The sequence below is a fragment of the Pan troglodytes genome, chromosome 2 (assembly GCF_028858775.2).
Source record: "Pan troglodytes isolate AG18354 chromosome 2, NHGRI_mPanTro3-v2.0_pri, whole genome shotgun sequence".
Taxonomy (NCBI): domain Eukaryota; kingdom Metazoa; phylum Chordata; class Mammalia; order Primates; family Hominidae; genus Pan; species Pan troglodytes.
The window spans coordinates 92,360,465-92,504,643 of NC_086015.1; the positions used below are offsets into that span (position 1 = coordinate 92,360,465).

Here is a 144,179-nt window from a genome sequence, read left to right on the forward strand (position 1 = left end):
ATTAATTTTTTGCCAAACAGAAGGGATTAGTAGCAGGATTATTTTCCCTCAAAATTATGTAAAATTGAAATATTTTTGATTTGTATGCGTTTTTTGTTACAAGTGGTAATGAGAATATAGCAGAGAAACTTATAAATTAGGTCCTTTAATAACTAATACTTCCAAAAGTAAAAAAACTAAAATATTTCCAATTAAAAGCAATGATTAAACTTAAATACTATCTATACAACTTGGGAGCAAAAGGGATATCTGTAGCTATGATGTGAATCTGATTTGACAGATTATATACTTTTACATTGAGTATAATGACTAGTATTATAAAAGGGAGCTATAACTAGTAGAAAAATAACTCAGTAAGATTCTGCTGTTTTGTAATCAGGAAATATATTTGTCATTGACTCACAAAACAAAATGTGCTTTCAAAATCTTTTGAAACAATTTTTCTGAAATTTATTTCTAGAAGTCAGAGACAAAACTTTAGAAGTGACACATTTATACTAAGCATACATGCGTGAGCAAAAAAAATAAGCACGGAATACAAAAATGAAATAGTAAAATTTTAATACAGTATTCTGAATACAAGTAGAATACCACTAGATAAGAATTGTATTTACCTAAGAAATCTATGATAGTGTGGGTGGAGATAAACCAGTTTAGGATAGCCACTTCACTATTCACATTTTAATCAGTGCTGACTAAAAGCTAAAGCAATTTCTTTTAGGCTAAGATTGGCAAAAAATCATAGACCCAATTTTCCTTGTTATGAATCAAATGAACATGTTTTAAGGTGATTTGTCCTCATTTAACGGTAGCTGGGGTAAGTCAAACCACAGAGAGCCCTTACAAAGACTAAGCACCAAATGATGAACTGTTTGTGGCTTTTGTTTTGGGCCATCTTAAGTTTTATTTTGTGTTTTCCATTAACATTCATGTGCAAATTCTTACAGGCAAAAGTTTTAACATGGAAGTTTCAGCTTGGAGATCTTGCCAACTGTACTTACAACAGTTTTAAAGCAATTGATACTTTCAGAACAATCTCAAGCTTAATTGGTTACCATTATTAAGATGCAGAACTTTTTAATGTTTTCTGGTCCCTGAAAATTCAATAGGGCCAAATGCATTAACTGGAAATAGCATTTTTTTAAAGTCTTAATCAAAGATGATAATGGATAAAACAACTATATAGGCTCTCATACACAATCTTTCTTAATTTTCACCCTGTAAGAAATGATTACAATGTCCTTCAGGCTTGTTATACACCCCCACAGAATCAAAAAGAAAGCCAACAAAGAATTGAACATTTCAACAAGCTAGGAAATATTTACTGTAAGCATATTGTGAAATTCTGGAAGACATACTATCAATACTTTGAGAAAACACTATTAACATGTGTTGAAGAAGGCAGTTTATAAATGAAACATTACAAATCTTATGTTTATGCATACAACTTATAAAATAGAAAAAAGCTGCTATTTTTCCAATAGTATAGCATCACACTAACACTATATAGTTAAGATTGAAAACTTCTGTACACACGTTCACTACACCTCCAAAGCAGCATATGCCTCTTAGACATCCTCATTTGTTATCTAACATATGCCAATCATGGTTTCAGGGATTTGTATCAGTTCGAGCAGGCTAAAACAATCATTCTGCTGTATTTATTTAACTTTAGACACAGTTAACTAGCTTCAGGGAACAAAAGTTCCATAATCAATGAAGAAACATTAATACCAAATCCCCACAACAGGATGGAAAACATTTCTAAGGAGAGGATATAATCCTAACAGAATGGACTATGCCCCTAGTTACAGTGAATGTGGGAATTAATTAGGAGTCTGAAAAAATACATTAAGATATATAAAATTTAAGTGATTATCAAATCAGTAGTAACTACTAAAACTTAAATATGAATTATTGATGTTTTTCTAATGCAACATCATCCAGTTTACTGCTTAGGACCACTCTCAAAGCTGATCTGCCATTACATTTTGCCATTAGTACAAATTAATACCCAAATAATAGGGAGCAGTTTGAATCACATGGAATTTCAAAAAACAGAATGATTGTGTATCTTTTTGTATTCTGAAAATAGTGCTATAAAACTCAATTATTCCTAGCTTCTAAAATCTACCATCTTAGATAGTTCAAATTAAACATGGTTGCCTGCAAATTCTTTTCTAGAGGAAGTAAACGCAAAACACATATGGTTATGTTTTGCTGCTGGTCTCCTCATACATGTGCTTCATCAACGAGAGCACTACTCTAGGCATGCATTTATCAGACTACTTTAACGTAACTGAACATGAGGAAAACAGTTCACATTTTGATAAGTGATTTATTTTGGCGGCAGGCTTATTTTTTAATGAAAACAAAACAAATCTCTGAAGTCAAATGGCCAGTTTGACAACCTGAATTAGAAACTTAAGTCTGTAAAAAAATCTTAAGACATGGAAAGCTGTTACTGAAAAATACACAGTCTAACTTTTTTTCACTTTGGCTTTTTCTTTTATAAATGAAGATTTGTGGTAAAAGTCAAAGATAACTCCAAGTCACACAGGGCATCATTTGTCACTGCTTTGTAATAGAAATATATCTTATAAGTATTTTTAACTTGAATTTCAAAGAATTTAAGATTTTTTATTAAAGCTCTAGTCCAAGTTTCCAGCTGTTAAATTTTTAAAAAATATAATTTGGGTCTCTGATAGAACTTAGCTGGGCTAAGCTACTTGGATAACCTTACAGGATAGTGAGGTTCAAACAGAGATCATTTCCTGAACATGGCTGATCTTTAAGAGAACAATTTCCTCACCCAAAGTTATGCAGGATACTGCCAGATCTCCACTACAAAAAACCTGCCAGAATTTCTAGACAATTGTTTACCATCCATGTTAAAAACCTTGTACCACCAGAGGCAAAGCAGATAAAGTAAACTTGTTTCTAGTCTAGACTATTCACCTAAATAAACTCATAAAGTTGTAGAGAAAAATTAATGAATAGAAAGTAATTTTATCTGATCTGTCAGCCAAAAAAAATTACTAATTCTCTATAATAAAGAGAAAACTCAACCATAAAATGTCTGTTTAAGTAAAAATGCCAATCTTGAAGTCTTTTAACACCAAGACATAGAAAAAAGTTTAGAAATTCAAGATGATGCTTAAAATGAAAGCTATGGTTTGAAATTAGTATTCATAGTAAGAGACTAAAATCCTGTCACTGCAAAATTCCCCTTGGCTTTTGGCATTGACATTGAAAGATTTTAGTCTTTTGGTCACTTGAAGCTGCTACAAAATACAACAATAAGCCTTTAAAATGGGGGCGGGGGAAGTATGGAATTGAAAGATAGTTAAGGTGACTACATCATATACAAGTAAAACATAGTTTGAAATAAACAGTCATTTCTGCTAGGGATCTGAAGACATAAGAACAGTTTTCCACTATCCCTTCCTTTTTGAAGAGGATCCTCTAAAGAAAATAATTCCTTTAAGTTACTGTTAAGTGGTGTTGCCTGGCAGCAGCTTCAATAGGCTAGTCTTCAATCCAAGTAATTAAGTAATCTCACAAGGAATAATCATACATGGCAACAGGGTAAAAAAGCAGGGCAGTTCTTCCATGCACAAACATTTCAGGAGAAAAACCATTAATTTTAAAGATAACCATCAGGTTTCAGGTATCCTAGCACACTCTAAACCTAGGTTTTGCTTTATACCATTGGTGACTAAAAGTAACAATAAGTTTTGCAGCGAGGTGGTTTTTTTTTTTGCCTGCAACTATATACACATTGCAAAACTATTCTGCGTCACATGATTTTAAATGAAATAAATACAAAAATGAACCACACAATCAACACATAACTTTAATACTCCACATTTATCTTGATCACAATGGTGGTAACCTCCTAGTCAACAATCTTGTGAGTTGAGGAGTTGATTCTCATTCTCATATCCATCAGGAAGATATGCCCTCCGTAGCTGGTCTGACTTAGGTATGGAGCCTCCATTCTTCACATGGCGAGATAGGAAAGCACGGACTGCTGGGTGATCAGCCTTCTCAAGTGGGATGTTGGCTTCCAGGCACATTTTCACAAAGTCCTGGATAACACTGACTTTCTCTGTTTGCGCAGTACTGTTGCACTGAAGAGATGCAGTTAGGGGCCTCTGCTTCTTTCTCACATTCTGCTCTTCAAATTCTGCCTTCCTCTTGGTATGAGTCTTTGACTTGAGGTGGTCACTAATGGCAGACTTGCGAACATGATTCAGAACCACATTGCAAGAAGTGCAGAAGAGTTTTCCTCCATCTTCATGCAGCTCACCTCCAAACTCAGTGACTCGATCCAGGGGAGTCACATACAAAGCAGTCTTAGAACGGTTTCGAGCAGGTGGTGCTGTTACTACAAATCGCTCCATTCTGATTCTAAATAAATATGGTTCTTTCAAGACAAAAGAAACAAAGATGAGTATTATAACAACAGTTCATTCTGGAAGTAATGAACAATAAAAGGCAGTATATAAACACTTTAAATACTTCAAAAAACTAAATTCAAATTAGTAGACTGTGTGTCTATTAATCTTAACTTACCTGAAATATATAAGGGAAGGCAAAACTAGAACAAGTTACTAACCAGTCGCAATCAGGTCCATTCCTTGATTTTTACGAAATTCAAGTAAATTAGACTATAAAGAAAGAACTCAAACTATCCCAGATGTCACTATTATTTAGGGAAACCTAATCACAGTTCAATATTTAGGATATAAATTACATTCAGGATATAAATTGTATTAATCTTTTCTAATTTAGATATGCATTCAAGTTCAAAAGAGCTTCTTTCCTGTCACAATTCTGGGACAACTGATTTTAGGAACACAACTGTGGATAAAGTTTTTTCAAACAGGTGGGCCTATAAACTGCCATAATTCTATATGAAGATGAATATAGTTTCCAAAATTCTTCTGAGGAAAAACCACAAAAAAAAAAAAACCAGACCAAATACAACTAAAAGCAACAATGACATTAAATTGTAAAGCCAAAATATACAGTTCAAAGTTATTTTGTAATGCATGTATACCTCCGTTTTCCAAAAGGTGTTAAGATATGCAGTCTTACTTCTCTAATACTTGTTTCTTTTCCCATTAAAATTAATAATTACATTTGTTAATACTTACTTCACTTAACTAGTAAGAACAAAATCAAGAACACAGAGTCTAGTATACAGCAGAACCTCAATTAAAATTTGATGGAAAAAGTACGTACGTATCTTCACTATTTGTCCAAATATTTATATTTATTTAATCTAGAAGCAGCTTAATTAATTTCTCAATTTATCCTAATAACACACTTTTATGAGCACTGCACTAAATACCAAATGACAGCCTTATGGGCATTGAAACCTTTAGATAATGAACATATTTTGGTAGGTGACAAATCATCAAGTCTTAATTGTTCCCTGGGGCCATACCTTTGGGCTCTTACAATAACCAAGACTTAAGAAGTTAAAGTGAATTTGATAAAATTCAAGATGGAATTCTGTCTGCATAAATATGTTAGAGAAATAATTCTAAGTGTGCTCTGAAGAATTATGTCTCATAAGTGTAATCAGAAACGATGGAGTATTCCATGAATACATACTAGAGAATAGCTGGGTAACATGAACTCTCTTTCAAAAGGACTTTAAATTGCCAACGTATCAGACAGTCATGGATCCAGAAGATTAAACATTCCACAGAAATTCTGAAAAGTACGATAAAGTCTAGGTTTTAATAAATTTTATTTTTTCCACTTTTTTTTTTTTTAAAGTGCACAGCTCTCATTTGCCAAATATTGTGTTAGGCTACAGGTTTGCAACGGCAGAGAAGACAGTTATGATTCCTATCTAGTACTTACCATTACACGTTTATACTTTAAGTAAATGGTATGTGTTTTACACTCCCTCACAAATCAGTACCAATTATGATTAATGGTTGTAACCTAGTTGTGGTAAATATACCAAATATAACCTAGTTGTGGTAAATATGAGGTAACTATACCAAATATGGTTAATGGTTCTAACCTAGTTGTGGTAAATATTAAATATTTGTGCCCCGTAATGCATAAGTCTTACTTTCTATGTAAAAAGTCTTGTATCTTTAAATATTTGGATTTCAAAAACAATAAGCATGTAATTCTTTATAGCATAAAATGCTCAATCATTTGTGCTAAGGTGAAAGGCCTATACTTTCCAATGTTTTCGTAATTTCAAGAAGTCTGTTTGTGTTACTGCAGAGGCAAATTTCCACCCAGTAGAGGATGCTCGAGTTTACATACCCGAAGAACAAAAGTGTTTTCAATAGAAGAAAACATTTTCAACAAATGAAGAAATTAAGAAGTGCAGGAATTAGCCAACAAAAGAGAAAAAGCATATCGTTTGCTAGATCAAAATAAAACTCATCATAAGTTTTCAAGTTTAAATGTTTACCGGATTAGTTTCCAGTTTTTTTCGTCTTGATACTTAGCAGGGAATGGTCTCCAGAGAGAAACCAGAGACGCATCAAATCCTGGCACTTTCCGTTTGTTCAACCCCGGAGATGCCTTCAAATCAGTTTTTCAACAAGTGGTGGTGGGGAAATAGTTTCTGGGCTTGCACCCGATTTTCCCTGCGGTGCCAGGAAGTCATGCCTTTACTGTAAAACACGAAAAACAAATGGAAGGAAAAAATGGGGGACGGAAGGAGGGTGACTGAAAAGATGAACAAGAACGTCAACAACTGCCACCACGCAGGTGTTTCTAAAATCACTTTATAGGTAACTACAAACCCGATCCCAACGTTTACCCTAACACTTCCCCTCCCAGGTCCTCCTCGGTGGTCCGCCCGCTTGGCACCTCCTCCAGCAACCCAGGCCCGGGGGTTCGGGCGGGGGCGGGGGAGAGGCGGGGCCCAGGACGTTCCCGGCGTCTGGGCTCTCTCCTCCGGCGCCAAGCCCAGCACGCCGGCGCCCAGCCGTCCCGACCCCGCTAGCTGGGCAAGGCCGAGTCCCAGGTGCCAGCTGTGGGCCCGGGAACTCGACAGCCGACTTGGCGGCAGTCTCAAGGGAGGCGGCGGCAGGCGCCTGGCGGAGGCGGCCGCTGTCAAGCTTCCCGTCTCCTCCCTCTTCCTCCCGCCGACAACTGTGCCCCGGCCCCGCCCCCGGTTCCAGCTTCTGGACGGAAGGCCCCGGGCCCAGAGCCCGCACCAACGGTCGGGCCCACCCTCGGCCTCCCTAGCTCCTTGGTACCGTAGGATCGAGGCCGCCGTTAGGGAAAGTGGACGAGGCCCAGCCGGAAAGGAAAAGAGAAGGAAGAAAGAGGAGCAAGGGAATAAGGGAGGAGGAGGAGGATCCGTCGCTGCCGCCGTCGCCGCCGTTGCCCGATCGAGCCCCGCGGCGGCCGCCGTGTCCCCCGCCGCGCCCCGTCCGCCTGCACAGCCTATGGCAGAGCCCGTAGGCGGTCCCCAGCAACCGCCGAGCAGCATTGACCAACAGACGGCCGGTTTATCAAACAGACTGCCGATTTCACCAATAGTAGTGGAAAGGCGGGCATGAGCATGATTGGCAGCTTGCGTCTTCCAATAAAAACTGGGGGCGTGGGTGGGCGGAGCCGGAAGTAGAGCCCAGCCGAGAGGCCCCTGTCCGGCTAGGGAGGAGGGAAGGGGGAGGGAACTAGAGAGGAGGAGGAGGTTAGCCTAGGCATCTACGGCGGCGGCGGCGGCGCAGGGGCTGGTACGCGCTGGGCGGCGAGAGCCTCATGGCGGAGGAAGAGAGCGACCAAGAGGCCGAACGCCTCGGAGAAGAGCTTGTGGCCATTGTGGAGTCCCCGCTGGGCCCTGTGGGGCTTAGAGCTGCGGGCGACGGTAGAGGCGGTGCTGGCAGCGGCAACTGCGGCAGCGGCGTCGGAATCAGCAGTCGGGATTACTGCCGACGCTTCTGTCAGGTGAGGCGTCCGTTGGCCGCCCCGACTTGTCACCCGGGTCCTGGGCCTCTCTGCGTCTCCTGGCCTTCTCGTCCATGAATCTGGTCTATGTCCAGTGCCCGCTCCTCCCCAACAAGGAGGGTGAGGCTGAAGCTCCCTCCTCCACTTATCCGGCTTGGGGTGGGGGGCGGGGAGCAGGGCGAGGGTGACCCACGGGCTTAGGGTTGCTGAGAAAGTGAGTTTGTCGGGGATGGAGGGGCTGGAAAGAAGGAAGGTCGGCTGTCCGGAAAGCTCTGTCCTGACATGCCTTCCCTACCCCAAACAGACCTTCCTGCCCGAGAGTCCCGCCTTTCTTATGTTTCCTACCCTGGTCTTTCTCACCTCATTTGGCACCTCTGGTAACATTTTCTGCCTTCCCCTCTCCGCCGATTGCCCCCCGTGTTCTCCCCTTTTTTTCCGGGATGGGAGACATGCCATCTTTCCTGTCACTGCCACTGTTCCCCCTCTTCTAGGGTCTCCTGTCATCCCCTCACAAGATCCCGCTGGGCCGGTTCTCCAGTTGGCGTAGACGCTGACCCACGGTGATTTAGTTACTTTTTTCGGACAGAGAGTGCGTTAAGGCAATGTGATTGTCATTTTTTTTAACCTCCTTCGGTTGACACACGCACTCTTTTCTAATTAACTGCTCATAATGAAAGTAATTTTCCTTAAACTCTTGCTCCGGTTAACATCACCAACCCCCCTCATCCTTCAATATATAATGTATTTTATTTAGCCTGTAAAATACAGTGTCTGAACGGTGACATTAAATTATTTACTCAGTCGACCGTCACAGGGGTTTGATGTTGTTCAAAGTGTTTGTAATCAAATATAACAAATATACCCCTACTTTTTTAGGGGTAAAATGTGTGTACTCTGCATTCTCATCTACTTGCATTTGTAATTTAAACGGTTTGTTCCCATTCACAACAGTCTTTTTTTGCAAGCTATTTTGGGGAAAAAAACTAACTGCTCCTTTTCCTTCCCATCCCTTTTAAAATGCGTCCATTAATTTGGGTGTATAGGGTTCAGATTCTGGCTCCACCATCTCCTGGCAGAAATTATTACCTTGGACAAGTTACTCTGTGTCTCAGTTTCCCCTTCTGTCAAAGAGGAGTAATAGTTAAATAAATATGTGAAGGGTTTGAATCAGGTAGCTATTAATTTCATTCTGATAACAAGTAGGAAATAAAGTTAATGAGAAATGGGCATCATGTTTGCTGACATTTCTTTCAATGCTTGTAAGGAATTTTTTCAATGCTTGTAAGGAATTTCTTTCAATGCTTGTAAGGGAAAGCTTGTAAGAATTCCCTTACAAGCATTGAAAGAAAAAGGATGGAGTTGACATTTTTCAGGTAAGTTTTTAATGCTTTAGTTTAAATTGCCTTTTGATTTCATGTTTTCCCCCAGTGTCATAAAGAAGTTGGTTTGAAGAGTATGTCAGTTTCTTTGGCATTGCTATTTAATGACTTTCTTGAAAATGTATTTTTATTTTGATAATTGGCATTCACTTTTATTTTGATAATTGGCATTCACTGAATTTAGAGGTTCAGTGTCTTGTTTTCAGAGCACTTGTTTTCTAACTATACCTTTTACATCTAGAAACCACGCTATTGGTAGATTTTGTATCTATAGGAATTGTAAACTTCTGAAAATTAGGATACAATTTATATTTTTAATATATTCAGGGGCTGAAAATCTATTTAATTTGTTTGTTTTGCTTTTTATATCAACAACCAGCTACTAAAATTTTAGAACAAATGACAAATTTAGCCTGCAAAACACAGTGTCTTAATAGTGACAGTACAATATTTTAAGAACAAATGAAGTTGACTACTTTATGACTTCGCTACCTCCTGTATATCCAAGGAAATAAAACAGGAAGAACTTAATGAACGTTTATTTTCTATTGCTAAATTATGTTAGACTGACATACTTTCATGTTACCAACTTTTACCTGAAACATAGTTTATTACCTGAAACTTTACATATTTTATAATACTCTAGGTTACTGAGAGATCTGCTCTGAGGTTTTGTCCTGGTTTTACTTTGCAGGTGAGCTTTGTGAAGTCCTTTTTTATATTAAAGCTTTTAGATGGAATAAAATATTCCTTTATTAAGTTGAATTTTATCAACTGAGAAATAAAATTCTACCATAGTAATTGCTTCATTCGTCAGTAAGGGAAGCAGGGGGATTATTTAATCTAATTCCTAGTCGAAGATTTCTTTTTAAAAATTTGGTTTTCTGACACTGAGGCTAATATTAAGTATAATAATTTGTTTTTATTAGTGAATGACTTAATCGTGAGTAATGCAATGGATATTGTGCAGTTGGGGTATGTGACAGTTAACTAAATACATGAATTATACAGACAGGTTAGTGGTGTTTCAAAGAAAGGCTCTGGTTTATCTTCCTCTTTTTAGAGGGAAATATGAATCAAAATTTCTTGGCAGTTAGTTGTGTGGGCAAAGGGAGAGAGGAAGGAACACTTCTTTTCCAGAGGGGTTTTTGTGTCTTTTACCATAAGGAAAAGTAAAACAGAAGATACAGTGTAATAATGTTGGACTGGCCCTATCACATTCTCTCTTGGCTCTTGTTAGCTGACTCAATAAATGCTTAAATAAAACTGGCCCTTAACTGATACTTAATTTCCTTTGAGGATGAAAGGTAGGGGAAAGTAACTTTTATGGAAGGCCTACTAACTCTTAAGCTTCAGACAGCAAGTAGCATAGTTGAAATTGAGGCATGAACAAGTTAAGGTGTCTTAGTTTCCATTATGTAGACATGCTGGGATTTGAACTCAGTCTTCAGTTTCTGCTGAAAAGCAGTAAGTAAATCCTCAATTATAGAGGGGAGTTTTTTGTTGTTGTTGCAAGTGATGTGAAAGAAAAAAGAAGTTATTGGAAATAACTTGGTATTATGGATGAAAAGTTTAGAAAGTACTCTTTCATTATGACACAGTAGTAAGAAATACTTCAAGAAGCAGACTGTTATTGTCTGACTTGTTAAGTGCTGTAAACACTTTTCTAATTCCTGAAAGTTTTAATAATTCAATTTATTTTGTCACCAAATACACTGAATTTTTTGTCATAAATTGATTGTAAACTAAGGAAGTTAAGATACTTTCTTCTTAGTTCAGTGCCAGAATGAATATAATGAGTAATAAAAAAGGATTTCTGGAACCACTTTGATATGTTGATTGAAATATAATTTAAAATTATTTCATACTACAGTGGGGTTAATAGTCATGCCACGAGGATGTCATGAATATAAAAAGAGAGAAGAATATAAAGTACTTAGTATTGTACCTAGCACACAGATAGACTTAAATAGGTAGATGCTATTAATATTTCTCTTGTAAAATCCTCTGAGGATTTATGAGGGACATTAGAGATAATCTGTAGGTAGCTTATAATTTGTGTTTCGCAGTAAACTTGAGAGAAAATTTAGAAATGTTACAATTCTTAAATTCTGTTATTTAATTAGAAAAGCCGAATGCTCCTGGTGAAACACAATGATTTGTAAAACAACTATGGCAGGGGTTCTCAGAGATTTCGTTTCCCTTAGGAGACATTTGGCAATGTCAGGAGATAGTTTTGATTGTCATGATTGAGGTTTGCTGCTGACATCTAGTGCATGGAGGCTAGAGATGCTACTGAACATCCTGCAATGCACAGGATAGCTCTAACAACAAAGAATTATCTGGTCCGGAATATCAGTAATGCCGAGGTTGAGAAACTTGGCTGTACCCTTACTTTGGGACTCTTAGTGGGTACCTTATATGCGTAATGCTGATATAAATGGCAGTAAAGTTTTTAATGATCCTCAAATAGTTTTTAAGTAACGACTGTGGGCCAGGCACTGTAATAGGTGCCTTAAGAGATGGTATTCACAGAAAAGAGAGTGTCCCATAGTATTATAAAATACATTCTAATGTCTCTTAATTTAGAGAAATTATAATTTGTCTCAGGAAGAAACAATCCTTATTTCTTGGTCTTGATATAGGATTTACATAATACTTATTATAGCTCTATGAATAGTTTTCTAGGGTATAATACATTTTTACTAATTCTTGCTATTAATTGGGATTATTTTTAATTTATCTTTAATTTTTATTAATGTACTTAGTTTTAAGAAGTCATATAAGGCCTAAGTATCAGGAATTGCATTTTGGTGCTAATGGAGACCTGACTTAAGTGGTTCAAACAAGGTGGGCATTTATTTCTTATGTAAAAAAATCTTGAATAGATAGTGTAGGGATGGTACAGTGGCCATACTATCATTTGCTCTTTCTTACTAGTCATCCTTGTCTTAGCATCCCGAGTTTGTGTCATGATCCAGGGTAGTTGCTTGAGTCCCAACTATCACATCTGACTTCCCAGTGGCAGGAGCTGGTTGTCTCTGTGGTGTAAACCAAAACAACTTGTCCTAAATCCTACTTAATGACCCACTTTCATCTTGTGAGTTATCCCCACCTGAAAAGAATGTTAGGAAATTTTTCTAGGTTTTTGTTTCTTTGATCAACACATGCCTACGATTCTGTCAGTATGGAAGAAAACAAGAATGGATATTATTGAACAACCAGCTTCTTTTTTTTTTTTTTTTTGCCACAGCTTATAACAAAAAATTGCAGTCATGCCCTGTCCTCTTCCTTTCCTACTTCTTATTCTCCAGAGGCTATCACTGGCAACTCTTTCAGTTTTGATATTTACCTCTATATTTATAAGTAATTTTTTCCCTAGTTGTTTTAGATGGAATCAGTTGGCCTAGTACAGGAAGGAGATAGGGACTATCTTACTATCTCACTATTGATCTCACTATTGAGCATGTTCACTATGTACACTGTGATTATACCCCGTTTTTGTTTATCCCTTTCCTTCCTGCTACCCTCTTTGTGTCCAAATGTTCAGTGTCTTTAGAGAATTAGGAGTTAGTTGCCATTGTTTTGTTAGGGGAGGGATCTGGGGGAGATTTTGATCTTTTTGTTTCTGACTCTGTTTTCACATCTTTTGGAGGTATGTGGTACCTCAAATTCCTGAGATGTTCTGGGGTTCTGGGGTTGATTCAAGCACACATGAGCTTGTTCCCAAACTCCCTCTACTGATGGCTTGGCTTTCAGTTTCTTGGGTCTGTTAAGCCAGTTACCACCCATCCATCTAATTTCCAACTACCCATCTGTAGATATCTCTCCTTTTTCATTGCTTTGTCCAGTGGGTTTAGCTCTTTTAAAACACAAATATTTTTACTGTTATTTTAGTGGAGTTTTCAAGTAGGATCAGACGTAAATGTGGTTCAATCTGTCACATTTAACTAGAAGTCTCAAATTAGTTTTCTAGCTCAGTAAATAATAGTATGAAAGATGAAAAGGAAAGTATTGAGAATAATTTGCAGTCACTTATTTACTTTTGAAAAAGAGTATCCTATTTTCTGATCTATTCTGTGGTGAATATCCAGAGCTAGAAATAATTTAAGTGCATTGATAACTTTTTAATTGCATTGATAATAATTTTTTAATTGCATCGATAATTGCATTGATAAATTTAATTGCATTGATGCAAAATTATTTTTATTTCTCAATTGCAAATGAAAATTTTAGCTTTTTAAAAAGTTTTCAAATTTTGGCACATTTGGGATATTTCAAGTCTTCATAAAAGGTGAATTCCCTGGAAAGACATTAACTCGTTTATTATAATTAGGAAAAAACAAAACAAATGAACCTTAGATGTTGATGGCTGTATTTGGGGAGCTAAATCCTTTTTTTTTGTTATTGTTGCTCCTTAATGCCTTTATAGGTTGACTTTCAGAGTTGAGTTGAACTGATTGTTCATAATGACGTTGTTTGTAATAGTAAATCATTGAAAACTACCTAAATGACTATTATTAGGGGAGTTAGTACATATAATGTAATCCTATGTCCCTTTTCCCTAAACAATCATGTATTTAAAGAATATTTATTCATACGAGAAACTGTTTATAGTATAACTACTGAAAAGACACAGGACACAGGTGAGTTCACCTTTGTAAATAAAAAGACTGAAATATACCAAAATGTTGTTAACTTTGTGGTGGTATGCTTATGGCTGAATTTTATTTTTTACATTTATTTTTTGAGTTTTTTAAAAATTAAACCTATTTTATAATCAAAGAAAAAATAAAGTATATAAAATACATTTCATTTTCTTTTCCTACCTCACAGATTGTTTATTATTATTATTTTTTTGAGACAGGGTCTGGCTGGCTGTGTCGCTCAGGCTGGAGTGCAGTGTCTGCCATCTAGGCTTACTGTAACCTCCCTGTCCGGGGCTAAAGCGGTTCTCAGCACCCATCAGCCCCCACCCCCCAGTAGCTGGGACTTCAGGTGTGCACCACCATGCCCGGCTAAATTTTTGTAGTTTTAGTAGAGACGAGGTTTTACCATGATCTGCAGGCTGGTCTTAACTCCTGAGGTCAAGCGATTCACCCACTGTGGCCTCCCATGATGCTAGGATTACAGGCATGAGCTACCGCGCCTAGCCCTAGATTGGTTATTTTGTACAAATAGATACAAGATTATTTTGAGTATGATGAAATTTTAATTCTTTGTTTCCCCAAAGCATGTGAGATGCTTTTTTAAAAAAATGAATTGGTTAAATAAACTTATGAAAATCATTTTAGAATGACCAATGAGGTTCTAAACTTCAGTGACTTTTTTATACACAGTCTTTCATTAGATACATGACTATTATTGCTTTCCAAATAACCACTCATTACATTGCTTCAGAAAATCTATCCCTGCCAGGGTGTGGTGGCTCACACCTGTAATCCCAGCACTTTGGGAGTCCAAGGCAGGCAAATTGCTTGAGCTCAGGAGTTCGATACCAGCCTGGGCAACATGGTGAAACCCTATCTCTACAAAAAAACAAAAATTTAGCTGGGTGTGGTGGCACACACCTGTAGTCCCAGCTACTTGGGAGGCCGAGGTGGGAGGATGGCTTAAGCCCAGGAGGTGGAGTTTGCAGTCAGCTGAGATCTCCAGCCTGGCTGACAGAGCGAGACTGTGTAAAACAAACAAACAAACAAACAAAAAAACCAAAAAAACCTCAATTTTAATTTTGTAGATAAAATGGCAGGAGGAAATATATTTAAATGGAGTCATTGCTTTTAAGTTTTTTAGTTATATCATCTTTTCACAGTTCTGCCAAACACAAGTAAGGCACCATTTGTACTGTTGTTACTGGCACTGAATTTTCTTGCTTTCCTGCCAAAATGTGCTAAACTACACCTTAAAAATTACAAACAAAAACAAAAACAAGAACTTTACGAAACCTGTAGTAAAATATGTGTCTGGTAAGATATGTGAAGAAATAAAATAAGATCAATTAAATCTGGCCCATTGAATGACACATTAATTGTATATTAATATGTAATGTTAAAGATATTAGGAGATGGTGGGACATTGTGGCAAACTAAATTTGGGAGGAGGTTGAATTGTATAATTTATGAAATCCTAAAGTCTAGTACATTAACACTCTCTACTGTCAACTTTTCAAAGCAGTGGTGAATACAAAAACTGAAAGACTCCATCTAAACAGTAAAAAAGTCACTAATGTGAAGGTTGAAGCTTGTCAGTTATATAAGGCACTGGGGATACAGTGGTAAGCAAACAGACATTGCCCAATTTTGTGTGCAGTTATAACTTTGGTAAGTGCTATGAAGAAAAGATACGCAATACTATAAATGGGAACTAATAGCTTGACTATGTATATTTGGATACCTGGGCAAGTTCTGCTCTACTGAGATCCTTTCGTTTGGTTTCATATGTTGAATTTAAGGTGCTTTTGCCTCATCCAAGGAGAGATCTTAGAGATAGCTGGACTTAACAGAAGCCAGAGCTCAAAAGGGAGGTCCGGTTATCATAGCCGTGTGGATGGTATTCGAAGTCATATGTGTGAATGAGCTCACATAGGGAGAGAAAGTAGACTAGGAAAAGGAGGACCTTAAAACTAAAGCTTGAGGAGCCTCAAAATTAAATGTCTCAGTAGGAAAGGGTGAGTCTTCAAATAAAGTTTGAGAAGGATTAAAGAGGTTTCAGAAACCCAGAGAACTGTGGTGTCACAAAAGGCAAGGAAAGAGAATGTTTTAGGATGGGGTGAATGGTAACTGGCATTGCAAACTGTTGAGATCCAATCGTTGAATTAACATGGAGTCTTGGGTGACTCTAAACAGAGCTGTTTTGGTGTAGTGATGGGATCAGTAGTCAGGTTGGAGTAGTTCCAAGAGTGGGAGGTGAAGGAATAGACAGTAAGTACACATAACCTATAAAGGAGAAGGAAAGATATGGTGGTAACTGGAGGCATTGTGGATTGAAGGTAAAATTTTCTTTTCTTTCTTTTTTTTTTTAGTAAATTGGTGTGAACTGTGTACACTTAAAATCTGGTGAGAATGATCCATTTGAAAGGAAGATACAAATCTACAAAAGAAGGGATTATCTATATTATAAGACCCCTGAAGGGGAGGAAGGACAACACTCAAAGCACAAGTGGAGGGGTGTTGCTTTATATAGGAGTTTTGTGGTAGGAGTAAAGTTCATCTATTAAGAGTACATGGAGGTGGTTGGTAGCTGATTAGAGAGGTATGTTGAATTGACCCACAGAACCATTTGAATTTGATCATTGTGAATGCAGAGTGACCATTAGTATGTACCTTTGTTCATCAGTGCTTATTTGTCTCGGTGAAGGTGTGAAAAATGAGTTACATTCATTCAGGATTAGGTGTAGACTATGATAAATCAGTTAATTAACTTTGAGAAAGAAAGGGACAGGTTCATTTTCGGGCTCCACTTGTGGCAAAACATAGCACAGAGAAGTGAAGGGAGAAGAAAAGTGGTTGTATCAGTACATATTAATAGACAGGTGCACAAAATTGTTCTGTGTACTGTGAAAATAAGTGTGCATATATAATGTCATAATAAAACATGTACAGGTTGTTAATATGTATTTCTACAACTAGAGTTTATTGACATCAACCAGTATGTTTTGGTTACTCTAAAGTTGAAATATTATAAATACTCTTCCCAGTGATTTGATGTGTGTATGTTAATGTTTTTAATATCTGAAAGCTATTATTGGAATGCTTTATATATGTATATGCTGTATATATGTATATAACTCATTTTGAATGCTTTCCATGAATCAGGGATTGTGATAAGTTGTTTACCTGTTTTAGCTCATTTAATCCACTACCCTACAAGCTATGTGCCATTATTCTCATTTTTATAGGTCAGGAAACTAAGACCAGAAGAGATGGCTTGACCACGTCCTGTACCTAGTATGTGATAATCAGACTGTAACCTAGCCAGTTTGACAGCCAAAAGCCAGCCCGTGCACTTAGCCTCTGCAGTGCAATACAATACATTGTATTGTATCTAGGAATAAGCATTTGGTATCTATTGTACCATCTATGCATATATATTTGATATATACTGTAGCTTACTAAAGCAGTTTTGATTGAGTGGAAGCAGTGGAATGGACACTGTTAAAAAGACTCAAGGCAGCAGAAACTAAAGATGTTCATAAATGTGAAACAGAAGAAAAAAATCAAATTCAATCTAGCAGAAGTTCCCCATCAGAAGTGATTCTCAGGCCAGGTGCGGTGGCTTACACCTGTAATCCCAGTACTTTGGGAGGCCGAGGCAGGTAGATTACCTGAGTCCAGGAGCTCAAGACCAGCCTGGCCAACGTGGTGAAACCCCATCTCTACTAAAAATAGAAAAATGAGTCGGGCATGGTGGTGCATGCCTGTATTCCCAGTTACTTGGGAGGCTGAGGCAGGAGAATCACTTGAACTCTGGAGGCGGAGGTTGCAGTGAGTCTAGATCGCGCCGCTGCACTTCAGCCTGGGTGACAAAGTGAGACTCTGTTTCAAAAAAAAAAGAAAGTGATTCTCAACTCTTAGTCTACCCCCCAACCCACTTGAATGGGATATGCTTAGATGAGATAGTAACAATGGCTCAGTTATAACTTTTCTTCATAGCACTTATCGAAGTTATAACTACACAAAACAGGACAATGTTTGCTTACCACTATATCCCCAGTGCCTTATATAATTGGCAAGCTTCAACATTCATATCAGGACAATGTTTGCTTACCACTATATCCCCAGTGCCTTATATAATTGGCAAGCTTCAACATTCACATCAGGACTTTTCTGTTACTTAGATGGAGAGTCTTTCAGTTATTTTTGTATTCACCACTGCTTTGGAAAGTTGACATTATAGAGTGTTAATGTACTGGACTTTAGTATCTCGTGTAATATATTACACAAATTATAGCAGTTCTCAAAATACCAAAGTTATGGTGACTGCAAACCAGTAGAAGTTATTTTATGTTTATTATCTTGTGTTTTGAAAGCAGGAGAGTATGGGATGTGTTTTAAATGTTTATCCTAAATGATTAAAGTTTGTCGGTCTCTCCATATTTAGATTTAACCTTGAATATCTGGAAATCTTACCAGTCCCAAATACAATGGATGTGTTTTTTTGGCCTTTATCTGTCGTACTGTCATTTGACAAATCTCTCAAATTACAGAATTTATTTTTAAAGTCTAAAATTTACATATATTCCATGCTCATGAGAGTATGAAGATCTCTTTTTCAGCTGATGGGAGTACAGATCACCACGACTTTTCTGGACTACAATTTACCAAGATATTAGAAACCTTAAAATAATTTGTACCTTTTGACTTAGTCATTTTTCTTATAGCATTCACTTCTGAGGAATTATAAATTTGGACACAATACTATTCTTCATAGCATTAATTATAATTAATGTAATGAATGAAAATAGGAAACCAACCAGAACTTCTAAAATAGGTGAATATCTTTTCATCTCCCATAAATTAAAATTTTATGCAGCCATAAAAAATGATCTTTTCAGTGTCCACGTAATGATTGAGGTGAAGTTTTATTTGCATTTTCTTGGTGAGCAGATCCAAATTTCTTTTTTTTTTAATCAGATTCTTTTAAGAATTTCAAAACTTGCCAAACAAATACAACCCAACAATAATTCAGACACACCAAAAAAAGTTATGAACCTTTGCTATACGCCACTGTGGCAAAGGCAACACTGCCTGTTTTTTTTTTTTTTTTTTTGCAAATCATATTGGTGTTTGCCCATTTAATTTTATATACTCTGTGATTGCTTTCATGATACAACAGCAGGGCTGAATAATTGGGTTGGAGAAAGTATGGCCCATAAGCTACTTTTTGGCCCCTTAAGAAAAAAAGTATGTCAGTTCCTGTCCTAGATTCTCGTTTATCCTTTGCAAAAACTCTGTGAAATAAGTACTGTTTTTATCGTCATTTTATGAATGATGCAGCTGAGACTCAGAGAGATTAAGCAACTACCTTAAGACACACAGCTAGAAAAGGAATCAAGATGTTAATAGTGGTTATCTGTGGGCAGTGCAATGATGGATACTTTTTTTCTCATATATTATCCAAATTTAATATAGTGAGTGTACATAACATAAAACATAATCAAGCTGAGGGAAAGATATAAAACATAGAGAGTTGTGAGAATGTTAAAACTCATTCATCGGTTCTCAATTTATTACTTTGATTTCCTGCATATCCTGTCATCCTGTGTTTATAAACTTAGAGTAGATATTCAATTTTTGCTTTCCTTCCTGGCACCTAAAACTGTATTATGCAGTTCCCCAATTCTTGATTTTATTTAAAAAGTAAGAAATTATTATCTCATTTCTTAAAAACTTCTGTATTGGGCCAGTCCTGGTGGCTCGCGGCTGTAATCCCAGCACTTTGGGAGGCCAAGGTGGGCGGATCACCTGAGGTCAGGAGTTTGAGACCAGCCTGGCCAACATGGTGAAACCCTGTCCCTACTAAAGACACAAAAATTGGCCGGGTGCAGTGGCTCACGCCTGTAATCCCAGCACTTTGGGAGGCCGAGGCGGGCGGATCACAAAGTTAGGAGATCGAGACCATCCTGGCTAACACGGTGAAACCCCATCTCTACTAAAAATACAAAAAAATTTAGCTGGGCGCGGTGGCCGGCGCCTGTAGTCCCAGCTACTTGGCAGGCTGAGGCAGGAGAATGGCGTGAACCTGGGAGGCGGAGCTTGCAGTGAGCTGAGATCGCGCCACTGCACTCCAGCCTGGGTGACAGAGCGAGACTCCATCTCAAAAACAAACAAACAAACAAACAAAAATTAGCCGGGCGTGGTGGTGGGTGCCTTTAATCTCAGCTATTCAGGAGGATGAGGCAAGAGAATCACTTGAACCCGGGAAGCAGAGGTTGCAGTGAGCTGAGATCGCACCATTGCACTCCAGCCTGGGCGACAAGAGTGAGACTCCGTCTCAAAAAAAAAATCAAAAACACTTCCGTATCAAACTTCACTTGTGGAGCCATTTTGTACTTAACTTTTAAGACTTTTTATCTTCTCTCTTATATTTTGAAGTTAACTTCAACAACTATTAAATGCTCATAACTTGTAAGTGCTCATAAAATGCTGTATTTTTCTTGTCAGACAGTACATACTTTTTCTTACTATCAATCAGTTGAATATCCTTAGATATCTTAGGCATAAATCTACATATATAAAGTACAATAATTGAGTATTGTAGAGGGTATTCCTTTAAGAAAATAATAGGTACTATGTGAAAAGCTTCATTTTAGTGATTATAGGGAATTTAAAGGAAAAACCATCCTTGCTCTAAAGGAACTGAATTATCTAGTAAGGGAGAAAAGGCATATCTAACTATTATTTCTGTCTATTATGACCCTGATCCAAACTATAGTTATCTTTCTCCTGGATTATTTTATTTCCCTGTCGCCACCTTTCCTCACTTGCAGTTTATTTTTTACACAGCAGTCAATGTGATCCTTTTAAAGGTATGAGTGAGGCCTCTTCCAAACCTTCCATACTTCTGTATCTCAGAGTCAAAGCCAAAATCCTTATAGTGTACTGCAGGGCTCCATAATCCTGCCCCATCTAGCTCTGTGACTTTTTCTTTTATTACTATACACTCACCAACACTAGTGTCTTTGCCACTCCTTGTACGTATCTGCTTCTTGGCTTTTGTTTTGTCTGCCAGAAACATGTTTCATTTGGATATTATATAGTTTGCTGTGGGATCCTGCTCAGATAGACTCTTATTAGAGAGAGAGAGGCCGTCCCTGAACACCCCATGTAAAGTAGCATCCCATCTCTAGTATTCTTTTTCCCTCTTACCTGTGTTTTATTAATATTATATTTAAAGGTACTTAACACCATCTAATATATATTCATTTACCTCTTATCCCTCCACAAAAAAATGAAAGCATCAGTGAACTTGGTACACAGTAGGCACTCTAAGGTTTGAATAAATTAATGAATAAATAAACCCTAAAATAGGGAAAGTGTGATCAGTGCCACTATTTGAATTCCTATGCACGTTCACATGGAGAGACCATTTCTGATAGAGATAATTTGGAAAATTTTAATGGATGAAATAGGATTTGACTTGACTCTTAAAAAATTGTTAGTTTTAAAATGTAGGCATGAAGAAAGGAAATAGTATGGGGTAGGTGGACATTTTAAGTAGAGGAGATAACTTGTGAAAAGATGGATGGCATGGCACATTTATGAATGGCAGTAGTTAATTGATTAGAAATATGGTTCCTAATGTGTGGATCTCCAGACCAGCAGTATGAGCATCACCTGCAAACTATTAGCAGTACAAATTATTGGCTCCACCCAGACGTACAGAATCCGGAACTGTGGGACTAGGGTCCAGCAATCTGATTGTCACATTTTCCCAATGAGTCTAATGCATGCTAAAGTTTGAGAGCCACTGGACTAGAACATAAACTCAAAAAAGAATTGGTAGATAATAAGATTGGAAAAATAGATTGAGGCTTGGCTTAGGGGTTTGAATTCTGTGGGATAATATAGCATTAAAGGCAAAGTCATGCCGTTATTAATCTTAAAATACTGTTTTAAGATACCACAGGAGGTAAAGAATGAAAGTCTACATAAAAAAAGTAAGCTATCAAAGTATCCCAGAAAAGGAATTGAGGGCCTGGCTGAATAACGGCAATGAAAATGGAGTGGCTGGAACAGTTTCAAGGAATATTATGTATAATAAAGTACTTAGCATTTTGCTAAAAGTGGAGACAAGGCACCAAAGAATTCTATGAAATTATACTGGGTTTCTAATCTAAATATCTGAGAGTATAGTGATGGTATTAACAATAAATGGTGGGAGGAATAATTAAGGTATCTAAATGAACAGTATAGTTTTGGTTCTATTGGGTTTGAAGAGTTAGTGCATTCTTCTTAAAAAAAGGAAGAATAAAAATTGTTAATCAGTAGCTACAATGTACATTTTTATTAATCTTGAGTATATTTATCCCTATTTAAGAAGAGAGCAGTGGATTTTCTAGTACCTTATGGTAAATATAAAACTCATAATTTATTTTCTCCTTTTAGTAATGTCTCAGTACTTAAGAGTATACGGCTTTTTAAGAGAGGCAGTTTCTGTGTTTGAGAAAGCTAATTAACCTGTGATCGTTTTTTAGTTTAAAATTTCCTTTCCAGTTTTAATTTGAGGTTTTAATTTGAGCTTTGGTACAGGGGATCAAATGTCCACAAAAATAAGAATCTACCAGATTTGATCTTTTGTCTCCCATTTTTGAGTTCACAAAGAAAAATTAAAGTCTAGAGTCTAAAGACATTAAGATCCCAAATTCTTCCCCTTCTAGAGTATTACTTAATCAGAGCCAGTGGGTTTCTCATGTGCCCTTGTGATTTAGAGATGGGTATTTTTCAGGAGCTGCAGCTTGGGTTTTCTTCCTCTGATTGGGAGTGGCTTCTTTTAGCCCTCTAAAGGAGAATTCTTTAACTTCCAGGCTCTTTTTGTATCTTACTTTTTTTTTTTTTTTGAGACTGAGTCTTGCTTTATCGCCCAGGCTGGAGTGCAGTGGCTTGATCTCAGCTCACTGTAATCTCTGCCTCCTGGGTTGAAGCAATTCTCCTGCCTCAACCTCCCAAGTAGCTGGGATTACAGGCATCTGCCTCCATGCCTGGCTAATTTTTATATTTTTAGTAGAGACAGGATTTCACCATGTTGGCCAGGCTGGCCTTGAACTCCTGACCTCAAGTGATCTGCCTGCCTCGGCCTTCCAAAGTGCTGGATTATAAGTGTGAGCCACCGCGCCCGGCCTGTGTCTTACTTTCTTAAGAGTCTTGAAGATCAGTAGGGCAAACGTTTATTACTGCACCCAACCCAATACCCATTAAATTTAGAAATATACTAATATTTCTGTCAACTATACTATGTACTAAATTCAGGGAATTACTTTTGCCAGTAAAAATTAGTGATATCAGAAGGACGATGGATGTACAGAAAACAGGATACCAAGTGAATTTTGGTTTAAACTTCACCAGGCTCACCAGTGTGCCAGTTAGTTGTGCCAACTGCCAGTGTCCATAACTTGTGCTTATATTTTACTAGGAAAACTGATCAAGTGGTTAATTGTGCTACTGTCTGTTTGCCATATTTTGTGGAGGGTGCTCTTACCCTGACCATTTCCTCCTTCCTGAAAGTAGTATCCTAATTTCTGTCTTTTTGCAAAGTTTACAAATTTCCATGGACGGTAGCCCCAGGTACCTCATCTTAATTGATGTTTCCTACTTTATATTTCCATCATATTAAAAGCTTTTAATTTCTATTTCTTCTGTGTTTTCCTGGTACTCCTTGTGCTGAACTAAGTGTGGAATCTGTTGAGTGGCACCACTTCTACTAGCTGTTATAAAGAGCATATCACTTACTTGTAGTTTGTAAAGCTTCAAGCATAGTCATTTCCTTGCAGCCTCCACAACCTGTGTTCTGCTCTTGCATCTGTATTTCTCTAGCCCCAAACATGTGCCAAGGCATTTTTAGTCTTGTGCTACCTGGGCTGTTGCCATGCCCCCTGAAAGTTTTAGGCCTATCATAAAAACACTCTTTTTGTGCCCTCATATTTGTATTATTTGGATAATAACCATGGAACAGGTACCTAAAGTGGAACTACTTTTGTGTTTCTGAAGTCTGTGCTTTTAGGAGCCCAGTAAAGACAATATCTCTTCTGCTGCTTGCTCTTTTAGACCTTTTCTTTGCTCTGCTTTTAATTATTCTAGGCCTTGCATAATTTGTTCTACTTTATTGGCAGAATAAACATTCCTTTTTGTCACATTTCTTTCAGCAATAGTAGGATATGTCATTTCAGATAAGCAGCTGGTTTTTGTGTTTGTTTACATTTGAGCCTGTTATTAAATTTGCCTCGCCTATCTTCCTTTTCTTTTCTCTTGGTTTTTTTGTTCCTTCAGTTATCTCTTGTAGTGTCTTCCGTAATGTTAGAGAAGGAAAATCAAGGAGTTCCAAGTGCATCAAAAAGCATTCAATATCAAGCAAATTTTGCTCACTCCCGTATCTGACTTAAGAAAAAAATCTTACCAGCACAACATCAAACCCAAGACTGACCTCTTAACTTTGTTTCTCTTCAGCATAGCTTTTCCCATTTACTTCCCTGAGACCTAACTTTGACTTTCTGGAGCACTTTTCTTTATGGCACCATGCCATACTGTATGTTGTCGTTTGTGGTAACTATTCACCTGAAATGCTTCAGATATTTTAAGGTAATCTCCCTGCTTTTTAATTTATCAAATCTGTACAGATTTTATATTACTTGTATAGTAGTCTCAGTCTTCAAGGTGTGGTTTTTCAGTTGCTTTTATTATAGACTTTCTGCCTTTTAAAAAGCAAGCTTTTGCCATATTGCCATAGTTGGATCTCCAGTCTGGTTCACTCTTGACATTTCCATCCCATAGTTACCTTCTGTCCCTCAGTTAGGTACTTTTGTAACCAGTCACCCTTCCTTTATTATGAGTAACATCTATAATGTTTTTTCCCCAATTTCATCTTTTAAGTACAGTTACTTCTGATATATATCTCCTTTTTCTTTTTTGATATCTGTCTAGTCTAGCCTCTAAGAGTGAACTTTTATTCCTAAGGAAGTCCCTCTTTTCTTTAATCTTAATCAGTATGCCCTCCTTTTATTTTTCTTTAATTCTTCCACTGTTAATTGTGAGTGCATCATCTGTTTTGTTTTGTTTTGTTTTAAACAAATTTAGTTCTTGAAACCGAGCATACCTCATCCTAGAGTTGGTGTTTGTTCATCCCTTATTTTAATTTGATCTTCATGTACTTCTTGTGCGTATATTTTGGGGTTCCCTTGTCCATGCACCAATTTTAATATTTATGAAGGAAGCATTTAATATATTACTCTCAGCTCTGATTTTGGAATCAGATGAAAAATTGGCAGAGATCAAAATTCATCTAAAGCCTTTAAAATGACCTACTATTCATAAGAGGAAAGTTGGATCTTTAGGCAGATACCTAAGCTGCCACATGGAGGACTCTGACCTGCCTCAAAGGTGGTGCAAGTAGATAACTCAAGAGGGATATGAGAACCAGACCAATACATTAACCTTGGCCAGGAGCTGATAGACTCATATTAGTACTGTTGATTTTACTTCCCTGGAGTAAAATAATTTTAGGGAAGGAGGAAAATCATCCTCTCACTGGTATTTTTTGAGATAGAGTAAGTTCTTATTTTATAAACAGGAATGTAGAGGAAAAGAGAAAATGTTTGCCCCAAACTTACCATGTCCAGAATTTGGGAAGAAGATAAAAATATAAGAATCAGAATAGAAGGAGGAGGATTGTGAATGAATTTTTGTTGTTTAGCCTTCTCAACTCATCTCTGTTTCACTCACCAATATAGGCAGTGTGCTTTCCATTTCTTTGCCCTGGCTTATGTTGGTAGTTACAAAAAAGAGAAAAAGTTACAGACTTAAATTTTTTTTTTTTTTTTTTTTTTTGAGACGGAGGCTCACTCTGTCGCCCAGGCTGGAGTGCAGTGGCGCGATCTCGGCTCACTGCAAGCTGCGCCCCCGGGTTCACTCCACTCTCCTGCCTCAGCCTCCCGAGGAGGTGGGACTACAGACGCCTGCCACCACGCCCAGCTAATTTTTTGTGATTTTTTTTAGTAGAGACGGGGTTTCCCTGTGTATGGGGAATCATTGTTCTTCATTTAATTTATGAAATATACCTATGAAAAACTTGCATTTGTGGGAATGTCAGAAAAATTATACTGCTTCTGAGATAGGGAAACCTTTTCAAAATAACCCATAGGAAAGATAAATGAAACATGCTGTAATACTTACTATTTTTATATAAACTGACAGAATGCAATTTAACAGAATATTTTAAAAACTGAAGAAGTCACAATTGATTTTAAATATTAATGTCAAATATCTTGGTTCAAAGAGTTATTTACTGTGTGTTTAATGGAAATCATTTCTCAAAACCAAGGTTGTTTTTTAGTGTAGAAGTAATTCTGTATACTCTGTGTTGTAGCTTCACTGTATTTCATGAGTCACCAAAGCCCCTTGTTTTGTATATATGTTGAATTTTAGGTGACTATTATGAATGTAAATAAAACTACTTCATAGGTTGAATTCCTTTGTGAAATGTTGTGAAATTTCTTTGTATCTAATATAAAACATGCTTAATATTTTAATTCTGGAATCCCTATATTAGCAAGTATAATACTCTTTACATTTCAAACTATTGTGAATATCGGACTGATTTCTTTGTTAAACTAGTTAGTAGGGTTTTGATATATATTCTTTCCTCTTGGATGGAATTAATTCCTATAACATTATTTAATTTCATTCCTTCTTGCGCATGTTCATTATCTTCTATTAAATCAACTGGTATGAATGAAGGGGGTAGACCCTCTGCTTTGCATAGAAAAATAAAACTACTTCATTTTATTTTTGGAACTTCTAACAAGGTGAATGATTTTCAAATTGGTAACTAAATGTGGTTAAACGTATTAAAGCCCAAAACAGGTAGGGAAAGCTGGTAGGGTATTTTTAAATAAATTTAAATCTCATCCCAGGATACTGGGGTAGGGGGTGGGACAGGAAGCACTTTAAGATTTGAAGATACAAATAACTGAAGAGATGCTGTTAGTTTAGATAGGGGCAAATATTCTGTTTTCCAAAAAGGTAGGTTATGGGAACAGATGGCCACTAAAAGTAGTATAATGTTGAGCAAAATTATTGAATGGTTAGAAAAGGAGCTCTTCATCTCTAGCCATCACTATTGGTTCATTAAATCAGGTCATTCCAAATTTTTGTTTCTACTTTAAAAAAATGGATTACTGGTAATGGATATGAGAGATATGACAGACTCATCATATATGGATTTCAGCATGGTTTTGTATACAGAATTTCTCATGGTATTCTTATAGATAGATAGGGAGATGGGGATGGATTAGTATTACTAACTGACTTAACACTGTTGACTAAAGAATACTGATTAATGGTTCTAAGGATAGCTAAGGAACTGAACTTGGTTCTATTATAAATTCTCTGTGAATTTTTTTTTGTATACAACTTTGATGATAAAAAACTAACTTTTCAGATTTATAGGTGACACAAACTGGGAGGAAAAGCTAATGTATTGGCTAAAAAGTCAGTGTTGAACGTTTGGGCTGAAACTAAGAATGGGAAAAGTGAGAGGATTAACGTACAGTTATACCGTAAAAAATCAACTATAAAAAGTTATTGGATCTATATGAAAAAGAGCATTTTTGCTGACTCAACCTAAAGTAACTTCAGGCTATATTAATATTATCATCGAGTCAAAAACAGGGAGATGATAGTCCAACTAATTCTGACTAGAGTTGACTGAAGTCTTATGTTCCATATTGGGAGCTGTGTTTTGTTTAAGAGGAACATCCACATTTTGGAGCACAAACAGATATGCTAATGAGAACTGAAAATTTTGTAGACTATGGAGAAATAGTTAAAAATGGATGAAAGGATAGCAGATATTTAATCTAGGAAGAGACTATAATAAAGATGTATGTGATAGCTGCCTTATAATATTTGATGGGACATTGCATGTTTTGTTTATATAATTTTAAAACTTCAAACTGGAACTGATAGATGGATGTCACATCTATCTATTTTTGTTTCATAATGAAGAATTTTCTAATAAAGATATCTGTAAAGTTAAGTAAATTGTCATTTGAGATTGTGAATTACCCATCAGTAACAGTATTCATGTTGGTTAACTCTCTGGGAGTGATACTGTAATGGGTATTTTTGCTCTGGTTGGTAGGTTGGACTAGATAATCTTCAAGATTCCTTTTAACAATATGATTGTATGGAATATTAATATTTAGAGATGCTTACTCCATTTTCCATTTTGAAAAGATTCTGTCTTATTACATTTACAGAACCTATCAAATACATTAATGTTGTATAAATATCAACTTTTAAGGAGTAGTGAGTTGAACAGTGTGCTTTACTAAGCCCCCAGAAATACCAGGTTTTAGGTTGCTTGCTACTGTAGATTATGTTCTTTGCAGATTTCACACAAGTTTTAACTTAGAATGTATTTCTAAACCATTTTGGTGTTTTTTTTTAAAACATGACTTTTAGATTTCCATTACATGATTATACTGATAGAAAAGGTCAAATTGACAAGTGACTCTTTTTTTTTCCAAACAATTTATCTTTTTCATTCTCCAGGGAGAATTGTAAAAACAGTGAATCTTCAGGTATCTGTTCAGGCATGTAGCATTTTATTTATATTGCTGTATGTAGGATATGCATTGTTTGTCAGATGAACATCGAACTAAATAGCTGAAACTCAGCAGTCGTTTTCAGATTTTATTTAGGAGTGAACTGTTTGCTTGCTAAAAGTGAGTAAAATTTGTTGTAATTAATCATACTTGGAAACAAATAATGAACCAGTTCATACTGATGTAATGAAATTGTCACTAAAGCAAGCTCAATTTTGTTGTTTTCTTTTCTTAAAACAAGGTGCACTAGTAATGGTGCACTTTATATCTGTACTGTCTTTATATCTGATAGCTCTTGTTTGTTACATGCCAGGAATTATCCTATATTTTAATATATGTCTTATTTAAATTTTCAATAGGCCTGTGATTAAAGTGATATTAAATTCATTTTATAGGTAATTTAGAATAGAAGTTTAATGATTTTGCTAAGGTTACCAGCTAATAAGTGACAGAGCTGGAATTCAAACCTAGGTCTGTCTGCTTCCAAAGCCTATACTCTTTCCATTCTGCTGCCAATTTACCTGCTTTATTTTTCCATCTGACTCTTAACCATAATACCTACAGGCAAGGGCAAATCTTGAGGTGCAAATAGGTAATAAAGTAGAAAAAGTAAATGTAGAAATCTGCTTATGTTATCAAATAACATCCAGAAAATCTATAACAACATTGAAATTTGAGGGAAAAGGTTGGAACAGACAGATTTGTTTTTAAATTTTTTAAAACTGAACTAATTTTAGACTTACAGAATGCAGTACAGCTATCAAGAACAGGAAAGTAACATTGGTACAATAGTCACAAAATTGTAGACCTTTTCAAATTTTTCCACTAATGTTCTTTTCCCATTCCAGGATGTTATCCGTGATCTCACGTTGTATTTAGTTGTTTCTCCTTAGTCTCTTCCAGCCTGTAACAGTTCCTCATCCTTTCCTTGTCTTTGCTTGCCATTTTTGAAGAGCACTGATCAGTTATTAATATTTTGTAGAATATCCCTCAGTTTGGGTTTGTCTGATGTTTGTTTTCTCGTGATGGGAATCAATCTATGCATTTTTGGCAGAAGTGCCACAAAAATGGCATTGTGTCTTTCTCAATGTATTGTTATGAAGAGATTCATGATGATAATGTATTTTATTATATAGTTCACAGGTGATATTTACCTTGATGGCTTTAAGTTTATGTATGTGGGGGTTTTCCACTGTAATGTTACTGTCTTTATATCTGTACTGTCTTTATATCTGTTGATAAATGTCTTGGGGGAGATACCTTGAGACTGCAAATCCTGCTTCTCCTCAAATTTTCACTCACTATGAGCATCGATGCATGGATGTTGTCTGCAACATTTGTCATTGTGGTGTCTGCCTAATGGTGCTTCTCTGTTTGTCTTTTTCCTTCTTTCACTGTAAGAAACAGCTGTCTCATTGCTAACATTTATTTAATTATTTGTATCAATATGGACTTACATATATTTAATTTATTGTATGGATTAAAGTCCAATGCTATCATTATTTTGTTGTTCAAGTTGTGCCAGCTTTAGCCTTTAGGAGCTCCTTCAGGTTGGCTTCCATATTCTCATATCCTGTTGTTTTTCACAGCATTTCTCTACTTTCTGGCACCACAACATGTTCCAGGCTCATCTTGTGTTTTCCCTGTTCCACCTCTGGAATCAACTGCTTTGTTCCTTTTATTGGAGAATGGTATTTAGAGGCCAAGATTTGGGCACTAAGTGTGTTTACTGTTACCGTAGAGTCATTGCTTCTAGGATCTCTCAATGGATAGCTAGGAAATACTTTTATATATACAACTACATTACAAATGAATAACATAAGCATACTGAAGGGGTTAAGACTAACCTAGTGTGTTTTAAAACATTTTAGGTATTTAGAAAATTAGCAAACTTATCAATGCACAGATTGTATTAGTCTGCGTTCAACAAATTCATACAGGAGTGTATCACAGCCATTCTTTGACGCCCCTAAAATGGAGGGTAATTGTGACACGTCTTCTGGTTTGTTAATCAATTTTTTTTTTTTTTGAGATGGAGTCTCGCTTTGTTGCCAGGCTGGAGTGCAGTGGTGCAATCTCGGCTCACTGCAACCTCTGCCTCCCGGGTTCAAGTGATTCTCCTGCCTCAGCCTCCCAAGTAGCTAGGACTACAGGCGCGTGCCACCACGCCCAGCTAATTTTTGTATTTTTAGTAGTGACGGGGTTTCACCATGTTGGCTAGGATGGTCTCGATCTCTTGACCTTGTGATCAGCCCGCCTCGGCCTCCCAAAGTGTTGGGATTACAGGCGTGAGCCACCACACCTAGCCTGTGAATCAGATTTTAAAAGTGGCTGGATTTGCTGTAAACAAATGATGAACTTAATATTAGTGAACAGCTTGAATGACACCTATGAACTGTGAGGTGTTTGAGGTAATGAAAGTTGATGACAATGGGAGTCTTCAAGGAGGAAAGAATAATACGGACGTGAATAGCCAACTAATAGAAATAAAGACATGCTTGATGCTGTGTTATTGATCTAGTCTGTTAATAGGGGTTTAGATATGAAGATCATTGTTTGCTCAGTGACAAACTAATGTTTGGTAGTTTTCTTTGTTACATTACAAAAAAGGAGAGCTCAATTAAGAAACAGATACTCATATTTTAGTTGATCACTTTATGTGTTTAAATAGTTGTGTATTACTTAGGCTGCCATAGGAAAATGCTTGGTGGCTTAAACAACAGAAATTTATTTTCTCACAGTTCTGGAGGCTGGAAGTCCCAGATCAGGATGCCAGCGTGGTCATGTTCTGGTGAGGGCTCTTTTCATGGCTTGCAGATGACCTGTGTGCTCACATGGCCATTCTTTGGTGCATGTGCATAGAGAAAGAGAGAGGTCTTTCCGCCTCCTTCTCCTTTTCCTCCCTCCCCCTCCTCACTCCTCCTCCCTCCTCCTCCCTCTTCCTCCCTCTTCTTCCCTCTTCTTCCTCACTCTTCCTCCTCCTCACCACCAATCCTACTGGAATAGGACTTCACCTTTATGACCTCATTTAAACTTAATTACTTCCTCAAAGCCCTGTCTTCAAATACAGTCCCATCGGGGGGTTAGGGCTTCAACAAATGAACTTTAGGAGGACAAAATTCAGTCCTTAACAATTTAGATGATATATTTTAGTGTTCCTAAATGATTTAATGTAATTTTAACTTAATAGTTTTATGTTGTTTACATTTTGACAGTTTTGACTGATGAGTCTTATTCTCACATTAATTTACCTTGGTTAATTAAGATATGACATTTTATAGTATATACTATATCCCATTTAGAGCAGAGTATATGCTCTTGAAAGTGCTGCTGGATTATTAGAATAGTCTAACATCTTTCTTTGGCATCAGCTTTGTCCTCTTCAACTCCCTTTATATCATAGCATGCTTCTGGCCTTGGCTATTGCTTCTGTCATCAGTGTTCCTATAATTTCTGTAAATATTCACTACAGTAATGTTTGTTATGCTCTTCAAAATGAGAAAAGGGTTTCCACGATCCATAAAAGATTGCTGGCCTTAATCTTCTGCTTCTTAGACCATTTTCTTTAAAAGTTTAGAACTGTAGTAAGAGTGGGTTTTTAAGATCCAGGAAAACACTATTCTTATTTGTTTGTAGCAGCTTCAGCGTTATCCTGGCCACCATTATGTTAATGGCAACCTACTAGAATACCAAAAAAGAAAAAAAGTGAAAGATGTGGTGCTTACTGCCTTGTGGCCTTGTAGAACACACAGATTAGCTGAGTGCGTATGACAGCACTCACAGCATAGGAGAAAAATTTCATTTTAATAGGACAATGTAATGTACTTATTTTATATATATAGAGAGAGAGAGAGAGAAAATATTTCAAAGAGAAATAGTGTTGAAATAGTGTTATAATGAATTACAGTGCCTGACATGACATTAAACAATGTAAAACGGTATCTAAATTTCAGTTGATTTTGTTTATGTCCCTTTCAGGGTATTGTAGCAAACCTAATGGAGGTGTTGCCCACAAGGACTTTTATTGTGTTAGGTTTGGTAATGCATTGGTAGCTGAACCTGGATGAATGAAGGAAGCTATAATGAGAACAGAACCTGAGAAAGTAGAAAGCTTCTCTTCTAAGGAGATAAACGCAACCCATAAATAGGGAGCAGATAAGGTTGCAAGTAAACATGGACTGGGAACAAGAAAAATGTGAGGCTGTCGGGTACCTATTTTTTATGTGGCACCGGAGTAGGGGTTTGGTAACCAGAGAAAGGCAATAAAGCTGGTCAAAGACTTCAGGGAAGAGAAAATTTAGAGCCAGGGAACCAGTGTTTTTTCTAACATTCCTCTTTTTTAGTCTGTAGTGATGACCGCATAGTTAGTAGTAGTTTTTACTTTCCAGCTAGTGAGAACTGCAAGAGCCAGACGAGATACAAGTTCAGAGACAATCTCCTTTAGCTTTTCTTTTTTATCTGTATGTGTTCCCAGAAACATTGGAAAGATGTGAGAGTACCTGGTACTGCCATTTGGAATTGTCAAGAACTGTGAAGAGTGAGATTTTATCCAAGTTTGCCTGCCACAGTTTTACAGGTGCTGGCAATTACACGAAACTCTTGAGTCAGAGATAATGGACTTTATTAATCATAACACAGCAAGCAGCATGAGTTTCGTGTTTATGATGATGCCCCTTGCTACCTCAAGTCTCATACAGTTGACATGGTAGCCCAAGTGGATGCTACACTTAGTAGGTTTTCATCACAGTTGAGGAACCTCAAGTTTAAGGAACGCTAATCTTTTATAATGGTCTACAAGCACATCTGCCTGACCTCTGCCCTAGAGGGAGAAAATATCTTTATTATACTGGCTATAAACAGGTTCTCTGCTCTGGAGGGAGACAACATTTCTGTTTTTCAAGGCTGCTTCCTATAAATATCTTTGAAAAGATAAAGTCAGCTAGGACTTTTTGAAAAATTGTAGAAATGTGAGAGACCCATGGAAAATTGTCTCCCAGTAGGAAGTGATTAGTGTGAAAAGTCTTTTGGGCTCTGAGTGTTCTTTGCTTTTGTATTCTAGTTTTCTTAGCTTATGTATCAGGAGTCAGCAAACTTTTTCTGTAAAAGGACAGACATTAAATATTTAAGGCTTTGTAAGCCATATTCTTTCTGTCACAACTACTGAACTCAGTTGTTGTAGCAGGAAAGCAGCCACAGACAATACATAAATGGATGAACCTGGTTGTGTTCCAATAAAACTTTATTTATAGATATTGAAATTTGAATTTCATGTAATTTTCACATATCACAAAGTGATTTTTTTTTCCAACCACTTAAAAATGTAAAATCACTTTTACCTCATGGATGTACAAAAACAAGTGGCAGGCCAAATCAGGCGTGCAGGCAGTAGTTTTAGATGATGGATTTTGTTAATATAATATATTGTTTTAATACAGCATTCTTGCAACATAGCAATTGATGCTTCTAAAATGTTTTCTCATAAATTACCCCAATTTGGCTTCAGAGAGCATTGTCATCTCCATTTTATGGTAAGGAAACTAATGCATTGAGAAGGAAGATGACCTGTTGACCTACCCAGATTCATAAAACTAGTTAAGTGACAGAGCCAAGACTGACTGTATTCTGGACTCTTTTCCCCATAGTATGTACAGGTTAAATATTCATAATCAGTATCATGTCATATATCTTTTGTTGTCAGAATATTCATTTATTGCCAGAATGCTTAGAGTCTTATAAATAATAATGATAATAATAATGCATGATCGTTTCTAATTTTCTTTATTACTATATTCTACTCTCCAGCTATTTTAATATTGAATAATTGTTATTTTCACAAAAGCTGGATATAGGAGGTAAAGGGCATTAGTTAACAAAATTTGGTAAAACATTGGTAGTTGAATAGTACAGACATTCATACACTATATTTTCCATCTTTTCAAAGATAATAATTGATTTTATTTTCAGATGTATATCGTCAAAATAAACAGTATAGAAGATCCCTCCCTCCAGTCACCTGTGTTCATGCCGATCTAATATTTTAATTTATCCAGTAACTTTTATGCAAATTTTTAAACTCGAGATGTTGAGAACATTTTCTATAGTAATGTCTGGATTGCTTCCCTGTCAGGTGGTTGAAGATTATGCTGGAAGATGGCAGGTCCCTTTGCCACAGCTTCAGGTTCTTCAGACTGCCCTTTGTTGTTTTACAACAGCCAGTGCATCATTCCCAGATGAATGTGAGCACGTACAATATGTTTTGAGTAGCCTTGCTGTGTAAGTACTTTTTACTTCTTATAAATGCATTATTTTTCTTGATGTGTTTGAGAATTTGTTTTTGATAATTTCTTCTGAAGAAGAAACCTTTCCTAAAGTATTCCCTCAAAAAGAAATGTTTATTTTTTCACTGAAGTATTCAGGTTTAATTTTGAACATGTAACCATAATTTTACTTTAAGTTTTAATAGTTAAATGGAATTTTGATATACAGATTCTTCTAGTTACTACAAGCACTTTACTTTCCTTTTTAATTCTCCAGATTGCCTTGGGAAGCTCTAATGGTAAGTCCCAGAATACAGCAGTTTAGGCTATGATAGTTACCAGAGAGACCTTAAATCAGGTCAGAAAGAGGTTAGGAAAATCCTGTTTGTTTGTTTTGTTGTTTTGTTCTTTTTGAGAAGGAGTCTCGCTCTGTCGCCCAGGCTGGAGTGCAGTGGCGCTGTCTCATCTCACTGCAAGCTCCGCCTCCTGGGTTCACGCCATTCTCCTGCCTCAGCCTCCCGAGTAGCTGGGACTACAGGCGCCTGCCACCACGCCTGGCTAATTTTTTGTATTTTTAGTAGAGACAGGGTTTCACCATGTTAGCCAGGATGGTCTCGATCTCCTGACCTCGTGATCTGCCTACCTTGGCCTCCCAAAGTGCTGGGATTACAGGCTTGAGCCACTGTGCCCAGCCCATTGTTTTGTTTTTTTGAGACAGAGTCTCTCTGTCACCCAGGCCGGAGTGCAGTGGTGTGATCTTGGTTCACCGCAACCTCTACCTCCCAGGTTCAAGTGATTCTCTTGCCTCAGCCCCAGAGTACTTGGGACCACAGGTGTGCACCACCATGCCCGGATAATTTTTGTATTTTTAGTAGAGACAGGGTTTCACCGTGTTGGCCAGGCTGGTCTTGAACTCCTGACAGGTGATCTGCCCACCTTGGCCTTCCAAAGTGCTGGGATTACAGGCGTGAGCCACCACACCTGGCTGAAAATCCTGGTTTTAAAAAATGCTTATAGAGAACTTCAAATTAAAGATTAAAAACTGAACATTTGTGATTATGCCTTCTGCCCTCCTAAGAACCCACTAAAATTATAGTAAAGAAGTAAAAGAGAGAAGAGAATGAAAATAAATAGAGAAAGATTATCAGTGAATGAACGATTTCTACAGTTTTCTGGGGGACAGAAAGCAGATAGAGGAATGGTCATTGAAACACAGCGGAGCAAGTCACAGCTTCATCTGTTATTTATTTATACCTCAAATTGTACTCACACCACAACAGTGGCTTATAAAAACACTTATCATTACAAATTGCAATAGAAAATATCAGAGTATGTCTCATAGGATAAGTATTATTATGTGAAACATTTATTTAGGGGAGAATGCAGATAAATTAATTACAATTTTTTAATGTAGTTCAATCACCAGGCCTTACGGACAGGTTGGGGTGGGGAAACAGCATTAGAGGTTGAGTATCCCTAATCTGATAATCCAAAATCTGACATCTGAAATGCTCCAAAATTCGAAACTCTTTGAGTGCTAACATGATACTCAAAGGAAACGCTCACTGGAACGTTACAGATTTCAGATTTCTGGATTAGGGGTGCTCAATCAGTAAGTATAAATACAAATACTACAAAATCCAAAACCTGAAACATTTCTAATTCTGAGCATTTCAGATAAGGGACACTCAACCTATACTACTTTTTTATTTCCTCTATATAAATTAAATAACCTTGGAGCAATGACCTTTGCATTCTGGCATTTACAGATTTCTCAGTGAGACTACTAGCTAATTACTTAATTACGCTAAAGAAAAATTCATCAGTCAAGAAACTCCAGACTCATGCTCATAGGGCTCCCAATTATTTACATATGGCCTGGTTTTTACATATTAATGAATATCTAAGAATCATCAGATATTTAAAAATGCCTTCAATATGAAAAAATGCAATGAAAAAGTGAAAAATAATTTTGAAAGAAAGTGTTAATGTTGAAAATAAAAATGAAATATAAAATCTATAATTAGCATTTTTAGAGAGAATTGAGAAGTTACGTACAACATTAAAAACATCAGTATCATGCTGTGTGAAAGGAATAATGAGATATGAAAAATGAATTTGAAATTAAGAAAATATGATGGTTAAAATTTAAAGTTCTGTAGGAAGGTTGGAAGATGTAAAGCTGAAGAAGAAATCCAGAATGTAAAACAAAACCAAAGAGAAATTTAAATGTGTGTGTGTGTGTACACTGTGTGTCTTTAAAAATGGATTTGTATATATTTAAAATTGTAGGAGGGAAAGAGTTTAGAATATATTATTTAGATTTGTAAGAGTGAGGCAGTTTAAAAAAAAACCTTTATTTATTTATTTATTTATTTATGTACGTACGTATGGAAGGATGGAGTCTGGCTCTGTCGCCTAGGCTGGAGTACAGTGGCATGATCTCGGCTCACTGCAACCTACATCTCCTGGGTTCAAGCAATTCTCCTGCCTCAGCCTCCCAAGTAGCTGGGATGACAGGCACCCGCCACCATGCCTGGCTAATTTTTGTATTTTTAGTAGAGATGGGATTTCACCATGTTGGCCAGGCTGGTTTTGAACTCCTGACCTCAGATGATCTGCCCACCTCAGGCTCCCAAAGTGCTGGGATTACAGGCATGAGCTACCACGCCTGACCTAAAAAAAAACTGTATTAAAAAAATTATATTTATTTTGTGATGCCGGAAGGAATATGTGAATTTATTTGTATTTGAACTTTTTGATTATACCTGGCAAGTCTTACTCAAGCTTACGTATTAAAAAAAAAAAAAAAAAGGCCGGGTGTGGTGGCTCACGCCTGTAATCCCAGCACTTTGGGAGGCCGAGGCGGGTGGATCACAAGGTCAAGAGATCGAGACCATCCTGGCCAACATGGTGAAACCCTGTCTCTACTAAAAATACAAAAAATTAGCCAGGCGTGGTGGCAAGCGCCTGTAATCCCAGCTACTTGGGAGGCTGAGGCAGAAGAATCACTTGAACCCAGGAGGCGGAGGTTGCAGTGAGCCAAGATCATGCCATTGCACTCTAGCCTGGGCAAAAAGAGCAAAACTCTGTTTAAAAAAAAAAAAAAAAAATGTTTTATTAGATAACTAAGCCATAGAAAAGCAAGAACTGGGACTAGTTTCAGGATTTTCTGAATCTAGAGAATAAAATAAACCGTTGCTAGATGAGCTAATGTCATCTAGAAACTGTTTCTTTCCATCTTTCCTCTTTGGGCTTTATTCTTTCGGGGCTGTTGACAGTTCTAGGATTAAGCTCACTTTATTAACCAAGGAGGAAGAAACCCCTTCTGCCTACTACAGATCCCAAAAATATCTTGAGAAGAACTCTGGTCAGACCTGAGTTATGTTCCTACTGCTTAGATTAATCACTGTGTTGAGAATGTCATAAGATTTTGGGCTAGTCCATGGCTAGGGAAAAGGAGAATAAGTCATGCGCTGCATAAAGATGTTTCATATGAGATGGTGGTACCATGAGATTATAATGGAGCTGAAAAATTCCTATTGCCTAGTGAAGTCATAGCTGCCATAATGTAGTGCAACACATTATTCATGCTTGTGGTGATGCTGGTGTAAACAAACCTACGGCTCTGCCAGTTATATAAAAGTATAGCACATAGAATTATACATATAATACATAATACTTGACAGTGATAATTAATGATTTATGTATATGCTCTACTTTTTATTGTTATTTTAGAGTGTACCCCTTCTACCTATTAAAAAAAGGTTAACTGTAAAACAGCCACAGGCAGGTTCTTCTGAAGGCATTCCAGAAAAAGACATTGTTATCATATAAGGTAACAGCTTCATGCATGTTATTGCCCCTGAAGAACTTCCATTGTGACAAGATTTGGAGGTGAAAGAAAATTATATTGATGACCCCGATTCTATGTAGAACTAGGCTGATCAGTATGTGACTTAGTTTTTAACAACAACAAGAAAAATGTAAAATACAAAAATGAAAAAATTTTTAAAAATGGAAAAAATTTAAAGAATAAGGATATAAAGAGAAAATATTTTTATACAGCTGTACAAATGTGTGTTTTGAGCTAAATGTTACAAAATAGTCAAAAAGTTAAAAATAAAAAGTTTATAAAGGTTATAATAAGGTTAATTTATTATTAAAGAAAAAATTTTTTATAAGCGTGGTATAGCCTACATATACAGTGTTTATATTTCTACATTAGTGTGTAGTCATGTCATAGGTCTTTACATTCATTCACCATTTACTCACTGACACACCTATAACAACATCATTCTTGCAACTCCATTCATGGTAAGTGCCCTGTACACATAAACAGCTTTTATCTTTTACACCAGGGGTGTCCAATCTTATGGCTTCCCTGGCCACATTGGAAGAATAGGGATTGTCTTGGCCCATACATAAAATACAGTAACACTGACGACATCTGATAAGCTAAGAAAAAAAAATTGCAAAAAGATTACGTAATGTTTTAAGAAAGTTTACGAATTTGTGTTGGGCCTCATTCAAAGCCATCTTGGGCTGCATGCAGGCTGCGAGTTGCACAAGCTTGTTTTATGCTGTATTTTTACTTACTTTTGTCTGTTTAGATACACAAATACTATTGTTACAGTTGCCTATGGTATTCAGTACGGTAACATGCTATACAGGTTTGTAGCCCAGGTGTGTAGTAGACTATACCATTTAGCTTTGTGTATGTACATTCAGTGATGTTCACACAAGGACAAAATCACCTAATGATGCATTTCTCAGAACATATCCCCGTCGTTAAGCAACATAATGACTGTACTATGTTGGCTGCCCCATCAGAACCACAGAAGTGTTGGAGAGAGGAGCAATTTCCTTAAAGAACTGGCTACGTAGACAAAAATAATAAAAAATAATAAATAATCACACTACAAGGAAAATGTTTACATTATTTTGCAGATTACCAAAACTGTTTCAGTTATTCTCTACTGATTTTTGAGGAAAATATGTATTAAAATAAATTATTCGTAAGGAAGAAGTATTACTGTTTCAGTGCCTATTGGAATTTTTTCCCTCTTTCATCTATATAATCTTTGTTAACTTTAGTGTTATGTGAAAATTCTTATACAACTTTCAAAAGTTCTTTGGTTTAAAATGTCATTTATTGACTTCTCTTGCATTGCCTGCTAGCTGATATGGTTTCACTGTGTCCCCACCCAAATCTCATCTTGAATTGTAGCTTCCATAATCTCCACATGTCATGGAAGGGACCCAATGGGAGGTAATTGAATCATGGGGTCGGGTTTTTCCTGTGCTGTTCTCATGATAGTGAATAAGTCTCATGAGATCTGATGGTTTTATAAAGGACAGTTCCCCTGTACATGCTCTCTTGCCTGCCGCCATGTAAGACATGCCTTTGTTCCTCCTTCGCCTTCTGCTGTGATTGTGAGGCCTCCTCAGCCATGTAGAACTGTGAGTCCATTAAACCTCTTTTTCTTCATAAATGACCCAGTCTCGGGTATTTCTTCATAGCAGTATGAAAATGGACTAAAACACTAGCTTTTCTACTACTGCCCATGTAAAAAATAATGTGTTAAGCAGAAGCAAATCTTATCTAAGATATTCAATGTAAGGCAAAAGAAATATGTTATCTTGATGACTTACTAAATAGTAAGATTTCTTAGAAGGAAAACTTTTTGCATTATTTGTATTTACTTTACAGATAAGTTAATTATATTTTCCATACCAGAAGAAAAATGGGGAAATAGCAACATGTTGGTCCTACTAAAAGAGTAGTAAATCTACAATAGTATGTTATTTTATTTAAATATTTAATCAAAAAATTTTTCTAACAATTACTGCATAATTATTTGGTCATTTATTCTGTAAAGCTCTGCTTGCTTCTAGGGATAAAATAGAATATAAGATAGACAAATTCTCATTCTCAAAGATGTTACAGAGCTAAGAGATATTATATTAAACAAGCAGTTATACTTTTATATAATTGTAGTTAGGAGAGAATTACAGAATGCAATGAGAGGGCATAACAGGGACTTGACCTGTCTTGGAGGTCAGTAAAAATGTGCTGGGTGAGCTAACTTGCTGTACTCTGAAGGAATGACAGGAATAACTTAGATGAAGGAGCAGAAGAGCCTCTTAGGGATGGCAAACAGAATGTTAAAGGCACCTGGATATTAACAGATTTCAATATATTTATTATCTGTTTTTACAGTTCTTTTGATTTACATCATGACTTTAAATTTTTTATTTGCTTGACATATGAAGTTTATTAAATAATGTTATAAAATAATTTAAGGAGATTATGTCTTTTATATATGTATAACATTTACAAATAAAATATGTTATATGGAAAAATTGTAAGTTACTATATTCTCTGGCAGTATTGTCTGGTATATATGTCCACCTTAATAAAAGCCTTTATCTACTTTGTAATTATACGTATGTATTGATCTGCCTTCTATCAGCTGGGACACTCGAAAATTAGAGTTTTGCTAGTGTTGTCTACAGGGAAGGAAAGTGGATTCTGCTTTTATTTATACTTGAGTGTTATTTCAGGTGTTACAGAAATAAAAAGTCATGTAGTGAATTGTCTTAAATCAGCTAATTATAATTCTGTCTAACTTTACCTGGGTTGACTATCCTTATAAGATGTATTTTCTGAAGAAACAGAGATTTTGCTTTGTGCATATGGACCTCAAATTCATTCTTTTTAGATAAGAAAACTGAAGCCTGAAAAGTTGGGGGACTTTTGCAAATTGAGTTAATTAAGTTCTTACTGTTTTTTTCCTTTTGCCTTGTTTTAGATTGGTTAAATACTGATTCCTAAGTTAAGTTTCACAGGTGAAACAAAGCCAAACACCCTGAAACTAAGTGGACTTTCAGGCAGAAAATATAGACTTTATAAGTTTTACATAAAAGAAAAGCAAATTGTAATGCTGCCTTCACAGCCTCCTTTTACCCAACAGAAAGTAAATGTTCATAGATTTCAGCATTCCAGGTAGAGGTGAGTTATGGGACAGCAGGCATTTGCCTGACAGCCACTAGGTCCACAAGAATCACTGGAGGAAGAACTAGTTCAGCTAGTTGTATATGGTGTGTGCACTGGCAAAGACTAAATGGTGTATTGGCAAGCTGTCTAAGAGAAAAGACCAAAGGGTCTTGTCTTCATGGAGCTAAGTGGGTATAATCAGTCTCTTATTTTGAGTGGCTAGATCTTCTTGGACTAGACTACACATGTAATGTTAGATCACTGATCCTTTCTGATTATGTTGCTAAATTGTACTGTATTTCATACAGCATTTATGCCTAGCCTAACTTCAGTCTCTACTCTATAATCAAGTTTTACTTGATTGCATTTATAATTTAAGTCTAGGCTTTCAACTTAGGAAATGACTTGGAAATAAAGGAAGAAAGGCTAATTATAAAGGTACATTTGTTTTTTGCGGGGGCTGGGCCCCACAAAAGGTGTTTGTCTTGTAGGTCCCAATGAGTATTGCCCATCTCCACAGCATCTAGTACTCTTACTCCTGACTCTTTATATTGACGAACAATTATTCAACACCTTAACCAATTTTGTATCTATTGTCTTCACTAATCATTTGTGACATGTGGACTTAGTCATTTGAGAGAAAAATCTAGGTCGTCTAGCCTTCTATTTCTTTGTCTTCTCTGAGGAAGAGATAATATTCTTTTTTTTTTTTTGAGGCAGTTGGTGGTCTCAATTCTTTTCTCTTACTAAACTTCATGAGATGGTTTTGTTCTTCCCTATTACACTAGAATATTTTGTTTATAGGATTTGTTGTAGCTAAAGTCAATATTAAAAAACTCTTAGTGCATTTGTTTGTATTGGCCATCGTTAGAAACTTAGTATTGCATTTGGTCTTAGTTGTGACTAGCATCTTTTCCCCGGTAATTTTGGTCTTTATTGCTCCTTTTATTGATTTTGGAGTAAAGTGGTTGGGACTATAGTTGTTTTATGAGCAAAGAGATAGATTACTAATTGGTATATTTGTGTTGGTAGGGATGGAAAGTGATCAGGGGAAAAGAAATACCCTGTTCCCACCCACATTAGTATTTATATCAGAATCTAGAGGGCTGTAGATGTGTAGTTTTGGAAAATGGTATTTATTGTTTTTCTATTCTAAAGGAAGGAAAGCTTGATAGTTCTCTTGGTCAGTGTGGATATACAAAAATTAGAGCAAAACAGCAGTTGACTACAAGCTACTATTAGGAAGATCTTTATTCTTTAAAAGTTATTCTTTAAAAGATGTATATAGTCATTATGAATGGTGTAAGTACATTTGAATTTTTTTATTTTGAATGGCTTAATCTTGTGCTAAGTCAGATCATTAAAAAACTACAGAGCTGAACTTTTTTTTCTTTTTAACTTCCTTCCCACTAATATTTTTGATTTATAGAACTAGACTACAATATTATACTGGCAGCTTTTACTGTGGAATGAAGAAAAAAGAAAAAAAATTACATGAAATGCTTCTGTAATTATAAAATTGACAAAATTTTGCTCACTGCTTCTTACAAAGAAAACTTATGAGAAATTATCCCAGGATTAAGGCACTGGAAGAATTTCTTCCAAGTTTGCTATATAAGAAGCAATGAACAGAATTATAGAATTCAAAATATTTAAGCAAATCATATATTTTTAGTAATTTATTGGTTGAAGCTTATTAGCTATAGTTTTCTTAAGCTTTGGTATCTTGAAAAGGTTTTCCCTTTATAAGAAAAAATTTGCTCCTTGTTTTGTAGGGAATAATTTTCAATGAATTCACTTTTGTTTCCTTTTTTATTTTTTCCCCCTATGAGTAGGACTATCAGTTATGTTAAAGAGAACCAATACCATCTTTTCTCCTGTGGAGCACAGTGATAAGCATATTTTTTCAAGGATATGTTTAGGATAGAAAGGGGTGGGGAGAAAGGAAGAGACAGGAATGTGAATGTATTATGTACTAAGAGAAGTGACAGGGATCACCCCCTTTTAGCCCTTTGCTGTTTTTTCCTCTTTGGTTTCTGTATCCTCAAGGTATGCATGCAACATCAGTCTCTCTTCATAAAATGCTGTCATAATTTGTAGACAGTTCACATTAGCTTCTTTTGCAAGAACCAGGTCTGCTTCATCTGTCTTTCCATTTCATTAAAAACATAAATTGCCACAGGAATCTGTTGCCCCAATGATCTTTTCTGGTTCTAGTCTTATCTCGAAGCCCCAAGCAATATCATCACTCTGTTCTCTTTTTTGGACTTGATACTGTCAGCACAGTTTGAGAAATTGGATTTCTTTGCTACTTTCTGACTTCTCCCCAGGCTTGTTGTTTTAACCCTCCTTCATCATCTTAAACTTTTTTGTAAACTAAGAAATGAGCTAAAGGCAATCCAAGTTTTTCTCAGATTCCCAAATATTGTGCTCCTCAGAAAAGCCTTTCCACTTCAGCAGATACTCCACTTGCCCCTTAACCACATGCCTGTCTAGCACCTTCTCCACAGTGTACTCCTCTTCATTCTCTGATGAACTGTTAGCTGTGTGCTTGGTTTTCTTTCCCATGTTGCACTGTTCTACCTGAAGGACTAAGGCCACTGCATCCCAGATACCCCCAGTTTGTTCTTTCCCTCTGGGCTATCAGTAGTGGCCTCCCCTCCCGGGTCTAGGGCTTGGCAGACTGACCTTCATTTTCTTTTTGATTAAGATCTATTTCAGTCAAGATTCAATTAGGTAAATGTCAACCATCCTAGATAATTAAGTAGAAGGAACTTATTCATAGAATCACTTTTAAAGGTGTTAGATGGTCTGAGAGAATAGACAGGAGATGGTGAACCTGAACATTGGCAATTGTGGCAAGTTGCTGTTAACTCTAGAAATGGAGGGACAAAGGAAAAAGAAAGTATTACTAGAGCCCACAGACAAGAGATGGTTGATGAGAGGAAGCAGCACCGATTTGTGTGAGAGGGTACCTCTGAAGAGATATAACTACTGCTATAGAGGATCTTGAAGCAGAGGGGTAAGGGGAGAAAGACCCTCATTTCTCCTTCCTCCTGACTTCTGACTTCTGCCATTGACTCCCTTTAGCCAAAACTAACCAGAACCCAAAGACCTTTGTTTTGGAAGACATTTCCACTGATTATTGAATTTTAGATTGGCAATTTTTTTCTTCCCATACTTTAAAGAAGTCCATCCAGTGTCTTCTGGCCACATTTTCTTCTGATGAAAAATCTGCTTTTTATCTGGTACCATGTATATAATGTACCCTTTTAGGGGCTTGCTTTTAAGATTTCATCTTTATCACTTTTAATTTTTGAGTAGGTAATACATGTTCATGGTTCAAAATTCAAAAAGTATGGCATATACAATGAGATACCCTTGCCATTTACATTTACCTGTCCCCTAGTTTCCTAGTTTCTGTATCTGTAGCCATCCAGTGTACTTATTTTCATGAGTTTTCCTTTCAGATATATAATGCATATATAAGAAAAAAACCTCATATTAGACAAATGCTAGTATACTATACACACTGTTTTGTATCTCTGTTTTTCACTTAGATATCTTTCCCCATCAGCATAGAAAGAACACTGGTCATCACATTGGCTGTAGAGTATTTCACTCTTATGTGTATATCAAAATGTAATTAACCAGCCCCTTACTAATGGATAGTTTTTGTTTCAATCTTTTGCTGTTATCAACAACCCTTTAATGAATTACCATGTATGACCGGAATATGTACAAGGGTATTTGTATATCTTAGATGTATCCTAGGAGTAGAGTTAATTGCTAGATCAAAGAGTGTAATTTATCACTTATCATACATTTATACAAGGAATGTAATTTTTCATTTTGGTAGATGCTGCCAAATTTCCTCTGTAAAAGTTGAACCAATTTACATTCTTGACAGCAAGGTAAGAGAGAACCAGTTTTCTCACACCTTTGTCAACAGTTTTTTTTTTTTTAAATAATGGGAGACTTTAACACCCCCACTGTCAATATTAGACAGATCAATGAGACAGAAGGTTAACAAGGATATCTGGGACTTGAACTCAGCTCTGCACCAAGCAGACCTAACAGACATCTACAGAACTCTCCACCCCAAATCGACAGAATATACATTCTTCTCAACACCACATCAAACTTATTCCAAAATTGACCACATAATTGGAAGTAAAACACTCCTCAGCAAATGTAAAAGAACAGAAATCACAAGATACTGTCTCTCAGACCACAGTGCAATCAAATTAGAACTTAGGATTAAGAAACTCACTCAAAACCGCTCAACTACATGGGAACTGAACAACCGGCTCCTGAATGACTACTGGGTACATAACGAGATGAATGCAGAAATAAAGATGTTCTTTGAAACCAATGAGAACAAAGACACAACATAACAGAATATCTGCGACACATTTAAAGCAGTGTGTAGAGGGAAATTTATAGCACTAAATGCCCACAAGAGAAAGCAGGAAAGATCTAAAATTGACACCCTAATATCACAATTTAAAAGTACTAGAGAAGCAAGAGCAAACACATTCAAAAGCTAGCAGAAGGCAAGAAATAACTAAGATCAGAGCAGAACTGAAGGAGATAGAGACATAAAAAACCCTTCAAAAACAATCAGTGAATCCAGGAGCTGGGTTTTTGAAACGATCAACAAAATTGACAGACCGTTAGCAAGACTAATAAAGAAGAAAAGAGAGAAGAATCAAATAGATGCAATAAAAAATGATAAAGGGGATATCATCACCGATCCCACAAAAATACAAACTGCCATCAGAGAATACTATAAACACCTCTACACAAATAAACTAGAAAATCTAGAAGAAATGGATAAATTCCTGCACACATACACCCTCCAAAGACTAAACCAGGAAGAAGTTGAATCCCTGAATACACCGATAACAGGCTCTGAAATTGAGGCAATAATTAATAGCTTACCAACCAAAAAGGGTCCAGGACCAGATGGATTCACAGCCAAATTCTACCAGAGTTAGAAAGAGGAGCTGGTATCATTCGTTCTCAAACTATTCCAATCAATAGAAAAAGAGGGAATCCTCCCTAACTCATTTTATGAGGCCAGCATCATCCTGATACCAAAGCCTGGCAGAGACACAACAAAAAATGAGAATTTTAGACCAATACTCTTGATGAACATTGATGCAAAAATCCTCAATAAAATACTGGCAAACCAAATCCAGCAGCACAGCAAAAAGCTTATCCACCATGATCAAGTGGGCTTCATCCCTGGGATGCAAGGCTGGTTCAACATACGAAAATCAATAAACGTAATCCAGCATATAAACAGAACCAAAGACAAAAACCACATGATTATCTCAATAGATGCAGAAAAGGCCTTTGACAAAATTCAACAACACTTCATGCTAAAAACTCTCAATAAATTAGGTATTGATTGGACGTATCTCAAAATAATAAGAGCTATCTATGACAAACCCACAGCCAGTATCATACTGAATGGGCAAAAACTGGAAGTATTCCCTTTGAAAGCTGGCACAAGCAGGGATGCCCTCTGTCACTACTTCTATTCATCATAATGTTGGAAGTTCTGGCCGGGGCAATCAGGCGAGAGAAAGAAATAAAGGGTATTCAGTTAGGAAAAGAGGAAGTCAAATTGTCCCTGTTTGCAGATGACATGATTATATATTTAGAAAACCCCATTGTCTCAGCCCAAAATCTCCTTAAGCTGATAGGCAACTTCAGCAAAGTCTCAGGATAAAAAATCAATGTGCAAAAATCACAAGCATTCCTCTACACCAATAACAGACAGAGAGCCAAATCATGAGTGAACTCCCATTCACAATTGCTACAAAGAGAATAAAATACCTAGGAATCCAACTTACAAGGGATGTGAAGGACCTCTTCAAGGAGAACTGCAAAACACTGCTCAACAAAAGAGGACACAAACAAATGGAAGAATATTCCATGCTCATGGATAGGAAGAATCAATATCGTGAAAACGGCCATACTGCCCAAGGTAATTTATAGATTCAATGCCATTCCCATCAAGCTACCAATGCCTTTCTTCACAGAATTGGAAAAAACTACTTTAAAGTTCATATGGAACCAAAAAAGAGCCCGCATTGCCAAGACAATCCTAAGCCAAAGAACAAAGCTGGAGGCATCACACTACCTGACTTCAAACTATACTACAAGGCTACAGTAACCAAAACAGCATGGTACTGGTACCAAAACAGAGATATAGACCAATGGAACAGAACAGAGGCCTCAGAAATAACACCACACATCTACAACCATCTGATTTTGACAATCCTGACAAAAACAAGAAATGGAGAAAGGATTCCCTATTTAATAAATGGTGCCAGGAAAACTGGCTAGCCATATGTAGAAAGCTGAAAATGGGTCCCTTCCTTACACCTTATACAAAAATTAATTCAAGATGGATTAAAGACTTAAATGTTAGACCTAAAACCATAAAAACCCTAGAAGAAAACGTAGGCAATACCATTGAGGACATAGGCATGGGCAAGGACTTCATGACTAAAACACCAAAGGCAATGGCAACAAAAGGCAAAATTGACAAATAGGATCTAATTTAACTAAAGAGCTTCTGCACAGCAAAAGAAACTACCATCAGAGTGAACAGGCAACCTGCAGAATGGGAGAAAATTTTTACAATCTACCCATCTGACAAAGGGCTAATATCCAGAATCTACAAAGAACTTAAACAAATTTACAAGAAAAAATTAAACAACCCCATCAGAAAGTGGGTGCCGGATATGAACAGACACTTCTCAAAAGAAGACATTTATGCAGCCAACAGACATGAAAAAATGCTCATCATCACTGGCTATCAGAGAAATGCAAATCAAAACCACAATGAGATACCATCTCACACCAGTTAGAATGACAATCATTAAAAAGTCAGGAAACAACAGGTGCTGGAGAGGATATGGAGAAATAGGAACACTTTTACACTGTTGGTGGGACTGTAAACTAGTTCAACCATTGTGGAAGTCAGTGTGGCAATTCCTCAGGGATGTAGAACTAGAAATACCATTTGACCCAGTCATCCCATTACTGGGTATATACCCAGAGGATTATAAATCATGCTGCGCACACGTATGTTTATTGCAACACTATTCACAATAGCAGAGACTTTGAACCAACTCAAATGTCCATCAATGATAGACTGGATTAAGAAAATGTGGCACATATACACCATGGAATACGATGCAGCCATAAAAAGGATGAGTTCATGTCCTTTGTAGGGACATGGATGAAGCTGGAAACCATCATTCTCAGCAAACTATCACAAGGAAAGAAAACCAAACACCGCCATGTTCTCACTCATAGGTGGGAATTGAACAATGAGAACACTTGGACACAGGAAGGGGAACATCACACAGCGGGGCCTGTCATGGGGTGGGGAAAGGGGGGAGGGATAGCATCAGGAGATATACCTAATGTAAATGACAAGTTAATGTGTGCAGCACACCAACATGGCACATGTATACATATGTAACAAACCTGCACGTTGTGCACATGTACCCTAGAACTTAAAGTATAATAAAAGAAAACTTTATTATGACAATTTTCAAGTATACTTGAAAGTAAAAGTAGTAGAAGCAACTATCACCTAGCTTCAACAGTTATCAGTATATTGTCAATCTTGTTTCAGCTGTATTTCCCCACTCCTTACCCATTGCTAGTTATCTTTTTTTATGTAAAGCTTTATTAAAAAGTATAAATTCCATATAATTCACCCATTGTCAGTTTATAATTCAGTGATTTTTTGGTAAGTTTTATAGAGTTGTGCAACCATTACCACAATCCAGTTTTTCATTTTCATTACCCCAGAAAGCTCCCTCATGCTCATTTGCATTCAGTCCCCAGTGCCTACCCAGCTCAAGGCAACTACTGCTCTGCTTTCTATCTCTATAGAGTTGCTATTTCTAGACATTTCATATAAATGATATCATAGAATATGTAGTATTTTGGATACTTTCACTTAGAGCAAGTGAAAATATTTAAAAATAGTCTTGCGAAATAGTCATGTAAAATAGTCTTTTAAATGACTATTTTTCACTTAGAATAATATTCTTGAGGTTTACCTATGTTAGCATTTATCAGTAGCTCATTTCTTTTTGTGCTTCATAGATTTCAGTATATGGATGTATTATATTTTACTTATGCATTCAGCAATTGATGGCTATTCAGATTACTTCCAGTTTTGGGCTATAAACATTTCTGTATGTGTCTTATGTGGCCACATCTTTTCATTTCTCCTAGGTAGATACCTAGGCATAGAATTGTTAGATGTATGATTAGTTTATGTTTAGCGTTTTGTAAAACTGCTAACCAAAGTGACTGTACGATTAAAATTCTAACCAATTTCTTATGGGGGTAGCAGTTTCTTTACATCTTCACTAATACTTTTTATCTTTTTCGTAATAGCCATTTTAATGGTTATACAGTAGTATGTCATTTTGTTTTTAATTTGCATTTCCTCAGTCCTGTCGTTGGTAAGCATCTTTTTGTATGCTTTGCTATTTTATATTTTCTTTGGCAAAATCTATCAAATTTTTTTGCACATTTTTAAATTGTATTATTTGTCATCTTACTGAGTTCTAAGAATTCTTTATGTATTCTGGATATACACTCTTCATCAGATATGTGATTTGTGATTTATCCCATGCTATATCTTGTCTTTTCATTTTCTCATTGGTGTCTTTTGAAGTTTATTGCTGGTTTAAAGAAATTTGGTTGTAATGTGTTTTGTGTAGTTTTCTTCATGTTTCTTGATTTTAAGCTTCTTGGATCTGTGGGCTTACAATTTTTGTCAGCTTTTGGAAATGTCCTCAAAAAACATTTTTTAGAAACCACTATTGTGTTTTCTTCAGGGATGCTACCTGAAGGGGAACAACAGCTGTCTTGCAGCTCATTAATAGCTCTAGTCGTTTTTTGTCTTTCTCTTTTATTTTAAATAGTTTTCTATTGCTATACCTTTATTTTCCCATTATACTGTTATCTTCTATAATGTCAAATTTGCTGTTAATCCCATACAGTGTATTTTTCATTTCAGACATTTTATTTTTTATGTGCAAAAGCGTGATGAAGGTCTTTTTGTGTCTTCCATTTCTTTACTTAACATGGTTAATCTTTTCTCTAGCACTGGGATTCACAAACTATGGCCCATGGGCCAAATCCTAAAATAGTATCTGGCAATTCAGTCTCTACTGTAAATCCAATAGAATAGTGCAAGAATTTGAAGCCAGTGGTGCACTGAAGGTCATGATACCAACAACAAAACCCATATTCAGTTTAACTTCTAACCGGTTTTACTCATATGCTCCACAATAAAGCCCTAGCAGAAGAAAAGACATGCCTCTTTCTAGGCATAAATGCTGTTTACCTCAACCTCTACTGTCTTTTTTTTTTTTTTTTTTTAATAATTTCAACTTGTAGTTTAGATTCTGGGAGTATGTATGCCAGTTTGTTGCATGGGTATATTGCTGAGGTTTGGGATATGAATGGTCCCATAACCCAGATGGTAAGCATAGTAACCACTAGATAGTTTTTAAATCCTACCCTCTGCCCCACTAGTAGTCTCCAGTGTCTGTTGTGCCATCTTTATGTCCATGAGTATGAAATGTTTAGCTCCCACTTATAAGTGAGAACATGTGTTATTTGGTTTTCTGTTCATGCGTTAATTCACTTAGGATAATGGCCTTATATAATGAAGCCCAGCTTTCAAAAACCAGAAATTACAGACACATTTTTTTTTTTAAAAAGAGACCCACTATTAAGAGATAAAGCAATCAGTAGAACCAGATCCCGATATAAAGGCTATAGTGAAAAAGACAGATAATACGTTTGAGCAGATTGGAAATTTCGGCACAGAAACGTTAAGAAAGATTCAAATGGAAATTCTAGAAATAGACACATTAACAGATGAAGAATGGCTAAGACCTTCAGATTCTTTAGTAGACTTAATGCAGCTAAAGAAAGAATGAATGAACCTTGAATGTAGATTCATAGAAATACCCAAACTAAAAGGCAAGGAGAAACAGAACAGAGTGTCTAAGAATTTAGGAAAATCTAAAACTGTATAACATGTCTACTAGAATGTCAGAAGAAGATAAAATGAGGCAGAATAAATATTGACAAAATAATGGCCATGAATTTTCTTAAAATAATGTAAAGGATCCAGCTACAGAAACTAGAACACAAGTAGGTGAAAGTAACAAGAGAAAAAAAGACATGATCCAAAGAAGAATGAAGATAATGTGTAGCGGACATCTCTTCAGAAATTGCAAGTTAAAACACAATGAAGTGACAACTTTAAAGTGATGAAAGAAAGAGATGTATTAACTTTTTTTTTTTTTTTTTTTTTTTTTTTGAGATGGAGTCTTGCTCTGTCTCCCAGGGTAGAGTGCATTGGCACCATCTTGGCTCACTGCAACCTCTGCCTCTCGGGTTCAAGCGATTCTTCTGCCTCAGTCTCCCAAGTAGCTGGGATTACAGGTGCCCGCCTCTATGCCTGGCTGATTTTTATATTTTTAGACGGGGTTTTGTCATGTTGGCCCTGCTGGTCTCGAACTTCTTACCTCAGGCAATCCACCTGCCTCAGCCTCTGCTGGGATTACAGGCATGAGCCACCACACCTGGTCAAACTTCCAGTTCGAGAAAATATATTTCTAAAGTAAAAGAGAGAGATGTATGTAATCAAAAACTGAGGTAATTCATTTCTGGCAGGCCTGAACTACAGAAAAATGTTAAAGGGAGTTCCATAAGCAGCACCAGATGCTGGACAGAAATTTGGATGTATCTAAGGAAATAGAGTGGAAAATGGTAAATAAAAACCGAAGATAAATATCAAATTAAATTTTTCTTATTTTTAAACACTGTAAAACATAACTCATCATCTAAAGCAGGGGTTGACAAAACAGTTTTTAAAAGGGCTAGATATTTTAGACTCATGGACCGTAGTGTCTCTGTAACTACTCAACTTTGCTCTTGTAGCAAGAAAGCAGCCATAAACACTACATAAATTAATGGATAGCGTTGTGTTTCAACACAATTTTTATACAAACTGGCAGGCAGCCTATGGGCCATATATTCCAGATGCCAGGAATAAAGCAAAAATTGTAGTGAAATATTATTGGTTTGTAGCATGTTTAAAACCAAATGAATGACAAAAATAGTACATAGGTTATTTTACCTAAAGCACCATAATATTATTTGAGATTAGGCGGGATTTTTAAAGATATGTATATTTGTAAACTCTAGAGTAACCGCTAAAAACAGGTGAATGTGTTAAGCCAAAGTGGACACTAAATGGAATCTTAAAATTGCTCAATCCCAAAGAAGGAGGAAGAAGAGGTCAAACAGAACAATGAATAGACAGAACAAAGAAAACTATTAAGATGATAGGGTTTAATCTAAGCATATTAAAAATTACATAAAATTCATCCAGGCACGGTGGCTTATGCCTGTAATCCCAGCACTTTGGAAGGCCAAGGTGGGCAGATTACTTCAGGCCAGAAGTTTGAGACCAGCCTGGCCAACATAGTGAAACCCTGTCTCTACTAAAAATACCAAAAATTAGTCAGGTGTGGTGGCGCGCGCCTGTAATCCCAGCTACTCGGGAGACTGAGGCAGAAGAATCACTTGAACCCAGGAGGTGGAGGTAGCAGTGAGCTGAGTTGCACCACTGCACTCCAGCCTGAGCAAGAGAGCAAGACTCCATCTCAGAAAACAAACATAAATTACATAAAATTCAAATGGTCTATGCCTATTAAAGACAGGAATTCGATTGATAGAAAAGCAAGGTCCAACTAACAAATAACATATCCATGCCCTTTTTTAGATAAACAGATACATAAATTTTTCCACCCTGCTTTTTTTACTTAGTATTATATCTTGGAGATCATTCCACAGTGATACAGACTATTCCAAATTCATTTTTTACAATTTATGGTATTCTGTGAATTCTATGAATTTTGTTGTGTTGATGTAGCATAGTCAGTCAATTTGTCCTCTACTGGTATGCATTTGGGTTGTTTCCATTCTTTTCCTGTTATAAATAGTGCTATGATTAATATCCTTTTGGATACCTCTTTTTGAATTTTTGCCAGATTTTGGGGGTAGGTTCCTAGAATCTGGGTCAAAGGATGAACACATTGTAATGTTGCTAAATATGCCCAGTGTTCCTTCCATAGAGCTTGTACCATTTTGTATACCTACCCACAAAATCTGGCCTTGTATATCTCTGACCTCATCACAATTTATTCTGTCAATCTTCTGATTTTTTTTTGACTAAACTAATAAATGAGAAATGGCATCTTGGTATATTTTTAATTTGTATTTTTCTTCTTGTGACTGAAGTTTGAATATCTTTTTTTCATATCCTTTGGTATGCTTTATCCCCCCAAAACTCATATTGCAATTTAATTGGAATTGTAACAGTATTAAGAGGTGGGACCTTTGAGAGGTGATTAGGCCATGAGGGCCTGCCCTCACAGGTGGGATTAGTGCTGTTATAAAAGGGTGAATTTGGCCTCTTTTTGCCGCTTGGCCCTTTTACCTTCTACCGTGTAATGATCTAGCCTTCTTCCTCTCCAGAGGATGTGGCATTCACCGTGCCATCTTCTCAGAAGAGAAGGGCCTCACCAGACACCAAACCTGTTGGCGCTCTGATGAGCTGCCAGAACTGGGAGCCAAATAAGTTTCTCTTCATTATAAATTACTCAGTCTCAGGTACTCTGTTACAGCTGTACAATGGACTAAGATGTTCTTGAAGCCCATCTGTGTTTGATTTTTCCTGAGCTGTCTGATGATATGTCAATCCTACTTTCTATAAATTAGTTGGACTTTTTCTTTTCATTATTGTTATAGGGATGTTAAGCCCTTCCTGTGGTGTAAGTTGAAAATGTATATTTTTTTCATTTATCTTTTTGTTTTTTTGGAAGACAGAGTCTCACTCTGTCACCCAGGCTGGATTGCAGTGGTGTGATCTCGGCTCACTGCAGCCTCTCCCTCCTGGGTTCAAGCAATTCTCCTGCCTCAGCCTCAGGAGTAGCTGAGATTACACATGTGTGCAGCCACCCCCAGCTAATTGTTTGTATTTTTTGTAGAGACAAGTTTTCGTTCGCCATGTTGGCCAGGCTGGTCTCAAACTCCTGACCTCAATTGATCCACCCACCTCGGCCTCCCAGAGTGCTGGGATTACAGGTGTGAGCCACTGGCCTCGGCCCTTTTTTTCATTTATCTTTTGCTTTGCATGTGGTGTTAATTTGTTTAATGCTTTTTTAAGCTGTGTAGATTTTTAAAATGTAATTAAAATATGTTAATGTTCCCCTATTGCTTCTGAGTTTCTTATCATAGTTAAACATTTCTCAGTAACCAAGTTATATGAGGATTTTTTTTTCTGATATTTGTCCTGTATAATTTTTAACATTTGGCTGTCCAGTATGAAGAAGTGAATTTTTCCCTGATTTGAGATGCTGTTTTTATCATATACTAAATTTTCACATACTATTGTGGTCTCTTTTTGGATTTTCTATTGTTTCATTAGCCTATTTGTCTGTTCGTGTGCCAACACAATGTTGATTTAATTATAGAGGCTTTACAAAATTGGCGGGTCCCTTTTCATTTCTCTTGTTTCATGTTTCCCAGATACACAATTTTGTAATGAAATTGTCTACCCCCAGAAAAACTTGAAGATACTTTTACTGTATGTAAATGTGTAAATTAGTTAAGGGGAATTTAGCTCTTAACTTATTGAGGTATACACTTTATATACTTTATCTTCCTCCAGTAAAATGGCATTGGAACACTTAACGCTGAAGGAATGCTTATATGTTATTGATGTCATGTGTTTTTGCTCTATTTTTAAAGCCTAGATGAGATTATTTTTATTAGTACTTCAAATTGTCAAAATTCGTTAGCCTATATATTTACTGATTTGCATCTTAGACCTTTCTTTCCAATTTAATTTCCCATGTTTTTGTAAACAATCTATATCTTTCTCTGTTTATCCACTGCTCTTTATTGGTATTTTATAGTTTATTATGATTAGCTAGATGTATAATTGTTTTATTTATCTCTATTGGCATTTTCTGGGCTCTCCTGAATTTATGGATTTGGATTTTTCGTCAGTTGCGAAAAATTCTTGTCCAGTTAATGTCTTTGCCACATTTCTTATTTCCCTTTTAGAACTATGATTAAATATGTATACTCCACCTCTGTGTTCCTTAACTCTTGCTTCTTGTGTTTTCCATTTCTTTGTCTTTCTGTAAGTACTCTGGATAATTTTTCAGATTTTTTCAGTGTACCAATTTTTTCTTCAGGTGTATCTAATCTTCCATAAGATCTGCCTGTTGACTTTTAATTTCAGTGATTTTATTATTTCTGGAAGCATTTTGACTACTGATAATTTTATCTTGTTCTTTATATTTTCAGTGTCATCATTTCTTAAACTATATAATACCCATATTTTATATTCTGTATGATTTTAATAAAGTCTCTGTGACTAATGTTCTTTTGGCCTTGTTCATAGTGCTGTGTTTCCTTGTATGTTGTGGTTTTTACTGTTCTTATCATTATTTTTTTTGTTTATATTGTGTTTGTATTTTCTAGAATACATTTATTTGTGGTAAATGAAGCCTGGATTGAAAGAATTTGCATTTGTTTTTGTCAGGTGCCTGGAGATATTACTAGCTTGGGACCAATATTAGTTAAATTCTTGGCTTGAGAATTTTTTGACCATGTAGGTATATGAATTCAGGTCACGACCTACATGAGAAGATTTTCAAAGTAGTTTTTTTTTTTTTTTTCCTTTTTCTACTTAGCTCCAAGTTCACACTGGCAGTTTTCCTTCCAGTCTAGAAATGTGGGGAAGAATATACTGGTGTAGCTATTTGAATTTTTAGTCAAGGCAAGCTATTTTATCTAGCATTTTAATTGTTTTCAGAGGGAGAATCATTAAAGGTACCTAGTGACTCTATACTATGGAAAATACAGTGTACAGTTTTCTTTAGTTTTGTCTGTACAATAGTCTCCCCTCATCTGTGGATTCACTTTCTGCGGTTTGTTACCATGGTCCAAAAATGTTAAATAGAATATTCCAGAAATAATACATTTTAAAATTGCAAGCTATTCTGAGTAGCATGATGAAATCTCACACCATCCCAACTAGGATGTGCATTATCCCTTTGTTCAGTGTATCTACACTGTATACGCTACCTGCCCATTAGTCATTTCGTAGCCCTCTAGGTTATCAGATCAACTATCATGAGTATCACAGTGCTTGTGTTCAGGTAACCCTTATTTTACTTAATAATGGCCCCAAAGCCAAGAGTAGTGATGCCAGTAATTCATATATGCCAAAGAAAAGCTGTAAAGTGCTTCAGTTGAAAAGGTTAAAGTTCTCAACCTCAGAAAAAACAAAAATTGCATGCTGAGGTTGCTAAAATCTCACAGTGAGAACAAATTTCCTATCTCTGAAATTGTGAGGGACAAAGAAATTCATGCTAGTTTTACTGTCACACCTCAAACCGCAAAATTTAAAGCCACATGGTGCATGTTAAGGTGCTTAGTTAAGATGGAAAAGGTGTTACATTTGTGAGTGGGAGACATGAACAGAAACATGTTCAAATTGATGAAAATTGGGTTAGGTGCTATCCGTGGTTTCAAGCATCCAGTGGGAGGGAAGGGGTCTGGTAATGTATCCCCTGTGGATAAGTGGGCACTAGTGTGTGTGTGTGTGTGTGTGTGTGTATGTATGTATGTATGAAGAAAACTGTTAACTTTTTCCTCCCTTAGTAAAGATGTTACTGAAGAAAATATTTTGAAGATTAAGTGCATTAGAATAGTTGAGTATGTCAACGTTACCCACAATCAAATGCTCTTTGTTACTAAGTAGCACTGAATAGAAATTTCTGTAAGATACCAAACCTTCAGTTAGTATATATAGAAAGAGTTCTTAAAAGTTGAGTGTTTTAAATAAAATGTGGGTAAGAGTTTATTATATTATTGTTTGACTCACATAGAGTAGACCTAATTTTCCTTTACTTAAATTGGTAAGTGGATTTATTTTATTTGGACAATTAAGTATCATATTTAGTGGAATTTTCCTATGGTAGATAAATGCACAAATCTTTCTTGTATTTTAGTGTAAAAATTACTAATATGCTACAGAAATCCAAAAAAGAGTAAGGGTAAGCAGAAGTCTAAGAGTTTGTTTATAAGTAGACCTGCACAGTTTAAATCTGCGTTATTCAAGGGGGAACTGTAAATCATTTTGTTTGGGAATATCCCGGATAATTATTTCAATTTAGGTAAGTGAACTGTACATAACTTATAATTTGGACTAAAATTTTTTTATAAATGTATAAACTGAACATATTAAACATGGTAAAAATAATATATTAAACACATTTATTGTAGAAACATATTAAACATGTTCAACGGGAAAAACTGCTAAATATTATGATACAATAATACATTTTTGGAAAGAAATCTTTTGATGAGTTTAATCAGATTTTTAAAAAAATCTTCATAATTTAAGAATAATTAGCCTGTTACATTTCAACAAAATTGACATATGCATAGCTGAGCAGAACAAACCTCTGAAGATCTTGTGTTTCCTTATAGATTGTTGAAGAAAATCTGGATGGTGACACGTTAATAAATAATGGTTGTACTATGTTATTAATCAGCAAATACCTATGCACTAAGTGCCAGGAATTGTGCCAAGTGCTTTTCAAGAGGTAGTTACTATTATTGTGTTTTATAAATAAACTGAAGCATTGAGATATTAAGTAACTTGCTCAGGGTTACTCATCAATTAAGTAGTGGAGCTGAGATTCAAACCCAAACAGCTAGACCATGGGTCTGTAAAGGACCAGATACTAAATATTATACGCTGTCTGCCTATAATAGGTCTGTGTTGTCACTGGTCAACTCTACCACTGTGGTATGAAAGCAGCTGTAGTCAATATGTAAATAAATGCATATGACTGTGTTCCAGTAATACCTTATATATTGGCACTGATCATTGAATTTCATGTAATTTTCACCCACCATGAAATACTGTTCTTTTGACTTAAAAAAATTTAAATATGGCTAACCATTCATTTCTCATGTACTATACAAAAACTGGCCTTCCTCGGGCCAGATTTGGCCTGTGAGCAGTAGTTTACCAGCCTTGCTGTAGGCTGTTACTCATATTTTGGGCTTCTACTTTATACTATTTTGGACTCATTCATTCTGCACCCTACAGAGTTTTCTTCCATAAGGAGAGCTATACAAGTTGATCTCTAAACATTTAGTTGACTATTTATACAGTCAATAGGAAATACAACAGGTTGGAAACAAGAGGTTTCTAATTCTACATGTATTTCAGATTCTTATAGTAATTTCAGACTTTTCTTCATAAATACTTGCTGACTTCCTTAAAACTTCCTCTAAGGAAAAGGTTTGATGTGTTTTGCCTTTATTTGCTGTTACTTTGCATGTGGTTTTTCTCTTTTTATATCATTATCATGGAGTTGGACCATGTTATTTAGGTAACTGGTAGTGGGGCATGCACACTACCATCTGTGCTTTAGATAGTACAGTCCAAACAGCAGTTTGTAAAGTTGGTAAGTAGTGGGTTCATTTCTGTGTTTTAGGAAGATAATAACTGCTGTGTTGAACATGGATTTTGAGTAAGTATGGAATGTCAAGAGTGGAGGTCCATTAGATGTTTAAAGATGAGATAGATGTGAATTAGTGCTTTGTTACTAGGAATAGAGAAGATTCCAGAGATGCTTTTTGTTGGGCTTGTTTTATACTTATTAATAGTAAAAATGAAAAATTACAAAACGATTAATAACGAGAAATAATTCTCCCTTTCATTTCTGACCCCTAGTTCTTATTTACCCTTTGCAGAGTCAGTTGCTTTGTTGGATATCCTGCTAGATAGTCTGACAATGTACAAACTTTATGTATTGGTATATATGTCCCCCACCCCCTGACCCCTCACCTCCATTCCCATTTACACAAAGATAATGTAATGAATATATATCTCTGGGTCTTTGCTTAACAATATATCTTGGAATTTTTTAATTCATATAGATGTAGCTATATTCTCACTAATGTTCCATTAATATTTGTATTATATTTCATTGTATGGATATATTTAATTTACCTAGTACCCTATGGTAGACATTCGGAATATTTCCAGTTTTTTGCTTCTATAAACCATTTGTAATGTATATTGTTGTTTCTGTCTTTGAGCTTATATATGTATATTTCAAGGATGAAATTTCTATAAGTAGAACTGCTAGGTCAAATGGTATGTGTACATTTTAAATTGTGATGAGTATAGGAACATTTACATTCCCTCCAACAAGATTATCAGGTCCTGTTTCTATACACCAAAGCCATCATAGAATACATCATCTCTTTTATTTTCATAAATATGAGAGGAGAAATGGCATTTAATCTTTATAATTTTGGCCTAATAATGAATAAGAGCATGTTTTTCTATTGGAAAACAAATCCACTTGCATTTACTTTCTGCGAAATATTCTCTTGCAGTTTTCTACTAGGTTATTGACTTTTTTTTTTAACCTAACTTCTAGAAGCATTTAAATTAAGGAAATCATCAAAGAATATTTTTCAGTGTATCAGTTTGCTTTTGATTGGTTTTACGTTTTTTGGTCTGTTGATATTTTAAAATTTGTAGTAGTCAAATTTATAAAAACGTCAGGTTATGGAGTATGGTGATTGTGCTATAAATGTGTAATTTTTTAATATTTAGGTCTTTTATATAATTTTAAAAGCATATATATTGTCATGTTTACATTTTATAATTTTAGTCTATTAGTGATTTGTTTTGATTAAAAGCAAAAACTATTAAAAAAATAACTTTAGGTAGTTTCACTTGAGGATCTGCTAGATGAATTAAGATCTAAGATGTAGAGGGATTTGTCACTTGTACTACTTTAGGATTGCTAAATAATAAATAATTTTATAATTTTCCATGCTCATGATTAGGAAATCATTCATGTTCCTTTCTTTATGAATCATAAATTATTAAGAGCACATAAAGTATTTAGTAACAGTATTTCCAAATAATTTATTTAAAAAGGAGGAACTACAGAATTTGAGCCATCCCGTTATGAGTGGGATAATCAAGGTAAGCTTAGTGTGAGGAACCATGTGTCATTTATTAGATATGGTTGTTAGTATATGCTATAATATAAATGTTGGCCGAGAGTTTTATGGTGATTTTCTAACTTATGTTTTTGTGTTAATTTTATTCAACTCTTGTATCACCCTGAAAAAAATGAGATTTTGGATTTTCTCTGGAGTCCCATTATATTTGGGTGAAGCCGGACTTTGGGTTCATTTTAGATGATCCTTGTGTATATAGCTATCATTGTTGTGACCTTGTATGCCATTAAATTGTATTGCATTGTGGTCATTAGTAGGCATGAGTAGTATAATTGTTTCATTCTATAGTTCTAAAACTTAAGTATATTTCTTTGTATTTTCCTTGAAGGCACTTCTTTTAAAATCTTACAGAAAACATAATATGAATTCTAGTGATCAGTACAATTTTTTAAACCAAAATATTTTAAGTCAAATATTGATATTAGATAGCTGATACTGTTTGATAATCTTTTAATTGGAGCAAAACTCAAAGAAGCAATGAAAGTTATTCACTTATTCTTTCTAGGAGTTTCTTTGAGTTGCTGCTGTTCTTTGGAAGAGATGAGTTTTATGAAGAGCCCTTAAAGGATATTCTTGGATCATTCCAGGTAAAAAACAGTTTACTACTTCACACTTTGTCTACACTTAAAATAGACCATTATGCTCCCCCTAAATATAGCTTATTGGTTATTATTGCTTGTACGTTTTTAATGATTGCTAAGGTGACAGTGTTTAAGATCCTATTATTACTGGCTGATAAAGAAAATTCATACAATTAATTTTTAACTGTATTTCCAAGCAGTTCATAGCTGGAATTCCTATTCTACATTTGTAAGAAAAGAGCCTGCTACCACCCTTGTGGATTCCTAGAACTTAGCCCTGGTGAAAAACGATTCTTCTTTGCCAGACTTGAAGCAAGCTGTCTATCCCATGCCACTTTTTCCCTTGGCTGTACCTTGATTTTCTCTCTCATAATAGCTTTCCCAAGCTAGGAGACAGAAGATTTTTTTTTATTTTCGGGCACCTGGTATAGGAGAGAAGAGAGTAAATTCAGATGGGAATGACAAAAGAGTCAAGACCTCTCCTGTAGATGAAAGACATTTGATCTTTTTACTACTTACTGGGAAGCAACCCTGACCCACTCGGTGAAGTAAAGGAAGATGTACTTTGAGCTCCCCCTAGGGGTGAAGTGTCCCTGATCACCCATTTAGAACTGAAATATACAGACAACATATCTTATATTTGTTAACCATGGTGTTAAAGGCTTATAGACAACCAGTACTGCTGTATTAGGTACGTTATATTGAACATTCTTCTTTAACCATTCTTACCTTCAGCAGAAGAGGTAAAAATACTTGTTTTCATGGAACTTATGTTCCAATTAGAGTATATATTCAAGTATTTAAAACTTACTAATTTTCCATTCTCCGTAATCCATTCTTAAACTTTTACTTGGCAAATGTTTATTGAGTCCCCACAGTGTGCTAATGCACTAAGGTCTAAGAAAAACAGTAGTAAGCAAAACAGAAAAAATCTTCCTATTGTGGAGTTATTAATGATTCTGGTATAGGGACAGAAAGACAATCAAACCTTTATAAATGAAAAATTGACAGATTCCTTAGAGAAAAATAAAGGAGGACGGGGATAGTGCTGGCATGGTGATATTGGGGAAGGATATTTCAGTATTAAATGGGGAGGTAAAGAAATACCTCATAGAGATGTTGGCTGACCACTGATAATGGGAACCACTGAAATGTTTGGAGTAGATGAGGGACAATATTTAACTTCCACTTTAAATGTATGAAAAACATAACATTTGTGAAGGGATATATCCTTTATTTTTTCCCTTGTAAGCAGGGTGCCCATTCAGTTATCAAAATAATAAATTTCTCAAGGAAAAGTTAATGGTTTTGCATACTTTTCTATCTCCTGCTCTGATCCTTTGACACTCTCTAATCCTGGCTGATTCTAAAGCCCATATACTACCCCCCTCCCCCAACCTTTTAAAAATCTCTGCCATTTCTGCCACTTTTGTTACTGTGGCTTCTTCCTACTCTGAATTTCCTTGAGCCTCTAACTCCTATCTTCTAGGATAGGTTTTACCTTTTGCTGTCATGTTATCTTTACCTAGAGAAACATCCTTCATTTGCTGACCTGAGCTTATGCTGTAGGTGCTTCACAGGCCTGTGCCCTTAGGAACTCAGGAAGGGCCAACATGTAGTCCATCATGTATACCTCTCTAAAACCTTGTATTTTCCAAGCTTATGAATTCTCCAGGCTTTTGACTGACACTGATAATAGTGACCAATAGTGATAAGTGACTAATTCAGTGACAACCCCAAATGTAACTTTTTGAAATATTTTTAATAAATTGTACTGTGCAAGTTAAGTGCAAACCCTAGCTCCGTGGTGGTTCATCTCCATACATCTTTCATACAGATTCATACCAGCATAAGATGGTGTTCTTTCTCGTCTCCCATAAGTAGGACAAACACAGTCCTACTCATATTTTAATGTACATAAAGATCACCTGGGGATCTTGTTAAAATTTAGATTACGAATCAGTAGTTGTGGGAGGGGGCCTGATAGTCTGCATTTCTGATAAGCTCCAAGGTGATATTAATGCTGCTAGTCCCTGAACCACACTTTGAATCCCAAGGTATTCTTTGTTGGATTTGAGTTAACTTCTCTTTCCTCCCGCTGTATTTCAACTGTGAGTTTACCAGCTTTGCTGCTTACACTGTGTCATCCTGGGCGAGTTTCATAATTTCTGTACCAGTTTCTTTATTTGTAAAATGGAGGCAATAACTATACTTACTGCATAGTCACTTTATGGGTTAAATGAGTAAAGTGCTTGGCATAATTCCTGGCAAAATGATCATGTCACTGTTTTTAAGGTAGGCAGTAGAGCCTGTCTGGTGAAGGGTATGGGTTCTCAAGTCTTACTACCTGGATTTTTATTTTTACAATAATACCAAAACCAAGCTATTAGATTTATTATTTTCTTCCATGAATTTCTGATCTCCTAAAATCTGAGTTGTTCAAGTAGAAATTTTTAACTCTTCTTACCTATAATTTTTCCTCTCCGTTATTTCTAGAAGAAACTTCATTCTTAGAGCCAAATGTTCCATTTACTGGCTTCCGAAAGTTTTCTTCTTAGCCTTTTACTTCCAGTAGTTTTTGTTTACATTTCTCATATGATGCATCTGCCTCATCATCATCATTATACTAGCAGTTTTCGAGATTCCCAATGAAGTGACAAAAATAATGTAAAATGAGGGAAAATAATAATGATACATGCTGGAAATTAGGATGGGAACTTTATGTCAGTTGCTCAGGGATGAAGCCAGATTGACAGATGGGCCAAACAATACTTGATTGACTGAATGCGATGAAACAGGGAAATGTGTGAGAGAGGAAAAGATAATATAGAGAGAAAGAGAGAACTTCCACTGGTATCCAGTCATGTCCCCCTCTATCCCCTGCTTGTAACAACAAGGGCTGGAGGAAATAGCAGGTGGTAGGGATTTGGGGTGTGGTCAACCTCATTCTTGTTGCTGCTTCTCAGAAGTGCATCAGGCATGCAGCAGAGCCTAAAGGACAGAAATCCTGAGTGACTTTTATACCCATATTAAAAGTAAGATATATGGGCCAGGCACAGTGGTTCACCCCTGTAATCCCAGCACTTTGGGAGGCCGAGGCGGGCAGATCACCTGAGGATGGGAACTCGAGACCAGCCTGACCAACATGGAGAAATCTCATCCCTACTATAAAAATACAAAATTAGCAGGTCGTGGCGGCTCATGCCTGTAATCCCAGCTACTTGGGAGGCCGAGGCAGGAGAATCGCTTGAACCTGAGAGGCAGAGGTTGCAGTGAGCTGAGATCACACCATCGCACTCCAGCCAGGGCAACAAGAGCGAAACTCTGTCTCAAAAGAAAAAAAAACACATACATACATACATATATACACACACACACACACATATGCACATATATATGTATGTATATATGTTGTGTGTGTGTGTGTATATATGTATATATATGGCTTTTCATGAGAGCATTCTTCCCACTGAGAGAATGAGGGTATGATCCAAACTAAATGCAGCCAGCCCCATTACCCAGAGGTAAGAAAGTCTCATAAGAGAGGTGTGGTTGTCTTTCACTGAAGCATCCTCTTTACTCTCTCATAGGCCATGATCTACCAAATTAAACTGTAGTACATGTAAACTTTCTTCTTCTCTCTGTTTGGGCATGAAGGATTTGACAGAGACTTATTCACCTGCTAGTAAAACAGTTCTCTGTTCTAGATGTTCTAGGTAAAGACAACTAAAGAGGATAAATACCTCAGTTATCATCAGTTAACTGGAAAGATAAGACAGTTTAAAAAAATTTTTTCGTAAAGGATCTGTTACGTTTTTGCTGAGGTTGAGTTTATAATATCTTCCATGAATATAAGTGAAATTGCAAAGAAGGGACAACCCGAAAGAACATACAGAGGTAAAATATTATATAGAGATGGAACTATCAAATTGAAAGTACAGTGAAGGCAATTAGCAGATTAACTCCAGTAAAAACCAAATTAATGAAGGAAATAATATCTAAAATGTAATTTAATTTTCAACTCATAATTACTTACAGACATAACTTGATTCTACTTTTTAATTTTGGGGATAAAGGAAAGTTCCTGAAAATGTAGGACTCATGTAGAACAAACAGGATTCCCACAAAGGAAAAAATCAAATCAGGCTGGCAATAAAATTCTCTATAGTAACAAATGCCAGCATAAATAATGTCTGGATTTTTTTAAGAGGAAAAATATGATTTAATAATATAGTTGTCAAGCCCTATAGTTTATAAGATAGAGCAACAGAAATAAATAGTCTAAATACTTGGAAACAAACTGATGACAGGTCTTTTATCAGGACAACAAAGTAGTATGCCAGGTGATCAAAATAAAGAATTTACAAATGGGGTCATTACAGAATAAAAGAAATAGGACTGACCTGAGGAAAAAATAAGGCATTTTTATTATGGTTATCATGAAGAATCCATTAATGTCTAATGATTCCAGAAAAGGAAAATACAAATTGTAAAAAGCACACACAATAATCTGGAACTAGAATCTCAGATTATGGTATTGATTGGATGGAGATAAGGAAGATAGAATCAAATGTATTTTTGGGCATCTATGCGGAAATAACTACAGGGTGGTGACATTTGTTAAGGGAGCAGTGATTATATAAGGGGAAGTGCAGCATAGAGAAAGATGTTAAGTTTCATTCTAGACACACTGAGTTTTAAATGTCTGGAACTTATCAGTACTATTGCCCAATAGATGGTTAGTGTAAAAAAAAAAAAAACAACCAAGAACATTTACTACTTTTATAAATTAAGAGAAACATAGATGTTTTAGTTGTTGTTGTTGTTGTTTTAATAATAAGGGAAAAAAGCAACTGTGGGGTAGTAACTGAAATGCCAACTAAACCAGTAATCTAAAAGTCTTACTACCAAAGCTCTGCAAGTGTTTTAATGAGCCTGCCCTGACGTTAGAGAAAAGTCTGTCCTTATCCCGTGAAGCCAGTATATAAGTCGCAAAGATCTTTTTTGTTCAGGCTAGAAGTAGGACTTAATAAAGCCTTCTTTCCCTGAGACACAACCTGTTTTTTATTTGCTTGTCCTTTGGGTCAGTCAGGAAAGGGAGTTAGGAAGTGGTATGGGATATCATGTCCCAAGCAGGAGGCTCAAGGCTATCTCACTGCGTAATATACCATAGGAGAAGTGGAAAAAATCATCAAAAGTAAAAGAGCCAGCCACATGAAAGGAGTTGAAAAGCCCACCCTCCTTTGTGGGGCAAGTGTTGATCTCCCCTAAGAAATGAGTGTATAGTCATCATAAACCAGCAAACCTCCCAGATTTTATTATTTTTAGCTAAGATGAAGACGTTTAGAACTACTGACTTTCCACTAAAACCTCAAAACCTGGACCATGGCCCTTCTCTAGAGTACTTGGAATAAGTTTCCCAAAGACTTAATTTGGGAAGGTCCTAATCTTGGTAGTCACAACAACCTTTGTAGTGCTAGCTAAAAGGCTTTAAAAGAAAACAACCATATCAGCTTAATAGCAAAGCATTTTTTGAGGCGAATTTTCAAAACTGTGCTACCATATTTTCTGCTCAAATAGTTCTCTCTTGGGTCTACTCAACTGCACTTTGACTGTGTGACAAATCAAAACCACAATGAGATACCATCTCACACCAGTTAGAATGGCAATCATTAAAAAGTCAGGAAACAACAGGTGCTGGAGAGGATGTGGAGAAATAGGAACACTTTTACACTGTTGGTGGGACTGTAAACTAGTTCAACCATTGTGGAAGTCAGTGTGGCGATTCCTCAGGGATCTAGAACTGGAAATACCATTTGACCCAGCCATCCCATTACTGGGTATATACCCAAAGGATTATAAATCATGCTGCTATAAAGACACATGCACACATATGTTTATTGCGGCATTATTCACAATAGCAAAGACTTGGAACCAACCCAAATGTCCAACAATGATAGACTGGATTAAGAAAATGTGGCACATATACACCATGGAATACTATGCAGCCATAAAAAATGATGAGTTCATGTCGTTTGTAGGGACATGGATGAAACTGGAAATCATCATTCTCAGTAAACTATCGCAAGAACAAAAAACCAAACACTGCATATTCTCACTCATAGGTGGGAATTGAACAATGAGAACACATGGACACAGGAAGGGGAACATCACACTCTGGGGACTGTTGTGGGGTGGGGGGAGGGGGGAGGGATAGCATTGGGAGATATACCTAATGCAAGATGACGAGTTAGTGGGTGCGCGCACCAGCATGGCACATGTATACATATGTAACTAACCTGCATAATGTGCACATGTACCCTAAAACTTAAAGTATAATAATAAATTTAAAAAAAAACCAATAATTATTGGAGACTAACTAGCCCACTTTGTAGCTTAGGCAGCACTGTGACCTGCTGCCTTGACTGACTCCAGTGTTCTTTCTGCTAAATCAAATTTTATATTTATTTCTTTGTATGCAAACCTGTGCTCAAAAAATCTTGCATGCACCTTAATTCTGCTTCAAGGCCTGTGTTAGGATGATGACAGTAGTTAGAACAGTGACAATTAATATGGTAGCCATATTAATTCATTACTTATTTTAAAATGCTAATGATAGGGTTGTACTTCCATTAGCATGGCAACTACCAACTAATTTTGAAATATGACTATGCTGTTAGTTGATGGTTTTACTGTAGTTATGATTGGCTTCCTCTTCAGATAAAACTCTGCTAATTAAAAGTAGCATGTACATTTATTACTTTTTACTTATTAAACAAGGAATAATTATTCATATTTTAAATATTCTTTTTTTCAAGTCCCAAAAAGGATATCCTTAAATAGCTCAATAAATACATAATTCTACTTATTTTTAAAAAAATCAAATAATGTAACTTACAGGCATTCATACATTTTTATAATTTTGAGACTGAGAGTCATCTTAAAAATTATTAATCCAATTCCCTTATTTTACATATCTGAAAATTAAGTTGCAACAGAGTTGAGGTTTATAGAAGCAGAATGAGGGCCTAAGTCTTACTCTTAACCCAGCATTCTAATTATTTCTATGCCATATTCCCTAATCTATTATAAAGATATGCTTATATGTTTACAGTAATGTATATGGCAAAAGAATAGGTTTAAATGTTTTATTTATACTGCTATCTTGAGAGCTTTATTGTCTAAGCTTTTAAAACCTTCTAAAGACTGCCTTATTAGGAATGGGGAGGGATGAAGAAACTTTAGTTTGGTGATCTGAGTGGTAGTCGATAGAGGCCTAGACTAGAATGGTAATTGTAGAAATGGCAAGGAAGAAGCAAATCAGGAGATGGTGAAGAAAATTGACATGATAATCAATAGAAGACAAACATGATTTTTACATTCAGCCCCAAACACAAATATAAAAACAAATAATACCTAAGACCAGGGTCTCCAGACTTCTGATATACTATACAGTTTTTAAAATACAGTTTGAGCACATATCCCCTTTATGCGTATATTACTTACGCACATGTACTCATACTATATACATTATAAAACAAAAGTACATTTAAAAAGGATGAAACTAAAATAATGTTTTAAATTCAACAGTATAAAGTCAGTGACATTAGTGTGATTATAGCGTATTTTTGAAAAATTTTCAAAATTACTGTATCACAGTGATATAGTAATTCAAAGTCTGATTTTAGGTTCAGTTTACTTTGATGTTTGGTCATAAGTTGAAAGGATACTTTTGATAGAAAATTTTCTTGTCTGAGCATTAGGACAAGTACCTAATGCATGTGGTGCTTAAAACCTAGGTGATGGGTTGATAGGTGCAGAAAACCACCATGGTACGTGTATACCTATGTAACAAACCTGTATATTCAGCACATGTATCCAAGAACTTAAAGTAAAATAAATAATAAATCCAAACAAAGATGAGCAAAATAAAAAAAAAGAAAATTTTCCTTTCTGAATCATGATGCTCAGTTTAAAATGCCTTCCGTGAATTATGCAAAATTTGACTACCAAATTTGTATTCCTAAAGTCAATCCATGTTTTCTTTAATACTAACCACTTTTAACAATGAATTAAAAACTCATTAAAATGTTCCAGTTGAAAATTTTTTCAACAGAAAATTCTTAAGTTTTTTAATGGCATAATAGAAGCATTATACATGACATACTGATTTTTGGCAACAGCAATCATGTAATAAATGCAGATACTTCCAAATGTTCATTTTAAATCATTTTCTTTGTAAAAACTTTCTATTGAAAAACAGTAACTTCTTTCATTGTTATAACTGTCCCCTTATCTCAGAATGATTAATTTTTGAAAATGCCAGGTAAATATTCCTCAGGAACCTATCATAAAAAAAGAATGGCAAATTAAACATGATTGCCTTTTTGTAAAGGAAAAATGCATAACATCCTTAAATTTTATAACTTTATGAAGTGCTTTGCTATGAGATAACCAATGAATGTGTAATAAGATTTATGATTATTCTCATCTCATTTCAAAGTATTATAAAGACTACTGTATTTCAAAGATTATGTTTTTATAATATTAACCATATTGAAGACCTTTTACATTTTTGTCTTAATTTGCTGCAGTAACTTGCTTATGAGTGAATTGGATAGGTGGTGTTCTGTAGCTTTATTCTGGAATCTTCATTTCGTTCAGACTCCATAGTGCTTCCATTTACACAGATTTCCATAAAACCCTATTTTGATTAAAAAGTTACTTATTATTGAGAATGTATCTTCTCTGGCACACCTTTCCCTTCCTGTCTGTTTGAAAAAACTTTTAACCACCTAAGAAGATGTCAACACTTAAGATAGTAATGCAAGACCTTCCTCTTACATAATAATGTAGCACAAATGTTCAATATGGCAGGAGAAGAAATTAAGTTTATTATGGATTAAGGTAGCTAGTAGAAGCTTCTTGGGGAAAGTGGGATTGTGTAAAGATAGGATTTAGATACGTTCATGGAAGTTGTAGGAGAATGACATGAGAAATGGCATAGGTAAGAAAAGACAAGGTGAATTTTGGGAGATGTGGAAGAGACCAGGCTGAAGAAAAGAACTCATGATGTGCAATAGGTGAATGAGTAGGCAGGTAAGTCCAGAAGTCCTTAAATTTGAGATTAAAGTTGTAAGACTTTCATCCTATGATAAACTGCTGACGGATCCAGACCAATTATGTAGAATGGCCAGAACACTGATCCATAGCTTCACAGACACATGTTGTAGGTGCCTTCTCTAAAATGGCAACCAGTTCAGGGAAAAGAATCTTCCTTTTGGGGTAAAATATTAAGAAATGTTTTCTGAAAGAAGTGAGGGAGTTGTATTTTCGCTCTACCTTTGGCCAACACACAAAGTTGAATGGAAGTAATTAAGGGGATTATATTTAGCACAGTGTAATGTGGGTATCAATAATAGTAGACTGATGACTTAATAAAGGATTAAGTTGATATAGAGGCACAATTTATTATTTAAGTAAATATTCTAGAAAAATACAATATGTATGGCTGGGTACGGTGGCTCACACCTGTAATCCCAGCACTTTGGGAGACGGAGGTGGGCAGATCACCTGAGGTGAGGAGTTCGATACCAGCCTGGCCAGCATGGTGAAACACTGTCTCCACTAATAATACAAAAATTAGCTAGGCATGGTGGTGGGCGCCTGTAATCTCAGCTACTCAGGAGGGTGAGGCAGGAGAAACACTTGAACCTGGGAGGCCGTGGTTGCAGTGAGCCAAGGTTGCACCACTGCACTCCTGCCTGGGTGACAGAGTGAGGCTCTGAGTCTCAAAAAAAAGGAAAGAAAAAAAGAAAGAAAAATACAATGTGTATATATACCCTAGGAGAGAATAAGTTGTGCATTCTACAGTAATTTAAGTGCTTCCTTATTCACTTCGAGGTTTTAAATTGAATATCATCCAAAAAAGCCACTATTCTATTTAAGAAACGAGGAGCCAAAAAATACTTGTAAGCTTATTGTTCTTTCTTCGTCTTTTTAAGTAGACCAAAATGAAATCTTTATTTCATCTGTTTCCTATCCTGAGCTATTTTCCATAAGAGTGGTCTCCAAAATATGGTATTTTTGACCCACGAAGTGTACATACACAAAAACACCATTTATAATTAATTTTTATCTTAGAAAAATGAATGGAAGCTAGTTTACTAATTTTTAACAAAGATCGGCAAGAGTCAAGTATATAATTCATAATGTAATCATTTATGGGAGTAGACACTAAATGTGGGAGGTGTAATATTAAAAGTGTCCCAGAGTTGCCTGTGGGTGGGAGTTGTTAAATATTCAAATTATCAGGGCTTTCCCCTAGAAATTCTGATTCAGTAGGTCTAAATTAGGTCCTAGGAATCTGTTTTTTAAAAAGAGCTCTAAGTGTTTCTTATTTTCAGCCAACTTCAGGAAGTTGGAAATACATCTTGACTTAGTCGTAAGTCCAGTTCTAAGTCCCATAGTACTGACTGATGCCTCACCTATCCTTAGACAACTAGAAAGATGGATTGTCCCAGGACTGAGCAGCAGAACTAAGCTCACCAATGACTCAGGGACTGGTGTCCAACTTACCTTATTTCTCATGCTTTGATTGGACCAAAAGCTAGCTTAGAGTAGTTGAATTTTCGGGGCAGTCATCTGTATGTCTAGAGTAATTTGGGAGCTTGCTACCTTGCTTACCTTGGGAGGTTTCAGTTGATCATTGTTTTTACCCATGAAGCTGTTCCCAAGAATCATTACAGTCTTCCATGTATGTTAAATTCATGGCTGATCAATACCTTTATATTTACCCCATATTTAATGAATGCTTTAACATGCTGACATGTGGAAATGCAGAAATTTCATGCCAAGGAAATTAGATGCCCTAAAATAAAATATTTATTCAAACTGTTAAAATACTAGAAGAAATAATAGCTAATGTCTTTTGGGTGCTTACTAGGTGCTAGGCACTGTTCCAAGCACTTTCTAGTACTGTATATTATTACTTCATCCTCACAACAATCCTATGAAGTAGGTGTTTTAGTATCCATTTTACAGAGGAATTGACTGATAGAGCAGAGAGGTTAAGTAACTTGCCCATTGTTGGTAGGATTTTTGTTTGCTTGATTGCTTAATTTGGGACCAACCTTAAATAACTTAGAAGATATTTATTTTCATAATGTTTGACTATTTATAAGTGATGTTTTGACTGGACTGAATGATTATTTTAAAACTTGGTTTCTTCTACTACTTTCTTCTCTCATAAAACAAGTAAAACCTCTTTTGTATATTTTAACCAGGAATGCAACGTGGCATATATAAATCACTTTATAATCTCAGCAAATTATGAAAGAATATGACAGTTTAATAAAAGCAAAGTGTTTGTAGCCACTTTGAATATGTAGCTTTGATTCATCTAATAACATTTCTGAAAATATGTTTTTTAAATTCTGAAGCTTTGCTTTATAACTGCTACTACGTTTTTAATATCAGAGATTTTGTGAGCACAGAATTAAATTCTGGCAATTGCTTGTGTTTTGATTGATGTACAATACTCAGTTTTTTTTTTTCAACATTGCCAGTTTCTACATCTAGTTTTTTCTTAACGCTTTAAGCTCTATTTACGCATTTTTGAAAATAATACTTTTACTAGATATTCAGTTAATCTTTTTAAATTGTCAAATTCGATTCTCTGAACCATTTTAAAAAACAATACCTTGGCTGGACATGGTGGCTCACGCCTGTAATCCCAGCACTTTGGGAGGCCGAGGCAGGCGGATCATGAGGTCAAGAGATTGAGACTATCCTGGCTAACACGGTGAAACTCTGTCTCTACTAAAAATACAAAAAATTAGCTGGGCATGGGGACACGCGCCTGTAGTCCCAGCTACTTGGGAGGCTGAGGCAGGAGAATCGCTTGAACCTGGGAGGCAGAGGTTGCAGCGAGCCAAGATCGTGCCACTGCACTCCAGCCTGGGCATCAAAGTTAAGACTCCATCTCAAAAAAAAAACAAAAAAAACAAAAAAAACCAACAATATCTAATAAAGTATGTAATGAACCAAAAAGCATAATCAAACTATACAGATCTTATAAATCTAGATCTAATAAATGAGATTTATATATTCAGTAAACTAAGATTCATTGCTTACAAACTTGTTACAAATTTCATGTTATAATGACAAGTCCAAGCAGATTCTCTGAAAAACATTTCAAATATCTTTTTTTAAAAACCTAGAAAATGTATGGACAAATTCACAACTATTGCCCAACTTAACAATACATCTTTATCTTAAATCTAAAGCAAAGTAGAGGTTGGATTTACTTATTTATAGATTTATTTCTTTAACCTGTCATTTTTTTAATCCCAGAACTGCAAATCTAATTATCCAACAAAGGGAAACAGAATCTCCATCTTCCAGCCTTCTACCACGATTTAGATTATATATTTGGGATCAGGACAGGAGACTTTTGTCTACCTGCCAGCCAGAGAGAGACTTTACATTTAGCAGACACCCCATGCCCCCTGCCCTACCACACTCTCTTTTTCTTGTCAGGCTCTTGCCTGCCATTGTTAAGAGAAATTTTATGAACCTTTATATAAATTTAACTGAACATTTAAGTTTCAGTTTTTTGCAACCTGGTTCTTTTCCTAGAAATGATGTGTCCTTTAGGTTACACGTCATCCCTATTTGGGATTTTCTAAGTCCAATTATACAGATACTGCTGTATAACCTTTGGCATTAAAGCCTATTTGTGTTCATGGGGTTTCGACACCCTACTTAGGTTACAATAGTAACCCTTTCTCTTTTATAATTTAATAGCTGCCTCACTGGCCATCAGTCATTTTATTGACAATGATGATCAAGTTTAGTTTTTAACCCCTTTAAATTCACAGAGCCAAAATGATTTTTCTCTCCTAGGAATGCCAGAATCACCTCCGCAGATATGGAAATGTGAATCTGGAACTGGTGACTCGAATCATTAGAGATGGTGGCCCATGGGAAGATCCAGTGTTGCAAGCTGTCCTTAAAGCTCAGCCAGCATCTCAGGAGATAGGTACTTCAGGAGATTCAAAATCAAACCAACATTTGTGAGAAGCAAATACACTTTCATTTACTAACTAGAGCAGTAATAGTAATTTTTCTTCATTTTATAATACTGAATAATGGGAGTGATGTATTTTCACATGAAAAGTGTTTGTTTTTCTAAACTGGCCCAAAGTGACTTCTGACACCCGGATCGGTACATTTATTTCTCGTAATGGAAATTCTCAGTGGTAACACATCTACTAGATGTTATTTATTTACAGAGAGTGTATTTTTGTCACTTCAGTTATATTATTAAAATTTAAGTAGAAACATCTTTTTTTTTTTTTTTTTTTTTTTTAAGAAACAAAAAGTCTGCTTTTCATGAAAGCACATGGAATCTCACTTCCCTTACACAGGAAACTTAATGAGGGCTGGAACTCTGAATTTTTGTCACTACTACTGCATATCCTATAGCTAGCCCAGTGCTTGGTACAGAGTAGATGCTTATTATAAGTATTTGTTGATTGAATGAATGACCACATGATGAATGTGTGAGTGAATAAGTGACTAACTGAATGAATAAATTTGAATTCTAGAGCAGTATTTCCCAAACTTCATGCATTAGAAGTTTTGTCTTATACCCTTACTACCTGCATATTTCTTTGATATCACCTCCTGTCCAATCTGATTTAACAGCGGTCCTTTGTAGGCCAAAATTTCCTTTCAAGGCAGGAGGCTTTGTCAACTGCTGTTAATTCTTTTTTAAAATGTTCCCCATATCATTCCTGAACCCCAGAACATTTTGGATCACCAAAACTGTAGAATGTAAGCTCAGTAACAGTGAATAAGCACTGAAGTGTAGAAAACATTTAAAAGTGTGGAGAGAGCCAATGGAGTTTAGTTATGAGACAGCCAAGAGGAAAAAAACAAGACCTCCCAACCCTGGAACCAGTTAGACCTTGGTTTTGTGAAAAAGACATTTCATACCACAAATTTTGTTGAGCAGGTTATTTCTGTTAGTCACAGGCTAAGGGGTTAGGGTGGGTTGTGAATGCAGTTAAGTGGAGGAGGAGCTGTGAAGGGATGGGAGGTGGGACAAGACTAGGAGGATAGGGCTAAGGTATATGTGACAGTGTTATGAAGAACCCAAGGGGTAAAAAGGACACTGGTGTTTGATATGTGGATCTTGGAAAGGGAGTTAAAAAAAAAAACTAAAAGGGAGAGAGTTGTTGCTGAGGAGGAAGAGTTGGATTACTGAAGAAGTATGAAGAGTCAAATATAGGGAAGGCAAGGGTGACAGACTGGAGGAAATTATGAGGAGACTGCATGTGCCCAGAGGGGAAGAAGCTAGACAAAGACAGAGTTTCAAGAGAAGTGAGGACAGGGGAGAAGAAAGTTTGAGCTTTTAAGGGATAGATTTAGGCTTCACTCGTAGGATCTAGAATAAACCTGTTGTTGGTTCGTCTGAGGGCTGATGGCCTTTTAGGCTGGGAATTACATTAAAATAATAAATACTCCTTTGATACCTATACTAGCATACTTCACACTTTGGGAAAAGCTGCTCTAGAGCCTCATTGATATGGATGACTTTTCTCTAGTTGGTGATCATTAGGGGAAAGACCAGAGTGAAGTTATCTTTGCATTAACTATACAAATCAGTGTTTGCATATCATATATTGTAAACAGAATTGCAAGACAAATTTTTAAGTCAAAATAAAACATTTGTAAGCACTTTAGAAGCTACTGATTAAATATAAGTAATTAAAATACTTCTGGATTCAAAATCATAAAAATACGGGTTCCAGTTCCTGCTCTGCCACTTAATTATTTGTCCTTGGGCAAGTCATTTGACCTCTCTGAGACTCAGTTTTGCAATCTATAAAGCTAGTATCATAATACCCATCATAAGGTTGTTGTTAGGTCTAAATAAATTTATTTAGCTAATGGTGTTTATATATTTTAAAATTGTGTAAAGTATTAATCAGTAATTATCCTTAGTAATACATAAATGTATATTAATAAGCAGTCCTATTTGGCGCTACTTTTGGATTAATTTTATCTTTAAATAAAATATATTTTTCTTGTGATTCAACTTTTTCATTAATTCAGATTACATCTCTATAATTAATGTGAACTAACATGGTTTTAATGTGACAGATTAGGATTCAGCCTTTTAATCTTAAAGAAAATATTGAGCAGTAAGAAGATAAAGTATGTAATCTTAGACTAAAAAGACATAGACCCATGTTACTTGGAACATATTTTAACATATTAATGAACTGAAAGAAGAAAAAAATTTTTTTTAAATTTTGTTTCTGTTATTTACTTTTTAGACTGAGAAGAAATCAACAAATATTTCTTGAGCACTGTTTTGGTGTCACTCTTATTTTCCTTTTTCCAACCATATAACTGAATATTTTCACAAATAAACTCCTACTAAGGAAAATGCTATTTAAGTAGTTAAATCTAATTAGAAACCATATTTTAGTGGTAAAGTTTCAAAGAACAAAGTTTGAGAGAATCTTTTCTTGAGAGTAATAGAGTCTGTTTTCTTTTTAATATAGTGAACAAATATTTAAGTTCTGAAAATCCACTGTTCTTTGAACTACGTGCCAGATACCTAATTGCTTGTGAACGCATACCCGAAGCAATGGCTCTTATTAAATCTTGTATAAATCACCCAGAAATCAGTAAAGACTTATACTTCCATCAAGCACTCTTCACATGTCTGTTTATGTCACCTGTAGAAGATCAGCTATTCCGGGAGGTATTGTTTGAGACTATTTTTGCCTATTACCATTTTAACCCTACCAAAAAAAAACCAAAAAAAAAAGTAGCCCACTGTTGTTGTTAAATTCCTTTTACAGTAATGCCAAAGATTTAAGGATTACATTATCTGGATGTGTTTTCTTTTGGCACCATAACTTAAGGTCATGTTGAATTAGTCAAAATCTGATATTAACAAATGATGAAATCAATAAAATATACTCATTAATAAGTATTATTCACATTGCACTTTTGATGTGATGGAGAAGAGGTCAAATAAAAGTCAACAAGCTCACAGCTTGCCAGGAGTAAAAAAAAAAAAAAAAAAAACCCAAGAAGCATTATGATCTTGCCTTGAAAATAAAGTACTAGAGGTAAAATGCTCATGTTTATTTTGTTTCTTAAGGTGAAGGAATTAATCTTTTCCTAATATGGATCGTATGTACCTATAGGTTGTGGACATTAATGAGATTAAAAGTAGTCATTGTAAAATGTAGGTGCTGTACAGTGAAACTATGAAACCATGAAAATATTTCTGTACAAGTCATCATTGTCTTTGTAGAAGAAAACTAGAAATCTAAGCAATTTCTCTTGAATGTTTAAACATTTATTGCAACTAGCTTCTTAGATATTTTTAATTATATGAACTGATTTCTCTTTTCTTCTTACAGCATTTATTGAAAACTGATTGTAAGAGTGGAATTGATATCATCTGTAATGCTGAAAAAGAAGGCAAAACTATGTTAGCCTTGCAACTCTGTGAATCCTTTCTTATTCCACAGCTCCAGAATGGGGATATGTACTGTATCTGGTAAGTGTTTGTAAATAAAGAAATTGAAATGGTAAGATGGGCAACAGAAAGGAAATTGCAGTTTGAACTTTGTTTTTTACATTGTATGAAAATGTCAAGCTACTTTTAAAAAAAAATTGATTGTGCAAGGAACAATAGTAGATTCTAAGAACTAGAGACTTTAAAAAGAAATGATAATGTGCCACTAAACTGATAGTGTAAATGTTTAAGGGATGTGCTATAATGAAACAGTGGTTTGAAATTAAATTTTAATTTGGAGTCTGAGTTTTTAAAACATTTAAAAGTTGCTAGTAGAATATATGAAGCAGCAGGTTTACCTAGCAATCATGTAATTTAAAATGTAATATGAGTGTTTTTAGGTAGCTAAAATAAAAACACTCTTCAGGGGCTATTAAGAATTTCTGTTTCCTCAGCTCCAGTACACCCATATACACACATACACACACAAAACTCTTACCACTTTGCTGTTTCATTAATTCTTAACAGAAAACTAGGTTTTATTTGCTAAACATAATCTGAAATGATCATGGGCTATAAACATTTTTTTAAATTCTCAATTAAATTAAAACAATAGCTTGAAGGCATATAGCTGCAAATCATAATACTTCAATATTCTTGGTTATTTTTTGTTTTTGTTTTTTGGAGACAGGGTTTCACTGTGTCTCTCAGGCTAGAATACAGTGGTGCGATCACGGCTCACTGCAGCCTCAACTTCCTGGGCTCAAGTGATTTTCCCGCCTCAGCCTCCTCAGTAGCTGGGACTACAGATGTGTGCAACCATGCCCAGCTAATTTTTTTTTTTTTTTTTTTTGTAGAGATGGGGATTCACTGTTTTGCCCAGGCTGGTTTGGAACTCTTTGGGCTCAAGTAAATCTGCCCTCCTCAGCCTCCCAAAGTGCTGGGATTATAGGCATGAGCCACTGTGCCTGGCCCTATTCTTGTTTTATAGATTAAAATCTTCAAACTCAGAGATAAGAGTCAAATAGCTAGTTAGCAGGATACCTGGATCTGGAAACAGGTAAATTTGTTTTCTAGGGGTTACAGTATACTTTTAGTTAGATTATGCTAATTTTTATTTAAAATTATACCATGTAAATTGGAATTTCAAAAAGAGAAAGGGATTAGGAGGTAGTGGTAAGACATACACACACCATTATATACAGTTATGCAGCACTTAATGATGGGGATATATTCTAAGTAATATGTCAATAGGCAGTTTCCTTGTGTGAATATTGTAGAGATACAAACCTAGATGGTATATCCTACTGCACATCTGGGCTATATGATGTAGCCTGTTGCTCCTAGGCTACAAACCTGTATGGCAGTGTTACTGTACTGAATGCTGTAGGCAATTACAACACAGTGGTAAGTATTTGTCTATGCAGACATATCTAAATATAGAAAAAGTACAGTAAAAATGATATTATAATCTTGTGTGACCACTGTTGTATACGCAGTCTTCTGTTCACTGAAATGTTGTTACACTGCATATAACTGTAGTTTTTGAAGTATTATCATTTTTTGATATGTGGTTATTTGGAAACTGAAAATAGTCATGACAGTTATAATAGATCTTTTCCTATGGGAATAGAAATGTTCTCTGCCCTGAGCTATATCACACTATTTAAACAGGGTATCTTTAGTTCTTTCATTGTAATATACTCATAAATAAACTAGAAACAAGTATACACACACACACACACACACACACAAACCCAGAAAAACACATTTTATTTTCTTATTCTCTTGGTAACCCATTTCTACTCTTTAGGGAAGGACCTAAATATTATAATGCCTGTCTTCCGGCTCCTGGCCACAGAAACCTTCTAAGAATAGAGGCTCAGTGTCTCCAGCTGCCTAACCAAAAAGGAGTCTTTAGCCTTCTTTTTGTCCCTTCCTTCTAAATAGCGTGGGTTATGATGGCCTACCCTCTTATTTCTTCTACCTCTTTTCTATATTTCTGAATGTTACGGTCCCTTTTCTTCCTATTAAAAGTTAATTTTTACTGTAATTTGATGAGCAGGATTTTTTTTCAGCCTCCAAAGTCTGTGCTGTCCGTTTCATCCTGGCCTAGCCTATGAGTCAGCTTGTCATTTATCTCCCCTCTGTGTGAATAGAACCAGATCCACAGTTTTGCTGTATCCCAAACCAATGAGGCAAGTTGCTAAGCCCCTTTCTCCTTCACAATCATTAATAATAATAATAGCTGCAAATGTTTGCTGAGTGCTTCCTATATTCTTTGCTTTATATATGCACATGTCATTTAACCCAACAAGCTTATGGAAATAATACTGTGTTCAAGCCATTCAATATTGTGTTCAAGCCATTCAGCTAGTAAGTAGTGAAGCCAGGATTCAAACTTAGGCAGTCTTCCAGCCTCTGCTATATTAAAATTACTTAAAATAAATGGGTCAAGTTTGAAAAAAAAAAAAATCTGTATTGTAAGGGTGATTGACGTCATTATATAGGCTTTTTTCAGAAAGTAGATGACTTAATGGTAATATTAGTAGTTAATAGGGTCTTTTATTAGCTAGTTACCTGGGAAATGCGTTTGTACACTGAATGAGTGCTGTGTTTTCTAATGCACACATTGAATAAAGGAAAACGTATATAAGCTTCATTAAACCTGCCCTTTTGGTCTTCTAAAAGAAGACTGTCAATGGTTTTCAGGATTTTTTTGTTGTTGGTTTTTGTTTTCCTTCAGAATCCACTGTACAACTAAAACCTCAGATCCCATGTTTTAAATCCAATCAAAATGGAGCTTCATAACACTATCCTAAGATTTCTGCTTTGCCTGCTTTAAAGCAAAAATCCATAGTGGTAGTCTTCTCTTGGCAAACTTATTAGGATATTGCAGTGTACCTATTACAGGCTTTCAACATTTAGGGGAAGTATATGCCAGACACTTCACCTAGGTGTTTCAATTATCTCTCTTAATTCTTTTAATAAAGATGCTGAATAGGAATAATCCCAACCTTTATGTGTAAGAAAACTGTATATAAAATAGATAACAGTCATACAGCTAGTAAGAAATGGAGTTGGAATTTGTACTAGTTAGTTTGCAAGTGATAGCATCTGTGCCTAAATAGGAAAACATTTAGGGTGCAGTATGCGCTACATGAAAGCTACATGGAAGGCCACAGGTAGTTCTCAAAGATAACTGCTACCAGGGACACTGATACTGCTAATGTTTTTCAAAATCTGTTTCTTTTCTGTCATTTGGCTTCAGCCTCTCTTGCTGTAGACCAGCAGGAACATCAACAAACCCCAAGCTTAATAGTTTAGAGTTGAGAACATTCCAGAGATTCTGACTAGCCTGACTGGGATCACTTTCCCACCCCTGAATTAATATCTGAAGGGGAATGCAGAGGAGGGTCACATAGGAGACATGGCCACTGGTTTTCTACCTTTGTGTTTTAGGGCTTTTCCTAGAAAAGCATGGCTCATTGAACTGGGTGTGCCACTCCAATCAGTGTATAATGCTGTATTGAGATTTAGGTCTCTCTTATTTCCAATTCCATGTTCTTGCCACTGCATCCACTAAACAATGTGTCATTGTGTATACTTACAATATATTAATGGTTGGGGAAATAGGTAGGATCGATAAGATATAACAAGGAAGCATATGATAGGCATGAAATCAGTAAGAGGGATCTTTTCTGAAGTGTAGGTATCACTTTAGTTTGGGGTATTCATGAAGGCTTTCCTGAAGAGGTACTTGATAGGGCCTTTGAAAGATAAGCTCATCTTAGGAATGAAGTACTTTCCAAATATAGCAGTCAGCATAAACAAAAGTGAGAATAAATGAAGCAGTTTAGCTGAGAGTTAGGAGTTCCTGAGATTCAAATCCTGAAACTCCTAACTCTACAACCCACATTTCTATTGCTGTTAACTTTATAGCATAAGCACTAAATGAAATACGATCAGGGAGGCTGAAAACAGATCAGGTTAGAAACCACTATAGAAATACATGTGTAAAATTAAAGGGCCTAAAAGGGTAACATTGAGAAAGAATGATAAAGCTGAGAGCAAAAGTATACTTGAAATGTAAAGACACTGCAAGATAAACAGATTAGAACCAGACCAGAATAGAGGAATGTTTAGTGTCACTGCCTGATCTAGGAAAAGATTATCAGTTTTGCAGGAATATGATTAGTTCTGAGTGGGTTCAGGTGATGGAAAGCAATATAAATTGAAACACCCAGGCATGAAAACTGGAAAGCAGTAAAAGCTAGAGATGTGGTAGGAAAGTATGAAACCTTGTGAGAGTTCTAAAAGAGTGTGAGTTAAAAAAAAAAAAAGGTGGGGGGTAGTGGACTGAAACTTAATAAATAGCTAGTATGAAATGGAATTGGAATTTTGGTTTTACTTCTCATATGTTGCTTGCTGTCATTTTCTGTTTTTGTCTGAGTACACTATGTGCACCCTCATGATGGTAATCAAGCTGTCCTTAGATTTAATACCTGTATGTGCTGAGTTCAAAGTATATGCTCATCACTTTTAAAAAATATTTTCATTAATTATTTTAATACTTTTAGATTATGATGCTTTGTACACTTTTATGAGATGTTTTAAAGAATTCTAATTTGCTAAAATGTGACATCCAAATATATCAGCTCTATCATATGATTTGCCTTTGCCTAAAAACCCACTGCTCCTAGCCTTGTGCATCAAATAACAGTGGCCATATTTGAGAAAAGAATCTACCTATGAAATAGTTCAAATGGTCCATAACCTGTCTGTTTTAAAAGTACGATATCTGAAACATACTATTTCAGAATCAATACTATACTTACAGTTTTAATCGTTAGTACTTTTGATATCTTAATAAATTGAAAATGAAAAGTATGAACCATTTCTTTATAGAGAGTCTACAACATTGGTTTCTAAATTTACAAGTAAAAAATTAAAGGCCAAAGTTTATTATTTTTAAGTAATATCAGTATTGGCACATTAGGATTAGAATTTCTGTTTTGATCTGATACTGGAGACATCTTAGGTATGCCAACATATTGTTGGAATTCATTCCTTACTACTGTATATTTGTGATTTCTGATATTTCTTCCTCTCCCAACTTGTTTTAGTCTCATATAGGTAGAAGAAGTAGTTTGGGGGTGAACGTAATACATATTTACACTCATATACATCCCAGCCAGGGCACTATAGAATCAGGGAAAGATAGCTAATGTCTGTATTTGAATAAACTGTATTTTTGATAATTCTTTTTCTCATTTACAGGGAGTTGATTTTCATATGGAGTAAACTACAGCTTAAATCTAATCCTTCAAAACAAGTTTTTGTAGATCAATGCTACCAGCTTTTAAGAACAGCAACTAATGTGAGAGTCATATTTCCTTTCATGAAAATCATCAAAGATGAGGTAAATAGGATATATTTGTCCCTTAAATTAAAAATTGAGTGACAGTTCACTGAAACTTGAATCTCTTTTGATAAAATTTATTTGATTTTAAAACTGAAGGAAAGGAGGATTTTAAGGCCACATTCTCCATACATTACATTCTCCTCTGCCCTAACTCCAAACTGTCAACATGGGAGGCTGATTTATTGTTACTTAAAATTTAACATGGAAGCAATTGCTTCCATTACAACCTTTTTTCTTATAATTCAATATTTGTTACTTTCAATATTATCCTAAATCCCATTTATAGAATCTTAACTAATTTGCAAATAAACTTGGTGTATCTATCGATAATACCACTTCACTGTCACAGAGAAACTTAGTTCCAGTTTTAGGTCTGCTGTTTACGTGTAAGGGAACAATGAATTCTGAGGTGTTTTTGAAACTTAAGGACAAAGTTTTTAAATTGTTTATTTGAAGTAATTGTAAAAATGTGTTACCTCTTTCTAAAAATAGTCCTGAGTCAAGTTTTACTTGGGCCACTTGCAAGTGAGTACAATCCTACATGAGTCTTACGCAGACATGAAAGTGGATCCTGCAGATCTTTTAGTTTTTCCCCCAAAATATCAATAAGACTTCGAGTATAAAGATTAAAGCCACTTTACATTTTAGGTAGCACCATTAAACTGAATCTCTATGTTGGTTACTTTTAAATATATAAGGAGGCGTCTATTAAATAATACATTTTAATTTTTTTATGTATTTATGCATTTATTACATTCATTATCACATCACTCATTAGATGTATGATCATGTAGTGATCATATTCCCATGATAATTTCGCTAACTGCATTTATGGTATGCTTATTAAATAGTGAAATATCATTCAAATGCATTCTCAAAGTAAACTCCTTCCAGCAAAAGAGGAAAACTATGTTACAGAACACGTCTTAACATTTGATGTGCATCAGAATCACCTGTAAAACTTAATTTTAAACAATAAAGATGTATCCATATTTTTGTACATATGAATCTTATTGGTACCAAAAATTGAGATATATTATTATAGAAAGTTTACAGTGTAAGTGAGGTTTTGCCAGTCATCACAGAGCTTTCTTATTTTCATATGTGGGGTAAACCTGCAAATATATTATAAAAGGAAAATTCAAAGATGAAATAAGTATTAAAAATATGATGCTTAATAGTTTATACTCTACTAAAAATACTTTTATTTGTTGGAATAAATCATTCAATTGCCTCAGTACTGTGAAGAGTCATAAATACTGTGTGAGTTCAGGAGACATAGATGGCATATCTAAAAAGGGTTCACAGAGGAAATAATTTCAGCTGAGTTTTCAATGACATGAGGGTAGTACTAACATTTGTAGAGAATTTTATAGTTTACAGAGCACTTTTTCCTCATTTTATTATTTGTTTTTCACAACCATCTGGTGACATTAAAGGGTAGCAGAGAAATATGGGGAAGTGGGTGGGGGATGAGACTAATGGCAGAGACTGTGTGTGTGGTAGGAGGAGTGGTTGTCGGAGATACTTAAAGGGATTTGAATGCAACAATTCATTCATTTCATTGAACAAATTGAAAATTCATAAATATCCTGGAACCATCAAAAGATTTCAGGTAAGGAAGCAGCCTGTTCTCTTTTTGGATGATCGTAACATTTTTAAACTTGAGCATCTGTATACATTATAATTTTATGAGCCAAGATAGAGGATGTAGGCTGGGCGCGATGGCTTACACCAGTAATCCCAGTACTATGGGATGCCGAGGTGGGCAGATAACTTGAGGCCAGAAGTTCGAGACCAGTCTGGCCAACATGGTGAAACCCCATCTCTACTAAAAATACAAAAATTAGCCAAGTGTGGTGGCTCACGCCTGTAGTCCCAGCTACTGGGGAGGCTGAGGCAGAAGAATTGCTTGAACCCGGGAGGCAGAGGTTGCAGTGAGCTGAGATCGTGCCATTCTACTCCAGCCTGGGTGACAGTGTGAGACTCTGTCTCAAAAAAAAAAAAAAAAAAAAAAAAAGGATGTAGATAGAAGTATGGAGAAAGAAAACGAATTCTGTTTTGAATGAATGGATTTTGATTTGCTGTATGTGAAAAATCTAGGTAGTAAAGTCTAATTATAATTGACATTTAGAAATCAGTAGTTGGAATTCAGAAAGGATTCCAAGTTGTAAATGATGGATTTATAGGAGCAAACTAAGTAAATGGAATAGGTCTGATTTTCACTCATTCTGCAAACATTTATTCAGAGGTTACTATGTACCAACTTTTATGCTAACCATAGGGAGACATAAAAAATGAGACACTGTCACCTGTAATTTAGGAATTCACAGTTGGGGGGTGAGGACATACACATACTAAAACAAAATTGAAATGTTTTTAAAGATAAGTTATTCTTGGTGGAAAGAATGGGGAATTTTAACTGTACCTCAGGGCAGAGACCAGGATAAGTGGGGAGAAAAACCTTCAGATTAGAACTGATTCTCAAAGAATGAATAGGAGGATCAGTAGGAATTTACTAGCTGGATAAAGTGAAAATCGGATGTGCCAAGTTAAAGTCTGCCTGTGGGAACTGTAAGTAGTTCTTCAGGGTTACACAGCATGTAAAGGACTAAGAAAACGTGAGGCTGGCAAGGTAGTATTCCTCCCTGTAATCTATACTATACCATATATAGGCAGTATGATATATATACATATACATATATATGATGTTAAAGACATTATTATGGTATCTCCTCCAATCAAAATAAGCCTTTAGATTATTCCAAACCACTAGAGACACTATTATAACTAAGATGGGTCGACAATAGATTCCCAAGTAAAAGCTGATGCAATTATCCTTGAGTCATCAGTGAATGTTTCAAAGCTTGAGTACTATTCAGATAACTTCCAGGGGGCTCATTATTCTGAGGCTTATATACCTTATTAGATTTGGAAAGATTATAACTGCCTTCTTTATGTGTGCCACATTTCCCCCCATATTTGGATAAATAACATTACTTAATAAGCAAAATAAGTAATATTTTTTCATATAGCACTATAATAAAAGTTCCCATAAGCAGTTTTTTTAAGCCTAGTTTATTTCTTGATGTGGAAAATTGATAAATCTGTTAAAATACACATAATTTTGACCCTTCTCTCAAAGAATATGAGATTTGTACCTAAAATAATAAATGGGGGTCTAGAATTGTAAGAAATCTTAATCACCATAAGTTTATGAATCACCATAAGTCCATTTTATATTATGGATAGTGGGGCTTGTCAAATGTGAAAATTAAATAAATTAGAAGCTAAAATGCTATCTATTCCAGATTATTTTCAAGTTTAAGAAAAAGAGAAAGGTATATATTTAAAAGAGTTAAACAAGGCTACTAAATATGGAAAATTTCACATTGGAATACTATGTTTATTCAGCTTTCATTTTAAGAGTTGTGTTTTTTAAAGATAGACTAGTATAACCATTTTTTTGGAAAAAAAGTATTTAGCACTAATATTTTTCTTTTTACAGGTTGAAGAAGAAGGCTTGCAAATTTGTGTTGAAATATGTGGTTGTGCTCTACAACTCGACCTTCATGATGATCCCAAAACTAAATGTCTAATTTATAAAACAATTGCACATTTTTTGCCAAATGATTTGGAGATCCTCAGGATTTGTGCACTCTCAATATTTTTTCTGGAGCGCTCCTTAGAAGCATATCGTACTGTTGAAGAGCTTTACAAACGTCCAGATGAAGAATATAATGAAGGCACAAGTAGTGTTCAAAATCGTGTTCGTTTTGAATTGCTTCCAATTTTGAAAAAGGGATTGTTTTTTGACCCTGAATTTTGGAACTTCGTAATGATTAAGAAAAACTGTGTAGCATTATTGAGTGATAAATCAGCAGTTAGATTTCTAAATGAAAGCACACTGGAAAATAATGCAGGTAATCTAAAAAGGACGGAGGAACAGCAAGGTTTGGATGAAGGGTTTGACTCTCTTACAGATCAGAGCACTGGAGAGACTGATCCTGATGATGTATCTGGAGTGCAGCCTAAAGGTCATATTAATACGAAGAAAAATCTTACAGCTCTTAATACTTCCAAAGTAGATCACAATGTCCCAAGGCATCGTTGTATGTTATGTAACAAGGAATTTTTAGGTGGTCACATTGTAAGGCATGCCCAGGCTCATCAGAAAAAAGGCAGTTTTGCATGTGTAATATGCGGTAGGAAATTTAGAAACAGAGGACTTATGCAGAAGCATTTGAAGAATCATGTTAAGAAGATACAGAGACAGCAAATTGCTGCAGCTCAACAGGATGATCAGGAAGTCACTGCTTTGGAAGAAATAAATTGTTCTAGTTCTTCCATTTCATTTGAAAGTGGGAATTCTGATAGTAAGGATTTGGAAGTGGAGACACTTACTGCTTCTAGTGAAGGAAACAAAGAAGTCATCCCTGAGCATGTGGCTGAATTCATTGAAATTCCCATAAGTGTACCAGAAGATGTTATTGAAAATGTTATTGAAAATGGCAGTCCTAATAATTCTTTAAATAATGTTTTCAAGCCTTTAACTGAATGTGGGGATGATTATGAGGAGGAAGAGGATGAAGAAGGTGATTATGAAGAAGATGATTATGACCTGAATCAAGAAACTTCAGTAATTCATAAAATCAATGGGACTGTGTGCCATCCAAAAGACATATATGCCACAGATCAAGAAGGAAACTTTAAGTGTCCTGCTCTTGGCTGTGTCCGGATATTTAAAAGAATTGGGTTTCTAAATAAACATGCAATGACCGTACATCCAACCGATTTAAATGTGCGACAAACAGTAATGAAGTGGAGCAAAGGAAAATGCAAATTTTGTCAAAGGCAATTTGAAGATTCTCAACATTTTATAGACCACCTTAATAGACATAGCTATCCAAATGTGTATTTTTGTTTGCATTTTAATTGCAACGAGTCGTTTAAGCTGCCGTTCCAGCTTGCCCAGCACACAAAAAGTCACAGGATATTTCAGGCTCAGTGTAGTTTTCCAGAATGCCATGAGCTTTTTGAAGATCTTCCTCTGCTATATGAACATGAAGCTCAACACTATTTAAGTAAAACACCAGAGTCATCTGCACAACCAAGTGAAACAATTCTTTGGGATGTTCAGACAGACTCAAATCCTAATCAGGAAAAAGACTCATCTAGTAATGAGAAACAAACTATTAGTCTGCCAGTTTCTACTAGCAAATCAAGGAAAGAGTCTACAGAACCAAAGACATGTATAGAAAGTATGGAAAAGAAAACAGACAGTTTAGTTCAGAATGGAAACGAACGTTCTGATGACACTGTTTCAAATATAAGCTTGATAGACCAAAAGATGCCTGACATAGAGCCAAATTCTGAAAATAATTGTAGTAGTAGTGATATAATCAATGGACACAGTGAAATAGAGCAAACACCTTTAGTTTCATCAGATCCTGCTTTGAAAATTGATACAAACAGAATCAGGACAGAAAATGGTTCCATTTTACCCAGTGTTGTACCACAAGAACACAACACCTTGCCAGTATCTCAGGCACCTTCCAAACCAAATCTGACAAGTGAACATACTTCATATGGCTTAATTTTAACAAAACCATACGTCAGACCATTGCCTCCCAGTTACCTTGATGAACGGTATCTTAGTATGCCAAAACGCAGAAAATTTCTGACTGATAGAGTAGATGCCTGTTCTGATCAAGATAACGTGTATAAAAAATCAGTGAAAAGATTAAGATGTGGCAAATGCCTGACCACCTACTGTAATGCAGAAGCACTTGAGGCTCATCTTGCACAAAAGAAATGTCAGACACTCTTTGGATTTGATTCAGATGATGAAAGTAAGTCTTCTGTCTTCTTAGTAGAGGTATCTGTAGAAAGAGAAAATGGCATAAATAAAACTATTATAGATCTTTGAGATTTAAAAAATTGATATTTGTGTAGCACAGGTAGTGAAGCATTACTCCATACATTATTTCCTTTAATACATACAACCACTATGAGGTGATACTAATATTCCTGTTTTATAGATCAAGCAACTGAAATTCACAAGTAATTTGCATAGGGCTTTGCCTATGAACTTGTGCAAGGCAGAACCTGAACACAGGTTTTTCATATTCTTTGATTATACTTCTTCCACTGTATCAAAGGTTATTCTTCATTCCAAGTTTCATATAATAAAAGTTGTAATTTTGATGGGAATTATTTTTCATATGCATTCCAGAATATAAATCAAGTGAATCTGTGTCTCTGTTACAAAAATAGAAGTAGAAAAAGAACAGAAAATAATTGAGAAACAAAATCAGAAAAAGAGCTTGTCTGTCTACTAATATCAATATCCTTTAAAATGACAGGGTATAAATTAAACAGGAATCTGACTTGGAATTCCGGTCGAATGTCAATAAAACTTGAATTAACAGATGTGTTCTGTTTTACAGGTGCCTGATGAAAATGTTTCAGAAAGATCTGTCAATCAAGCAGTAGTGTGAAAAAAGCACTATAAGAAAATGCATCATCAGTTTGCTATTTCCCTGATGGCCTTAATTTTAGAGTGGTCTCGGATTACTAAAGATAAAGACAAAGCACATTTTCTAGAATGAACTCACAGAGATGTGCTGGCTTAGACTCCAAAAGGGTTATTATAAAACTCCCAAAGTACCAGTTTTCCAGAAAACCACATTTTACAGTTTATGATGATTAATAGCAGCAGCATGTTCAGTTTCGCTTATATGAGAAACATGTTTAGGCAACTAGTCAGAAAACCAGCTATGGCCTTACAGAAAGGGAAGAGTTAACCCATTATTAAAAAGTGTGTGTGGGGAGGGGGGCTGGTTTACAATAATAAACCATTTAAAGTATTTTATTTTACAAATGGGGTTTTTTTTCTTGTCATGCATAATCAGATTATGTCCCCTCCCTTCTGGTTAAACATGGTTTAAGGAACCGCTGCTGTTTGGTTTGTGATTGATTTAGAAACTTATATATTAACTTACCACAGTGCTATCAATTAAAGATTGTAACTGGTTTCCAGATGATTAATTAGGTCAAAGTTCAATGAATGGCACGCCAGCATTGAAAATTAAAAAACAAAACAAAAAAAACCACAGTGCTTTGCTAATAAGCTCTTGATAGAACCTCTCACTAACCACTTTTGTGGTACAAATTAGTTACATTTAAAGGGCAGCAGTGTCAATAAAATAGAAAAAAAACCGATCAGTACTCTGGGGAGAGATGAAAGGAATCTAAGACTTTACGGGCTTTGTAGTTGAAGGAAAACACTGAATTGCAAATTATTCAATGTGAATAATGGTAAAAGCACACTGGGATACTTCTGTTTGTGTATATGTTGGGACATTGCTTGATGATTCATAGTAAGGTCCTTTAGACATTAATGTGAGTTATCTAAGTACAGTCCTATTAAAATAACTGGCTCAAAAAATCAGCTAAGAATCAGGTTGAGAAATCATTCATTTTATTCTATTAGGAGAGGTAATTCCAAAATAAGCCATACTATTCCTGTTTTTTTAATTCATTAGTGATGACTCTGGTCTGAATAGTAATTTTTATATGTAAAAGGAAGTATTTACACAAAACATTTGCACAAGAACACAGTAAGAGATACATTCAAGCATTGTTTTCCTTAGTGATGTTATTTTCCTAAGAAGATTTTAACTTAATAAGTGTTAAAACAATAAATATTTTTAAAAATACCCTCTCAGATGTTTTCCATTTGTCCATTATTGAAAGGAAGATGCTTAAAGACTTCCTTTTACCTAATAGTGTGTAAATCTAAAACAGGGATAAAAATAACAAAAAGGCAGTGTTTCAAAACAGATCTCCTAATGTCCCAATGTCAAATATTCCAGTTATTCTAAATAATAAAATCTTTGTTCAAGGCAGATAATCTCATCAGACCCTATTAGAGCTTCTTGAATGAGGCTATTACGGAAGTGGGGAATTTCTTCCAGGTAGCATCCATATTTTATTAAATTAGGATTTCCAGATCATGATAGATCCGATGATTTTTTTTTAATTACCCAGTTTTATTGGTTTATCATCAGCATTCACTACTATGCAATGATGGTCATAAGTCCATTCCAAATTTAAATTTGTTTCTGTTATGTAGCCTACATTAGGCTGTGGAATTTACATTTAGGTAACTAAACACAGCTCATAATTAAAATCTTTTCTTTAAGGTCAGCTAAAAAAAAATGTTTTCTGTATTTCTTGATACTAAAAATGTAATGATTTTTATTTTAGTTCATTCTAAAAGTATGTCTTGTAATAAAAAGTCTGTTTGGAAACTGGTTCATTTGGACAGTGAAGTCTTTTGAAATATTTCTGCTTTGTACATTTTCCAGAAGTTTAATATTTTATCACATTTTCCACAAGTTGTAACAATTGATATAAATCCATGCCCACAAAGTATTCCATTTTCATTACTTTTATGTTCATGCCAAGATGTTTCAAATATATTCCATTTGTAATCTATCTTTAACTTGAGGTTTATTTCTACTTTTGTGTTGCTAAAATTATTTCTGAAAGACTGAGATCAAACTGGTTTATATATAACTAAATCAAGGAATGTTTTATAAAATTCTATTTGACCACACTGTCTTAACCTCGGTTTATATACTTCTCAAATAGCTATTGAAAGAATGTGTTCATTTTATTACATCTGTCTTTTAAAACATAAACCTACATCATTTTGCTTTTATAGGGTGCATAAACTTCCAACAGTTCTAATTTGAGTGCTTCAGAAGAAAAGGAAGCTTGCTTCTTATTCCTCAGATTCTTCTTTTTTTCTGTTTTGAGGATGTATTCATCCTACATGGACCAAGTTTCAAATCTTTGTTTTTAAATAAAAATTTCCTTCAAAAAATTAAATGTTAAATTTCTGCTGTGTGTCAGTAAGGTGAAGAAAATAGCAAATCTGAATTTTTGCTGCTCAGATATTATGGAGGAGGTAAAAAGGGGAATCTCCGTGGACAAGGACACTGGTACTTTGGGCTTTAGCCATATTCATTTTTTTGAAACCACCAATTATATAATACTTAAATAATTTATATCATTGAACTTGTGATTCTTTTCAAATCACACTGAAGGTTCAGCCGTACTTCTTTCATGTTTGGTTTAATACTGTTGTATGGATGAAAAACCTAAAAGGGATGATAGTGTTTATTTTTTAATTTATTTGGTACTGTAAAACACCTTTTCAGAATGAGTAAATGCTGCATATGCATTTTGGAGTTGTTAATATGTGAAAGATTACAGATTCAGCAAGAAAGGAAATTTGTGCTTCCTTGTTGAATGTTAAATTATTTTACTTTGCATTTTATAAGAGTACAAATTAAAACTGAGCCATTGAACTGCAATAAATCAACAATAGTGTCTCATTTCAAGAAATTTTTTGTACTGTACATAGATTTGTTCAATAAAACGTCCTTGTTGGTAATCAAGTGTTCAATTTTATGTAGTACATTGCTTTCAAAAGGAATTAGACTTATATAAGGTATATATTAAATGAAAATGTCTATTATGTCTCATAAAGGAATGGCATATTTCAGTTAGTATATTACCATATTTGGATTGAGTGATTTTTCTAAACATAGAAAATAGAAGTATCTAAAATTTTACCCAAGATAGGCATTTTTGGACATTTTAACGAATGCCTATATGGAGGAATAAAAGTTGATAGAATTCTGTTTTTACTAAAGTCACTTCAGGTAAGTGGGTTCAGTGTGATATAGTACGTTCTGCAAACTTAGTAGGTGTCAGAACTCTCCGAAGGCAAGACAGTAGATAAATTTGTCTACACTGGTAATTCTTCAAAAATGAAGAGCTTCTGGTGGAACTTAAAAAAACAAAGACTGAAATCATTTTGAAATATTACAATATAAATGATGATGAAAATTACTTCCTAGGAAAGAATTTCACTGGGGAAATGAAGTCAGTAAGCTGTAACCCAAAATGATGTCTTTGAGCATGAAGGCTCCTACTTTTTTGGTTCACTAACAAAGGAAAACCCTCCAAACTATTTGCTATAACTTGCAATTGGAAAAAACGGGGCTTTAAGTAGGAAAAAAACTTTTTTGATGTGATGAGACCACACTGCAAATAGATAAATGGGATAAAATGATTTGTGCATGTTACAAGCATTATGCCTTGAAACACTGAGAGTGTTATTGAAACATTCTAGAGCTGAGATCTAAAATGATCAGTCTGATTTATGGTCATATGATCTTAGACTCAATATATTCCATATTCAAAATAATGAATGTAGTGAGGTATTTGGACAAAGTTACTGGGGTTTAGATAACTTTTCATTTTCCTTTTCTGAAATTTGAAGAATTCTGGGAAGCAACTACTACTAAATAGGCTTCCAAGATAACCAAATTAAGCTGATTTTCATAGCATAATATCTGTACTGATATCAAGAATCAATTGATAAAACAGGGACAGATGTTTTAACTACATCAAGATTTGAAATAGAGTCAATCCACTAATACTTGGAATAAAAATTGTAAATGATAGAAAGTTTCATGCCTTATTGATGGGTACTGCACATTGGGGGGAAGAAATGGCTTCTTTATGTGTGCTGCCTCTAATTGTCACAACTCAAGGGTAAATATGAACACTGCTCTTTAGACACCAAAGCTCAGAAAGGTTAACCTGATTAAAATCATACAGCTAATAAATGCAGAGGGTGACTGAAAAATCAGATGTGTCCTAAAACCATGTTTCCATTGTGCCACACACTTTTCCCTACAAATGTAGACCATGAGTGGATCTAATAATCCAAATGGGGTCAGATTTGCCTGAGGATCAGTGATTTCAAAGTCAAAGGATGAAGCCTGGTAGAGATATATCTGGTTGATGTAGTGGTATCTTCTAGCAGTGATTCTTAAAGCGTGGTTTATAGAGCAGCAGAATCAGCATCACCTGAAATTTGTTAGAAATGCTAAATTGTGGTCAGGTTGGAGGCCATCTGGCTTAACAAATCCTCCAGGTGATTCTGATACAAGCTAAGGTTTGAAAATCACAGATCTAAAGCAATAAAGTTCTTTGTATTTCCCTAGAAGATAAACTGTTCCCCCTTAAATTTATAGAACCCTCTCAAAAATTAGTTTCCAAGACATTTAAACAAGTCCCCTATTAATAGCTCCTTAAATGGTTGGGTGAATGGATACTTCAGTAGTAAGATCTAATATCCCAAACCGCTCTAATTGGGAGGGTTTTTTGTTGTTTTTTGCTCAAGTTGTATTCAGTAAATGAAACTACCAGAACAGAATTTGATGGAAACAGTGCAAAAAGATGTGGGGATCAGTTATACTCAAATTCTAGCATGCTAGTTTTATCGTTGTGGAGAGTTATACATCCCATTGATACAGAATTTTGCTAAATTTCTCTTCATATTAGGTATGGCTCCCATACCCTGTCTTTGGCTCCAGTCATATTTAACCCCCCCACCTACCCTCATCATGTTATTTTAGTTCATGCATTTGTCACTACTATTCCCTTTTTACTGGTTGTTCACCTTTTTGCCTGTCCCATCTCATTCTTTGATTTAATCCTTCCTAAGCATAACCACTTTGTCAGAAAGCCAGATCTCTTGATTACTCCCCCAGCATTCCTCCTCTCAATAAATGGCAACTAGTTGCCCAAACCAAAACCTTGTAATCATCCCTGACTCTATCATGCCCTTCAAGCCACCATTTTCTCTAACCTGGACTATTTTAATAGTCTCCTAACTGGGTTCCCTGCTTCTACCCTTACCCTCCCCTTCAATCTTCACACCAGCAACGAAAGTAATCCTGTTCTGAGACAAGTCAGACAATGCCATTCCTGTTTAAAACCTGCCAGTGCCTTCAAAGCTCATTTATTCAACAAATATTCATTGGATACCTACCATGTGCGGGCCTCTGTAACAGGCAATGAAAGACAAAAATCCTGGCATCACAGAGCTCATATTCTACTGGGGGACAACAAACATAGAGTATGTTTTTTGAGTATGAGTGCTATGCAGAAAAATAAAGTGGGTAGCAAATGCATAAATAAGCATGGTGTTGGTGGTGATTTTAAGCAAGATGATGAGGTAAGGCCTCTCTGATAAGGTGACTTTTGAGCAGGAACCTGACTAAAGTATGGGAAAGAGCCATTCAGATATCCAAGGGAAGAATATGCCAGGGGCAAGAGCAAAGGCTTTGAGGCAAGAACCTATGGCAAGTTGAAGGAGCAGATTATAAGGGAACCACTGATTAGTCTGGAGAGATTGACAGAATAATAAGGAAGTCAGAGATAAAAAATGAAAGCTAAAGTCCATACAATGGTCTACAAGGTTGTATATCTACACTATCCAAGACAGTAGTCACTAGCCATGTGTGGCTATTAAAATTTAAATTCAAATAAAACATAAAATTCAGTTCCTTAGTTGCACTAAACAGTACAAGAAGCTCAAGAACCACATGTGTCTGATAGTTACTGTATTGGACAGCAAAAAACATTTTCACCATCTCGAAAAGCATCTTGACAGGTTTTACATCCATGGCTCTTAATTGTGGGTGATTTTGCCCTGCAGGGGACATGTAACAATGTCTGGAGGTAATTTTGGTTGGCACAGTGAGGGAAGGAGGTGCTACTGGCACCCAGTGGGTAGAGGATGGGGATGCGTTAAGCATCCCACAATGCACAGGACAATCCCCTCGACAAAAGATTATCCTGCCCAAAATGTCAACAGTTCTATGATTAAGAAGCCCTGCGTTAGATCAGTCTTGACTGCAACTCTAACACATTGCTCATTGCCTCCTCCTTGCTCAAACGGGCTCCAGTCTCCTGGACTCCTTCCTCAAAATCTCTACTGTTGCTTCTTCCTACCATGCTTCTCCTGCGGCTCACTCACTTTCTTCTGATCTTCAGTCACTTAAAGAAGCTTTCCTTTCAACCTGTATAAAGTACTAACATCCTCTCCCATCCCTGTCTTCTGGATTTATTTTTTTCCATAGCATCTCCTGGCCGACTATAGTTTCTTACATGTTTACTGTCTATTTCCTCCCAACAAAATGCAAGCATTGTTTTTTGTCCCCAGTACAAAGAACAATAACTGGCAAGTAGGTGCTCAATTATAATACATTTTTAATGAACGAATGAAATAAGTTGGACATGCCCTCCACGTGGTCCCATACCAACATATTTTAGCACTTATCTTGTCATCTCTTTACTAACAACACTCCCAAAAGCTCCTTGAAGAAAGGTCAGGGTCATGTCGCTGAACCTTCAATAGCTAACATAGCAGGCATTCATTAATACTTAATTTAAAATAAGAAGAATTCCTGTGTTGAGTAAATGGTACCCCCAAATAACATCCACTGACAATTTCACCATATTTTGAATGCTTTAAGGACTACATGTACAATATATGACTGATATTTAGCTATTATTTATTTTTGAGACAGGGTCTCGCTCTGTCACCCAGGTTGGGGTGCAGTGAGTGTGGCACGATCTCGGCTAACTACAACCTCTGCCTCCAGAGTTCAAGCGATTCTCCTGCCTCAGCCTCCGAGTAGCTGGGATTACAGGCGTCCGCCACCATGCCAGGCTAATTTTTTGTATTTTTAGTGGAGACGGGGCTTCTTTATGTTGGCCGGGCTGGTCTCGAACTCCTGGCCTCTTGTGATCTGCCCGCCTCAGCATCCCAAAGTGCTGAGATTACAGGCGTGAGCCACCGCGCCTGGCCAAGCTATATTTTAAACAAAGTTAAATTTGCTCACCAGGATCTGCAGATGTGTACATTTCAGCTACTAAATGGCAATACCCCAATTAAATGTTAACTGATCAAAAATAGGACTTAAAAATGGAAAAAGGCAAGTGACAATGCATTTAGTCTGATTCCTGTTTAGCAGAGCATGACTATTTCTCTCGTAAATGTGTGTTGCTACCATGCCAATAGTAATAACAGCTAAAGTTTAGTAAGAGCTCTTTAGTAAGAGCCCCATGCACTGTTCACCCCGCCCCCACAGCCCCAAGAGGTAGGCATCTCCACTAGATCCACTTCCATTGGAAACTGAAGGGGAAAAGGCTAAGGAGCTTGCTTACAGTCAGGGTAAATGGCGGAGTAAAACCCTGGCAATCTGGCGTCCAGAACCCCCAACCTTAAATTGCGCGCGACATCGCCTCTTCTAAGGCTGAGCCGACAACGAGGGAAATGGAGGCAAGAGACGGTCCCGGCGTGTTTGAGAGGAAAGTCCGCTGGAAGGCGGCCAGGCACAGTGGATTATCTATTTTTAACTTTTAATACTATAATGTTAAACAAAACTAAATTATTTTAATTTACTTAATTTAAGGAACCAAACTACCGGCTCACCCAACTCAGAAGTGGCCGCAGAAGACATTCAAGCGCTCCCGGGGGCCCGGCCAGCGGGCGGGGAGGAGCCGCCTCCATTGGCCGGCCCCGCGGCATCACGGGAGCTCGCGGTGCGCCCGGGTGGCGGGCTGCTTTCCACGCACCTGCACCTGCGCAGCCCTCCAAGGCGCTCTTTTGGAGGAGGGACTTCTCTTTCGGTAATCAGCTCCCTTGCGGATAGTCTATGTTCTCCATATAAACCCAGCACTTCCCTTAATTGAGATACGTGGGACTTCACTCCGTCCCCAGCCCGGAACCACAAGTGAGAGCACTGCGTTTCCTGATTGACCTCTTTGGCGATTACTTCCGCCCAGGGGCCTGGAATACTGGAGGCCCTTCGACGGAGAACAACAAGAAAGGCACTTCCGGTGTCTGTTGCCAGGCGCGGGCCCAGTGGGCCGTAGGGGCGACATTGTTGCCGTCGTCTTTCCCCCCAGTCCCGGGGATGGAGATGTCGGGACTCAGCTTTTCAGAGATGGAGGGCTGCCGTAACCTACTTGGCCTACTGGACAACGACGAGATCATGGCCCTATGCGACACCGTCACCAACCGCCTGGTGCAGCCTCAGGACCGCCAAGGTAAGGGCGGACCCTTCACCTAGAAGGCTGCCGCCCCTTCCCCGGCCTCACGCCTACCCCGCTTAGGCAGAATCCTCGGGAATGTTGGCCGCAGCCGCAGATCCACAGCTCTGGAACCACTACGCCGACTTGGGCTGCCGGGTCAAGGCGGGGAGGTGGTGGCGGTGATAATGGCACGGCTTCCAGGTTTTATCCGTTGAATATTATGGGCAGCGCTTGTTGATTCAAGGATTCGGAATAAGTCATCTAAATTTTTAAAAATTTTTAAAAATTTTCTGGGGAGCCAGAATGTTTTGCATTTTCAGTTTCGATCAGCTGAAGAGTCAGCTGCTGCTCGGACTTTTTTCAAGTTTGAGTGGGAGGAGGATGGCAAACATTTTGTATGTCTCTGGTAAAAAGCAACTACTGTAATTAAATGGCAGACACCTTGAATCCATGTCTCCTTTTGGAGGCAAAATTTTTCTGAGATGATTTTCGTACTAGGAATACACACAAGCGAGCTAAATACATATACCGGTGGATTTTTAAGGGGTATTAGTGCTAAGTCTGATTGTGACTAGTCCATATAAAAATGTAAAGCGTTTGTTCATTTTGTGTGTCGGGTAGCTAGTTTTATTTTAAATTTGCTGAATTTTACTTCAAAACGTGAAAAATTCCAGATTCCCATATTAGTATATGATTATCTTTAAAAGATTCTGCCCTTATAAAACTGGGTTTTTCTGCTTAAGTCGGATTTCATTTTTGGCATTGAAGAAAGTCATTTGTCACTTCGAACCATGGACACTAAAAGAGGAAGTTCCAAAGAATTAAGACCGAAAATAGCTTTAGACTTAATATGGTTCTTCAGCGTTTATTTTACATGGCTTTCACCTTCTTACAATCATGGTGAGTGTGAATTTAAAATTATAATGGATAAAATGCTGCATTTAATTATAGGGTATCTAAAAGCAAATAAGAAAAAAATTCCCAGTTCAAAAACGTTTAAATGACTTGAAGAAACATTCCTGGGGCAGGGGGTGTGGAATAACCCTTAAGCATATGAAAGTATACTCAGCATCTTTGGAAACTAATGAAATGAAAACCAGAAACAAAAGTTGTCTTTTCTGTGTACCAGATTGGAAATATATATATATATATATATATATATATATATATATATATATATATATATATACATACTATAAACTTCAAGTGTTCATGATCAGGTGAAGCAACTCGTTGACAACTAGTGAAGGAGTTTAAGTTAAAACTGCCACTTTGAAAAAACAAATTTGACATCTCCTAAAATGGCAGATTAGACACATACTCGAGACCTAGTCTTCTCAAACTTGAATATGCTTTTGAATCTCTCAGGGATCTTGTTAAAATGCAGGTTCTGACTCATTAGTTTTAGGGGAGGCCCAGAAATTCTGCTTCTAACAAGCTCCAGGTTGATGCTCATACTGCTTGCCCCTTTTTGAGCACTGGGAGGTATGTATGAGAATGTTCAAAGTAACAGCGTTTGTAATTGGACGCAGAATAGAAGTCTGTAAACAGAAGAATTGTTGGATACCTTGTGTACAGTCATATAACTAATTATGATATAGCAGTGAAAATGAGTTAGCTATGTATATCAAATTAATCCAGAAAATATTGAATGAAAAGCTGATTACAGAAAACTATATACTGTATATGGATGGATTGAATTTATAGCACAATTTAAAACATACCAAACTAAATATAGTTCAGGGGTACATACTTATGCTGTACAACTATAAAAGAAGGGTAATTTTAAAGCAACATTTAGGATAGTAGCTACTCTGAGGTGGATGCAAATAAAGAGGAATAGCATTAGGGAAGAGATGAAATGGGGGCCTCAAAGATAGTAATTTCTTATGTCCTAAGCTAGGGGGTATGCATATGGGAGGTCGTTTTATTGCCATTCTGTATGACTCACACATGTCAGAAATATTCTTTGGTCTTGTATTTTAAAATACAAGTGGGCCAGGTGTGGTGGCTCACGCCTGTAATCCCAGCACTTTGGGAGGCCAAGGCAAGCGGATCATCTGAGGTCAGGAGTTCAAGACCAGCCTGGCCAACATGGTGAAACCCTGTCTCTACTAAAAATAGAAAAATTAGCTGGGTGTGGTGGCACACACCTGTAACCCCTTGGGAGACTGAGGCAGGAGAATCCCTTGAACCCAGGAGGTGGAGGTTGCAGTCAGCTGAGATCGCGCCACTGCACTCCAGCCTGGGTGACAGAGTGAGACTCTGTCTCAAAAGAATAAAAATTAAAATATATAAAGATACAAGCCCTGGTTCTGCCACTTTCTAGAAATACAATAATTGGGCCGGGCTCGGTGACTCACACCTGTAATCCCAGCACTTTGGGAGGCCGAGGCGGGCGGATCATGAGGTCAGGAGATCGAGACCATCCTGGCTAACACAGTGAAACCCTGTCTCTACTAAAAAAATTAGCTGGGCATCGTGGCAGGCGCCTGTAGTCCCAGCTACCTGGGAGGCTGAGGCAGGAGAATGGCGTGAACCCGGGAGGCGGAGCTTGCAGTGATCCCAGATCGCACCCCTGTGTTCCAGCCTGGGCGACAGAGCGAGACTCCATCTCAAAAAAAAAAACAAAAAAAACAAATACAATCATTGATACCTAATATGGCCTCAACTTTCATTATCTGTAGAGTGAGGAGATAGGACTAAAATTCCTTGACATCTAAAATATTGTTGTAATTGTCCCTATTTTTAGAGGTTGTACATGAATTTAGGACTGTTGGCCTTATTAGAAAAAATATTTTTTCTCGCTTAAATGTTTTCTTAAAATGTAATTCTTTAAGAGGAAATGCTAAACTTTCACTATCACTTATGGGAAGTGAAAAGAAGAGATTTTAGGTAAGGGAAGTTTAAAGCATAAAGATGTTAAAAGAAAACTGACAACGGACTTCCTATTTTTTAAAAATGATGACTATCATGTAACAGCAATAATGCTGTGACGAGAGTTTATAAACATTATTTGATAGAGTTTCTGCCCACCTGGCACAAATTTGTAAGTGCCTCATGATTTTTTATTAATCTTTGCAATTTCTTTCTAGATGCTGTTCATGCAATATTAGCATACAGTCAAAGTGCAGAAGAACTTCTGAGGCGTAGAAAAGTCCACCGAGAAGTTATATTTAAGTACTTGGCAACACAGGGGATTGTTATACCTCCAGCTACTGAAAAACACAATCTTATTCAGCATGCAAAAGATTACTGGCAAAAGCAACCACAACTGAAATTGAAGGAAACGCCAGAGCCAGTTACAAAGACAGAGGACATCCACCTATTTCAACAGGTAAAATAAATCTTATGGTTGTATTCTGAACCTTTGTTCTGTCTGAAACTTTGTTGGTAATCCTAGATCGTGGGGAACATGGTTAATAATGTTTGTGGGGTTTTTTTATTTTTATTTTTTAAGAGATTCTTGCTCTGTTGCCCAGGCTGGAGTGCAGTGGTGTAATCATAGCTCACTGCAGCCTTGAACTTCTGGGCTCAAGTGTTCTGCCCACCTCTGTCTCCTGAGTAGCTAGGGCTACAGGCATGCACCACCATGCCTGGCTAATTTTTAAAATTTTTTGGTAGGGATAGGGTCCCAACTGTGTTGCCCAGGCTGGTCTTGAACTCCTGACCTCAAGTGGTCCTCCCGCCTCAGCTGGAATTACAGGCATGAGCCACCATGCCCAGCCTATTTTTTTTTATATTTTATAATTTTAACTTTATTTCATATCCTATCAATCCTGAAGGAAGGAAGAGACCAGTAAAGCAACTAAGAGCAAAAATATTTCTGACATATAGTGATACATATATAATCATCTATTGATATGTGAGAAAGTATTTTTCAATATCAGCATCATCAAATGAGGACTATTGGATTTTTAGAGAGTAAACTGCAAGGTTAATTTTAACTTTAGCTCTGTGTAATTTTTTTTCACTTTAGAAGAATTTTATTGCAAATTCTTTCTCACTTTTAAGACGTTTTTGGTATTGCAAAAATGTCATGAAAGGAACTTAAAATTTTACTTTAAAAAAAATTTTCTTTTAAGTTCCAGGGTACTTGTGCAGGTTTGTTAGATAGGTAAACATGTGCCATGGTGGTTTGCTGCACCTATCAACCTATCACCTAGGTATGAAGCCCAGCATGCGTTAGCTGTTTTTCTTGATGCCCCCGCCCCCACATTGGAACCTAAATATTTTTTATACTTTTTTTTTTTAACTAGAAAAAGTCCTATTGTAGAAATTTTCTCCAGCGGACATTGGCTATTTCTGTTCTTTATATTATCTCCACTGTACATTTTAGATATTGCACAAATATTTAAGTGTTGCTTGAATTAACCTCTATGTAATTTGCAGATTTTTAAACTACATACCACATTTTTTGAATTAATGAGGTTTCACAGTGAGAAAGCTTTGCCTTCATACTAGGAAAGAATCTTTAAGAGCTTTCTTACTTTATGTACTGATAAGAGCATTGACTTTGAAATCATACAAATACGACTTCAAATTAGGGTCTGCAATATACTAGGTGTGTAGTTAAATTAGGCAAATAACCAGTGCCACGCACAGTGCCCAGTGTATTAAATAGCAGGTGCTTAGTAAACCTAAGATCTCATACATCTCAGTAAAGTACTGTGTTGTGGAACACATGGATGAATGAGATCTAGTGTATCAGGTAGATTTTTACAGTAACTTTTTTTTTTTTTTTTTGAGACAAAGTCTGCCCTGTCACCCAGACTGGAGTACAGTTGGCATGATCTCAGCTCACTGCAGCCTCCACCCTCTGGGTTCAAGCACTTCTCCTGCCTCAGCCTCCCAAGTAGCTGGAATTACAGGCATGCTCCGCTACACTCAGCTAATTTTTGTGTTTTTAGTAGAGACGGGGTTTCACCATGTTGTCAAGGCTGGTCTTGAACTCCTAACCTCAAGTGATCTGCCTGCCTCAGCCTCCCAAAGTGCCGGGATTACAGGCATGAACCACCACGCCCAGCTTACAGTAACATTTTCTGTGAAAAAAGAGAAATAATAGAATAAAATTAATCCCAGTTATAGAAAATAACCTGTTTCAATCACCGTAAGAGTATCTATTTAAAGACAATGAAAATGCTTGCTTATATTAACTTTATGTCATTTATATGCAAAATGCATCCATTTAAAGTGAACGTTTTGAAGGTTTTCACATATATACCTGTGATATACATATATACCTGTGAAAACACTGCCACAATCTGAGGAAACACTTACATAAATCATCATATAATTTATATATTTTTATATATTATATATTTATATATATGACTGTTCATACTGATTTTTTTTTTTTTTTACACGGAGTCTCGCTCTGTTGTACGGGCTGGAGTGCAGTGATGCTATCTTGGCTCACTGCAACCTCCACCTCCCAAGTTCAAGTGATTCTCCTGCCTCAGCCTCCCGAGTAGCTGGGAATACAGGTACACGCCACCATGCCCGGCTAATTTTTGTATTTTTAGTAGAGACGGGGTTTCACTATATTGGCCAGGCTGGTCTCAAACTCCTGACCTCACCATCCGCCTGCCTCGTCCTCCCAAAGTGCTGGGATTACAGGCGTGAGCCACCACGCCCGCCAAGTTCATACTGATTTTTAAATTGGCCTTACTAAACCTTACTCTCTTAGCTGAATTTTCAGCAATTTAAGCTGGAAATTTCTAAAATGATTTTTCTCCTCTTGAAAAAAGATTTTTACTATGCATAATGGGTTCAGCAAGTTCACATATAGTTCATTTCTCTCTGGTGTAATGGGTTCATTCAAACTTAATAGGCTAGATAGAAAAATAGATATGAAAGTTAAACCTTAGTGTTATTTTGTATTTATTTTATTTGTTTCAATCAGCAGGTGAAAGAAGATAAAAAAGCTGAAAAAGTTGATTTTCGTCGCCTAGGAGAAGAATTCTGTCATTGGTTCTTTGGACTTCTTAATTCTCAGAATCCTTTTCTAGGACCACCTCAAGATGAATGGGGACCACAGCACTTCTGGCATGATGTGAAGCTTAGGTTTTATTACAACACATCAGAACAAAATGTTATGGACTACCATGGAGCAGAAATTGTAAGCCTTCGTTTGCTGTCACTAGTAAAAGAAGAATTTCTTTTTCTCAGCCCCAACCTAGATTCACATGGACTGAAATGTGCATCTTCTCCTCATGGGCTGGTTATGGTTGGAGTTGCTGGGACTGTCCATCGAGGAAACACTTGTTTGGGCATTTTTGAACAAATTTTTGGACTCATCCGCTGCCCTTTTGTGGAGAATACTTGGAAAATCAAATTTATCAACCTGAAAATTATGGGAGAGAGTTCCCTTGCTCCTGGAACATTACCGAAACCAGCTGTTAAATTTGAACAAAGTGATCTAGAGGCCTTTTATAATGTAATCACTGTATGTGGTACCAACGAAGTACGACATAATGTAAAGCAGGCTTCGGATAGTGGAACTGGGGACCAAGTTTGAGGTAGTGGAAATGAGACATTGCTGAACAAAAGAGAACTGGGTTTACCTGACCCTCTAAAGCGCTAAGTACTGTCCGCCTGAAAAAAATCTTCTATACAGAAACTCTTCCAAATACTATATCAGTAATGTCTGAATGATTTCAGATGTGAAAATTGACATATTTTAGTTGAAATACCTTTCTGGACTACAGACTTACATATCATGTGAATACTTACCTATTTCTACCCGAGTTGCAGCAAGTATTCTGAAAGCTTAATGCAAATAAATCCCACTTTAGATCTTACAGCTAACTGTGTGCCTTAGAAACCAGGTAATATTTTCCTTTTACTTAGTGAATATTCTGCTAATATCTGCACTTTTCATGTGGGAAAGGATTAATAATGGTCCAGGCTTCCCCTCTTTAAGTTTCATGTTTACTTTTGTCTAACTCTGGATAATTGTATTTTACAAATGCATCTCACTGTAGTATATTTTTAAAACTATTAAATATTTTAGAGATGTTTAATGTAAACTCAAAGTTGTCATTTTAGAAAATTTAAATAACATTCTTTTTGCAAAAAAAGTCCAATAATTTAACAGTTGAAGAAAAACTTACTACCTCTTTAAATATTTGAGAAACATTTTTCAAAGTTATCAGCTGTAGTCCAAGCTAAATATCTTTTGTAATCTGCAACATTTTCCTTACTGTTTTTGGGCAGTGATAAATGCTGTTCTCGAAACAGACTTTATTCTTACCTAGGCTTCAGCCAACAGTTTTATAGAGCAGTTACTGTAATACAATATAAAGGAAATATGCTGTTGAAATTTTAAAGGTATGCCCAGTTCCTAACTTTTAAACGAATTACCGTTCTTCCTCTTGGCTGATCTTGGCAGAGATGACAAAAAAACCCCAAAACAACCCATGCATGTATAATGTGTGTATACACATATACAGAAGTATACATATACTCCCACATTATAACTTAGAATGTTTAGTTTTTTACCTGTTACTAGGTTTGAGTTACATGGTTGAGTTGCCAAATTATTTACATGCTTTGTTTAAATTCTTCATCACCTAGCAACTGTTTGCTGATCATGGATTTACTTAGTTACTTTAATTTATAAAATTACCATTTGGAAAAGAACTCAACTGGGAAATGTGATGACGTATTGTACATGTTACTTTTTCCTTTGCTATAATCATCTAGGGAGACTGATAAGAATTTTGGAAATGGGAGCCTGGAAACTCATCTTTGTTTTTTTACTGCTATGCCTCTTACGAGGAATACGAATTGGTATGTCCTAAAATAAGAACTTAATAAAGGAGGGAAATCCCTTTTGTCTGCTATAAGAATAGTGTATCGTTCAGATTTAATTTATAGTTGTGTTGCTCTTAAAGTTTTAGGCATTTAACGAGAACAAAGAAAATTTTATAACTGCTAGTTACACTGTTATTGTAATATAATTAAGTATAAACAAAATAGTGTGCAAAATAATTTCCTCTCATATTTTTATAAAGGTACACAATCAGGTCACAAGTCCATCTTTATCCATCCTATACCTCTGCTTGAGTTTTGAAAACTAGGTTACCTTTTATTTCTTAGTTTGAAGTTTGAAATATCATTATAAAGTGTAATAGGTAAACATCCTAAGTAAAGGATAAAATTAAAAACCATTCTTGTTACTACAGATACTCAAAAAGGGCAGGGATTTCCTCTAGGTACCTTTAGTATTAAACTTTTGAGTTCGTGTAAAGCACAAATAAGGCTGCAATTTCTGCACATAGTTTTGAATCAACCTTAAAAATGTAAAATCTTTTTGATAGTCTTGAGATTCTTGAGGATTAATGCTGTTTTATTTCATGTTTATTTCATGAATCCCTAGATGTGGGCACACTACAGCCTAATATTGGAGTGAATGCATTAACGAATGAGCAAAAACAATTTATATACTGTGTACCAAAGGCTTTTCCGCTTCTAGAGTTTATCTTTGGTTCTTCTTATCAGTGTTACTTTTTCAGTCACATAGTTTCTTTGAATTTCATACTTGAATATGCAGAAACTTTTAGGCCCCCAAAATAACTCAGATTTGTGAGGAGAAAGATACTGACTTTAAAAGCCTAGGGTCAGTAAGAGACCCTGAGATTCCTGAGGCTACCTGGAAAACATTACAGGGGAAGTGTATGAAGAAACAGTATTTGGAGGAGAAAGACCTAGAGGAATTGAAGTCTGTTAGTGAAGCTTGAAGCTTGATCAGCCTTTTGTGAGAACAGCCAAAAGCACAGTGCCAGGATTGAACTCTACTTGTGCAGGATTGAACCCCATTAGTCTTTTTATGCCAGGGAATGGTGGAGAAAGAAACCAGATGTAGTTCTCTGTTTTGATATACCCAACTGGTATTTGGAAAGTCTGGAGTCAGTTGTAAAGAAGAATACAATACAGATAATTCATCATAATTGGGTGGTCAAACTGGGGAGACCATCTGGACCTTTACTTTTTGTAGGCTAATTTGCCATAGCCTAATAACAGGGCATACATAGTAAATATCCTTTTTGTTAAAATTTTTAAAAAATTGTAATAGTTATGTTAGGATACTTTGTTAGAATCTAGAATGTGAAATAACGTACTTCATGTGTCTTCTTACCAAAAATACCAATGATAAGGGGAAAAGCCATCTTTAATTTATTAAATCAACTTGAAAATGGCAAACTAGATAGCAGATCAGGAAATGTTCCTGGGTTTTCAGAAAGGTAACATACTAAAAGAAGGTTAGTTACCTAGTACCAATAAGAAATTGTAATAGTGGGCTGGGCGCGGTGGCTCACGCCTGTAATCCCAGCACTTTGGGAGGCCGAGGCGGGCAGATCACCAGTTCAGGAGATCAAGACCATCCTGGCTAACACGGTGAAACCCTGTCTCTACTAAAAATACAAAAAATTAGCCAGGCATGGTGGCGGACACCTGTAGCTGTGGCAGGTGCCTGTAGTCCCAGCTACTCGGAGGCTGAGGCAGGAGAATGGCGTGAACCTGGGAGGCGGAGATTGCAGTGAGCTGAGATTGCACCACTGCACTGCAGCCTGGGTGACGGAGCGAGACTCTGTCTCAAAAAAAAAAAAAAAAAAGAAATGGTAATAGTGTCTGAAAAAAGATTTTAAAAACAGTGGCTTAGAAAAAAGTAAAAAACTGCGTTTTAACAAAATAGGTTATACGGCTAAGTAGATCATAAAAATGAATGCAAATCCCACTGTAATGTTATCCTTAGGATATCTCTGTTTTTACAAACTTAGATGACCTTTTCTTCACTGCTTCATTTGGGTTGTGGAAGTTGGTCATACAAGTTGAGTGTTGTGTTCTTGCTCATGAAAAATGTTTGCATGAATTTTTAGAGTTTTTACATATTTCATTGAGTCAGTGGGTTTCACTAAAACAGCTGTGTGTCTTATTCTCCATGTTTGGAAAATCCTGCCGTAATAATTACATTTACCCCAGACGACTACTCTACTGTGTTAAAAAGTGAAAATATTTATAAAAGATTTTGTGGTATTTTTAAGTCCTTAAGTTAGAGGACTAAACCTTTTTTATGAATGAAAGGGTAATCTCTAGGAAATGTTAGTTTATGATAGTTGTAACTTGTGAATTTTGGTTTTCAAATATGGAGACAAAACCAACCAAAATACTGTCAAGTGGAACGTAAAAATATTAATTCAGAATTCATTTTATTTTGGCAAGATAAATTTAATGAAGAATAATTAACATGCTTTGGAGAAAGTGATAAAAACATGAAAAAAAAATTTAGAAATGATTCTCCAGACCTTTACAAAAACTTTTCCTAAGAAATTATTTAGAAATAATTGTATATTGCTAATTCTGATGAAGGATTTTGAAAACAGGAACATTTCTTCTTCCGGGCCTATCTATGTATGTGATCTCACCTTATACCTCTTCTTCCTGCCTCTCCTCTCACCCCCAAAATCCTATTCATAACCTTTGTTATTTACCCAGTTTTGATGCAGATAGCACAGCGTCCATGCTAGGAAACAACACTTTCTGGATTGGGATTCTCTTCAAGTTTATTTGGCATATATTTATTGGGCATCTATTGGTAAGTCACCGAATCAAGTGCAAGACAAAATACATCAGTAGATTATTTACATAAACTTACATTGGATTCAGATCTCAGTCTCTGGGTTTAAGTTTTCTTAAGGTGGAAACTTCTTTAGGCCCTTTGTCAAAGGATTCAGATCCTTTTATATGGTCTGGAAAAATTTTTAATTGAAATTTTAAATAAAAATATGACTCGAGCTAAGCCATATAGATTTTTTTTTTTTTTTTTTTTTTTTTTTTTTTTTTTTGAGATAGAGTCTTGCTCTGTCACCCAGGCTGGAGTGCAGTGGCGCGATCTCTGCTCACTGCAAGCTCCGCCTCCCGGGTTCACGCCATTCTCCTGCCTCAGCCTGCTGAGTAGCTGGGACTACAGGCGCCCGCCACCACGCCTGGCTAATTTTTTGTATTTTTTTAAGTAGAGACGGGGTTTCACCGTGCTAGCCAGGATGGTCTCGACCTCCTGACCTCGTGATCCGCCCGCCTCGGGCTCCCAAAGTGCTGGGATTACAGGCGTGAGCCACCACGCCCTGCCTTTTTTTTTTTTTTTTTTTGAGAAGGAGTGTCGCTCTGTCACCCAGGCTGGAGTGCAGTGGCACAATCTCGGCTCACTACAACCTCTGTCTCCCGGGTTCAAGTGATTCTCCTGCCTCAGGCTCCCGAGTAGCTGGGTCTACAGGTGCGTGCCGCCATGCCCGGCTAATTTTTTTTGTATTTTTAATAGAGACGGGGTTTCACCGTGTTAGCCAGGATGGTCTCGATTTCCTGACCTCGTGTTCTGCCCGCCTTGGCCTCCCAAATTTCTGGGATTACAGGTGTGAGCCACCATGCCTGGCGCCATATAGATTTTATCAATACAAAATACAGGATATTTTGACAGGCCACTTTATTTAGAATTGGAAACAAAAGTTTCCAAATTGTTTGAATGTGCTAAATGCTTTTAGCTTTATTTTTCTAGTCTGAACCTTTCCAGTAGCCTTTCAGTAAGATGTAAATATTGAAATTAAATGTAATATTTACTGTGGTATATAAAACCAGAAACTCCAGAACTACTTGTGTTAGTCATGAAATCACTGGCCTAGAGTTTGGTAGCTTCTAACTTCTATTGCCAGTACTGCTAAATCTTCTTTTTTTTTCTTTTTCTTTTTTTTTTGTGAGTCATTTGGTGAGGCTCTTGATTAGTAATTTTCATCTTCAGTTTGTAGATATCCTAAGTCTCAGGTATGCAATTAGTTATACTTGAATTAATAAATTTAAGGATTGAAGGAAAAATCAGCCACTGCCAGCTGTTACTTGTCTGATTCAGTGTTTTCTGAAAAAAACAAACCAACCAGGAAAGCCTTTTCCTTAAAACATTTAGTTTATAAGTTTGCATCTTTTCCATGTCTCATCTTTTACTATACTAATCATTAGTATCACACTTAATTCTCAAATTGTTACATGTAAGTTACCTTTGCCTCCCTAAATTGTAAATTATTAGAACCGGTGATTCTTACTTATTTTGCAGTCTGCTTTTTCCCAGTGCCTTGCACAGGATAAGTCAAATTTGGGGTGCTTATTACATGCCAGTTACTATTCCATATACATTGCATGTATTTACTCATTCAATCTTGTGAGCAGCTACATGAGATAGATGCGATTATCCCTCTTTTACCTGAAAACAGGATTGAATAACTTCATAGGCTATCAAAGTATGCGATAAATACTGTGACTGCACTATATTTCCTCATATGTAGTAGGGTTTTGAGGAATACTTTTTGACTGATTATCTTCAATGTGAAAGTTTTCATTTGCTGGCATTTATTTCCAAAACAAAGATTCCTTTAATCTATATTGCTTGTCTAAATGCAGAGTAGGAGTATTATTTCATATTGTATTCTACTTGTAATTATATCTCGAATTGCTTATTTAGTGATTTATAACATCTTGGAGAAAAATACAGAATATTCATGTAAAACAATATTTCATAAAGATAATTGGGTAACATATGTAACAATTTATATCAAATATCTTGAACTCACCACAATCTCTAGTCTTTTTTCCCTCCTGTTTATGACACCATTGTGCTTTTAGTGTCAGAGACAGTCTTTGTTTCATATGTTCAATTTCTTGCCACATCTGGATGTAGCGTATCTGTGTTTTCTGTTTCAGCTGCTGCTGCTGTTAGGTCCTCTTTACCTAATCTTTCACTAATTTTAATCCTATTTCTCTGCTTTAATATTTGTTGCCTATTTATGACATTAAAATTTTCTTAAAGTACAACTTTCATGTGCAGAACTTTCAGTGGTGTTGCATTACCTCCAAAATAAAATCCAGATTTCATAATCTGCCATTCATCGCCACCTAGTTTGATCCACTCACTTTCACACATTGTTTGGTACAATCATCTACTAAGTAGGCTTTCTCTTTATCCTGTACTTACTTAGACCTCTGTTTTATGCCCACGTATCCAAACTTAATTTTTGGCCAGGCGCAGTTGCTAACTCCTGTAGTCCCAGCACTTTGGGAGGCCGAGGCGGGCGGATCACAAGGTCAGGAGTTCAAGACCAGCCTGGCCAACATGGTGAAACCCCGTCTCTACAAAAACAAAAATTAACTGGGCGTGGTGGCATGTTCCTGAAGTCCCAGCTACTCCGTAGGCTGAGGCAGGACAATTGCTTGAACTGGCACCCAGGAGGCAGAGGTTGCAGTGAGCTGAGATCGTGCCATTGCACTCCAGCCGGGGCTACAGAGTGAGACTCAGTCTCAAAAAAAAAAAAAAAATTATTTTTTATTACAGGCAGTTGGATAATATATTGTAGAAAGAAAAGAACTATGATTCAAACAGTTTAATAATGAAATTTCTTCAATAAATCAAGCATTGTTCCTCTGCAGGAGTTTTGTGTACATTGTCTAGAATAATCTTTCCCAAGCTTTTTGCATGGCTGCTTCATTTTCACCTTTGAGGCTGCCTGCCTTTTATCTTGGATTAAATGTATTCTCTTATCTAAATTCTCAATATTTAGCAGAGCACCTTGTTTGTTTGAGTCTAGCACTTTAGATATTATTTGGTAATTTACTAATTTATTGTGTATCTCCCCCAGTAAATTTTAAGCTGAGAACAGGGACTGTAACTGTTTTACTCATATTATATTTGTATTGCTTTGCACAGAGACTAGATATTAAATATTTATTAAAGATAGAAATAAGGAAGTGATGCTACTTTGTATTCAAAGCTTTATATATTCCTAGACCTTTGCTTATCTGTTAAAAACAAGACCTAGCATATAACATATATTAGATGCTCAGTAAATATGTTTAATGAATAAAACCAAAGTTATCTTCTGGAATCATAATACATGAGTTCTAATACACCCTGGTAGATAGAATTATCTAGTTCTTATACTTTTTTTTGTTGTTGAGATGGAGTTTCACTCTTGTTGCCCAGGCTGGAGTGCAGTGACACGACCTCAGCTCACTCCTGGGTTCAAGTGATTCTCCTGCCTCAGCCTCCCGAGTAGCTGGGATTACAGGCGCCCACCACAACGCCCGGCTAATTTTTTGTATTTTTAGTAGAGATGGGGTTTCAACATATCGGCCAGGCTGGTCTTGAACTCCTGATCTCAGGTGTTTCACCCGCCTCGGCCTCCCAAAGTGCTGGGATCACAGGCGTGAGCCACCACGCCTGTCCTAGTTCTTATACTTTTTTTTTTTTTTGAGACCAAGTCTCGCTCTGTCACCCAGGCTGGAGTGCAGTAGTGCGATCTCGGCTCACTGCAAGCTCTGCCTCCCAGTTCCCCGCCATTCTCCTGCCTCAGCCTTCCGAGTAGCTGGGACTACAGGCGCCTGCCACCATGCCCGGCTAATTTTTTCTATTTTTTAGTAGAGATGGGGTTTCGCCATCTTAGCCAGGATGGTCTCGATCTCCTGACCTCGTGATCTGCCCGCTCAGCTTCCCAAAGTGCTGGGATCACAGGCGTGAGCCACCACGCCTGGCCCCTAGTTCTTATACTTTTATGAAAGACAAAGAAGGTGAAGTGCTCCCCTGACTCCCAACCCCGAAAAAAGCTTAGTAACATGCTGAAGGTCACATAGTTTTGTTGTGGTGACCTGGCCTGTTTTGTTTTTAACAGCAAAGCCCATGTGTTTTTCTTGCGCTTTGTTTACAGTCTGACTACTGTCATTTCCTTAATTTCAAAGAATTTCAACTTGAATCCTCAATTTCTTCACATGAAAAAATGGACCATCTAGATTAGATGGTTTCTAAGGTCTGCTGTGATTTTAAAGTTATGTAGCATTGTGGTTGTATGTCTTCACAGCAGTTCAAGAATATTGCTTTTAAAGGAATTTGTAGTTCTTTGTTGGGAAAATTTTCTATTATTTTGCTTCCTCATAAGTGATGCTCATCTTTTCAAAGAAATACATATACATTTTTAAGTGTATGTATGAGTAGTATGTATATTTCTGTCTACAAAATTATAAAATGATGAAACTGTTCTGTCATACCTAGAATATAAAAGGGAAAAAAGTGTGAATTCTTTAAATATTTTTCTATGTCCTAATCACTGGAAGTCCTGTAGTTGTTTCAAACTGTTCTGTAAAATTTGTCTTGTTGCTTATGTTCAAAATATATTTCCATGTTTTAGTGAAGAAAAGTACAAAGTGGCTTGACAGAAAAATTAAGACTGCTGGTAATCCTTTGAAGAGACTTAGTAATAGGAGTTGGCAAATATTTAAGAGTGGTATTGGAGACAAATGGCAGATTCAGGATAGGCTGTTTCTGTAGGAGGCATGGTTCTGGATGAGTGCTGCTCATAAAGTCATTGAAAGTTATTCCAGATAATTTAATAGAAGTGTTTGTTTAGCAAAGACAACAGATTTTGCTATTTTGACTGCATTGATTGTATTAGTTCAGATTTATGAAAGAAAGAGCCCGGAATACAGAAATAAGATAACAATAGAAAATTTAAGCATGTCAAGAACTCTAATGCTGGAATTGTCACAGCAACCACAAAATTACTGGGCATCAATAGACTCCTAAGAATTAAGAGAAATTGCAGAATATAAGCCATAATTGTCATTTTAGGAACATTATGCTAGAGCACAAGTTTAGGATTGGGCAAAAGAGTTGATTTTTAAGATTGCATTGGTGTTCTCTCTCTCTCTCTCTCTCTTTTTTTTTTTTTTGAGACGGATTCTTGTTCCGTCACCCAGGCTGGAGTGCAGTGGCACAAGCTCGGCTCACTGCAACCTCCGCCTCCCAGGATCAAGCGATTCTCCTGCCTCAGCCTCCTGAGTAGCTGGGATTACAGGCATGCTCCACCATGCCCGGCTAATTTTTGTATTTTTAGTAGAGACAGGGTTTCACCATGTTGGCCAGGCTGGTCGCAAACTCCTGACCTTGTGATCCACCCGCCTTGGCCTCCCAGAGTGCTGTGATTACAGCTGTGAGCCTCCGTGCCCAGGCCAGTGTTCTCTCTTAAATGTGTTTCAATATGGTGGACATTTATTGAGCACTTGTGTTGGGCGTTTCAACAGGAGGCACTGGTATGAAAAGTAGCTTGTTCTAGTTCATATATCATTTGCACTTTGCTTAACTTGTATAAGTACTTTTTATTGTTTAATAAATATTTTATTAGAAAATACTTCTCTGATGTCTCATTGATGCCCTTCTTACTATTTTAACCATTGTCATCTTTGGACATCTGTCTGAATTGTGGGTAAGACCTTAACCTTTGGAGTAGAGAGCAATGCTGCTTACAAAATAATGATTGTTGATAGTCTGTTCAACAGATTTGCAATTTCAAAAAGAAAAAAATGCAACTTTTTCCCGCATCTTTCACATATATTTTGCAAATCTTATGCACATAATTCACATATTTTGCACATTTTAAATGTAAGATGATTTGCATGACAATCCCCTTAAGTTTTTAAGTGTTAGTTTATTGTAGATGCATATGTACACAGTGAAGACTGCGTAGGTCAGTTTTAACCTCAGCCAACATGAGGTTAACCGGATGTTCACCTTACTAATGTTCTTTCGTATTAATTTTAATGCTTGTTAAATTTACATTTTATATTTGATACTCATTTTCCCAATTCACAAAATTGGCTTATTGAAAAATGATGAAAATAGTAACAAATATCATTCGTAAAAATGCTCCAATGGAAATAACTTCATTGTGAATACAGAATGAGAAAATGTATGTGCTTTTGGCCGGGCATGTGGCTCACACCTGTAATCCCAGCACTTGGGGAGGCCTAGGTGAGTGGATCACCTAAGGTCAGGAGTTCAAGATCAGCCTGGCCAATATGGTGAAAACCCATCTCTACTAAAAATACGAAAATTAGTCAGGCATGGTGGCAGTCTCCTGTAGTCCCAGCTATTGGGGAGGCTGAGACAGGAGAATCTCTTGAACCCGGAGGGCGGAGATTGCAGTGAGCAGAGATCGCGCCACTGCACTCCAGCATGAGCAACAGAGTGAGACTCTGTCTCGCAAAAAAAAAAAAAAAAAAAAAAGAAAGTATGTGCTTTAGAAGAGATTCTGTGTGTATGATGTTTTCAGACATCAGCTGATACAGATAAGGAAGGATAATGACTATCTGAACTTATTTTTTTTTTGGCCTGCATTCCATTCACCATTGGTCAGTACATTGCCTGTCAAATATCTACATGTCACCATCAAAGTTATCACATCATTTTTAAAGTACATTAATTTCTCTGGTAATGCATTTAGTTAGGTAATTACTTCAAGTCTCAGTTTAAAATTTGTCATGCAATATTATGGATGAATCCAAAATTACAGAAACATCACCCAGAGTTGTATTCCTTTAAACCAAGTACAAAATAAGACATTGTTGCTGAGAAGCTTGTAAAAAGTGTTAGCAGTAATAACAAATATAATCAGGGGGAACAAATGCTATTGGAAAAGTATTGTTGATAAATTACATAATTCAGTGACAATGTGGAAGAACAATTCCTATGATTTGCCTTCTAGATGGTATTATTCAGACAAAACCACTGCTGTACAGTGTATGAATCATATGATGTGTGTTACATATATCAGTGAGAAGTCCGTAACAACTTACGCTGTTTATCCCTGGAAACCTTTGAATATAGACAATGAGGCTATGCTGGGAAGTAAGTTTTGATGTGGACTAGAAAGGGTGAATCATGACTTTTAATGATGGAGCACCAGCTATTTGAGCAGTAGCGAAGGTGATTGTAAATGAAAGGACTATACAAGAAAGCCAATCAACACATCCCTTTCTTAAAACACAGCAGTTAATTATCAACCGTAAACCATTCTAATGGTGATTCAGTGTTGAAGGGGCTAGAAAACACAAATTTTGATCTCTTGAGTCCAGTTTTATAATGCCATATGAAAAACTGGGCAGGAAGTTACAAAACTTCTTCCTACAATACTGCCTATATAGAGGAAAAGTATTCACGTGAAATTTTTGAGATAAGGACATAAATTTAAACATTTCCTTGAGATGGTGTTAATGTTAGTAAAGGGCTTTTCCTTGATTGTAGATACCTTGCTCAAGTGGCCTATCAGCTAATCCAGTGTCTTGAAGAGCCATCACTCCAAGTCTTATGTGAATTTTAGTGGCAAAGAGATCTGATTATTTTAAGATTACACAACTCTCGTGCAAAGGCTCAGTCTTATACAGCTTCATTTTTTCCCCCATTGTCTCATTATTTTTGCTTACCACAGAAACATAAGGTATGTGGGGGCTTATTTAAAACTGTATCTAAATACAGCATAAAAACAATATAATAACATGAAAGAATGCTTCCCTGAGTTGAATGCAAAGGACAGATTGGGAACCCATTTAACATCATCTACAGGTAGATTTTTTGGTGACCTGAGTGAAAAGTTTATTTTGAGAGAAAGTATGTAACCAAAAAAAAAAAAAAAATGTACATGTGGATCAATGAAAACAAGAATGTAAACCACATGTTTATTCTTAGAATATCAGAAGAGTGGCAAGCTTCCTTTTTTTGTTTTTTTGTTTGTTGTTGTTGTTTTGAGACGGAGTCTCACTCTTCTGCCCAGGCTGGAGTGAAGGGGCACGATCTCGTCTCACTGCAACCTCCACCCCCTGGGTTCAAGTGATTCTCCTGCCTCAGCCTCCCAAGTAGCTGGGATTACAGGTGCCTGCCACCATGCCCAGCTAATTTTTTTTTTTTTTTGTATTTTTAGTAGAAATTGGGTTTTGCCGTGTTGGCCAGGCTGGTCTCAAACTCCTGACCTCAGGTGATCCACTCGCCTCAGCCTCCCAAAGTGCTAGGATTACAGGCATGAGCCACTGCGCCTGGTGCAAACTTCCTTTCTTTATGAATATATTACTGTAATATAGAACGACATTGTAGGAAAAGTAAAGCTGCTAGTTTACCATTTTTATAAAGGTTCAAGCAAGTTGTACACTAAAAGCTTAATGCTGACCTGACTTTATATTTTATATGACTTCTTTAAAAAAAAAAAAAACAATAATCACCTTTTTACACAAGCAATTGAAGTGGAGTTGTGTACTTCTGCTTTTTAGAAACCATTCGGCCGGGCGAGGTGGCTCACGCCTGTAATCCCAACACTTCGGGAGGCCGAGGCTGGTGGATCACAAGGTCAGGAGATCTAGACCATCCTGGCTAACATGGCGAAACCCTGTTTGTACTAAAAATACAAAAAATTAGCCGGGTGTGGTGGCGGGCGCCTGTATTCCCAGCTACTCGGGAGGCTGAGGCAGGAGAATGGTGTGAACCTGGGAGGCGGAACTTGCAGTAAGCCAAGATCGCGCCACTGCACTCCAGCCCGGGTGATGGAATGAGACTCCATCTCAAAAAAAAAAAAAGAAACCATTCAGTGCCCCATATTTTATGTCTTTTCATCACTACTATGCTATGGCAATTTAGTCAGTGATCACTGTCTCCTTTTACTTTCCACCCAAACAAGAATCCGTTTGAAACATTTTCAGTACTGGAATAAAAAAATTTTTTTTAAAATATTTTCTTTTGTTTACTTTCTATGAATTACAATTGCTAACATTTTTAAAATGCCATGTCATCTGTCAGTGGTCAGTCTTCTAGAAGTGTGTAAAGACATGTTTTTGCACAATATATTTTGGGAGAAGGGGAGATTTTCATCAAATAATGTTTGTATTTTTTGTATTCACTATCATAATTAGTAAATGTATAAATATGTTATATTTCTTCTATACCTAAATTGAGATGGCTTGCTGCAATGTCTTTCTTCATTTTATAGGTTAGTCTTTCTAAGGCTGACACTTTTGAAGCTCTTGGACTTGCACATTAGGGAAAGTCCCAAGAGATGTACATAAATACCTTTAAAATAGCCTTCTGGACTCGATTGTTAGATTTCGCAGAGTAATGGTGAAGTTAAAGAGATTAACATGTTTTTCCATTAAATGTATTTTTCTTTTTATAAGTTCATATTTAAGAGCATTCAGAGTGTTTTCAGAAAATTCTGTATAGTGCAAATTTTAATAATAACTATGATTGTTTAAAAAATTACTATTTGTAGCCGGGTGTGGTGGCTCACACCTGTAATCCCAGCACTTTGGGAGGCTGGGGGGGCGGGGGGGCGGTGGATCATGAGGTCAGGAGTTCGAGACCAGCCTGGCCAACATGGTGAAACCCTGTCTCTACTAAAGATACAAAAAATTATCTGGCATGGTGGCAGGCACCTGTAATTCCAGCTACTCGGGAGGCTGAGGCAGGAGAATTGCTTGAACCCGGGAGGTGGAGGTTGCAATGAGCTGAGATCGCGCCAGTGAACTCCAGCCTGGGTGACTGGGCGAGACTCAGTCTCAAAAAAAAAAAAAAAATTACTATTTGCAGATGTGAGAATGTACGTATATATTTACACATGTACACACGCATACACACACACATATATATTTTGAATTTTGTGCTATGTGCATATATTATCTGGTCAAAACAGATACAAGTATAAACAAATAATGAAGGCAGTTGTTAGTGTATAATCAACCTTACCCAATGAGAGGTCTGACCTTTGCCCCTAGCTCTAGGCTCTTGTAATGTTCTGCAACATAAGAGTGTCACTCCTCAGGGCTTTGGCTGTGGGACAGTCTAACAATGTGATTTATGATAGGTTTTGGGCTGTGCCATATCAATTTTTACCTACCTCCAGAGGAACTTGAGTTCAAAGCTATTAGCCCAACTTCTGGGAGGAACTGTAGACTAAAGGTCAGCCACACAAACAATAAATAGGTGATCAAGCCCTAATAAAAACTCTAAACACCAAAGGCTGGGATAAGTATTGTCCCACATTGTGACTGGAAAGAGATAAAGCCATCTATGACTCCATGGGAGAGGGACTGGAAGCTCCACATTGGACCCCTGCTAGACTCTGTCCTATATTCCTGTGATGCTTAATTTTAGGAGTCAACTTGACTGGATTCAGGGATACCCAGATAGCTGGTGAAGCATTATTTCTGGGTATGTTTGTAAGGGTGTTTCCAGAAGAGACTGGCATTTGAATCAGTGGACTGAGTATGGAAGATCTACCCTGATCTAATGTGGGCAGGCACCATCCAATTGGCTGAGGGCCTGGATAGATCAAAAAGGCAGAAGAAAGGCAATTTGCTCACTTTGTCTCATCTGGAGTTGAGACACCCAGCTTCTCTTGCTCTTGGACATCAGAACTCCAAGTTCTCCAGCCTTTTGTCATCAGGATGTGCACTAGTGCCCCTTGGTTCTCAGGCTTTTTGGATTTGAACCAAGCCATGCTACCAACTTCCCTCATTCTCCAGCTTGGGATTTCTCAGCCTCCATAATCATGTAAGCTAATTCCTCTAACAAATCCTCTGTCATATTTATCTATCATTTATCTATCCTATTGGTCCTGTTTCTCTGAAGAATCCTAATACCAGGAGTGATTCTAGAGGAACAGAACTGTAAGGATGAGCTTCCTAAATTGGTTTTGGGACTTCTGGAATTGGCTCTCTAGTGTGATTATATTTAAAAATGCTAAGGACTCTGTTTCCAATAGTACAGAGAGCACTGGTTGTCCATGGCATGAACTGTTATACAGATATCAAAATATCTGCATTAGATACTTCTAATCAACCACTTATAAGAGGCAGGAAATCAATGACTCTGTATATAATACTTCTGAATGTTTACGAAAAACTGAGTCTATTAGTCTGTGTTGTGTTACTATAAAGGAATACCGGAGGCTGGGTAATTTATAAAGAAAAAGGATTTATTTGGCTTGCAGTTCTGGAGAGCTAGAAAGTTCAGCTTTGAGCATCTGCATCTAAGGGCTTCAGGTTGCTTCCACTCAAGGCAGAAGGTGAAGAGGAGCCAGCATCTGTACCTCATATGACAAAAGAGAAAGGGGGGCAGTGCTGGGCTTTTTTTTAACCACAGCTATTTCTTGGGAACGAATAGAGTGAGAACTCACTTACCCTTTTCCACCCACAGGGAGGACATTAATCTATTCATGGGGGATCCACCCCAAGGACCCAAACACCTCCCATTGGGATCCACTTCCAACATTGGGGGTCAAACTTCAACATGAGGTTCGGAGGAGACAAATATTTACCATAGTGCTAAGGAATATAATGATATTTCTTGGTTGTTCCTAATGTTACTGCACAAAGTAATGAAAGAAAAGAATGAGTTAAGGGATTCAAATTCCCAGCTCAAGCAATGCATACGTGACCTCAGAGCTTCTAGATGTACCCTGTGGAAAAATTTTCTCTACTGGAGCCATAGGGCTAAAATTGCTAAAAATCAAACACAAGTCCTCATCATGCGATTGGCTGAATTAAATGAAAGTTGAATCCCTAGCCTCGTAGGGCATCTACTGTTAAAGTGAGGGCATTGATTGGGAAAGAATGGGATCCTGTAAGTTGACTTGAAGACATGTGGGGAGACATGATGAAGCTGGGGACATTGAGCACTTAAATTTTGATGAGTCTTTTTTGTGAGCAGAAGTTGCCTTCCCACCCCCAGAAGCAGTGGCATTCTTACCCACAGTGGTAGTGGCCTTTCTACCCTTAACCCTGCATTGTCTAAGGAAATAATAATGGCCCCCTGAGGCATTTGCTGAGAAAGACAATGCTGATTCTCCCCATACCCACTTCTATCACCTTTTTGCTTTTAGGCTTATAACTAGACTCAAATCCCAGCAGGATCCTAAAGGTGAGGTACAAAGTCTGACCAATGAGGAGGTATGCTACACTCCAAAAGGACTATTTGAATTTTCTAGTTCGCACAAGCAGAAATCCAGGGAACATGTGTGGGAATGAATATTAAGTGTGTGGGATAATGGTGGAAGGAACATAAAGTTTGATAAGGCCAAATTTATTAATATGGGCCCACTAAATAGTAATTCTGAATTTAATGTTGCAGCTTAGAGAGTTAGAAAGCATACAAACTGGTTGGTTGATTGGCTGAAATATTAATCAAAAGGTGGCTCACCATGAGCAAGTTGAAGATGCCTGATCTCCCTTGGCTTAATGCGGAGGAGGGAATTCAAAGTCTTAGGGAGATTGGAATGCTAGAGTGGATTGGTCACCTAAGACCTACTTACCCACACTGGGAGGGTCTGGAAAACATACCTTACCAATACACTGAGAAATAGACTTGTGAGGGGAGTGCCAGCATCCTTGAAGAGCTCTGTGATTGTTCTTCTCTGCAGGCCAGTCTTTACAATGGGAGTCACAGCCACTGAATTAGAAAACCTAAATGCAATGGAAGTCATTGGATCCCAGATGGCAAGGGCCAAATGCTGACACTCAACTGTGAAAAGCAAGATGGGTGTGGTACTGTTACGTACAGTAGCATCAAAGTAGCAATCAGGATAAACTGATTTATGCAACCTATGAAAGTGGTTGTTTGATCATGATGTTCCTAGAAGTGATATAGATAAGAAGCCTACTAAATTTTTACTTGATCTGTATGAGGAGAAAAATTATAGGTCAAATGAACAAACAAACATTTAACCTGAATCATAAAAACATCATCATAACCCCTCAATCAGTTCCCAGTCTTGAGCAGATTTACAGACCCGGAACTCCTTGAATGAGGGAAAGCCAGGTCCCATTAAGGAAGGACCCTAGTACAATACCAAAAATTTATAATTTTAATCTTTCTTTCACCCTTCCCCAAAGAGACCTATGGTCTTTTATCAAGGTAACTGTGCATTGGTAAAAAGGAAATAATCAGACCTTTCAGGAACTACTGGCCAGTGTTCCAGTAGTCCCTGAAAGGTCTGATTATTTCCTTTTTCCATGAGACCAAAAGCATCACTGTGGCTCTCCAGTCAGAGTAGGGTCTTATGGAGGTCAGGTGATCAGTGGAGTTTTAGCTCAGGTCCAACTCACAGTGGATCCACTGGGTCCCCATCCATCCTATGTTATTTCCCTGTTGTGGAATGCATAATTGGAATAGACGTACTTAGCGACTGGCAGAATCTTCTCATTGGTTTTCTCTCCTGTGGAGGGAGGGCTACTATGATGGGAGAGGCCAAATGGAAGCCATTAGAGCTGTCTCTACCTAGGAAAATAGAAAATCAAAGGCAATACTGCATTCCCGGAGGGATTGCAGAAATTGGTGTTATCATCAAGAACTTGAAGGAGGCAGGGTTGGTGATTTTCATTACATCAACATTCAATTCTCTTATTCTGTGCAGAAGACAGATAGAGAATGACAGTGGATTATTGGAAGCTTAACCAAGTGGTGACTCCAGTTGCAGCTGCTATACTAGATGTGGTTTCATTCCTTAAGCAAATTAACATAGCTCCTGGTAACTGGGAGGCAGCTTTTCATCATGAGCAATTCTAGGCCTCCAGACAAATATTTAAGAATGTGTCAAAATTATTTCAGTCCTATGGCGTAGTGTGGAGCAAAAACTATCAATGATAAACTTCATGCCAAACCACTGCAGTATATATCTTACATGAATGCATAAGACTGAGCCCTGTCAATCGAAATCTAAATCTAAAAGTGCATTCCTTTCAGCACTGCTCACAATAGCAAAGACTTGGAACCAACCCAAATGCCCATCAATGATAGACTGGATAAAGAAAATGTGGCACATATACACCATGGAATACTATGCAGCCATAAAAAATGATGACTTCATGTCCTTTGCAGGGACATGGATGAAGCTGGAAACCATCATTCTCAGCAAACTAACGCAAGAACAGAAAACCAAACACTGCATTTCTCACTCATAAGTGGGAGTTGAACAATAAGAACACATGGACACAGGGAGGGAACATCACACACCAGGGCCGGTTGGGGGGTGCGGGGCTAGAGGAGGGATAGCATTAGGAGAAATACCTAATGTAGATGCTGGGTTCCTGGGTGCAGCAAACCACCATGGCACGTGTATACCTATGTAACAAACCTGCACATTCTGCATATGTATCCCAGAACTTAAACTATAATTAAAAAAATTTTAAAATAAATAAATAAAAGTGCATTCCACTATGCCTCTTAGTAAAACTCATTGAAGAACATAAAAATCAGATGTTGAGACATAGTTTTTGAAATGTGGCTCAATTATTTAAAATCTAGTATACTTTGACATACTACTATATAAATGATAATAGCTAAGATTGATGTAAGATAATATGTGCAAAGCTTTTGGCTTAAGTACTTTTTAGGTACTAACTCATTTACTCTTTATAACAACAGTATGAAGTAGGTACTCTTATTTTACTGATTTTATAGATAAAGAAACTCAGGCATAGAGATGTCAAGTGACATACTCAAAGTCACACAGCAGGCAAGTGGCATAGCTTTGGTTTATACCCAAGTGTCTTAGCTCTGGAATCTGTACCCCCATATTAGTTTGCTAGGGCTCCCATAATAAAGTACCACAAACTGGGTGGCTTAAATAGCAGACATTTATTTCTCACAGTTCTGAAGGGTAGATGTTCAAGATCAACGTGTTAGCCAGGCGTGGTAACGCCTGTAGTCCCAGCTACTCAGAAGGTTGAGGCGGGAGTGTTGCTTGAGCTGAGGAGGTTTTGTGTTTTTGTTGTTGTGTGTGTGTGTGTGTGTGTGTGTGTTTTGAGATGGAGTCTCACTTCTTTGTCCAGGCTGGAGTGCAATGGCATGATCTCAGCTCACTGCAACCTCTGCTTCCTGGGTTCAAGCAATTCTCCTGCCTCAGCCTCCCAAGTAACTGGGATTACAGGCATGTGCCAGCACACCTGGCTAATTTCTGTATATTTAGTAGAGAAGGGGTTTCACCATAATGGCCAGGCTGGTCTTGAACTCCTGACCTCAAGTGATCTGCCCACGTTGGCCTCCCAAACTGCTGGGATTACAGGCGTGAGCCACCATGCCTGGCCAAGCCCAGGAATTTGAGGTTGTAGTGAGCTTTGATGTGGCCTGGCCTACAGAGTGAGACCATCTCTAAAAACTAACAAACAAAAACAAGATCAAAGTGTTGACAGGGTTGGTTTCATTCAAATACCTGTCTCCTCAGCTTGCAGAAGGCTGTGTCTTCATTTTGTCCTAACATGGTTTTTCCTCTGTGCACACACATGTGTCCTAAGCTCCTCTTCCTATAAGGACACTAGTCACATTGGATTGGAGCTCACCCCAATGACCGAATGTCACCTTAGTTATCACTTAAAGACCTCACTTTAAATACCATAGCATTCTGAGTGGTATAATACATAAAGTTTGGAGAGGCATAATTCAGGTCATGAAAGTCCCTAACCTAACCTCAAGTGATCCACCCGCCTCAGCCTTCCAAAGTGCTGGGATTACAGGCATGAGCCACTATCCTGGCCAACATGGTAAAACTCCATCTCTACTAAAAATACAAAGATTAGCCAGGTGTGGTGGCTCACACCGGTAATCCCAGGTAGTCAGGAGGCTGAGAGGCAGGAGAATCGCATGAATCCAGGAGGCATAGATTGTAGTGAACTGCGATCGCACCACCTCACTCCAGCCTGGGCAACAGAGCAAGACTCCGTCTCAAAAAAAAAAAGTCCCTAACCATTAAAATAGTGAATATTTTACCTATTATGTTTGTAATTATACATGTATGCACACACACCACACATTTGTGTTGAAGATAGTTGAAAATTGCTTAAAAAGTGGAAAGATTTTCTCCCTGGCATACATTATTTTATATATATATAAATATGTAATTTTTATATAAATATATAAAATATATATATATAATATATTTTATATATATATATAACATATATATATATAATATATTTTATATATATATATAACATATATATATATAATAGAATCTCTTCATGGCACTTGGTTGGATCTAGCTATTTTGCCATAGGGTGTTAAATTAGATTTTGTTATGCCTAAATTTATTCAAGTCAAAATAGTCTGTACCATAACGATCATCAATAACTCCCAAGGATTCAATGCAAAACACCCGTCTGTAAACAAAAAAAAAGACTTGATTTTTGACATTTTGGAAAACTTCCCCTTTTGTTTAGATAGACTGCTGTGGTAATATCCTTGAGTCAAGTTGAATGAAACTGCTACAAATTAGGATCCAGATGCAAATGTGGGCTTTATAGCCAGCTGACACAATGTACGACTTTGAAAATAAAACCAAGAACACCATGCAGGAAGGTTTAAAGCAAGTGGGAGAGTAAAGATAAAGGAATTTGGCTGGGAGCATAAAGTAGAAATCTGAATAAAGGATTTTGGTCTGCACTTAAACTGTGTGCAAGCCTCATTTCATTTAAATGAGGTAAAAAGGCAAATAGATATGGCTATAAAGTGGGAAGCCTGAGCTGATGTTGCAGTGTTTAGCCTAAAATATTCTAGCTAGACACCCTAAGCATATTGCTTATATTTTATAAAATGAATTTGGTACAAATTCTTAAATATCTAAATTAAATATCTCAAAGTAAAATTTTGGGGATTATTTAGACAATCCTCTGGCTAATTTCAAGTGCTTTTATGTTGTTGATAAGAACAAAAAGCTTCCTTTTCTCTATGTCCCAAATTAAGACTGAAACTCATAAGCCCCCAAAAGCAATTTGTTGTCATTTTTCATAAGACTTACGTAATATTAAAATATGCACCTATCTTCAGTAGATATTATCCAAAAAGTATATAAATAAAGACAAAGTTGGAGGCAAAAGTTACTATCAAGCTGTAGTAATCCAGACAGTGTGGTAAAAATAAGGATCCACAGATGAATGGAATAGAATAAAGAACGTAGATATACACTTGCACTTACATAGACATTTGCTTTTTAACAAAGCCAATGAGGAAAGAAAAGTCCCTTGGAATACTAAATATCCATATTTTAACAAAACCCCTTGACTCACACCTCATACTATACAGAAAAATCAATTTTGGATCATAGACCTAAACATAAAAGCTAAAACCATAAAACCTTTAAAGGGAAATAGAATATTTTTATGACTTGGGGATAAGCAAAGGTACCATCAGGTACAGAAAGTAAAATCATTTAAGAAAAAATTGATAAATTATATTTCTTCAAAATTTAAAGTTTCTGCTAATTAAAATGAACATTAAGAAATAAATAAGCTAAGACTGGAAGAAATATTCACAAAGAAATATTCACAAATAAAGCTAAGACTGGAAGAAATATTCACACCTGACAAAGGACGGGTATGCAGAATACATAGAGTACTCCTACAACTCAGCAATAGAAAGTCAAATAACCTAATTAAAACTGGGCAAAGTATTTGAATAGACAATTTATAAAAAAAGAAGTACAAATTGCCAATAAAATCATTAAAGAGTATACGATGTCAACCGTCACTATGGAAATACATATTAAAACCAGGAGACAAGACACTACCACCAGAATGACTATAATTTAGAAAGATAAACATTACCAAATGCTAGTGATGTTATAGAAAAACTGGACCTCTCATACATTTTTTTTAAGGATTGTATAATGCCACAACTAAATGCTAAATGCTAAAACTAAAGATATCCCTACACTATGGCCCAGCATTTTCACTAATAAGCATCTACTAAAGGGAAATAAAAGCATATATTCACAAAAAGACATATCCAAGAATATTCATAGCAGCTTTGTTCAGAAAAGCCTCAAAAAGGAAATAGCTCACATGTTCAGTTAGAGATTGGATAAACAAACTATGGCATATATAGTGAAATACTCCTCTATAATACAAATAAATGAATTATACATTGCATTCAACATGAAGGCTTAGTGAAAGAAGATTTAAACAAAAGGGTACATACTTTGTGACTCCACTTATAAGAAAGCCTAGAACAAACAAAACCAATCTGCAGTGGGAAAAAAAATAACATTGGTTGCCTCTGGAGAGTTGTTGGGGTAGGAATTTACTGTGAAGGTTATGAGAACTTTCTTACAGGAAGGTCAGGTTCTGTATCGTGATATGGGTTTGACTGTGTACAGATGTATGTATTTGTCAAAACTCAGTGAATATACACTTAAGAGTTGTACATTGTAGTATATGTACATTTCACATAAACACACACAAATATTGAACTCTAAAGTGCTTACATAAATAAAAGAGATTTAATGGATGGGGGATGGATTGATGGATGGATATGATAAAGCAAGTATACTAAACTGTTAATAGTAGGACCTTGTGGAAGATATACAGGTACTCATTTAAAATTCTTTCAATTTTGCTTTATGTTTGAAAATTTTTATAATGTTCAAAGAAAAATATCAAAAACAACAACAGAAATTAGTTTGTTCATGTTTCAGGTAAAATGACATTTTACTGACAGAGACTGCCAGAATATTATTTTGGTTTGACATTACTAAGTAGTTTGTCTACTTATGCCAGAGTTGGAATGATTAATTAAAATACCCTTAACATACATAATAATGTGGTTTGAAACATTTATGAAACAATAATCTCAAAACTGACGAATATGCTAATATTCACACTGAAAACTGAGGAATATGCTAATACTCACAACTTGACATGTAATTTGAATGTCTATATGTTTTAAAAATCTAGAATTGTGAGAAATTTGGATTTTTAATCCATATTAATCTGTATGAAGTTAACTCCCAACTATAACAAGTTTAGCATATCAATAATTAACTTCTCAACATACATACAGTACAATAAATACTATAAATATATAACAGTCTTGAATAACTAAGCAATAGGTAACATTTTCAACACTAAGTAAACTTGAATAATAAAATGTTTTAGGGGCTGCATAGAGCTATGTATATGGATAAACAGATGCCTTTTATTCTAACACAAATTTGCTCTGAGGGATAGGCTTATTTTTATTGACAAGTTATCAATTTTCTCAGGATTTTAATAAAATATTCATTTTTACAATATTTTTTCATTTTATTTACTTTTTATTTAAAACAAAATAGATTCCTAAGCAAATTAACACAAGATTTTTTCCACTTTAGAGTACCTACTTTAAATTGTTTAATTTTAATTTTATTTAAATGTGTTCATTGGATCACATTTTACTAGAAACTAATTTGTTAAGGCCCAGATAACATGTGATAATACTGCAAAACTAATTTATTTTTCTTCATCCTCCCTTCTTACCCATTGATTTTTTTTTTCTTTTAAAATTAAGAAAGAATCAGAGTACTTTATCTGTCCTCTTCTTGTTCAAAATCCAAATGCTGCTGCGGATCATTTTGAAGGAAGGAAGCTTATAACAGCACCTTAAAGTAGAAAGTGGAAATTTGGTGACATCTTGTGGCCAAGGCTTTTCTCAGAGTGTTTCATGTCTATGTCTTAGAATTGGCTTTGTAGTAATGCAATTCCAACTGGTAAACTTACGCTTCTGAGGGTACTTGGAGACTTTCTGGAAAATTTGGCTGATCTAAAGAGTGTTAAGGCAATCAGTTTTCTGATCCTCAATGTCCTTTGCATTTTCCCCAACGAACTTGGTTTACGTGCTATACCATGTTTCCAGCCTTATTTCTTTTTTCTTTTCTCTTTTTTCTTTTCTTTTCTCTTCTCTTCTCTCTTTCTTTTTTCTTTCTTTCTTTCTTTCCTTTCTTTTTTTTTTCACAATTGCTGTTCTTCCATTTTACAAAATAAACACCTACTTCTCATCCCTTCTGAGTCTCACTATAGTGCATTGCCCTGTGGTATTAAAAACCTCTGGATGCTAGTCAAAGAGAATTTTCAATTATTAGTGTTTGTAAAGAGAAAGGAAATCACTATAATGATTGTTCAACAAAAGTTTTGTTAAGTCAAGTGGTTGCTAAACTATCTTTTAAATTATTTCATTCTAACAAAATTAAAGAAAAACTATGCTTTGGGAAGCCAAGGTGGGAGGATATCTCGAGCCCAGGAGTTCAGGACGAGCCTAGGTAACATAGCAAGATCCCATCTCTTAAAAAAAAAAAAAAAAAAAGGAAAGAAAAGAAAAAAGAAAAAAATTAGCAAGGCCTGGAACACCTGACTGTAGTCCCAGGTACCTGGAGAGCTGAGGTGAGAGGATGACTTGAGCCTAGAGGCCAAGGCTGCAATGAGCTGTGATTATACCACTCTACTCCAGGATGAGCAACAGAAGCTGTGTCTCAAAACAAACAAACAAACAAATTGAAATAAGTTTTCATCTGATGCTCTGCTTACTAAAAGTAAATCTTGACAATAAATTACTATCTGATTATTTTCCTTTTGATCTAAAATTTGCATACATTAAAATGGACAAGTAGATTAGGAATGCATTTAAATTTGGATGATATTGTAATTTTGTCTCTACTTATAACCATAATTTGGGTATAAATCATGCTTATACCCAAAACCAACAACAACAAAAAATTGGAATGGAATTGATAACAAACCCTGACTTAGTCAAGCAGTAAGAATATTAATTCATCTCAGTAAATTATGGATTTCCAGTAAAATATGTGAACTAGTTAGGTTGTTTTGATCAATTATATGACAATAACAATTGTAATAATTCAATCTGGAAGACATTTTTTACCACAAAATATTGTGGGGAAGTTTCTAAAACTTATGATCACATTGTTGTTGCATAGAAATATTGTACAATGATCAATAAGTCTTTTAAAAGCACAAAATGGTGAGGTCACTTCCAAGATGGCCAAATAGGAACAGCTCCAGTCTGTAGCTCCCGGTGAGATCAACACAGAAAATGGGTGATTTCTGCATTTCCAACTGAGGTACCTGGTTCATCTCATTGGGACTGGTTGGACAGTGGGTGCAGCCCACGGAAGGTGAGCCGAAGCAGAGCGGGGCATCGTCTCACCTGGGAAGCGCAGAGGGTCAGGGAATTTTCCTTTCCTAGCCAAGGGAAGCCATGACAGACTGTACCTGGAGGAAAGGTACACTCTTGCCCAAATACTGCACTTTCCCCAGTCTTAGCAACCAGCAGACCAGGAGATTTCCTCCCATGCCTGGTTCGGCAGGTCCCACACCCACAGAGCCTTGCTTACTGATAGCACAGCAGTCTGAGATCGGCCAGCAAGGCTGCAGGCTGGAGTGGGGAGGGGCATCTGCCATTGCTGAGGCTTGAGTAGGTAAACAAAGTGGCCGGGAAGCTCAAACTGGGCAGAGCCCACCACAGCTTAGCAAGGCCTACTGCCTCTCTAGACTCCACCTCTGTGGGCAGGGCATAGCTGAACAAAAGGCAGCAGACAACTTCTGCAGACTTAAATGTCCCTGTCTGATAGCTCTGAAGAGAGCAGTGGTTCTCCCAGCATGGCGTTCGAGCTCTGAGAATGGACAGACTGCCTCCTCAAGTGGGTTCCTTACCCCAGCGTAGCCGGACTGGGAGAAACCTCCCAGTAGGGGCCGACAGACACCTCATACAGGCAGGTGCCCCTCTGGAACGAAGCTTCCAGAGGAAGGATCAGGCAGCAATATTTGCTCTTCTGCAATATTTGCTGTTCTGCTGCCTCCACTGGTGATACCCAGGCAAACAGCGTCTGGAGTGGACCTCCAGCAAATTTCAACAGAACTGCAGCTGAGGAGCCTGTTAGAAGGAAAACTAAAAAACAAAGGAATAGCATCAACATCAACAAAAAGGACAACCACATCAAAACCCCATATGTAGGTCACCAACATCAAAGATCAAAGGTAGATAAAACCACAAAGATGGGGGAAACCAGAGCAGAAAAGCTGAAAATTCCAAAAACCAGAGCACCTCTTCTCCTCCAAAGGATTGCAGCTCCTTGCCAGCAATGGAACAAAACTGGATGGAGAATGAGTTTCACAATTTGACAGAAGTAGGCTTCAGAAGGTTGGTAATAACAAAGTTCTCCGAGCTAAAGGAGCATGTTCTAACCCATCACAAGGAAGCTAAAAACCTTGAAAAAAAAGGTTAGACAAATGGCTAACTAGAATAACCAGTGTAGAGAAGACCTTAAATGACCTGACAGAGCTGAAAACCACAGCACAAGAACTTCATGACACATGCACAAGCTTCAATAGCCAATTTGATCAAGTGGAACAAAAGATATCAGTGATTGAAGATCAAATTAATGAAATAAAGCAAGAAGACAAGATTAGAGAAAAAAGAGTGAGAAGAAACAAACGAAGCCTCCAAGAAATATGGGACTATGTGAAAAGATCAAATCTACGTTTGATTGGTGTATCTGAAAGTGATGGGGAGAATGGAACCAAGTCAGAAAACACTCTTCAGGATATTATCCAGGAGAACTTCCCCAATCTAGCAAAGCAGGCCAACATTCAAATTCAGGGAATACAGCGAACACCACAAAGATACTCCTTGAGAAGAGCAACCCCAAGACACATAGTTGTCAGATGCACCAAGGTTGAAATGAAGGAAAAAATGTTAAGGGCAGCCAGAGAGAAAGGTCAGGTTACCTACAAAGGGAAGCCCATCAGACTAATAGCGGATCTCTCAGCAGAAACCCATCAAGCGAGAAGAGAGTGGGAGCCAATATTCAACATTCTTAAAGAAAAGACTTTTCAACCCAGAATTTCATATCCAGCCAAACTAAGCTTCATAAGTGAAGGAGAAATAAAATACTTTACAGACAAGCAAATGCTGAGAGATTTTTGTCACCACCAAGCCTGCCTTACAAGAGCTCCTGAAGGAAGCACTAAACATGGAAAGAAACAACTGGTACCAGCCACTGCAAAAACATGCCAAATTGTAAAGACCATCGATGCTAGGAAGAAAGTGCATCAACTAACGAGCAAAATAACCAGCTAACATCATAATGACAGGATCAAATTCACACATAACAATATGAATCTTAAAGTAAATGGGCTAAATACCCCAATTAAAAGACACAGACTGGCAAATTGGATAGAGTCAAGACCCATCAGTGTGCTGTGTTCAGGCGACCCCTCTCACATGCAGAGACACACATAGGCTCAAAATAAAAGGATGGAGGAAGATCTACCAGGCAAATGGAAAGCAAAAAAAAAAAAAAAAAAAAAGGGGTTGCAATCCTAGTCTCTGATCAAACAGACTTTAAGCCAACAAAGATCAAAAGAGACAAAGAAGGCCATTACATAATGGTAAAGGGATCAATTCAACAACAAAAGCTAACTATCCTAAATATATATGCACCCAATACAGGAGCACCCAGATTCATAAAGCAAGTCCTTAGAGACCTACAAAAAGACTTAGACTCCCACACAAGAATAATGGGAGACTTTAACACCCCACTGTCAGACAGATCAATGAGACAGAAGGTTAACAAGGATATTCAGCACTTGAACTCAGCTCTGTACCAAGCAGACCTAATAGACATCTATAGAACTCTCCACCCCAAATCCACAGAATATACATTCTTCTCAGCACCACATCGCACTTATTCTAAAATTGACCACATAATTGGAAGTAAAACACTCCTCAGCAAATGTAAAAGAACAGAAATCACAACAAACTGTCTCTCAGACCACAGTGCAATCAAATTAGAATTTAAGATTAAGAAACTCACACAAAACCGTTCAACTACATGGAAACTGAACAACCTGCTCCCGAATGACTACCAGGTAAATAATGAAATGAATGCAGAAATAAAGATGTTCTTTGAAACCAATGAGAACCAGGACACAACGTACCAGAATCTCTGGGACACATTTAAAGCAGTGTGTAGAGGGAAATTTATAGCACTAAATGCCCACAAGAGAAAGCAGGAAAGATCTAAAATTGACACCTTAACATCACAATTAAAAGAACTAGAGAAGCAAGAGCAAACAAATTCAAAAGCTAGCAGAAGGCAGGAAATAACTAAAATCAGAGCACAACTGAAGAAGATAGAGACACAAAAAACCCTTCAAAAAAATCAATGAATGCAGGAGCTGACTTTTTGAAAAGATCAACAAAATAGAAGACTGCTAGCAAGACTAATAAAGAAGAAAAGAGAGAAGAATCAAATAGACACAATAAAAAATGATAAAGGGGATATCACCACTGATCCCACAGAAATAAAAACTACCATCAGAGAATACTATAAACACCTCTACACAAATAAACTAGAAAATCTAGAAGAAATGGATAAATTCCTGGACACATACACCCTGCAAAGACTAAACCAGGATGAAGTTGAATCTCTGAATAGACCAATAACAGGTTCTAAAATTGAGGCAATAATTAATAGCTTACCAACCAAAAAAAGTCCAGGACCAGATGGATTCACAGCTGAATTCTACCAGAGGTACAAGGAGGAGCTGGTACCATTCCTTCTGAAACTATTCCAATCTATAGAAAAAGAGGGAATCCTCCCTAACTCATTTTATGAGGCCACCATCATCCTGATACCAAAGCCTGGAAGAGACACAACAAAAAAAAAGAGAATTTTAGACCAATATCCCTGATGAACATGGATGCAAAAATCATCAATAAAATACTGGCAAAACGAATCCAGCAGCACATCAAAAAGCTTATCCACCACGATCAAGTCAGTTTCATTCCTGGGATGCAAGGCTGGCTCAACATATGCAAATCAATAAAAGTAACCCGTCACATAAACAGAACTAACAACAAAAAGCACATGGTTATCTCAATAGATGCAGAAAAGGCCTTTGAAAAAATTCAACAGCCCTTCATGCTAAAAACTCTCAATAAACTAGGTATTGATGGAACCTATCTCAAAATAATAAGAGCTATTTATGACAAACCCATAGCCAATATCATACCGAATAGGCAAAAACTGGAAGCATTCCCTTTGAAACTGGCACAAGACAAGGATGCCCTCTCTCACCACACCTAGTCAACATAGTGTTGGAAGTTCTGGCCAGGGCAATCAGGGAAGAGAAAGAAATAAAGGGTGTTCAATTAGGAAAAGAGGAAGTCAAACTCTTCCTATTTGAAGATGACATGATTGTATATCTAGAAAACCCCGTCGTCTCATCCCAAAAATCCTTAACCTGATAAGCAACTTCAACAAAGTCTCAGGATACAAAATCAATGTGCAAAAATCATAAGCATTCCTATACACCAATAACAGACAAACAGAGAGCCAAATCATGAGTGAACTCCCATTCACAATTGCTACAAAGAGAATAAAATACCTAGGAATCCAACTTACAAGGGATGTGAAGGACCTCTTCAAGGAAAACTACAAACCACTGCTCAACAAAATAAGAGAGGACACAAACAAATGGAAGAATATTCCATGCTTATGGATAGGAAGAATCAATATCATGAAAATGGCCATACTGCCCAAAGTAATTTATAGATTCAATGCCATCCCCATCAAGCTACCAATGACTTTCTTCACAGAATTGGAAAAAACTACTTTAAAGTTCATATGGAACCAAAAAAGAGTCTGCATTGCCAAGACAATCCTAAGCAAAAAGGACAAAGCTGGAGGCATCATGCTACCTGACTTCAAACTATACTACAAGGCTACAGTAACAAAAACAGCATGGTAATGGTACCAAAACAGAGATATAGACCAATGAAACAGAACAGAGGCCTCAGAAATAACACCACACATCTACAACCATCTGATCTTTGACAAACCTGACAAAAACAAGAAATGGGGAAAGGATTCCCTATTTGATAAATGGTGCTGAGAAAACTGGCTATATGTAGAAAGCTGAAACTGGATCTCTTCCTTACACCTTATACAAAAATTAACTCAAGATGGATTAAAGACTTAAATGTAAGACCTAAAACCATAAAAACCCTAGAAGAAAACCTAGGCAATACCATTCAGGACATAGGCATGGGTAAAGACTTCATGATTAAAACACCAAAAGCAATGGCAACAAAAGCCAAAATTGACAAATGGGATGTAATTAAACTAAAAAGCTTCTGCACAGCAAAAGAAACTACCATCAGAGTGAACAGGCAACCTACAGAATGGGAGAAAATTTTTGCCATCTACCCATCTGACAAAGGGCTAATATCCAAAATCTACAAAGAACTTAAAGAAATTTACAAGAAAAAAACAAACAACACCATCAAAAAGTGGGCAATGGATATGAACAGACACTTCTCAAAAAAAGACATTTATGCCGGCCTCAGACACATGAGAAAATGCTCATCATCGCTGGTCATCAGTGAAATGCAAATCAAAACCACAATGAGATACCATCTCACACCAGTTAGAATGGCAATCATTAAAAAGTCAGGAAACAACAGGTGCTGGAGAGGATGTGGAGAAATAGGAATGCTTTTACACTGTTGGTGGGACTGTAAATTAGTTCAACCATTGTGGAAGACAGTGTGGCGATTCTTCAAGCATCTAGAACTAGAAATACCATTTGACCCAGCAATCCCATTACTGGGTATATACCCAAAGGATTATAAATCCTGCTACTATAAAGACACATGCACGTGTATGTTTATTGCAGTACTATTCACAATAGCAAAGACTTGGAACCAACCCAAATGTCCATAAATGATAGACTGGATTAAGAAAATGTGGCACATATACACCATGGAATACTATGCAGCCATAAAAAATGATGAGTTCATGTGCTTTGTAGGGACATGGATGAAGCTGGAAACCATCATTGTCAGCAAACTGTCACAAGGACAGAAAACCAAACACCGCATGTTCTCACTCATAGGTGGGAGTTGAACAATGAGAACACATGGACACAGGGAGGGGAGCATCACACACTGGGGCCTTTTGGGGGTGGGTGGAGGGCTGCGGGAGGGATAGCATTAGGAGAAATAACTAATGTAAATGATGAGTTGATGGGTGCAGCAAACCAACATGGCACATGTATACCTATGTAACAAACCTGCACGTTGTGCACATGTACCCTAGAACTTACAGTATAATAATTAAAAAAGAGCACAAAATGTGTCACACTGGGATAATATTATATGAGGCACTTGGAATAAAAGCACGTATTGAAGGAGTACAAATAAAATTTCTAATCGTGAAAAAGGAACTTATATGTAAATATGTAAATAGATACTGATGAGTAGAAAATTCAACATTAGTTATATTTTATCTATTATTTTTATTTATTTATTGTATATACTGAAGATGTGCAACATGATGCTTTTATACATATATATATATATATATATATATATATATATATATATATATATAACATTAATACAGTCAAGCAAACTACCTGGGAATTGTGTATATTTGGAATCTGGTAAATAAAAAGATGTTTAGTGCAATAGAGGAATCTAAGAAGCACCAGGCTAAATCTTTCTGTGAAGTTCCTTTTGTTCCTGAATCACGCTTCTCATGTTCTCTTTTGACTGACAGATCCACCACAAGAGACATCTATGACTGGGATGAAAGGAATCATCTTTGCCAGGAGGGGCTGGCTCTGGGAGGACTCGAGGGAAAGCCTTGGGGCAGACGCCAGCCGTCAGAGTGCACAGCTGTGGTGATGGCTGCAGCAAGGGGAATTTTACTCATGACTCAGGAGGAGTCAAGGGACAGTACTGGACGCAGACACAAGGAGGGACACTGAATTCGCAATTTTTTTTTCTCCCTGTTGTTATCTAAATCCTGGTTTCTCTTTTCCAAATTGATGTTCTTTGGATTGGCCTCTCAGTTCTTCTTCATTAATAGTATACCAATGATGGATGATGGCTATGAAGCTCTGGAATGCCACTCTGTCTGTTGCAAATCTAAAAGAAAGTTATTTTACTCACCAAATATAACCATTACTTTGCTGGAAGAGGGTATTCTGGAGGAACTGTGAAAAATTAAATGTGAATGAGGAAAGCTTTTATAGCTAGACAAGGTGGTGGAAGTGGAGAGGGAAAGGTTTGTAGAATGTAAATGTTTAATGGTCTACAGTAAGGTTGGCAAAGACTTGATTCCAAAACTCCTCCTCCCTCCTTCACCTTCAACCCATAAAGGACACCAGTAATCAATGTTCTCATTCTTTTCCACTGAACTCAAAGGAGGTCACACATTCTTGAATACATTTTTCCAGGCATCATTCCGAATCAACTGGTATTAGATAAAGAGGTAAAATCCAATCGTCATCTTGAGACAAGAAGTCTTCTCACGATCAAAGGTTTTTCTTGATCCAAGGATTCGTGGTCTCACGGGCTTCAAGGAATGAAGTTGCGACCGCAGTGGTGAGTGTTACAGCTCCATTAGAGAAACGCGCGGACCCAAAGAGTGTGTGGGGGCAAGATTTATTAAAGCAAAAGTGAAAGTAAAGCTTCCACGCGGTGGAAGGAGACCTGGAAGGTTTGCCGTTTCTGGCTTGGGTGTTTTAGGCTTCTATCCGGTTATGACCCCTCCCCTCTTCCTTTTTCTGTCCTGTAGAATTAGCTTATTTTCTATCCCCTTGTGGGTTGGCGTGCCTGATTGGTTAAAAACATCAGCCTGCAGCTAGAGCTTAAACTTCCTATATGATTGGTTGAAGTTTCAATCCCTCAATTTGCAGCTGTGACTCATTTTGGCTTAGGGGAGAGTCACCTTAGGGAAGTCCCTGTTGACCCAGGAAGTCCAGCCAACTTAGCCACTTAGTCCCTCAATCTGAGGTCTAGATGTCTTCTGTGTTTCATGGAAAATAATGTTCTTGTTATGTTCTTCAAAAAGACATGTCCTTTGAAGCCACAATGTTGGCTTTTGTTAATATGATACTGTTACAGGAGGTAGAAAGAAACCAGGCAGATAGTGAGTTTAGTAAAAGAGTCCTCTAAAGAGCTTCCCTTTTAACAAAAAGCAGACCTAGAAATTATTTTTGTTTCTAACAAACAGCAGCCTGAAAACTCGAGCTGCAAACATGGAGAAGCAAACTGGAAGCTTGCATGGGTGAATGCTGGCAGCTGTGTCAATAAAAAAGGGCTACTTGGGGGTTGGGCATATCCATTATGGAGGCTCCATCTTCCTTTTTTTTTGTTGTTACCATGTGCACAGTAAAGGAATAGGCAACATGGCTCAGGCCAAGCACAGCACCAGCTTGCATAATAAAAGATTAGGGTGAGGGCGGTCAGAAATGCGTGCTCTGCACACTTGGTCCTAACCAGTTTTTCAGGCCCTATGCAAATGGCACACCTGGTTCAACCAATCTTTTGCGCCCTATGTAAATCAGACATTGCCACCTCACCAGGTATCTATAAAACCCCCTGCATTTCACCACGGATCCAGCAACCCATTTCTCTGGGACCCCTCTCTCCAGCAGAGAGCTAGTCTCTTTTTTTTTTTTACCTATTAAACTTCCGCTTTTAACCTCACTCCTTGTGTGTCTGTGTCCTTGATTTCCTAGACTATGAGACAGTGAACCTCAGGTATCACCCCAGACAATGAGGCTGTTGCAATAAATTACTCAATAACATTTATTTTGTATTCTGATTATAAATTTTATTGTGTTCCATGAGTATGGGATGTAGCCTTCAATAGTTCGTAATGTAGATATATTTATATAGTGCCTCTGGTATTGGGAGATGATTAGTAGTGCAGCAAATGCTCCACAGTAATTATAGTGATTCTATTTAAAATTTGGTTTTGTGGGCCAGGGGCAGTGGCTCATGCCTGTAACCCCAGCACTTTGGGAGGCCTTAGCGGGTGGATCACCTGAGGTCAGGAGTTCGAGACCAGCCTGCCAACATGGTGAAACCCCATCTCTACTAAAAATACCAAAATTAGCTGGGTGTGGTGGTGGCTGCTTGTAATCCCAGCTACTCGGTAGGCTGAGGCAGGAGAATCGCTTGAACCCAGGAGGCAGAGCTTGCAGTGAGCTGAAATTGCACCATTGCACTCCAGCTTGGGTGACAAGAACAAGAAAAAAAGAAAGAAAAACAAAATTGGTTTTGTGAACCCCAAATATCTGAGACAGTCTCAGTTAATTTAGAAAGTTTATTTTGCCAAGGTTGAGGATGCGCGCCCGTGACACAGCCTCAGGAGGTCCTGGCGACATGTGCCCAAGGTGGTCAGAGCACAGTTTAGTTTTATACATTTTAGGGGGACATGAGACATCAATCAATATACGTAAGATGTACACTGGTTTTGTCCGGAAAAGTGGGACAAGTCAAGCAGGGTCGGGGGCTTCCAGATCACAGGTAGGTGAGAGACAAACAAATACATCCTTTTGAGTTTCTGATTAGCCTCTCCAAAGGAGGCAGTCAGATATGCATTTATCACAGTGAGCAGAGGGATGACTGAATAGAATGGGAGGCCGGTTTGCCCTAAGCAGTTCCCAGCTTGACTTTTCCCTTTAGCTTAGTGATTTTGGGGCCTCAAGATTTATTTTCCTTTCACAGTTTAATAATGTGAAACTTGTATTTCTAATACAATTATGATATATAGATATACCTTTTTAGTTAATGACATGATGTCTAAACTTACACACAAATAGACATTTGAAATTTCAGTGAGAAAACTATCTTGGTCACTTAAATATTTTAAATTAAAAAGTTTACTTAATATAAATAATGCATTTCATCATGTAATTATAGTTTAGAGAGATTTCAGAGATTCTCAATTCCTCCCTAAAAAGTAATGCAGAAATTCCTTGTACAGCATTTCTTATAGATAGTCATTGAATTCAAGGTTCTCCAGAGAAACAGAACCAATAGAATATTTATAATATACATATTTACATATGTATATAAAAGTGTTACCAGGAAGGAGTCCTGATCCGGACCCCAAGGGAGGGTTCTTTTTCTTGAATCTTACATAAGAAATAATTAGAGATGAATTCGTAAAGTGAAAGCAAGTTTATTAAGAAAATAAAGGAATAAAAGCATGGCTACTCCATAGGCAGAGCATAGGCAGAGCATACTGCATAGGCAGCAGCCCTCAGGGCTGCTGGTTGACTATTTTATGGTTATTTCTTAGTTATATGCTAAACAAGGGGTGGATTATTCATGAGTTTTCCGGGAAAGGGATGAGCAATTCCAGGAACTGAAGGTTCCTCACCTTTTAGACCATATAAGGTAACTTCCTGATGTTGCCATGGCATTTGTAAACTGTCATGGCACTGGAGGGAGTGTCTTTTTGCATGCTAATGTATTATAATTAGTGCATATTGAGCAGTAGGATGACCAGAGGTCATTCTCATGGCCATTTTGGTTTTGGTGGGATTTGGCCAGCTTCTTTACTGCAAGGTGTTTTATCAGCAAGGTCTTCGTGACCTGTATCTTGTGCTGACCTCCTATTTCATCCTGTGACTAAGGATGCCTAACCTCATGGGAATGCAGCCCAGTAGGTCTTGGACTCATTTTACCCAGCCCCTATTCAAGATGGAGTTGCTCTGCTTTAAACACCTCTGACAAAAGGAGATTTATTATGGGGAATTGGCCCATGAAGGTTGAGAAGTCCCATGACCTGCCATCTGCAACCTGGAAACAGAAAAGCTGGTGGTGTAATTCAGTTCCAGGGCAGGGTAAGATGAAATGAAATGCGTCAGTTCAAATAGTGAGGTAGAAAAAAAAGTGTGAAAGGGTGAAATTTCTCCATCCTCTGCCTTTTGTTGTATTCAGCCTCTTAACAGACAGAATGATGCTCAGCTACATTGCGGAGGGTCATCTGCTTTACTGAGTTCACTCATTCAAATGCTAATCTCAACGGGAAACACCCTCCCAGGAATATCCAGAAACCATGTTTAATCTGGGCACCCTGTAGCCCATTCAAATTGACTTACAAAATTTACCACATTTTTTAGAACATATAGGGTAAGAGTTTCACTATCTCTCTAAGTAGTTCATTTAATTTGGGAGCAAGTATAATTATTAAAAGTTCTTTATTTTTAAAACAAATCTCTGATTGAGTTTATTGGACCCTTAAGTACTTTAAAGTATATATATATATATTATTTTTAATAGAGAAGGGATTTCCTAGCAAAACAATTATACTTTTGTTACATCTAACACAATTAAAAAGGGAGACATAGATTAAGTAATTGTTGAGAAAATTATGGTTGTTTTGGTTGGATGAGTGGTAAATGGGGAACGTTATATTCTTTATTTTTTAATTTGTTTGGAAAGTTTCCCAATAAAATGATATTTTATTACCAGTGTGAAAGGAAAATAAAGTATTACCAGTGGAAAAGGAAAATAAATCTTGGCACCCCCAAATCACTAAGCCAAAGTGAAAAATTCTGGAAACTGTGCTGTCGGGCAAACCGGCCTCCCATTCTGTTCCTAAATATAATAGCTACAAATATTTTTTAAGAAAGCTACATACCTCCCTCGCAATTTATCCACAAGGAAATTCCTTGTGGACAAAGGACAGACAGAACTCAAAAGTCATCCCTCTGCTCACTGAGATAAATGCATATTTTCCTGTGAAAGAAAAATAAATCTAGGGACCCCAAAATCACCAAGTCAAGGGAAAAGTCAAGCTGGGACCTGCATCAGGCAAACCTGGTTCCCATTTTATTCCTAAACAAGCTACAAAGGTAAGAAGCTACATAATCCTTCACAATTTGCTCACAAGAAAATTCCTTGTGGACAAAGGACAGATAGAACTCAGAGTCATCCCTCTGAGGCTCACCTAAGACAGAAGCATTTCTGATTGCTTCCTCTGCCCTATTGCTTATGTAAAACTATAGATTCACTGAGCCAGACTAAATCATGTATTCAGTGGAAGGCTGATCAAAGACTCAAAAGAATGCAACCTTTCCTCTCTTACCTACTTCTGACCCAGAAGCCCCCACTTCAAGTTGTCTGGTCTTACCAGCCTAAACCAATGTTCATCTTACACATATCGATTGATATCTCATGTCTCCCTAAAAATCTATAAAAGCAAGCTGTACCATGACCACCTTGAGGACATGTCAAGACCTCCTGAGACTGTATCATGGGCACGTCCTTAACCTTGGCAAAATACACTTGCTAAATTGAGACCTGTCTCAGACATTTTGAGTTCATACTTCCTTTGCCTTATTGCTGCATTAAGCCAGACTAAGGAATAAGTGACTATTCTTGTAAATTGTGTATTCAGTAAAGGCCAATCAGAAATTCAAAAGAATGCAACCATTTGTTTCTTACCTACCTATGACTTGGAAACCCCCTCCCCGCTTCAAGTTGTCCCACTTTTCTGGACTAAACTAATGTATATCTTACATATATTAATCGATGTCTCATGTCTCCCAAAAATGTATAAAACCAAGCTATGCCCCGACCACCTTCAGCACATGTCATCAGGACCTCCTGAGGCTGTGTCATGGGCATGCATCCTTAGCTTTGACAAAGTAAACTTCCTAAATTGACTGACACCTGTCTCAGATATTTTGAGTTTACACTAGAAATAGCCAGAAGAAAGTGTATATATTTCATATAAAACAATCTTTTGTGGAGTGAAAATCTGCCATTTTGTAATTCAAACACATTCCATCCACTCGGAAAGTGGTTCTCAAGCTTAATGTGCATTGAGGTCACCCAGAGGGCTTATTGTAACAGATTTCTGACTGCCCCCACCTCCCAAGAAACTTGCATTTCTTAGTTCCAGCATTAATATAATGCTACTGTCTAGGAACTCACTTTGAGAACCACTGGCTCATGTCACTCTATGGACAAAAACACTGTGCAAACCCAAGTACCTGAAAAAAAATTACTGAGTGCCATCAGGGGTAGGTAATGACAAGGCTTGAGGTGATCAAACAAGAAATGAGCAACAAGTCAGGTCTTATTCCATCCGCTCATGCATCCCTTTACATTTCCAAATACAGATACACAGGAACTTTACACCACCTGCCCACCTGATGTGAGCTTTTGACTAGGTGTAAGTACAGATTTCATACATGAACTAGTGACTTCTACCATAGGAAATGGGAATTGAAAATACTTTTATTGGTATAGTAAAACCCAATTATTCTGGTATCTGAATTCAGCAGGGATAGATACCATAATTGTGGTAGGGTGGTAACTCTTCCTGGATTGACAAGGTTGACATCTCTCTAGGCCCAGTAATATTTTAGTACCTATATTTGCTATGCACTTTTACTCCTAGAAACTCATTTACTAGCCTGGAAGATGTAGATAATAATAAAATTTAGAAATAACGTGTACGTTTTTAACTTTTCAATTGCTCAAAGATTTGAAGGGCATTTTCTCTTTATGGTAGCCTCAAATCAAAATCCAGAAAGAATTGACTTTACTAATATTTGGCAAAGTATGTAAGACACTGATCTTAGGAATCATTTGGGTTAAGGACATCTTGAAGAGAATTTGGTTCCCTCATCAAATATGTATTGAGCTCTTTTTTTTTTTTTTTTTTGAGACGGAGTCTTATTCTGTGGCCAGGCTGGAGTGCTATGGTGCGATCGCGGCTCACTGCAACCTCTGCCTCCCGGGTTCAAGTGATTCTCTTGCCTCAGCCCCCCAAGTAGCTGGGATTACAGGCATGCACCACCACACCTGGCTAATTTTGCATTTTTTGTAGAGACGGGGTTTCTCCATGTTGGTCAGGCTGGTCTCAAACTCCCGACCTCAGGTGATCCGCCCGCCTCGGCCTCCCAAAGTGCTGGGATTACAGGCGAGAGCCACCGCGCCCAGCCTGAGCTCTTTTTATGTGTAAGATACTGTGTTAGGCATATGTGTTACCGGAAAGGGGTCCGATCCAGACCCCAAAAGAGGGTTCTTGGATTTCATCCAAAAAAGTATTTA

General features: G+C 36.7%; 4 protein-coding genes and 1 pseudogene across 19 annotated transcripts; 2 read left to right on the top strand and 3 right to left on the bottom strand.

Annotated features, from left to right (window-relative positions):
* Positions 1-427: 427 nt before the first annotated feature.
* On the bottom strand, positions 428-4,406 carry CGGBP1 (CGG triplet repeat binding protein 1). Its single transcript, XM_054680817.2, has one exon. The coding sequence runs from the start codon at positions 4,404-4,406 to the stop codon at positions 3,903-3,905; it is 504 nt and encodes a 167-aa protein (XP_054536792.1). The 3' UTR covers positions 428-3,902.
* LOC129135333 (uncharacterized) lies at positions 428-7,498 on the bottom strand. Of its 2 annotated transcripts, XM_001135424.8 has the most exons (4): positions 7,248-7,498; positions 6,452-6,656; positions 5,626-5,727; positions 428-4,429 (listed from the first exon to the last, which is right to left on the bottom strand). In XM_001135424.8, the coding sequence occupies exons 1-2, from the start codon at positions 7,481-7,483 to the stop codon at positions 6,572-6,574; spliced, it is 321 nt and encodes a 106-aa protein (XP_001135424.3). In that variant the 5' UTR covers positions 7,484-7,498; the 3' UTR covers positions 428-4,429; positions 5,626-5,727; positions 6,452-6,571. The 2 variants fall into 2 exon arrangements, with proteins under 2 accessions (XP_001135424.3, XP_003318251.2); XM_003318203.6 differs by lacking the exon at positions 5,626-5,727 and having other exon boundaries at positions 7,248-7,483.
* Positions 7,499-7,564: 66 nt separating this feature from the next.
* Positions 7,565-93,125, top strand: ZNF654 (zinc finger protein 654). Of its 14 annotated transcripts, XM_016941513.3 has the most exons (9): positions 7,565-7,941; positions 34,766-34,911; positions 61,610-61,691; positions 74,592-74,727; positions 77,264-77,466; positions 78,137-78,276; positions 83,515-83,656; positions 87,168-89,511; positions 90,109-93,125. In XM_016941513.3, exons 1-9 carry the CDS (start codon positions 7,756-7,758, stop codon positions 90,114-90,116), a joined length of 3,387 nt encoding a protein of 1,128 aa, XP_016797002.1. In that variant the 5' UTR covers positions 7,565-7,755; the 3' UTR covers positions 90,117-93,125. The 14 variants fall into 14 exon arrangements, with proteins under 14 accessions (XP_016797002.1, XP_016797001.1, XP_024211342.1 ...); XM_016941512.4 differs by lacking the exon at positions 90,109-93,125 and having other exon boundaries at positions 87,168-89,956; XM_054680813.2 differs by lacking the exon at positions 34,766-34,911 and having other exon boundaries at positions 7,630-7,941.
* Positions 43,807-44,554, bottom strand: LOC134809577 (chromobox protein homolog 5-like; annotated as a pseudogene).
* Positions 93,126-98,173: 5,048 nt separating the features above from the next.
* On the top strand, positions 98,174-106,482 carry C3H3orf38 (chromosome 3 C3orf38 homolog). Of its 2 annotated transcripts, none has more exons than XM_516600.8 (3): positions 98,174-98,647; positions 101,728-101,969; positions 104,538-106,482. In XM_516600.8, exons 1-3 carry the CDS (start codon positions 98,515-98,517, stop codon positions 105,150-105,152), a joined length of 990 nt encoding a protein of 329 aa, XP_516600.3. In that variant the 5' UTR covers positions 98,174-98,514; the 3' UTR covers positions 105,153-106,482. The 2 variants fall into 2 exon arrangements, with proteins under 2 accessions (XP_516600.3, XP_009444179.1); XM_009445904.5 differs by having other exon boundaries at positions 98,176-98,647; positions 104,541-106,482.
* The last annotated feature ends 37,697 nt before the right edge of the window (positions 106,483-144,179 follow it).

What these genes read in the sequence shown, in the direction of transcription:
- CGGBP1 (XM_054680817.2), bottom strand. Translation starts at nt 4,406, where the DNA reads ATGGAGCGATTTGTAGTAACAGCACCACCTGCTCGAAACCGTTCTAAG.
- LOC129135333 (XM_001135424.8), bottom strand. Translation starts at nt 7,483, where the DNA reads ATGCTGCTCGGCGGTTGCTGGGGACCGCCTACGGGCTCTGCCATAGGC. An exon ending in ACGGCGGCCTCGATCCTACG is followed by an intron (nt 6,657 to 7,247) that starts GTACCAAGGAGC and finishes CGTGTTTTACAG; the next exon opens with TAAAGGCATGACTTCCTGGC.
- ZNF654 (XM_016941512.4), top strand. Translation starts at nt 7,756, where the DNA reads ATGGCGGAGGAAGAGAGCGACCAAGAGGCCGAACGCCTCGGAGAAGAG. An exon ending in ACTGCCGACGCTTCTGTCAG is followed by an intron (nt 7,942 to 34,765) that starts GTGAGGCGTCCG and finishes CTTCCCTGTCAG; the next exon opens with GTGGTTGAAGATTATGCTGG. An exon ending in GGGGATATGTACTGTATCTG is followed by an intron (nt 78,277 to 83,514) that starts GTAAGTGTTTGT and finishes TCTCATTTACAG; the next exon opens with GGAGTTGATTTTCATATGGA.
- C3H3orf38 (XM_516600.8), top strand. Translation starts at nt 98,515, where the DNA reads ATGGAGATGTCGGGACTCAGCTTTTCAGAGATGGAGGGCTGCCGTAAC. An exon ending in GCAGCCTCAGGACCGCCAAG is followed by an intron (nt 98,648 to 101,727) that starts GTAAGGGCGGAC and finishes ATTTCTTTCTAG; the next exon opens with ATGCTGTTCATGCAATATTA. An exon ending in ACATCCACCTATTTCAACAG is followed by an intron (nt 101,970 to 104,537) that starts GTAAAATAAATC and finishes TGTTTCAATCAG; the next exon opens with CAGGTGAAAGAAGATAAAAA.